The sequence below is a fragment of the Gordionus sp. m RMFG-2023 genome, chromosome 1 (genome assembly GCF_954871325.1).
Source record: "Gordionus sp. m RMFG-2023 chromosome 1, tfGorSpeb1-WG-v2, whole genome shotgun sequence".
NCBI classification, from domain to species: domain Eukaryota; kingdom Metazoa; phylum Nematomorpha; class Gordioida; order Chordodea; family Parachordodidae; genus Gordionus; species Gordionus sp. m RMFG-2023.
This window is the reverse complement of record NC_088775.1, coordinates 20,375,341-20,519,519: the sequence shown is the minus strand read 5'-3', so window position 1 is coordinate 20,519,519 and position 144,179 is coordinate 20,375,341. Positions and strand designations below refer to the sequence as shown.

At 26.8% G+C, this 144,179-nt stretch overlaps 4 protein-coding genes and 1 long non-coding RNA gene across 10 annotated transcripts; 2 read left to right on the top strand and 3 right to left on the bottom strand.

Annotated features, from left to right (window-relative positions):
- The first annotated feature begins 9,330 nt into the window (after positions 1–9,330).
- Positions 9,331–27,476, top strand: LOC135922987 (splicing factor 3A subunit 2-like). Of its 2 annotated transcripts, none has more exons than XM_065457560.1 (5): positions 9,331–9,519; positions 9,559–9,819; positions 9,866–10,222; positions 25,701–25,745; positions 25,807–25,890. In XM_065457560.1, the coding sequence occupies exons 1-5, from the start codon at positions 9,394–9,396 to the stop codon at positions 25,873–25,875; spliced, it is 858 nt and encodes a 285-aa protein (XP_065313632.1). In that variant the 5' UTR covers positions 9,331–9,393; the 3' UTR covers positions 25,876–25,890. The 2 variants fall into 2 exon arrangements, with proteins under 2 accessions (XP_065313632.1, XP_065313631.1); XM_065457559.1 differs by lacking the exons at positions 25,701–25,745; positions 25,807–25,890 and adding exons at positions 26,780–26,990; positions 27,236–27,476 and having other exon boundaries at positions 9,335–9,519.
- Positions 27,477–58,514: 31,038 nt separating this feature from the next.
- Positions 58,515–59,683, bottom strand: LOC135922380 (uncharacterized). Its single transcript, XR_010570869.1, has 3 exons — positions 59,297–59,683; positions 58,763–58,972; positions 58,515–58,592 (listed from the first exon to the last, which is right to left on the bottom strand). It is a non-coding gene; the product is annotated as an uncharacterized LOC135922380 (long non-coding RNA).
- Positions 59,684–61,803: 2,120 nt separating this feature from the next.
- LOC135922076 (uncharacterized) lies at positions 61,804–64,333 on the bottom strand. Of its 3 annotated transcripts, none has more exons than XR_010570719.1 (7): positions 64,239–64,333; positions 63,949–64,195; positions 62,805–62,891; positions 62,525–62,589; positions 62,314–62,483; positions 61,972–62,238; positions 61,804–61,906 (listed from the first exon to the last, which is right to left on the bottom strand). XR_010570719.1 is itself a non-coding variant. In XM_065456496.1 (5 exons), exons 2-5 carry the CDS (start codon positions 64,081–64,083, stop codon positions 62,417–62,419), a joined length of 354 nt encoding a protein of 117 aa, XP_065312568.1. In that variant the 5' UTR covers positions 64,084–64,195; positions 64,239–64,333; the 3' UTR covers positions 62,263–62,416. The 3 variants fall into 3 exon arrangements, 1 of the variants encoding a protein (XP_065312568.1); XR_010570720.1 differs by lacking the exon at positions 64,239–64,333 and having other exon boundaries at positions 63,949–64,141; positions 64,183–64,210; XM_065456496.1 differs by lacking the exons at positions 61,804–61,906; positions 61,972–62,238 and having other exon boundaries at positions 62,263–62,483.
- Positions 64,334–74,216: 9,883 nt separating this feature from the next.
- On the top strand, positions 74,217–97,788 carry LOC135922344 (translation initiation factor eIF2B subunit beta-like). Of its 2 annotated transcripts, XM_065456729.1 has the most exons (7): positions 74,217–74,552; positions 74,591–74,744; positions 74,785–74,941; positions 91,564–91,708; positions 94,181–94,583; positions 95,002–95,063; positions 97,623–97,788. In XM_065456729.1, the coding sequence occupies exons 1-7, from the start codon at positions 74,306–74,308 to the stop codon at positions 97,658–97,660; spliced, it is 1,206 nt and encodes a 401-aa protein (XP_065312801.1). In that variant the 5' UTR covers positions 74,217–74,305; the 3' UTR covers positions 97,661–97,788. The 2 variants fall into 2 exon arrangements, with proteins under 2 accessions (XP_065312801.1, XP_065312802.1); XM_065456730.1 differs by lacking the exon at positions 95,002–95,063 and having other exon boundaries at positions 97,623–97,785.
- On the bottom strand, positions 97,699–124,501 carry LOC135922343 (ATP-dependent RNA helicase A-like). Of its 2 annotated transcripts, none has more exons than XM_065456727.1 (28): positions 124,368–124,501; positions 124,189–124,326; positions 124,084–124,147; positions 123,909–124,015; positions 123,493–123,632; positions 123,379–123,425; positions 108,861–108,994; positions 107,826–107,915; positions 107,696–107,780; positions 106,945–107,012; positions 106,821–106,898; positions 106,650–106,769; positions 104,598–104,820; positions 104,463–104,545; positions 104,197–104,353; positions 104,022–104,147; positions 103,584–103,777; positions 103,412–103,526; positions 103,271–103,368; positions 102,953–103,179; positions 102,047–102,340; positions 101,438–101,596; positions 101,035–101,215; positions 100,253–100,414; positions 100,087–100,208; positions 99,794–100,035; positions 98,409–99,215; positions 97,699–98,356 (listed from the first exon to the last, which is right to left on the bottom strand). In XM_065456727.1, the coding sequence occupies exons 1-28, from the start codon at positions 124,476–124,478 to the stop codon at positions 97,893–97,895; spliced, it is 4,836 nt and encodes a 1,611-aa protein (XP_065312799.1). In that variant the 5' UTR covers positions 124,479–124,501; the 3' UTR covers positions 97,699–97,892. The 2 variants fall into 2 exon arrangements, with proteins under 2 accessions (XP_065312799.1, XP_065312800.1); XM_065456728.1 differs by having other exon boundaries at positions 98,418–99,215.
- Positions 124,502–144,179: the final 19,678 nt, after the last annotated feature.

The following is a 144,179-nucleotide window of genomic DNA, read 5'->3' as shown; positions in this document are numbered from 1 at the left end:
TCAGTAAATTTTATATTTAAAATCATAAATTAAGATATAATTTTATATTAAGCATATATCAAGATATTTGTGTAATTGGAAATATAAATATTAACTTAAATTCGATTTTATAATATTTACAATTTATTTAAATATAAATAATATAAATCCTTTACAGATATTTCTTAGTGATGATGATAAGATTTGTGCGAAAAGGCATCTTGCAAATTTATGGAGTCGGATTAAAACTATATCCACGCCCATTTTATCTGATGATAATAGTTCGGTTTAAGTTATTAAATAAAATTATTTAGAGAAATTGGTACAACTTAAGATAAGGCAGGAGTATACACTTATAAAAGGGCCAACGATTGCAGAGAAAAGTTTTGGAACGATAATTACGATATGGTAATTTTAAAAGATTGAATAGGAAGGAAAATGTTGTGCATGGAGTCTGCTAAGCTGCAGCATCCTGATTTATATATATTATTCAAAATCTTATTTGCTGTTCCTCTAATCCAAGTTAATTTATCATATTTTCATATATATATTTATTATAGGTTATTAGCCTTGAAAATTTTTTTCACATTTGAAATTCATTCTTTCACCGTAAAGATCGAGAATGAGCGAATAACTCTTGGACGATTTTAGACTATTACATTTAAATAAAAATTTTTTAATTGATAAATGACCATACTATATTTTTAATTATATTTTAAAATAAAATTTTTATACCGAATTTATGTCTAGTTTTTTAATTATGATTTAAATACATATAAAAAAAAATTTGTACACATTTCAAATATTCCTAAACCCAGCTGAATCCGGTACCAACCCCGGGTTCAAAAATATTGCTCTGAACCGAACCCATTTAATATTTTTACCTTCACAACTGTTAAAAATCGGGAAAAAATGAGGATTGCTTAGTTCCCCCCCCCATTCGTAAAAAAAACCCTGATTAGCTCCTTGACCTGTCACAAATACACGGAATAAAATATATTATTAATTTCCAATAAATTTTTATTTATATAATAACAATTTAAATTAAAAAATTTATAATATACATTTATATCTCAGAAACACGATTACAACAATATTATATATAATATATAAAAACTTGTATTCCATTAGAACTGATAGCCTTCTTGCTTTAGCAATAATGATGTAAATTCTAAAAATGATTCAATGAAATTTCTTACATTGAGAGAGGGATAAATGATCAATGTTAACTGAAAAGTTAATCAAATTCAATTAACAATCAAAATGTATTTAAAGTTGGACAAACAAAATTCGATTTCCAACGTGTAAAAATATTTTTTATTTTTATTAAACTTTTCATTTTAGCAGACGATAATTTAAAAAAATTGTTTCCAGTAAAGGTGACTTGAGTTGAATTAAAATTTTAAGACAAAAATCATGACCGAACCAAAAAGTTTTTAAAGGAATTTCCTAACAGAAACTGGTCTATCGACCTAGAATCTATTAATTATAAAAAATGACGGTATCGGATGGGCAAAAAACTCATATGATGTTGATAGAACCCCCAGCTCGTACCATGATGATTCGAAATACTCGTATTGAGCCAAGAAGACCGACCTGACAACCACAGAACAATTTGCCAAGTTTCCTTGGTATTTCGCAAACTTCAGGGCACCAGATTATCCACAAAGAGCTGCTGGTTTAAAAAAGAAACAAGCCCAGGGCCTAACCGATGCAAATAAGAGTACCCGTCGAGTACATGCCAAATAACTTCTAAGAAAAAACCCTAACAGAGATAAGTTCATATATAGTTCATATATAGTTCATATATAAAAAGCTGTTTAAATTAACTCCACCGTTAAATCTGTAAAATGATAGGGTTTACGTTGCAGTTTCACTGAGAAAAAAAAATAAGTTGCAGCCATTCGATTGATAGTACAACATTTGACTCAAATTTATTTTAAATGTTGATGTTTTCATATTTTTGTCGAATTATTGATTTTACAAGTTGGAAAGTTCGTATTTTTTCTTCCATCTGTGAATGTGCATAACTTTATACCCTGTTCATAGATCTTAATGAAATTTGCAGAAACCATTGATAATATATCTCTCTCCTAATCTATAAAATTTTATTGAATTAAATAGAAAAATTGGCAGATTTATTAAAAAAAGATTTTATTTTTTATGGAGAAGCACCTGCGAATCTTATAGCCTGGCTATTTTTAAAAATAAATATTATTGGTCTCTAAAGATTGAATAAAAGGAATAATTATAAATAATTCACGAGTAATTCTTAATTTGAGTAAAAGACAAAATAACGTAGTGATTTAGAAAATGTTATAAAAATCCATAGTTATTAATTAATAAATTACATTTTGTATCTATACTAATTATTTAACCTTTACCAAAACTTATTTATATTTAAGCTCGTTTTTAAAGGAATGCATTTGAAAAGGGTTCGGTTTATGTTCATCAAAAACCGCCTTAACCTAGTGTTCGCGTTAAGAATCAACACCTGTTTGAGAAATAAGTAAGATTGTTTTGTTATCATAAATTATTTATTTTTATAGCTATCTAATAAAATTTATTTATTAAATTTAAAATAAGGATGCGATTGTGTTAAGGGGAACCCATTAAACGGCGATAAATTTGTAGCATCTCTCATTACTTGTGTTTTCCAGTGATTGAAACTTCTTTAATAATATAGACCGGTTTTTCAAAGTCTTTTTAATTTATCGAGATTTGCTGCTTCCTCATTTATAATTTTACATGCAGTCATATTTTTAATCTTAATTCCATCCTTTCTTAAAATTTGTAATGTTCAGTTTTAAATTTTCAGAAAATTTATTTTTATGTATTTAAATTTCAAATAATATTTAAGTTATAAATAATTCCTTTAAAAAAATTGACCTATATTTAAACAATTTTTAATTTTAAACTGATCTGAATGAATTAGAGATCTGCAATGGGGGGAGGGCATGGGCAAGCGTGGGCGGGCTTTAAATATTTAAAACATTGGGTGGGTGGTGGGTAGGCTAAAAATATTTTGTAGCAATAGAGGGCATGGGTAAATTTTAAATATTTTTCGGGCGAAACGCTAACAGATTTATATTTATTAAAAATGATTTTTTTATTTCTTAATATTGCATATTTTATACAATTAAAAATTCATCAAATAAATAAGTAAATAGCTAAACCAGCCATTAAAATAATTTTAAGTATTATGCGGGCAGGTGGGTTAAATAAATTTTTAGATTAACGGGCGGGTGAACGGGCGGGTAAAAAATTATGAGGGGTTGGGTGTACGGGATTTAAAATAACGAGTGGCTAAAACCGCCCATTGTAAGACCTCTAATCTAATGAGATTTATAAAAAAAAAATCTTTAAAATCTTAGAAAAATTTTATAAGATAATCAAACAACACTCTGATTATAAAGATTAACTCTTTTTTTAAACCATTTTTTTTAAAATTGAGATATATTTTATTATTTTAAATTATATAGAAATCAAGTGGTAATTTTAGACAAATTTTACTAGGTCACACGTTTAAAAAATATAGTCTTAATTATTTTTTTTAAACTTCGTCTTGTCGAATATAATTTATATTAAGAAACTTTTCTTTCAAAAATAAAAATTAATTGCAACATTTCTAAAATATTTAGCCTCTCTTAAAGTTTTTATTTTTAAATATTCATTTTAATTTTGTATTATTATACTGTACGATGTGTAAATTATGATTGTTTAATTAAAATATTTGATATTTAAAATATAATTTAAAATTCAACATATGTTATGAAAATATATAAAAATAGGCACTTAATTTTTCTTGCTTATCTTTGAACATTAAATTTATTAAAAACATTCGAAAATATTAAAAGAGATCTTTCAACTTTTTTATTTTTCATTATATAATGGTTAATTGATATTCGATTTAAATATATTGCGGGAATATTTGAGTTGACTAAACACAATAACATTATATTTTTTAATGAAGTTAAATAAGGTATGATCATTATTCATTAATGATCATAAATCTATTTTGTTTTGAATTTTTTCTAAACCCTATAAATATAGGAAAAGATTTTAATTAATAGGAGAATATCGGAGTTTGCTCTGATCCTTTAGAAAACTCATTTGTCTAATTATTTTTCCATGTACTCAGTCTTCTTTTACCCCAAGAACCATTTTTCTCTGCTGACTTTCAGACCTTCATCACGAATTCTTTTGAAAACTTCTTCCAAACGTTGATTATGTTGTTCCAGTGTTACACCAGTAATTAACACATCATCCATATAATAAAAAACTCTTTCTAGGCCCTGGAAACTGATGCCATATTACGCTGAAAAATCGGAGCTGACAAAAACGGTAACCTACAAAAGGCAAATAATTCTTTAGGAGTTGTTATCGTAAACAATTTATGAATTTCCTCCTTTAAAGGTGACTGTAAATACGCAGAAGAAAAATCAACTTTGGAAAAATATTTTGCACCTTTTAAATTTGCCAAAATTTCCTCAATTCTAGGCAATGAATATTTTACTTCCACAACCACTGGATTTAAGGTAACACGGAAATCAGCACATAGCCTCAACTTTCCATCATATTTTTTTACTGGATCCACATTCATTATATTCAATCGGAATAATAATTCCATCATTCACCCATTTGTCTAATTCGTCTTCTATTTCCTTTTTCCATTCAAAAGGAACTCTTCGACATGCCAAGAAATGGGTGAAAAATCTTCTTTGTCTACTTGATAATCATTTATACGTCCTAAATTTTCTTCAAAAATTATACCATATTTTTTAACTAAAATAGGTATAGCATTATTAACTTTATTTAATTCATTACTTTCAAAATTTATCATCTTATCTTTATCAATTTCAATATTTACTTTAGAGTTACCCGACTCTATCATTAATTTTTTAGGAACAGGCTTCTTTCCTTCAATAAATTAGACTTTTTTTTCCTGAATTTTATTTCGGATGCTCTCCGTAATTATTTTAATTTCAGCATTATCATTAGCCAATTCGCTATCAATGATAAAAATTTTTTAATAATTATTATGAGGTCCGATTTTGGTATCCAATCCCACCCCATGATAATTTCCACATTTTTTTCTATTGCCCATGAATCTAAACTTATGGTAGTATAATTGAAAATAATAGTGTTGTTAAACGGCTCGATTTCTGATTGCATAAATTCAACTAGGAATATAGAGGCTTTTTAGCAATATTGATATGTTTTTTTACAATACCCATAAGATATTTTTCCCATTTAAAATTATTATAATCCCATTTATTCGGATTATAATGATATTTAACATTTTTAATTTTATCATCATGATAATAAAAATTTCTATCATAATCATTCCTTTAATGATAAATATATCTCATTTTACCATTATCATATACTTTATTAAAATAAATTTTATAATTTCTAGGTCTCTCAATCTTTATATGTACACCTGCAATCATATAGTCAGAAATTATTTAACATTTAGACAATTCATGACCACGTGTCCCGTTTTTTACACTTAAAACACAAACGAGAATCATCATAATCTGATTGTAACACATCAAATTTATTTGTGTTAATACCCGAAATTTTTCTTACATTAGAATTTTCCAATATCGATTTTCTTAACGGAAAACCCCCATGACAATTTTGTTCTTTGACCATACAAGTTTCAACCTTGTGTCCTTTATAATCACGACGGTTACATATAATATTATTTAAAATATTCTTTTTAACATTAAAATTTTCACTAAATTTTTTGTCTCCTGAAAAACCATTTTTTTCATTAAGACCATTTTTTTTATTAATATCATTTTTACCCCATAACTGGCATTTCAGTGTTATTATTCACATTCATCAATTGACATACATCCTGGTATATAACAGATTACCTCTTTTATTTCTTTTAATTCTTGGAGGATAACCACCGATCTCTCCACACATTCGGATGATAACACTGATTATCTTTTTAAATTTTAACAGTTCATCATTCTTGATTTCATTTAAAACTAAATTTAAACTACTTTCCAAGCCTAAAACATTTTTCAATCAGATGCCACAGATTTTTTTCATATCATTTTTTCTTCGACATTTATTTATCAAATTTTCAACGCTATGAATAATACATATATTACTAAAAATAACAATATAGTAATTAAATGACCAATTATATTCAATTCATTAAACTTTTTATTAAGAACGTGATAACAACAATTCTTATAAAATATTAGGCTCATTATAAATTAAAATACAAACCCATTTCATATTACAAAAATTCAACCTAACCTGTATTGGAGTTGTTAAAAAAAAAAATTTTTTAATATATATATATAAATATAGTTTATTTAGGTGAATTCCGCCCACTTCGGACCTCTAATCCTGGTCACGGCACCATTGTAGAGAAACTGAAAAATTTCCTTCTAATATTAGTTTTATTTTCAATCCATAAAAAACAAATAATGAATGCTTTATAAAAAAAAAACACTAACAAATAATATCCAAATTGATGGACGTTTCTTATAATATATTATTTTATTTATATTATTTAATTTCCATTTTCAACAGCTGCAACAATTATAACAATACAATCATAAACATCTTCATCCAATCCATAATTCCCACCAGTAATTCTCGCATATGATGTGGATTAATGTTTCTTAGCAGCTAATAATTGCACTGCTAAAACATATCAAATAATTAGAATGTAATTAATATAATAACCCATAACTTTAAATTATATATTTAGATATTGAGGATTTATCAACATATTCCGATGTTTTTATGTCATAATATTGAACTTATTTAATTCTTTTAATAAAATAAATTGTTTTCTCTCATTAAAAATACAGGGTTGGGAAAATTTTCAGAAAATTGTATTCGGATACAAATATTTTATAAAATTTTGTACTTAAGATACAAGATACTAGAAACATTGGAAAAATTTTAATAAGATACTTGTATCTTTTTTTAAAAAAAAAGTATCTAAGATACAATATACTTTTTTTAAAAAACTTTAAATAGTCAAAATCAAATGTATCAAGCTTTATATTTTTAACTATAATATACATTTATAACAAATATGAAAATAAATTGTAGAAAATAACAAATTTATTATATAAGATAATGCGATTTAAAGATATTTTTTAAAAAAAATTATATATTATAATAATGAAAACAATTTCAGAACTAAAATTAATTAGTAAATATCGATAAATCAACATCATAAATCAGCATTATTTTTTAATATGATTAATTTTTCAAATAATATGTCGTTCAGTCTTTGACGATTTGGTCCATTGACCATATTAGCAAAGCTAAATAATCGTACAACGGGGGCAGAGAATGGCAATATTGTGTTAAATTTAATAAATATTTCTTTTTTATATTTATAACTATTTGAGATAATATTGCTCCTGTCATCTTTTATATAATTTAGTACTTCTAATTCAATATCATTTATTGAATTAGTAGAATCGGATGTGGTACTTTAAAAAAAAAGTAATCATCATCTTCATCAATGAAGATTTTGTTCATATATTAATATTTATATTATTTTTAAAAATAATTAAAGCTACATGTATAAATATTTTCTTTCACCATCAATCCACCGATTTTTAAAGTAAGGATGAGAAATAGTAGCTAAAATGCGCTTTTAAAGTTATCATCAAATTCATATATATTTTTAAATCTTATATTTAAAGAATTTTCTACTGCAATAGCTAATGGTTTCCAAAAATGTAGATCAGTTTGAATTAAATTTGTGATTTTTTTTAACGACATCTAATATTGTAGCTGATTCTCTGCAATATCAGTTGATCTTGTTTTGTATTTTGTCAATCGCTATAACCAATGAGGAATTATATGGGAATATTCTTCTAAATGTTGCATTTCAATATATCTTAGTTTTGGACATTTTAATTTTTCACATAATTATGGAAGTTCGCTTTTAAATTATAATAAACTAAGGCTATCAAACATGTTATACATCTCGTACAGCATTGTGTAATTAATTATTTTATTTAAACTGCCTTAAAGGAACTCTGCAGTATTTGTGGTATTATTTACATTCTTTCTGCAGTAATTTTATTATTTGTATTGGTATGTTCATGTTGAGTGACTTGAAAATTTCCCATTTAAAATACTTAAGTTAAATTTATGATTATATTCTTCTGTAGGAGACGAAGATAAAGATAATATTCTATCTTCTTCTTCAATCATTTTTCAAAATAAATGAATATAATAAAACGATTCAAATAAAATATGTTAGCTGTTTGTAAATTGCTATATGACGACCAAAATATCATATATTATTTTAAAATATCCCAATTTGGATTAAATTTTTCATTAAAATTTTAAAATAATATCATTTTAAATTTTAATATTATTTAAATTAACTAATATAAAAATTTTTTTTAATAATATGTATGTTAGATGCAAGATACTTTCCAAAATTTTAAAAAAGATACAAGGATACAAATATCCGCGATACTGCCCATCCCATGGGTTTAATAGTATATATAATAAAAGATATAAAATATGAAATAATGTCATAACATTTACAACTTTTTAACCATTTATTGAAACCTATTTTAATTTATATTGAGAGCAAAATAATAAAAAAATGGCTTGATCCTAAAACCTGATTTTAAAACTATTTATTTCCAGGTATATAACTTATATAAAAGAAATTTAAAAATTTACCTTCACTCTCTAATACACCATTCACATTTACATCTTCTTATCCTTCCCAATACTTCATTTTCAGATAAATAAAAACTTGCATGTATTAGGGAAAATATTTAATTTATAAATTATTCTTCATTTGAAGAAAATAAAATTAGATAAAATATCTTGAAATTTACATAAAACCTAATTAAAAAAATTATAATTTATAAATTTTTAATTATATAATTAAAAATAAAATTCTACAATTGAGTCCCCAAAAAGGAACCATAATTGTGTCTATGTTTGAATTTTTTATAGAATAAAAAGAAATTCTCTGGGTTCATTTGTGAAAAGTCGTAATTTATTCCCAGATTTTTTAAAAACATAAATGTAGAAGGCAAAAAATGCCCGTTAGTAGAAGTCACTACTGGATTATAGTAGTAAAATAACATAAACTTTCAAAAAAATAAAAATATAATTATTATATGATTAACCGATAAAAAATGAGTAATAATTCTCTCTCCTAAACCCTATACTCTATAAATACAACTGCTCTCCATTTATTACATTTTTTAAAATTATATTTCTTGATTTGCCACCTTTTTTGCGCCAGTTTTGAATGCCTTAGACATAGATAAAGCCAACCCTATCTTCTATTCAGTTTCCATTCTCAGCATATTTTGTATTCATTTTAAAGATCTTTTTTTTTTGAGGACTTAAATCTTTTATTAAACGCCATTTTTTTAAACAATTTTCATGGATTACCAACATAGGCCTGGTGCAAAAACTGGTTCTGGTGGAGTGGCATCTTGGTCAGAAACTAATAAAGATAGAAGAGAAAGGTTAAGGCAATTAGCTCTTGAAACTATTGATCTCTCTAAAGTATAACTTAAATTGTAGATGCTATCTAATAATTTTTAGGATCCTTATTTTATGAAAAATCATTTGGGGACATATGAATGCAAATTATGTTTGACGTTACATAACAATGAAGGCAGTTATTTGGCTCATACACAAGGCAAAAAGCATCAATCTAATCTAGCTAGGCGAGCTGCTAAAGAAGCTAAAGATTCTTCATCATTACAACAAATGCAACCTAATATTATTTTATCTGATCAAAAATCTTTGGCAAGTAGTAATGCTAAGAAAAAATTTGTTAAAATTGGAAGACCAGGTTATAAGGTGTTTAAAATATGATTTATTAGTTATATTACCAAAGATTTAACAGGTTACTAAACAAAGAGACCCTGATACGGGACAATGTAGCTTGTTGTTTCAAATTGATTATCCTGAAATAGCTGAAAATGTAGCCCCTCGACACCGATTCATGTCTGCTTATGAACAAAGAGTTGAACCTCCTGATAAAAAATGGCAATACTTATTATTTGCTGCTGAGCCTTATGAAACAGTATCATTTAAAGTTCCTAGTAGAGAGGTTGATAAACCTTCAGTCACTGGAAGCAACAACAATCTTAATTTTGGAGCTGGACTTATGGATTTTAAAGGTGGAAGAGGAAGTGGTGCCAGTTTTGTAAATTTTAGTGACAGAAAATTTTGGTATTTGTGGAATGCACAAGCTAAACAAGTTAAACTCTTTAAAATAATCAGTACCATCAATTAGAGATCTGCAAAACATGGTCTATTTGTAAAAAATAATTTTGGCTCAGGCTGGGTTTGGTCTAATATTTTTTTAAAAATTTTGGGATGGGTTGAGTATATATTTTTAAATATGATATCATTCATTACCTTTTGTCAAATAAATTGATATATTTTAAAATTGCAAGAAACAAGGTGCTAATATTTTTATTTGTAGAATATTTTTTTACAATATAAAAAAATTAAAATTTTTTATATTTAAATAAATTTGGATCAAACCAAGCCAGACAAATATTTTTTTAAAAAATTTTGGGCCTAGCTTGAAAAATTAGATGTAGATCACTACTGTCAATATCAGTATAGACTGTACCTTTTCAATTTTATTACTGGCCAATTAGGCCTATTCAAAAAAATTTGAATAATAAATTATTTGTTTTATCCAAATACGATTAATTATTTATTTGATTTGAATGAAACAAATTTGGAAAATTTAATAAATTGCTTTTAATAAATCAAACATTTGTGATTTCTATTTGATGTTCTTCCAATCTGACAAGTAATGTGTTTATAAAAAGACTAGCACAAATTTAAAAAATCTCTAAAGTGAATACTAAAGCAATATTTAAATTTTCATTTGCCGTATTTTTTTGAATCTCACGAGAAGTTTATTTTTTGAATCTCATAATAAATTATATTAAAAAATTTCACAAATAAAGGTATATAAAAATATAATACATCTCTAAAATAAATTATTGTTAGTAGCCTAATTATGTTAGAGGAGAATTCTTCTCATGAAATAGTTATTGATGTTGAATTTGTCAAAATTTCCTCACAAAAAGAGCAATTATATGGGATCAATAGAGACGATGAAAAGGCTGCCTGCAATCATAGAGCATTATAAATTGTAAAGGCAGAATAACATCCCCTCTTATTAATCATTATAATAGGTTCATTCACACCTAGGGATTACTTATATATACAAGGAACATCAACCGCTTGTGAAAGACTTTTCTTAGTTGGAACTAATTTGTTGTCAAAAAATTGCATATCATATTAGGAAGAAAATATAAGAAAAATTAAATTAATTATATACATTTTAATTTTGTTTATAACTTGATACATATTTTTTTATCGTCAGATTATTGATTACATATTTTTTATTATCAAATTTTTATTATAATTTTTTCTGTTTGAAATCTTTTTTGCAATAAAAAAATTTGTCAATATATTTGAGTATGATATAATTTATTAATAAAATTAATTTCAATTATTTGAATTAAATAAAAATAGTAGATTTTAGTATTTGTACGAATACGAATAGTAAATTATTCGATTCGTTTAAATAATGCACTATTCGATTCAAATTCATTTTTGAATAAGCCTATTATCAAAATAAAGCAGAAAAAAATGAAAGTCAAAAATCGCAGGAAACGTCAATAATACTAATTCCCACTCAAGCTAAAAAAATGTGATACTTTAGGATTTTTTTATAAACTTTTATTTCTTTAATATCCAAAATTAACTACTTATAAAAATGGGCTTTATAAATTCGACCTCAAAAATAATAATGATCAAAAAAAAGATATAAATTTAATCATAAAATTGATTGACATTTTATAAAAAACATCTTACAATTTATGACACCTATGACCAATACATAAAAATGATAATTGAAACTCATAAATTTTTTAAAAATGAACTTCTCATGTTATATGAATTAGTGATTTGCATTGGGCCTAATTTTTCAAACCCACCTAGACCTGCTGGCCCGAACCTGAAATTTTTTTAAAAAAAATTTACCGCCGGCCAGATTATATTTAAATATAGAAATTAATTTTTATAATAACAAAATAAAAGGTATATATGTTATATGGCATCTAGTTTCTATGAATAAAATCAAATATTTTTATTTTAAAAAAAATTCCAAGGTTCAACCCTGCCCAAATTTTTTTTAAAAATATTAGGCCCAAAGCCCACTCGGGCTGGGTACGGGCTGAGCCTACTCTTGCAGATCTCTAATATGAATGGATAAAATAACTTGATCTAAAAATTTCTAAACCAAGAAGAAATAAATATTATTCATTTTTTACTTATATAAATTATATACTTGAATTTTAAGATAAATATATAAGCTTATTATAACGAATTAATTTTCTTTTTTTTTCATTATTGTTTTTGAAAAGGCTAATTTCAATTTTAACAAATTAATTTAATAATCAATTTTTAACCTGATAATAGAAAAGAAGAAATAAAGAGTTGTTAATTTTGAATCCCTGAAAAAAAAACCCCGAAATTTTTTTTCGAATTTACTTACAGGGTTTCCCATCCAAATAAGGAAAAGTCCCAATCAAAAAAGGAAAAGGTTCAATCAAAAAAGGAAAAGTGTCAAACAAAGTTCAATCAAAAAAGGAAAAGGTCCGATCAAAAAAGGAAAAGTCCCAAAGGTTAAGGAAAAAGTCCAATCAAAAAAGGAAAAGTGTCAAACAAAAAAGGAAAAGGTTCAATCAAAAAAGGAAAAGTGTCAAACAAAAAAGGAAAAGGTCCAATCAAAAAAGGAAAAGTGTCAATCGAAAAAGGAACCAAAAGAAAAGGAAAATCGTAATATTTTAAAAAAAATATATAAACTTTTCAATTTTTCTTAAATTTATTTATTTTTGCCATTCCTTCTTATTTTATTTCTAACTTTTTGCGATTTCTTTATTTTATTTGTATCTTTTCTCAATTTTTTTTCTTCTCATTTTTGTAATTTGACTGAAAGTCTTCATTCTTGGTCTGGATGGGTATGACTTTGTCTGAGGGTGGAGGGGGGTGTAAAAATAAATTTTTTGATATGAGTATCAAATAAAAGCTAATTATAATATGGTCTAACTGAAAGTTTTCATTCTTGGTCTGGGTGGGTATGACTTGGTCTGAGGGTGGTTGGGGGGGGGGGTAAAAAATAAAATTTTTTGATATGGGTATCAAATAAAAGCTAATAAAAATATATATATATTGTAATAATAATAATCACGCATAGAGGGCAAGTCTAGGTCTTGGGGGGTCAGGAATATTTTTATCACCACAAAATATCGATATGGGTATCAAATAAAATCTAATTTAAATATCTTTAGATTTAAATTATTCATTTTTTGTCTTGATGGGTATGACTGTCATGCCCTCAACATACAGGGTTTCCCATTTAAAAAAGGAAAAGGTCCAATCAAAAAAGGGAAAGTTTCAATCTTAAAAGGAAAATTCCCATTCAAAAAGCAAAATCGTAATTTTTTTATAATTTTTCTTAAATTTTATTTATTTTTTGTCATTCCTTCTTATTTTATTCCTAACTTTTGCTATTTCTTTACTTTATTTGTATCTTTTCTCAATTTATTTTTCTTACTATATCTTTTCTTCTCATTTTTGATAATTCTTTTTTAAAATTATATTATTTTTTTTGACAGACTATTTTTTACATACATATTTATAATTACAATATTAAATTAATCGTTTGGTTATAATAAATAAGTTTGAACTGTAATACCAAACGATATGTAAATTAATAAAATATAATCATTTTAAAATTCTTATATTTTTAAAATTTTAATATATTCAAAACGCATTTATTCTTTTTAGCTAGTGTTGTTAAACGGCTCGTTTTGAGCCGATTTTTAAAAACGGCTAACACAATACTTCATCTATAAAAATATTACGCAATCCGGAAGATTTTGCTCATAGAAGGAACAAAGGTCTATACATATATAATCGAAATCTCGAGGCTTAGGCAATATTTTTCTGGCTAAAATATTGAGTTAGCCGTTTTTAAAAATCTGCTCAAAACGAGGCGTTTAACAACACTATTTTTAGCAAGTAAATAATTATTTTGTAATTTAATTATCTTTTAAACTATTTTGATTTATGAAATTAAACGCAAATGAGGTAAATTTTATAATCTTTTTCACTTCCATTTGTTGAGTATATACTTTAAAAATAAATTTTTTTGTTTTAAAAAATAAAATTATGAAGATATGGGAAAAAGGGGAAAAAATATTAACAGTGAAACAAAAGCTCTAATAATTGACGCGTTAAAAAAAGATAGTATCAAAAATATAGCATCATGTTTTAAAGTAAACTATAAGACAGTGACAAATATTAAATACTCTATCTCAAAAAATGGAATAAAATATAGCTTACCCAAAGGAGGTTCACGCGCAGGCAAGAAATTAAATAAAGAGCAGGAAGAATATATATTAAATTGTATAAATTTGGATTGCACTTTATCCTTAAAAAGGTTATGTGAAATCATTAAAGAAAGTGGAAATATCAAAAAATACGGTATCAAGGTTACTCTCAGGATTTAGGTACATCTTTAAAAGAGTATCATTACGTTCAGTTAGAGAAAATAACGAATCAAATATAGAGATTCGCAAAGAATACGCGAATTGGTTTGTAGATGTAGCATATATGAAGAAAAAATTTATATTTATCGATGAGAGCGGGTTTTCAATATCAATGAGGCGATTATATGGATATTCCCAAATAAATAAAAAGGCAATTAAAAATGTTCAAGGAATAAAGACAATAAATTACACTATCATTGCGGCTCTCACAATTGCAGGAATATTTTGATTCGAAGTTCTTGATGGCCCTTGCAATGCTATATATTTTAGCAACTTTATAAATGAAATATTAAATCATTTTAAAGAATCTAACATGATTAATATGATTTTTGTGATGGATAATGTTCCATTTCATCACAATTATTCAATTAGGGAATCGATCGAAAAAAAGGACATACATTGAAATATTTACCACCCTATAGTCCGTATCTTAATCCTTTTGAGAATGTGTTTTTTCAATGGAAGGATTTTGTCAGAAATAAAAATCCTAGTAACGAGGAAGAATTAATTCGTTATATAGAACATGGAGAAAGAGGAATATCTGAAGAAAATGCAAAAAATTATTTTAGAAATATGGAGACATATATCCCAAAATGTAGAAGGGGAGAAATTATTAATGATTAATATAAATTTTTGTTTCGTACTATATTAAATATATATCGTAATTGTAATTAAATAATTTCATATGTAAAAATTTATAATAAAAAAGTTGTCTGCCAAAAATTCAGTGAAAATTAAATATACTTAAAAGAATTATCAAAAATGAGAAGAAGAAAAATTGAGAAAAGATACAAATAAAATAAAGAAATCGCAAAAAGTTAGAAATAAAATAAGAAGGAATGACAAAAATAAATAAATTTAAGAAAAATTGAAATGTTTATATATTTTTTTAAAAAAATTACGATTTTCCTTTTTGAATGGGAATTTTCCTTTTTTGATTGACCCTTTTCCTTTTCTTTTGGGAATTTTCCTTTTTCGATTGACACTTTTCCTTTTTTGATTGGACCTTTTCCTTTTTTGTTTGATACTTTTCCTTTTTTGATTGGACTTTTTCCTTAACCTTTGGGACTTTTCCTTTTTTGATCGGACCTTTTCCTTTTTTGATTGAACTTTTTCCTTTTTTATTTGACACTTTTCCTTTTTTGATTGGGACTTTTCCTTTTTTGGATGGGAAACCCTGTAAGACCTAATAATATCGGTAAAGGGTCCATTCCATGACAAATCAACCTCGATTCAGCCGACCCCCTTCGAATTTTTTAAAATTTGGTTAGCAAAGAAAGGTTGGTGTAGTTAAGAAATAGCCAAAATTTTAGCCTCGTAACATTTATATTTTTGGAGATATTCGGGTTCAAAGTGGCAAAAATGACGTATTTTTACCATTATCTGCCTTCATTCTATTAAGCATATCTTAAAAACTGCATAATTGTAAATAACAAATTTAATATCAAAATTACGTACAAATACTTTCAGATAAAATATTTTTTATTTTTTTCCCAATTTTCGGTCATTTTATTTAATATGCAAGGACTAAAAACGATTTTTTGAAAATAATACGACCTTCAATTTTTTTTAAAAATTTAGTAGACATTACTAAACTCTTCCTTAAATAAAATTGGTCTGGGACCAAGCCATCTTCATTCTCAAATTTATAAAAATGTTTCGAAAAGTGTATAAATATTTTCCCGAAAGGGGGCTTCTTTGTATAAAATTATATATTAATCAGTTTTTAATGGTTTTTCTTGAACTGATATAATTTAAAGGATTATTCATCTTGTAAGTGAAAATAACAACAAATGGGGCTTTCATTTAATTATAGAAATTGCCTATCGATAAAAGAAATTCAATTTATTACTTTATAATTTATTATAAAATTTTTTGCCCATAAAACATATATTTAATGAATATTAATAAAATATACTCAACCAAGTTTAAAGTTCTTGAATATATGAATCAGAATTTTGTGCATTTCATATATGGCCCCCTAAATATTAAAAATAATGGATATAATATAAATTTAAAAATTTAATATGTATCTCACTTTTAATAGATTCTAATTTTTCAGTGGCTCATTTACTTTCTTGTGACGACAATGAACTGCCAGTAGCAGTTAACAGTGAAACTAATGTTAAGATATGACATTTTGGAAAGTAAAGAGTGTCGTCTAGTGATCTGCATCGGGCCTAATTTTTCAAGCCCGGCCCGAAATTTTTTTAAAAAGATTTGCCGGCCCGAACCAGAATTTATTTAAATATAGAAATTAATTTTTATAATTACTCAAAATTAGTGTTGTTAAAAAGTCGAGTTCACCCGACTACGACTCTGAGTCGAAGTCGCAAACTAGACTCAAAACTCAAGTCGAGTTTTGAGTCGATTAGTCGACTCATTTTTACGACTCGAGTTCCGAACTTGAGTCGTGAACTCAACAGGTTATCTTAAATTTTATGAAACTCGATTACTTATATTAGTATTGTTAATTGGTTGGTTGTGTAATACCCAGACCTGGCGCTTGGCTCTAAAATTAGACTAAATCTGCTATGAGCACGAGGCCCATGTATCTTAAGTTATTTCTTATTGAACTTATTAGTTAAATATATGGTTATTACAGATAAATCGATAGATAATTAAAAGACCTATTGAATATGCAACAATTCAAGCGCCACTTTTCTATGAGTGAAGCTATTTCTATGTAAACGAAAATTTTAATAACATGAATAGAAAAAATAATTCCTAAAATTATATTTTGAAATAAAGAGGTTGCTCGTAGCATAAACTCCTTCCTATTCCTATATTTATGAAATATTATTTTCCTGATTTTATTATATTTAAAATTATAAAAAATATATTTTTATTTTTATAAAAAATATATTTTTATTTTTATAAAAATATTAAATAATAAAATAAATGAAACAATGAATTTGTTGATCCAAAAAATTTTTTTATTTATTCTATTTTTTCATTGTAATTATAAAATTTAACTCATACATATGATTTATAAAGATTTAAATATATAAAATAAAAATAATTTCAAAGCGGAGCTGAAAAAATAAAACAATGAATTAGATGCAAAAAAAATTTAAAAAATCCCCCACTCCGGTGCCAGATAGGCGATTTGGTTTTTTATTTTATTATAAAATTAATTTCTTTTTTTTATTTAAGATTTTTTGAAATATTAAATAATTTTTTATAAAAAATGTATAATATTACCTACAAATTTTTAAAGGAGATGGAAATGGAAGTTAAATTAAGAGGAAATGTTACTAGAAACCTCTTCATTTCCAAACAGGATTAATTTTAGGAATTGATTTTTTCCATTCATTTTATCAAAATTTCCCTTAAAAAGAATTTAAATCTTAAAACTTAATTTGGTAATCTAGCAGATATTTTTCTCTTAATATTGTACAAAGTTAAAAATAAAATGTTAAGATCCAGACATGCCCATTAAGTGCAATGCTAAAAAAAATTTTCACGAACAAATATGAGTAACCATATTTATTTTTTATTCCCGGTCAAATTAATATACATCATATAAAGGTAGTTAAAACTATATTTATTTGATACCCATCCATTATCATATCAATATTTGATTTTGATAAAATTATTCCTGACCTATGTAGAAATAACTTCCTCGGATGAGTCGTTTAACAACACTACTCAAAATAAAAGACATATGTTATATGGCGTTTAGTTTCAATAAATAAATAAAATCAAAAATTTTTATTTTACATAAAAAATTCAATATAAAATTGATATATTTTAAAAAAAATCCAAAGTCTGACCTGACCAGACCCGAATTTTTTTTAAAATATTAGGCCCGGCCTGAATCCGATTATTTTAAATAAAATTGGCCTAACTTTGCAGATCTCTAGTGTCGTCTATACTTGGAAATGTAAAGGAATTAGAAGGACTGGATATGGGTATAAAAACTTTATATATATTTCTTACCGCTTTTGATTTTTCCCTAAAACAAAGGCTAACCACCAAATCATAAACAAGTTTTTGAAAATCTTTCCCTGAGTAATAGTTGGAATCATAATTTTTTTGGGTCATATATTCAAAATATATGCCATAAATATTTTCTTTAGCGAACTTGTACAATTCATATGATGTGATTATTTGCTTTGTGTAAGGCCTTTGTAAACTAGCTCTAGAGGTTAATCTTTTAACAGTGCCACCAATCCCATTACAAACACTTTTCCTGTGTGCTGTAGCAGAAAAATGTCATTCCGCCCCTACCCTAAATCCATCTCATCATGGTAAATTGTAAATTTTTTACGATTTTTATACTGTGCAGCTGATCCATCGGAAAAATTAAAAAAAAATTTTGACATACAAATTTTATTAATTAAAAAATTTACCTTTTTGGAAATAATGTACTGCTATTGTATTGTGTTGCAATGATTCGGATATCATTACATAATTTAGGCATAAATATTGGCAAAATTATCTTTATAATATATAACAAAAGGTGGATGAACAGTGGATTGAGCCTATTCCAATGATAACTTTGTACTTCATCCTGAAGTATAGAGCTATAGTTTTCTGAAAAATCAAATAAAATTAAATATTGGCCTTCGTATAAGTTCAATTTTAGATTGTTTTAATACAACGATTGTTACTTTGAAATAAAAGAATGGGGTAATAAAGATTCGATTTGCATTAGTAAATTCATCTACTGGATTGGTTATTGTTTCAAGAGTGGTTCTAACTACGGATAGCCATTATTTGTATGTTATAAATTTGATGTCCATAGAACAAGATATTTCTATTTGATCGCGTAAATGTGTTGACCCTGGTCAATTATCACATTTGCCCATATAAATTTATTTTATTGATTGAAACACTCATTTATTGTTATTGTTATTTACAAGTAAGGTTTTAGAAAATCCGATCCAATATTTATATTGTTTTGGATTATTTTATGATGATAATACTTTTATTTTATATATAATAATTTCATAATAATAATAAATTCATATTTGTAATATTTTAAAAATATCAAATTATTTTAAAAAATTGAGTAGCGAAAATTTTGATATTATTTTTGGCGTCATATATGAAATGCACAAAATTTCTTATATTCTAGAACTCGAAACTTGGTTGGTCATATTTTATTAATATTCATTAAATATTATGTTATATGGGCAGAAAATTTTATAATAAATTATAAAGTAATAAATTGAATTTCTTTTATCGATAGACAATTTCTATAAAGCCCCATTTGTTGTTTTTTTTCACTTACAAGATGAATAATCCTTTAAATTATATCAAATAGTTCAAACAAAACCATTAAAAACTGATTAATATATAATTTTATACAAAGACGCCCTCTTTCGGGAAAATATTTATATACTTTTCTTAACATTTTTATTGTATTTGAGAATGAAGATGGCCGCGTACCAGACCGATTTTTTTATAAATATAAAGAGTTTAGTAATGTCTACTAAATTTTTAAAAAAAATTGAAGGTCGTATTATTTCCAAAAAATCGTTTTTAGTCCTTGTATATTAAATAAAATGACCGAGAATTGGAAAAAAATAAAAAAAAAATTTTTTATCTGAAAGTAGAATCTGTACATAATTTTGATATTAAATTTGTTATTTACAATTATGTAGTTTTTAAGATATGCCTAATTGAAAGAAGGCAGATATTGGTAAAAATACGTCATTTTTGCCACTTTGAACCCTAATATCTCCAAAATATAAAAATTTTGGCTATTTCTTAACTACATTAACCTTTCTTTGATTACCAAAATTTAAAAAAATCGAAGGGGGTCGGCCGAAAATCTCATTTTTTTGCTCATTTGACATGGAATGAACCCTATATTTTTATTTGGCTTTAATAAGGTATAAACATTAGTATTTTAGAAAAAAATATATCAAAATATAATTTAATAATAAATTTTTTTAGGCTCCATTTCATTACTTAAAGATTACTCATATACCCTCCATAAAAAATGTTGATTTTCAAATTGGTACTGGGAAAAAATATCCCAGTAAAACCCATGTATTACTTATTTTCGTAAAAATTATTTTCTATAGTAATAAATACAATATCAAGTAGACAAAATTTGCAATAAGATCTGTTTATTTTATTGATAACACGGTATTCCTCGCAAAGTTTCTTTAGCCGAATCTGGGTATTGTAACTGCGATTTTATTTTCGGTGTTCAACTACCTAAACGCCATCGTTCAAGTTTGGTATCATTGGCAGCCACCTCGCATTTCATTTTTTTAATGAATACCCATATTGATGGGTGTTTATTCCCAACCAGATTAGAAAAACTATGATTCCAACCTATGCATTGATTAGACGTGCGTTCTTCGTCGGATAGAGTGCTCTCATTCACCTTCCAAGTTTCTGGAGGAAATCGAGGCCCAATTCGACGTGTCTAGGATTGAGAATTGCTTCTTGTGACCTCCCTTGATACTCCATTGGTGTAATTTTTATCGAAATATTCAAGAATATCCTTACCATTACTCGGAATAACCGATTTATGGAATTCTATTGCATTGCCCATAGCACATAAAGGAACAAATGCTAAGCCATCCATCATGCCACAAAAGAAGCTTAGGGCTTCATCGGTTCTGTATTGGTTTTCCAGACCTAGCTTTTGAATTTTTCTATGGGTACTTTGACACAAATGGTAAAAGCATCCTCTGATTATGATGTGATCCTCTAATTGAAAAAAATAAATATAAATAATTTAACATATTAACAATCATACCAATGACGGTTTATACCGCGCTCATAGCAGACTTTTCGAAATCAATGTATATATATAATGGATCAGGAAATAAATCTCGTTCTTAACATTTAGACATTATTACTTCGAATATTTTTTCATATTTTGTGTTTTTTTTGGAGTTTAATAGCTGTTAATGATTGTGGCATTCGCTTATAAAATTATTTATCAATATTAATTATTGCTAGGTTATACTAAAAAAATAAGCTTAAAGCCAAAATGGGAAGAAAAATATAAATTGAGAAAAAAATTGACAAGAAATTGACAAGAAATTTTTTTAAAAAAATAACGATTTGCCTTTTTTTTAATTTTTTTTTCTGGGGTATTTATTTCCATGGGGTTTTTTCCCCGGCGGTTTTTTCCCTATTACTTAATTTTTGTTTTTAAAATTTTATTTGAATAAAAGCGCAAAAAAAATATGCTTGAAATACTTTTTTAAGTCAATATATTTAAAATCAAAGAGTGATGCATCAAAAATATTTGTAATCATTTATTTGCTCTTAACATTAGTAAATTTTTTAAATTTGAATCTGATGAGGAGCCACATCTCTCATCTAAAACCTAGTACCGATTTGGCCAATATTATAAATTTTTCGATCCTATAAAATGGCATCTTAATTTTTTTAGATAATTACATTTTATAGAGATAAGATTTTGGAAAATAATTTTTAAAGTTATATCTAAAAAACCATTTATTTTTATAAATAGAATCCAAATCCATTTTAATTATTAATTAAAATATTTATTTTAAATTTCATAATATATTTGTTTAATAGTTATTATGTAAATAGATTAATTTTATTATATAAATATGGGATTTATCAATAAAAATATTTTATATACTTTTAGATTCATGAATATAAACTATAAATGACCATTTCATTATAATATATTTAATAAATGATTTTTATTATATGGTTTTATCAATTTAATATCGATTGGCCTCCATAAAATGTTATTCATACACTCCTACTAGGAGGCATGGCAATTTAAAAATTAAATAGAACATGGATTGGCTGACCCTTCATCTTTATTTTGTTTTACTTTTAATAATTTAAATTCATAATTTTATAGCTTTAAACATAAAATTTTATCATTGGAAAATTTAAAAATAATAAATACCAGATTAGTTTAATTCTTCTTTCAAATGTAAATAATTTATAACTTGTGTAGTAAATTAGAATGTTTAAATATATATATAATCTTAATATTTTGGTTTTCAATAAAGATAATATTGGCATTAAATTAATTTAATATTTCCAATTTATTATATTATGCCTGAAAGGATTATTTGGTGCATTTCTGACATAATATTTATATTTTAATTTTTAATATTCCAATAAAAATTAGTATGAAGATCAAATGCGTTAATATAAATAAATGTCTTATATTTTTTTAACATAATATATTAGCTATGTTAAAAAATAATATAGTTTTATTTTGATACTATAATTATAAATACAATATAATAGAGCGAATAAAAAGATACTTTTATTTATAAAAATTTTTTTTTATTAATTTTTAATAACAATCGTTTTTCAAAATTTTTATCTGATAAACAGGAACGCTTGGCAGTTAATACGGTAATTAACTCTACTAAAAACGCATTCTACAGGGTCAGATAAGGGGATTGCGATATTATACTTAATAAACAACTCTTTGAACGTGGGGAATTATTTAAAACATTTATTGTTTTGTTTTTTGCTACAAAAAATTGAGATAACTTATCCTCCTTTAATCCATCCTCCACTTCCTCGTCAAAATAAATGAATATCTTGAAATTAACAGATCTTGCATTATCATTTCTAGGGTTTTCAATGCATTTTTTTTAATAATGTAAGTATTTTTTATAGATTTGTTCTATAGAAGTTTTATCCATAGCCATTGAAGCTTGAATACTAGATGTATAATTGTAGAAAGAACATATTGATCTTCATATATATACATGTTCAAATCTTAAAAAAAATATATGTAATTTATTTGATAGTGATAGGTTTACTTTTATTAATCCCATATAGTACTGTGTCTATCAATGGTTTACCATATTTTAGACACTAATTTTTTTAATTTTAAAATAACTATCGTTATTTGGGGTCAATTAGCCCAAATGCATTTTTCTTCAAATTTTATATTACTTAGTTATATTATATAAAATAAAATAATTGGAACTTGAAGATTTCAAAACTGATATAATGCTTTTTGGGCACATTTTACATTCGCTAAGTATTGAATTAGTTTTTTCAATATAGGATGTTACTGTAAAATATTTATCATATTTGGGCCATGGTAATGTTAATTCATCTGATTTAGAATTTTCAGAATCAGATGATGGATTACAAAAGTGGTGAGTTTAAATTCTTATTTAATTTTTTTGAAGGGTATCAAATCTTTGATCTAACTCTTTCGCGCCCGACTTTTTTTCCCTCGATGAAAAATTTTTTTTTAAGAGATACTTATTATAGACACAAATAACACATTTTTATCAAAAAAACTTATTTCGAGTATTTCTATCAAAAAATATTTAATGATTCCAAATGTCATCAATGGAAAAAATGCAAGTTCATTTAAAAAAATATTTCATTTCATATGAATGACAAATAACAATTTCGTTTATAATTAAAACATAAATAAATATTACACTTTTGACACAATTCTTGAATATGCATACGCAATACTTGCACCTTTGTTTAATTGTTACGGGCTTTGGGAAATGACCTACTTGGTCATATCTTATATCCGATATAGGGACAATATTTATTGCTTTTCTTCTCTTTGCAACTATACTGGAAGGTCTTCCAGTCTTCTTGTTATTATCCTTTCCTGCTAGCATCAGCCCTTTTGCTATTTGAGATTTAAATATTAATAATATCATAAATTTGATATTATTTGCTTTCATATGGCGTCTATAAAGGAGCCATGCATTTATTACACAAGAATCTAATAAATGGAAAACCATTCGCATATAATATCTTTTCTATTTAATATCTGTTCTATATAACTCCACCAGCATATCGTGAAGATCTACTCCACCCATTCCCTCATTATAGTTTTTAATTATAGCGGACATTTCTACATTTATAAAAGTTTTGTCCGATACAAACCATCGTTTAATTTTGGTCGTAGGTAAAACACCTATAAAATTAGGTATAGTAATAACAGCTTTGTTGTCGTGCCATTTGCAGATAATAATACCGTTTTTTTCACTTTTATAATCTACAACGCCTCTTCCTTCCTTTTTTAAAGCCTTATCGTTTTTAAGTGTGCATCCTGATAATCGATTAGACCTTACCGTTCCGGACACCAAATATCCTTTTTTTAAGAATCATAAATAATTGGTATGAGGATAAAAAATTATCCATATATAATTTATGGTTTTTATTTGATGGTATTATTTCAGACAGGCGAAGTACGATATCTCCACTGATACCTAAATATGATTTTATAGTATTAGTAGACTTTCCCTTGTATATTTCAAAATCATACATAAATCCAGAAGAGCCACATAGGGCAAACACTTTTATCCCCTATTTATGGGGCTTCGATTTAATGTATTGCCTTAATTTAGAGCGCCGCTTGAAAGGAATTATGAATTCGTCTACAGCTAACTTCTCTTCGAGTTGAATTTTTTTGAAATCTTTTTTTAGCTGCCATATGAAAGGTTGAATTTTGAATAATTTGTCGTAAACTTTATCTTCTCTATTTACTATATTTTTGTTATTATTAATATGGAAAAATTTTCGGATCAAAAGAAAACGATTGCGGGACATAGCTTCTGATACTTGTGGAATAGATGTCTCAACCGACCAATACTGCCGTATAGAAGGCATCTTAACTAAGCTAGTATACAAATGTATTCCAATAAATTTTTCAATTTCATTGCTATCAGTATTTATAGATTTTCCACAACATTGGAAGGAATAAATATTTGTATCTCTCAGCTTCAGAAATATCATCCTCGGGGATAAGTGTAGTCATATCTAAATGCATAGTGATTAAAAAGTATCTCATATTATTACATGTTATATATATAAAATATTTATTAGGACCTCCCCCTATATCCAAGAAAACTATTAGCCATTAAATAATCAATACAGTTAACTATTATCAAAATATAATCTGATTATCCCCCCCCTCCCCACTTCTGTTTTAACCCTAAATCTAAATATTCTAAATAATTTGACTAAAATTCCCATTTATTGATAAAAAAATATTTTAGTACATAAGAAATGACCATTGATGCCAAATGGCATTATGCTCAAATTCCAGCACCTAAAATGTTTAAAAAGATGATAATTTTTATATAAAAATATTAATATATACATATATAATAAAATTATTACTTATATTTTTAGCAAGTTTTGATAACCGAAAATATGAAAAATTTTGGCGCGAAAATGGTAAGAAAAAATTGATTTTTTAAAACTATAATATGATATAATAACATATGAAACAAAACAGTTAGTGATAAAATACGAAAGAGCAAATATTAAAAATATGATTTCAAAAGTTATCAGTGCCCATTTTTAATGCATATAAATTACTATTGAAAAATTATGATTCCAAAAGTTATCCATGGGCGCGAAAGGGTTAAAAGGTATATTGCTTACAAATATTTAGATATATTTCTAAAAAAAATAAAAGATAATTTAATTTTATATAAATATTACCATTTCCCATAAGCCATTATTTGTGAGTCCTGCAGGACTGTACCAGCAGTAATTATCATCATTAACACGTAGGTTTTGTTTATCAAAATTTTAAATGAATTTAAAAAATAATCAGGAGGTGGGTAATATTTACTATTCAGTTTCATATATTTTGTAATTAAAATAAATATAATTAAATTAACAAATCTTGAATATTTAAATTTTATGAATAGCATTAAGATAGAGATTGAATTAATATTTTTAGTATAAGATTCCCTCCCTATAAACCTTTTTCTAAAATTTGAACCAAAATATAGGCTGTGCCTAAGTCCAAAATAATTGCCACAGGACTGTGGAAAGAAGTGAATTTTACATTTCTTTGCTAGTACTTTATTTTTACATGTGTTTAATTATATAATTATGTGTCATATTGGGATATGGAATTCATGGTGATTCGGAAACTCGATATTAAATCATTTGAGGAGGGCGACTTTTATATTCCGATTTAATCATAAATGTATTTCAGCACGTAGAACCACACTGAATTACAAGCAATTTTGATGTGAACTTGAGAACTACTCTTAATTTATATGGATATATAAAACAAAAAAATACAAAATGTTTTTGGCGAAAATTTTTTGAAATTTATCGTTGGTATTTTGCGCATGCTGGAATATATTTCATTTTTGGTAGAATATGATTCGTGGATTCCATATCATAATACGACATGCATAAATACAATTGAAATTTCTATAAAAAATTAACTCAACGTGAAATGGCTTTAGTTCTATTTGCAATTTGCTTTCAAAATGAGTGAATCGTTATCAAAAATGAACCAATCTTCTCAACCCAACACACAAGTCCATAGTCATTCACAAAATGAATCTTCCACTATGATTCCGTTATCTCACACATTAAATGAAATAGCACCCCCTCCGCCCCCACCACCTGGAATTGGATTAGGATCTATTAATTTAGAGGCTCCCACTATACCAGGTTTTTTTATTTTGCTTTTTAAAATTTCATAAATTAGTTATAATTGATAAATTAAATTAATATTTGTTTCTTTTTCTTTAAACTTATATAATAATTTTTTTGATAATAGTCGACTGTTACCCTGTTAGTATCTGTTTTGATAATTCCATCACTGATTATATCTTTTCAACTTGAAAATTAATATATTAATTATACATAAATTACTGATTTATTTAATGTACAACATATTTCACCTTTTATATTAGGCACCATGATTAAACATGCTCCTCCACCTCCACCTGGATTGCCGCCTATACCATAATCTTCAATGTTAAAATTTTATATATAAGTAATATATACATTAACAATTGAATTATAAAACTCTTAAAAGTAATCTTATTTTATGGATTATGACTATTTGTTTTTGGGAAACATGCTATTTTCTTTACTACATTGATTTTTGAGTAATAAATACATTATACTAATAAACGATTGAATTATAAAACCTAAAATTAATCTGATTTTATGGAATATATGACTTTTTGTTTTACTACATTATTGTTAAATCCAGAGTTTAACAAATATTTCTTACCCAAAAATTGAGTATATATCTTTTATTTAAAAAAAATTTGGACAAAAGATTTTGCTCACATTTTATTGATGTAAAAATAAATTTTATGATTCTTGATAATTTTGAAATTTAAAAATCTTCTCTGTTTAATAATTTGTGAAGATATAAAAAAAATTAAATTGGATTTTACTGGTGTAATTTTTAAGTTTTGGTTTTTTGGGTAATTTTAAATTTTATAAATTGTCAATTTTATTATTTTTTGAAACAAATGGGTTGGAATATATAATGTAAAATTAATTATTTCAATAAAAATGTACTGTGAAAAGTGTCAATTGTTGAATCTTTTTGAAGTAATGGCAATAACTAACTATTTGTAAACATCTTAAATTAAGATTTCAATGAAGATAAGTCTTAAGGAAGTAACAATTTTTAATCGTTATTTTTTGGAAATGGATAAAATTATATTATCCTGTTAAATTACGATTTCAATGAAAATGAACATAGAAAACTAAAAATTGTAAACGGCATGGAAACCCTCAAAAAATGAATCAAACCCCCCCCCCCCAAAAAAAAAAAATTTTCTAAAAATTATTTAATTATTTTTCTTTCTTGACCTTTAATTATTAGGTTAAAAATATTTACAATTGTGATACTAAAAACTAATCTTGACTAAATTTTTAAAAAAACATAGCTCTTATAATCAGGCAAGTCTAGCATCCCATCAAGTAATTCTCTACAAAGTTTTTTTTAACCAACTTGTGTATGGTTTTAGCTATGCACTTTTATATCAGATCAACATGCCATCGTTCTAAGTTTTGTTTTGTCACCTTGCATCTCATTTGTTGGGCGTTTATTGCCACCTTGATTAGAAAAAGGGTTATTCAATCCTTCACATTGATTTTTAGTACGTTATTCATAGGATGGATTTGATTCACGTTCCAGGTTTACGATAGAAATCGAAGCTCCATTTAATGTGTCTGTTACTTAGAATTGCTCCATCTACCTTTCTTGGTTCTCTATGTCGAGTACGTGTATTGAATTAATTATTATTTTTTTAAAAAAAAGTTAATTTGAATATAAAATTTGTAAGGATAAAATGTTTAAATTGTAAAGGTAATAAATGTTTAAATTATAAGCAAATTAAAGGACAATTGTATAAAATAAATATCGATGGTATGTGAATTTTAATAGTATAAATAGAGATCGAAAATGTAAAACGAGAGAGAAAAAGAAGAAAGGGAACTTTTATATAAATTTTTAGTTTGATTTTATACTTTTACGTTTTATTAATTTATATGTTATTTTAGAATGATATTGATTGTATTTAATAAATAATTTGGCATCTTCAATTCGTGTTCATATTAACTTTCAACACTAAATAATTTTTATCTAAATAATCAACATTCTTTCCATTTTTAGGAATAGCTGTTCTTCAGTTTAAGAAAATACACTCTCCTGGCTGTTAAATTTTTACAAATTTTCTGGTCATCACATTTTATATTTTTTTCCAATATAAATTAAGGTTCCTATATCCTTCCTCTAAGGTTATCTATTTCTACAACAACCGTTTTATAAATATTATTTTTTGAATTTACTATATTTATAGATTTAATACTTTAGGTAGACAGTTCATAAAATACAAAGAAATAAGCATATTGAAATTTATTAAATAGGATTAATTACCTTATAATTCAAAAAAACGGGCTGGTTTTTTTAAATTTTGCAAAAATCATTTACGAGGCCCTACCTATAATTTTATGTATAAATTGTCCAGTTTAGAGATTTTTATGCACAAATAGTCCGGCCCAATATAATTTAATTTTTTCCCATGCTTGCGGGCTTACCAATGGTTTTAATAGCCGGAATCAGGAACTTTACCATTATAAAAATAGCGCTTATTGATACTCAAACGAATGTCATAAAATTAAAGGAATTTTTTGGAGGTATGCCAAAATTTCTATCAATATACCTATCTGTTAGTGTTGTTAAATTGCTTGGTTGGGTCAAATTAGCATAATTTTTGGTTGGGTCAAATTAGCATAATTTTTGGTTGGGTTTTTGGTCCAAAATGAACCAAAACAACCAAATGAGTGGACCAAATCCATAGATCCGCATCGAACAGAAATTTTGTTCGATTTTATGCATAGAGGACGAATATTTCAATATTAGCATATAATCAATAATAGGTTTCTTTTAAAAAAGTTGTTCTCTTATAATCTGAAAATTATTCGAAATAATTATCTTCGAAGACCGGGAAAAATTTATCGATTTTTAGATATTTCATCAAAAAATGAGGGTAATAAATGTTTATCTAATTAATAACTTTGGGGATCTGCCCTAAAGTTGTATAAATTGGCTAAGGCTCAAACCGATTAGACAAGTTTCAGGAGTTGGCTCGACCTTAATTTTAAGCCGAAATATATTTATTTGCTTAACTCTAAATTGCTAATGGATATTAGAGGTGGGCGCGGGTCTAATTTTTTAATCACGGCCCGCCCGCTCACAATAAAAAAAATTTCCACCCGCCCGCTCACGAAAGGCAATATTTTAATTCACGCCCGAAAATTCATGGTGTTTTTAAATTTTACAAAACTATTGCTATTATTTTATATTTTTTTAATTTATTTCATTAATCATAATCCATATTAATAACAAAAAATAAATATTTTTAAATTTTTATTGAGAAAAAGAAGAATGTCCATCTTTTTATTTCATTGTGTACGCCTTTTCTCTAAAGAGATTGGTTACAGAATATAACCTTTCACTAGAAACCTAACTTGCTGGGGCTGACAAAATATTGCTCGCTAATTTTCTCAAAAAAGGAAATGAATATTCCCGCTTCCAAAACTTCAAAATATTGTCTTGTTATTTCTCTTATGAACGATGAATCTTTTAAGTTCATCCTTACAGCTTTCATCGATGTTGATGCTTCATCAGAATCATCTAGAAATTTCTAAATTTAGAATATACGGTCTTTTATTATGTTGGATGAATTAGAAAAGTTATAAATGATAGTTGACCATTTAGAATATACGGTCTTTTATTATGTAGGATGAATTAGAAAAGTTATAAATGATAGTTGTTCATTTAGAATATACGGTTTTTTATGAGTTTAGGGTAAGTTAGGAAAGTTATAAATGATAGTTGGTATTGACTTATGCATATCATCTAATTTTATATCATTTAGCATTTTTAAAGTTGTTTTCTTTTATTCTTCTATTAAAAACTAAGACTTTTGAAATTCGTATCTAGAATTAAGCCTACCTTATGTAGGGCTGCTTAATAGATCTTTTTTTTAAAAAAATCTTGTTATGTTTTAAGGTTTTGATTATTATTGTATCACGTTCAGAAGGTTACCAAAATTTTACTAATTTTTGTTTCCATAGATAAACTTCATTCATTGTTGTACAGAATCTATGCTCAGATTATCCGAACATTCTTTAAATATTAATAAAAATTTATCTAACTCGAGTATGATTTAATATCAATTGTGGCTAAATTATTTAATTCTTGCTTGCTAAACAAGTACACCCGTATTTCAGAATATGATTTTAAGAGACTCTGAATCATGATATATACAGAGTTTCCATATCGTTATTACATCTTGTTTAAGGGTGTGGTTTAGCTTGCTATTAGCTGTAGATTCTTTGAAATATTATACTATAATTTTACATCATTTATATTTAAGGATATTTCAGTTAAACAATTGTCAAAAATATGATGCATAATATTATTTAGTATATGGCATACACATGGTAGCGTTTCGTCATATTTGAATGCATTTATAAGATTTGCTCCGTTATCAGTCACAACTATACATTTATTTAAATAATTTTCTACTTCTGTGTATTCTTCTAAAATTGAATTGATTACACTTTTAATATTGACGCCTATTTGATTTCCCTTGTGGTCAAAACAAATTCTTTTAATTCTAAATACTTAATGATAATATGTCCTGAAAAAAAAACTTTGATTCAAGTTAAGATCGTCTACCAATCTCTTTATTTACCAAGTTCAAGTTCATCTATATTTTTTTTGTTGGCTTTAGTATAACCCGTTTGCTTTCCTTTTTGACTTAGTTTAATTTTTATTATTGATTTGATTTCGCGTAGTTGGTCGGAATGTTTTAAATAGGTTTTGTTTCTTCTTTTTCTTCTTCCCTTTTCCAGGATTGTGATGGCGATTCTAGTTTTTAGACCAATTGTTCCCACCATCACTGTTTTATTTTCGCTTGTTATTTTAACAACATTTATCTGTAGATCTATAGCGATTTTTGCGATTCGTTGGTAGAATTATTCTCAATCGTAGTTCACCTGAAGTTTTACGTACCACTACCATTGGAGTACTCCAGGTTTCTCTATATAGTTTGTCAATATTCACGTTAACATTATCATTATATTGTTGATCATGTTAATTTCTACTTTCTACATATGTTGGTAACGATATGTCAAATTCTATAATTCCTGAAAATCCAAATATGCTGTATCAATATTTTGATATATCGTATAAATTCTATAATCCATGGAATCTAAATAGGCTGCATTAATCATTTTGATAGTGCCCTTTATCATTATCATAAATTCTATAATCCATGGAAATCTAAATAGGCTGCATCGTGCCTTTATCATATAAATTTTATAATCCATGGAAATCTAAATAGGCTGCATCAATCATTTTGATAGTGCCCTTTATCATTATCATAAATTCTATAATTTTGTTAAGTTTCACGGTTGGTCTTCGCCTTTAGTATCTAGGTATCGTAAACATAGTTCTCCGGCGATTAATTGATCGCGAATTCTTAGTTCTACTTTATCTTCAAATTCGCATCTTCGAGCTAGCTCCTTTATATATATTTTTTTTTATATATCTCATTACGGATTCCGTAGGGCCGCGACTTAATCTAATGAAATCAATTGCTCCTCCAATAGAAAATTTTGAGGATATTTTATGTGTCTATAGTCGTCAGTAGCCCATTTATCTCATACATCTTTTATCCATAATTGCTAAATCAATTTATTTATTTTTTTTTAACAAAAAAATATAATTCTATATAATATTTAACTTGACCGAAAACCGCGCGACCTTTTTCCTCGTCGCCAAATATTATATCGATTAAGTTTTTTAAAAAAAACTATAATACTTTTATTTGTAATTCTTATGGTATATATACATTTTTATAATTATCCAATTTAACCTCTAATATGCAATTTGATTAACCTCGATAATATAATATTACATGTCGGGATAATATAATATACAAATATAAGGTGACCTTTAAATATATCTTACAATAATAAATATTCAAATGTAACACTTTTATATTTGGTTGTCCATATGTAACACCAACATTTATTAACTCTTGGCCTAGCTTGTAAAATCCTTCACTTTCTGTTGCATTTAAAGATCGAAGATCTTTTCAAATAAAATATAATTGACTTTTGTAAAATGCTTAAGCAAAATGTAGCAAAAAGTCTCGCGATAAAACACCTAAACATAAAAAGTAAATAGAACTAACGGAATAATACCGGATGTTGTTTATAAAATGAGGAAGATTTTTTTTTTTCAAAAATTATTCTTTTTCAAAAAAAAATTAAATTAGAAAATATATATTATAATTATAAATTGCAAATTTATATTTTTAAAAAAACAATTATTCACGGGAAATTTATGATCACGCCCGGGTAAGATTTTGGGAAGGCCCGTCACGCCCAATCACGTCTCATAATTTAAAATTTATTCACATTTACGCCGTGACCCACCGTGACACGATGGGTCACGCGTAATTTCACGGGCCCGCGCCCACCTCTAATGTATATAACAACAAAAAATAATTTCTTAATATATAGCCTAAAATAGCATTCCTATCAAAATATTTTTACCAAATTATCCCTTTAACGAGTAGTTCTAGCTGATCCTTGTCGCAGGTATCGATGGAAAGATCCTTCAGTGCACTACGTTTAAGTAACCACATTCGAAATAAATGAATTATGATTTTTATTTCAGTTCTCAACTACCAAAATTAATATGGTCTTTGGCGGGTTTGGGAAAATTTTCCCAACACTATTATGTTCATGATCCTGGCTTGGTTTAATATTATATTAGTGATAATATTTAACATTAATATTATATTAGTCATAATATTTAACAGAAATATGGGTATCAGGTAAAAGCTAATTTAAATATATTTTTGTTACATAATATAATATGTACTATATTAACTTTGATTTTATTATTACTATTACTAAATTTATATTACTATTCATGCGCATACGCAGCGGGAGGGGGGGGGGGTGCAGATGCCGGATATATTTTTCAAAAATATTATTTGTTTATATTAATTTATATTTGTTAATATTTATTCCTATCTCATATTTAATATATATTTAATTACATTTATTATCACATTCATCTACTAAGTTATTTCATCAATTCCCGCGTAATATTTACTTTATTTTCAAATTTTAGTGGCGTAATATTTATCTATCATTTTCAAATTTCTAGTCAAATAATTATTTCTGAAATTTCTTGACCAACAGGCAGTGTCTACATGCCAGAAAATTTGATGGAGGCTAAACCCCTCCAAAATCTACCCATACTTACCTAAAAAAAATCCCGTGGCCTTCGGCCTCGAAATTTACAAACCTACGATGTTATAGTGATTTTATCTAAAAAATCTTATAATAAGCCACCTTTATAACCTTACAACAATTCTATTTACAATCTTTCAAGCCTATTTATGGGAAAAAAATTTAAAAAATTTGTAGGTGATAATTAACGTATATTTAAATAATAATTTCGTTGATATTCACTTTATTTTCATAAAATATATGTAAGTGAATTAAATGAGATAACATATTAATATTTATATAAAAAAGATCTAAAATATTGTAAAAAATATAAGACGAGTAATTTTAAATAGGTATATTTAGCTTGATTCCACATAACTATATTACCTTTTAATTAATTCAAAACATGTATTGTAAATAGAGCTATTATATAAAATACTAGAATAAAATGAATTATAGTTTTTGCATTGAAATTATAAAATGTTAAATTAAATATACATTTTTTAAAAGCGTATATATTCGCTGTGAAAAAGATACATTACTTATTTTATTAATAATTTGGATTATAGATGTTAATGCAGATTGTGTTATAATATCATCAATCAATTGTAAATTTTTCAAAAACATCAATTTCGCTGGATATTAACAGTAAATTTTCTAAAAATGGGTCAGAAATTTTATTCCGCATTCGAGTTTTGTTTATTTTTACTTTACTTATGGCTCTTTCGGCTGAACAGGAAGTTGTAGGATAATAAATATTTATATAATTAATTTAAATTAGAATAAGAATTTAATTGATTTAAAAGTCGGTATGGTAATATAAAAAAATATTTTATCCATTTTTTTATTTTGGTCATATTTCGCTGTTGATATTTTCTTCGGTATACTTTCATCGATATATAACGCGTCATTCTTTTTAACTTTCAAAAGATCTTCGCAAAAAATGATTGATTGAGACTCCAAATATAAAGAGCGAAAATCATTATATTCATCAACAATGTTTTGGACATCCAATTGATATATATGACAAATTTCGGATATTTGTCATCCTTCTATTTTTTCATTATCCATAATTCCGCGGGAGTATAAATGGATATTTGTGATAAAAAATTTAAACAATCATAATTAAATCGATCATTTAGGTGGTTAATTATTGCATTTAGCACAGGGGAAAATATTTCCGTTTTACATCTATAACAATAAACAATAATTTAAAATTTTTTAATTTATTCAACTTGTTTTTTTTTGTTCAACATAATTATTGAATTCTGTTTGATCCAATTTGAATATTGATTTCATATTATACAAATCAGTTATTACATTATTCTTCTTCAAAAAACTAGTAGATAAGGAATGTAATTTAAAAAAAATATTGTCTCCATTAGCTATATTTTAAAATTATTTATAGAAATAGTAACTAATATTAACCTTTTAGTTTTTGTAATTTATTTTTTGTATGTTGTATTAATTTGGTTACCAAAGCCAAATCATTACCAACTGCCTGCATTTTAATACAAGCCTCATGTGTGCATTTCAACATTTCTTTCAAAATAAATAGACTTAATATAAAATTTTCATCCTTAACTCTGAATAATAATCCATCGGCAATGGAAGAGGTGCTTAGGTCATTAGAATCTTTTAATTCAACTAATGATGCTAAAATATGTTCAAAAACATATAAAAAGATTTCTACTTTGTAGGATGATGACCAATTTCTGAAAATATATAAGTTTCATTAAAAATATTTTATTTACCTTGTGTTTTTAATTCTTTTCAGAGATTTCTTGGACTTTCTCATTTGTTATTTAACAAACACATTTTGACGTCTAACTCCATCTATAAAATTATATAACTCATCTAATATTCCCATTGCCTTTTTCATTTCAATTTTGCATCCACAAACATGAGCAAATACTAAATTTAGCCTATGTGCATGGCACCAAATATAGATGGCTTTTAAAGCCTCTTTCAATATTAAAGCCTGCATTCCTTTGTATACTCTTCTCATATTCCCTGCACCATCATGCATTCTTTTTAGACACATCATATGTTCCATCTAATATAATGCTATAGGCACGATTCTCTTTAATTTTTTGAATAATGCTTTTTGTTATTTTTATCTTAATAATTTCAGTTATTTTTTTCACGTGGCCATATGACAGCAAATTTATATAAGGTCTCGAAATTTTAACTGATTATTTTCTCCGCAATTTTTCATTGTTATTCATGTATGCACGTAAAGTTGGAACCGTTTTTGCCATTAATTTATGAGGCACATAAAATTACCTTCATTCGAATTAGAACCAAAGGCTATATTACATTTTATAAGGTACATAATGACATCGATAATATTATGAACTATATTATGATTTTCCATGATTATATCAAGCTTATTTGATAGCAAATGATCTTGAATGCGCTTATTTGCAAACCAAGTCATGTTTGCATATTTACAATCTTTATGAAGAGAAGATGCTCCGTGTCTCTCTAAGTCACGCTTAATGTTTTTCCAATTATTTACTCTAAGTTGAGTCCAAAAAGTATTGGACTTAGGGCCACCAAACATAATACAATATAGACAAAAGACTTTGTCTAAAGTAGTGCTATAAGATAGCCAATTTCTGGGGGTTGAGGGAACCATCTATATTAACCTTTAGGTTATATTCATGCTCCTGTTTAAAAAGTAAAAAAAATAAATTACTGGTATAGAAATAATGGATGGATAAAAATTAATGAAAATTATATATTATTTAAAACCTCTAGTGAGTAACAGTATATTGAAATTTATTTGTACGTGGCTGACATGGGCCTACAGCAATTATGAAATTAATCAAAATATTTGTCTTTCTAAATAATATGAAGTGAAATAGGTCATTTTGTTCCTTCTTTTTGTATAGCTGAATAAGACTTGGACTTTGAATATCCTCATAATTTATTCCCTTCAAAAGTTTTTATAAAAATTTTATTTAAATTTAATACCTCATGCAAAGTAAACGCCTCACTGGAACTGGGGATTGGATGAGGAGATAATACAATTTGTGAATCTTCTATAACTGAGATTTTCAATAAATAAAGAGGAGTTATAATTTGCTTCCTTATGAAAAACTATATTTTTAATAAAATTTTAGCCAAATGGTAATTTTTTTTTACTACGTTTTAATTAAGTTTTTTAATAAATGTTTTAATTCTACAAGAATACATTATTGAGAAAACAGGCATTAAAAATATTATGAAGTCCAACATAAAGTTATCAGGTTACAAAGGCAAAACGATACAAGTGATAGGTACAGCACAGGTGAATGTAGAATACAAAGGGAATTCACAAATTTTGAAAGCGTTAATCATAAACATTAATAAAATGTCTTTGTTAGGAAGATCATGTTAAAACATTTTGAAAATATACTTGAAAGATTCTTAGACATAATAGTGCAGATTAATATAAAACTGCGATCACAATGAAGAAATCATAAAAGATATTATAATGACTGTAAAAACAATAGTAATCTTATAAATAAAAATTAGTATAAATAAAATTGTGAAATTCACGATGAAAATATATTATCTAAAGAAATTCTAATAGCTAAATAAACAATGATAATAATATAAACATACCTAATATAACACATAATGTAAATAAAGGATGAAATTCACACAGATAACATTTTAAAAATAGTTGAATCCAATTCATATTTTAAGGATAAAATTTATATTAAAAAAAAGTAAAAGAACTTTGAAATCTTAATTCAATTTGTTACGTTATTATGTTCTAAAATCTTATTATTACTTTTTATAATCTAATTTTATAACTTTACTTTTTATATTTCGTAACCTTACTTTTTATAATATTTTACTTTTTGTTTTTCGTTTTTTTAATATTGTATTCTAATTTTGATTTAAAATGGAAAAGATATATAATAAAGTTAATAATAAAAAAATACATTTTTACATACTGGCACGTTTATCATGATTTTCTTCATGGTGCTCCATAATAGGTATAAGAAACTCACCTTATGGAAATTAAATTTTTTTTTAAAAAATAAAATTTTTTTTGGTATAAATGATTAATAAAAAAAATTATTATTAGTTCTATATAAAGGGAGAATTTATAAGGTAAAATCATTGTGATATTTTTTTTTATATCATGTTCGCTTTCAAATTAATTAAAATTCCCCATGATATTTCAATTTATGACATTTTGAACCTACAACTGTGATGTAAATTATTCTAGAATAAGTGGAACGGAAGATGTTCTGTTTGAATTCATTAACTTAAGAGATATGATTGGTTACTTTGAATTGTTGAATGGGAAGCATTATATATATAATGATAATGAATTTATCGAATTAATTTGCATATTCATCAAAATATAAATTGCTAAAATATTAAATGTTATAATTTCTTACATATATGTCTTACCAATAAAAAATGGAAATAAAACAAGAGTTTATACATAAGATTCGTAAGTTAGTGGGACCGCTTACTGAAATTTATTTAGATAGAATATTAAATTATTTTTCGACCAGTACATTATCGGACTCTATTAAAATAAATACTTTGCTTAATAATTTATCAGACAAAGTTTTTGACAATATTCAATCAATTTGTTCTGATACTGACATTTTTGATAAAAAGTCTGATAAAGATAAAAACTTTTACAATAAAAATAGAAATGACAACAATAATTATTTTAGACCTGATAATAATTTTAGAAATAATTACGATAATAGAAATAGAAATGGGAATGGGAATTATAATAATAATTTTAGATACAATTACGGTAATAATAATTCGAGATACCACGATAATTATAACAATTATAACTACAACAACTATCGCTATAACAATAATAATCAATCTAATTATGGTAGAAATAATACATGGTATGATAATAATCAAAGAAAACAGATCCAATACGGTGATGGAAATCGTAACAATTACCAATCTAATTACAACAATTCAAATAATTATAGAGGCAATGACAATAATCAAAGAAAACAGATACAATATAACAATAACTCAAATAATTTTGAAGGTGGCGACAACAATATTAGAAAGCAAATACAAAAATGATTATAATATGAATATTGAAGAAATTATTGAAGAGAAAGTTGACTCTATAAAGAACAAAGATGATAATAATTTTAATGTTAACATCTTATCTGGTGACATGCTTAATGATAAAGATAACGCATTTATGACAACCTTAAAAGTGAAAGATATTGTTACATGTATGCAAGTGGATACGGGCTCTAAACACACTATTATACCTCATGGTCTGGCTAAAAACTTGGTATTAGAGATCTTAAGAAATCCGAGCTAAACCTCACCTCATATGACGGAAATTTAATCAAGATCATCGGCACTACTCAAGTCAAAATGACTTATGAAGGTATCTCAAAATGTTTACAAGCGGTAGTCGTCGAATCAAGTAAAAATGCCTTGTTAGGACGTACATGGATCAATGCTTTCAAAAATATTTAAAATAAATTTATAGCTAATGTTGACACTAATTACGAAGATGAAATAAAAAAATTAATTAAAGAGTGTGAATCTAAATTGACTGATGGGCCAATCAACAAAGCAAGTGTCAAGTTACATTTAAGAAGAAATGCCCAACCTAAAATTATACCGCCTAGACGTATTCCTTATTCAAAGATTGATCTTGTTAGCAATTAACTTAAGAAATGGATACATGATAAGATAATTGAGCCGGTGAATGATGTCCGATGGGCGAGTCCTGTTACCGCTGTCTACAAAGATGATGGGAGCATTAGGCTTTGTGCTGATTTTAAGGACACTGTAAACCTAGCTCTATAAGATTTCAGATACCCTCTACCACGAATCAATGATCTAATAGCTAAACTTTCAGAAGGAAAGTAATTTACGAAGATTGACTTTAAAAATGCTTTCTTACAGATACCAATTGATAAAAGTTGCAGAAATATTTTAACCATATCTACGCACAAGGGATATTACCAATTTTTAGACTTCCTTTTGGGCTTAAGACCTCATCTGCAATTTTTCAACAGATTATGGATCAAATCTTTGGTGACATGGATGATGTCATATTTTATATTGATGATTTACTTATAACTGGAAAAAACGATGAAGCCCACTTTAACAACATAAAAAAAGTGTTTGATAGAATATCATCGTTTGGGTTAATACCTAATTTTAATAAAAGTGTGTTCTTTAAAAACAAAGTAAGGTTCCTGGGTCATGATATTGACGCTAAGGGGATTCATGCTAATCACCACAAAATTGAAGCAATAATTAATATGCCAGAACCAAAATCAGCTGCTGAATTATCAACATTTCTGGGAATGGCTGGCTACTATAGAAAATTTTTGAACAATTTTGCAGAAATTGCCGATCCTCTAAATAAGATTGTCAACAAAGAAAAATGGGCTTGGAACCTTGAACACTCTAAAAGTTTTAATGATCTTAAGAAGTTGATTAGTCTTCCACCTGCTTTGACATATTTTAACCCTGAATTACCTATAGGGATAGCCAATGACGCATCGAAATGTGGTTTAGGAGCTGTACTATTTCATATTGAAAAAGACGGTAAAGAAAAACCTATAGCTTTCGCGTCGAGAACTTTATTGAAATCCGAAATGAACTATACCAATATTGAGCGTGAGGCTCTCGCCATTATGTTCGCCATAAAGAGGTTCCAGGAATATTTAATCGGCACAAAATTTGCAATTATTACTGACCATAAGCCTCTAGTTCACATCTTTACCAAGGGTCTTAAGGATAATAGCACCATGTCCTTAAGACTCCAGAAGTGGAATATTACATTAGGAGGATATGATTTTAATATAAAGTATAAAGCCGGTAAATATAACGTTGTTCCTGATTGTCTCTCGAGATTACCACAAGAATGTCATGATGAAACTATTAAATATCACCATAATATATGAATATGGGGATTTACCTATTAATTTTAATCAAATTCGAGATGAAACTTTGAAAGATATTGAATTAAAACAAGTCATAAATGATATTAATAACAACAGGCCTATAATGAATAACATTTATAAAAACATTGAATTGGAATTAAGTATAATTAAGGATTGTCTTTACAAAAGCAACAGAATCATAATTCCGTCTTCTATGAGAAAAAATATACTACAGTCATTACATGAAGGTCACTTGGGAGCAGGAAAAATAAAATCCTTAGCCAAAGATTACATGTGGTGGCCTGGTATAAATAATGATATAGTAATGGAAGTGAAGTGTTGTGACGATTGTAATATATATCATGATAATCCTATAAAGATACAAAAACCATGAATTTCGGCAACCAAACCGTTTGAAAGGATACACATAGATTATGCGGGTCCGTTTTTCACAAAAAATTGGTTGATAATAGTCGATGCCTACAGCAAATTTCCAATTATTATTCCTGTTAAAATTATTACGACTGATGTTACTTTAAAAGAAATCTTTAAAACTATTTCGCTATATGGAATACCTGAAACTATAGTTACTGATAATGGCACTAACTTTACGAGTAACGATTTTGAAAAATTTTGCAACAATTTTGGTATTAAACATGTGCTCACGTCTGCGTATCACCAGCAATCCAATGGCCAGGTAGAACGCATGGTGAGAACGTTCAAGACACATATGAAAAGGAATATTAAAATTGACCTAGATATCGCACTTGGCTAATTTTTATTTAATTACAGAAATACGCGTAATGATACTACAGGTGTTACACCTTCTCAGAGGATGTTTAATCGAGATATTAGAATTAAATGGGACTTATTAAAACCGTTGGAGGAGAAGGAGAATAAGATAAACGTTACTTTACCACGTTATAGAACTTTTAATGTAGGAGATTTTGTTTGGTATAAAGTACAAGGTGATGATAAATGGTGCAAAAGTATGATCACACATAAAGAAAGTGATATGATGTTCCAAATTAAGACAGAGAAAGGTATTTTGAGGAGACATTTAGATCAAATAAGAATTAGAAACTGTTTTAACACAATTATTAACTATGACTCTAAGGATTCTTTTAAGGAGGGAAGTGTGGACAAAAATATAAAAATTACTGATAATAACGATATAACACCTATTTCTAGACCTGTGCGAATTAAACAAAAACTGTTTATTTAAAGGACTATATAACTTAAAATATAAAATAAATATTAAAATGCATAAAGTAAATTAAATATTAAAACGATTATAATAAAACGCAAAAAATTAAAACGCTGAAAATATTATATAACAATCTTGATGATTTATCATTCGTCGTTTATTCTTATATCCAATATGATGAACTATTATTTCTTATTATTCGCAACTTACTGATGTTAATAACAATTTTGAAATGTTAATAATAACAACTGAGTACTACCAAGCAAGCTATGATTAATGGAGACAACTTACGATAAGGATATCAAGCTTGCGATTTAAACAAACCAACGTGCAAAATCGATTTAAACAAACCAACGATTGGGACAAGCCAACGATATGATGATTTGTGAAACAACTTGATTACTAAAACGATAAACTACTTCGACAACAAACTCTCTATGACTTCTCAGATGAATTTATGGGAAGGCTTTCAGAAGAGGGAGAATGTTACGTTATTTTATTCTAATTTTTAATCTTATTATTACTTTTTATAATCTAATTTTATAACTTTACTTTTTATATTTCGTAACCTTACTTTTTACATTTTATAATATTTTACTTTTTGTTTTTCGTTTTTTTAATATTGTATTCTAATTTTGATTTGTAAAATATATATATATACGAAGTGTAAAATGGAAAAGATATATAATAAAGTTAATAAAAAAAAATACATTTTTACATACTGGCACGTTTATCATGATTTTCTTCACAATTAAAGATGAAAAGATTTAAATTTAAAAATTCCTAGAAATTAACTTTACCTTACTTTTATTATTTTACTACATTATATTCACTTAATAAGTTTTTTTAATACTTTGGTTTTAAATTATTATTATTAATTAACCTATTAAATATATTGTTAAATTGAACTTTATAAAGTATATATAGATATAAAAATAGTTTGATAAACAGTTAAAAAAAATATTTAATAATAAAATATATAATTTATTTTCTCTACCCCCTGCCTTTTAATATATTTGTAAAATTTTAAATAAAAAAATTAGTTTCTTTTAATTCACAAATTTAAGGTATATTTTCAATAATATTTATTGTCTTTAGTTACAATAAATAAAAAATATTACTTTTCGGAAGTAAGATGTTATTGCCTTTTTTTGCAACTGGGCTTCAACTACATTTGTAATATTATATGGAATATCACAATTTAAGGATACCTAATTATTATTATCTCTTTTGATGGCTACCTTTGTAAATTTCATATCTACTGGCTTTACATGAGGATGTTTATGTTTATAATGTTCATGTATCTTGTCACTTCTTATTTTAGAAGTTTTACAATTAATATAATCACATTTTACTTTAAATAAGGTTCTGTTACTTGGCATCTAGAATGAAATAATTAATTATTATTTACATATTATGTTTTTTATTATTCTTTGCTTGTTGGCAGAGTTGTTAAAAGATACTTTTTAAATGGATCTAGATACAGATACATCGTCTAAAATAATATCTAGATACAGATATTTTAATCAAAAATCTATCTAGATACAAATACAGATACCACATTTTTATATCTAGATACAGGATCTAGATACAAGTATCTAGATCCTTTAACAACTCTGCTTGTTGGTATATGTTTTTAAGCATGACTAAAAAAATTACCTCCAAAATTTATTCTGCTAAAAAAATCTATAAATTTAAACATAATATAAATATATTAACCTCTAAGAAAAGTACCAAATAGGAAATGTGTAAATATTAACTTGATAAAATGGTAAATGAAAAAGGTTCACAAAGAAAGTTTATATTATTTATTAATTGAAAAATATCTTTACTTTAATTGACATTTGTCAGAAAATCAACGATAACCATCATAATCGTATCAATTAGTGGATTTAAAAAGATTATAATTCAAATCAAAAATTACCCCAAAAAATAAATGCCTACCCCCAAAAAATCCATATCAACCCCCAAAAATCAATACCTACCCCTAAAAATGCCAATATATTTTGGAGGCATTTGTCTCCTACCCTCCCCGGCCATGTAGACGCTGCCAACAGGGAGAAAAAAATTGCAACCTTGTCGAGATAAACTCTCCGCCATCAAGTAGTAACAGCTTTTATGGAGTTAGAAGAGTCGATTATTTGCTATTACTGAAATATCACAATGGCCAGAAATAAATATTTCCTCAGAAGCAAGAAAATTATTGGACTTAATGCTTATTCCAAATTTTTTTTCTCATTAGAATGTATTATTTAATTATACACCTATTTTATGTATTACTTTTCAAAAACATGACATTGACTTGATTTAGAAGATGAGAATAGCGGAGAGCATTTTATTAGAACTCAAGGATATTAGGGCTAATGTTGATGAAGAATTTCATATTATATATGTTATTGTTGAGTCAAAAGCAGAGCTATACGTGTTTAATATTTGTCTCCCTCGACTTGCAGCAAGGCAAGCTGATCATTAAAACATTAATATAAGGTCAGTAGAAGAGTATATCTTAGATATATTTATATCTTAGATCTATTTATATCTTAGGTATTTAGATCTTAGATCTATTTATATCTTAGATCTATTTATATCTTAGATATATTTATATCTTAGATATATTTATATCTTACATATATTTATATCTTACATATATTTATATCTTACATATATTTATATCTTACATATATTTATATCTTACATATATTTATATCTTACATATATTTATATCTTACATATATTTATACCCAAATAAATGAATGGTTTTTAATTCATCATGCAACACTTCTGAAAATATTAGTTCCACAAAAGCCTTCCCAACCTTTTTCAGATGGTGATAGAAAAAAAATATTTGTTAGATTTTTATCATGAAGATGTTAAAGTATCTTATGATGCCTTATTAGTTGAATAACTATGTTTATAAGATTAACAATGGATGATATAGTCCCAAAAAATGATATGAACGCTCTGCATTATTTCAAACACATTTTAGATTATATTCTTAATGTATTAAAAGGGTTTATATATTTTAGCAACTCTTCCCATTAGTAAACTAATGAGAGAACACTCTTTTTTAAGAAGAATAACAGAGCCTGTAGAAGTACTATTTTCAGGGCACGGCTCGGATTTTTTTTAAAATTTTTTATGGCCCGGCCAGGGTTTTTTAAAAAAAATTTTCAGGCCCGGCACGGCTGTTTTTCAAATAAAATTTTCATGCCCGGCTCGGATTTTTTAAAAATATATTCTATTTATTTTTGATTTTTATAGCTAATAATAACGATTTCAAATATAGGCTGTTTTAAGCACAGCCCGGCCCGGATATTTTTTTAAAAAAATTCAGGCCCGGCCAGGGTGTTTTTTTGAAAAAAATCGTGCCCAGCCTGAAATATTTTTAAAAAAATTGAAATACAATCCAGCCCGGGTGTCGGGCCTGCAGGTCTCTGAAAAGCATACCAAGAAGTATAACTTCTGAAAGTAGATTGAAAGGTTTGGATCTTTTGAATATTCATAGGCATTTGACGACAAGCAAGGATAAGATAATTGAAAAATTAGCTCAATCCCAACGAAGATTGGATTTTACATTGTATATATAACATATAAAATACAATTATTCCTAAAAAACTTTTTGTGTATTAATTTATATTTCCAACATTTAAATTTTTTATACTTTATATATAAATTTTAAAGGCTGAAAAAATTCAAATTTTTATTTTGGGTCATTTAGTGATTCTTATAGTGGTTATATACACTTTATATTTTATAATTCACATTTATTTTATAGTTTTTCATATACTGCCAGTTATATCCGTTTAATATTTTAAATTCACATTTATTTTATAGGATATGCCAGTTTATACATATAACTTTTTTATAATTCACACTAATTTAAAATTGTGTATTAGAAATAGTTATTAGTCCTAATAAATTTATGCTTGATATTTTTGAAAAACAATAATATTTCTTTAAAAAATTTATTATTTAACATTAAAAACGGCAATTCGTAGTTTAGTCATTTTAATTTAACATTAATTACCGCAATTCGTATATTAGTGATTATAATTTAAAATTATATACGGCAATTCGTAGTTTAGTCATTTTAATTTAACATCATATACTGTTTATAAATTTAATTTAACATCATATACTGTTTAGACAATTTAATTTAACATTAATTACGGCAATTCGTAGTTTAGTTATTTTATTTTAACATTAAATACTTTTAATTTAGCATTATATATGGCAATTCGTAGTTTAGTCACTTTAATTTAACATTATAATCGGCAATTCGTAGTTTAGTCATTATAGTTTAACATTAAACACGGCAATTAGTAGCTTAGTCATTATAATTTAACATTAAACACGGCAATTCATAGTTTAGTCATTATAATTTAACATTAAACACGGCAATTCGTAGTTTAGTCATTTTAATTTAACAATAAATACAGCGATTCGCAGTTTAGTAATTATAATTTAACATTAATTACAGCAATTGGTAGTTTAGTCATTCTATTTAAGATTAATTACGGCAATTCGTAGTTTAGTCATTTTAATTTAAGATAAAATACGGCAATTCGCAGTTTAGTCATTTTAATTTAACATAAAATACGGAAATTCGTATTTTAGTCACTTTATTTAAACATTAAATACGGCAATTCGTAGTTTAGTCACTTTATTTTAACATTAAATACGGCAATTCGTAGTTTAGTCATTTAATTTTAACATTAAATACGGTAATTCGTAGATTAGTCACTTTATTATAACATTAAATACGGCAATTCGTAGTTTAGTCACTTTATTTTAACATTTAATACGGTAATTAGTAGTTTAGTCACTTTATTTTAACATTAAATACGGCAATTCGTAGTTTAGTCATTTTAATTTAAGATTAATTACCGCAATTCGTAGTGTGGTCATTTCAAATTAAGATAAAATACGGCAATTCGTAATTTATAATTATAATTTAACATTAATTACCGTAATTGGTAGTTAGTCATTCTAATTTATGATTAATTACCGCAATTCGTAGTATAGTCATTTTAATTTAAGATAAAATACGGCAATTCGTAGTTTAGTCATTATAATTTAACATTATATACGGCAATTCGCAGTTTAGTCATTTTAATTTAACATAAAATACGGCAATTCGTAGTTTAGTCATTATAATTTAACATTATATACTGCAATTCGCAGTTTAGTCATTTTAATTTAACATAAAATACGGCAATTCGTAGTGTAGTCACTTTATTTTAACATTAAATACGGCGTAGCTTAGTCACTTTATTTCCATATTAAGTACTGCAATTTATAGTTTAAATTTAACATTATATACGGCAATTCGTAGTTTAGTTACTTTATTTAACATTAAATACGGCAATTCGTAGTTTAGTCACTTTATTTCGTAGTTTAGTAATTATAATTTAACATTAATTACCGCAATTGGTAGTTTAGTCATTCTAATTTAAGATTAATTACCGGGTTAATGATGCTTACTACCAAGTGAATGTATGGAAATATTCTAAATACCAACCTAATTTGCTAAATACCGACCAAAATTTATTAAAATGTAATAAAATCCTAATTATTTAATATATTAATACGGAATCACGTGGTCGAGTCCGGCCTCCTATATATTATCCCCCCAAGGATGGAACCACCAAGTTAGAATAAGAAAGAAAATATGATCATTCCTGGGATTCGAACCCGGGACCATGGGATAAGTAAACCAAGCTCTTGCCTACTAGGCCATAGAGGCTTTCCAAAAATAGCGATTTTTCAAATATATATTATAAATATATTTGGTAGTGCCTATCCAAATGAAAAATGAACAAAATTCAAATTTGATAGATAGTACCTTAAGGTACCAAGCATCATTAACCTAATTACCGCAATTCGTAGTTTAGTCATTTTAATTTAACATAAAATACGGCAATTCGTAGTTTAGTCACTTTATTTTAAAATTAAATACAGCAATTCGTAATTTAGTCACTTTATTTTAACATTAAATACAGCAATTCGTAGTTTAGTAATTATAATTTAACATTAATTATCGCAATTGGTAGTTTAGTCATTCTAATTTAAGATTAATTACCGCAATTCGTAGTTTTGTCATTTTAATTTAACATAAAATACGACAATTCGTTTAGTCACTTTATTTTAACATTAAATATAGCAATTCGTAGTTTAGTAATTATAATTTATTATTAATTACCGCATTTGGTTTAGTCATTCTAATTTAAGATTAATTACCGCAATTCGTAGTTTAGTCATTTTAATTTAAGATAAATGAAGGTATAATTCGTAGTTTAGTCATTATAATTTAACATTATATACGGCAATTCGCAGTTTAGTCATTTTAATTTAACATAAAATACTGCAATTCACAGTTTAGTAATTATAATTTAACATTAATTACCGCAATTCGTAGTTTAGTCATTTTAATTTAAGATAAAATACGGCAATTCGTAGTGTAGTCATTTTAATTTAACATTATATACGGCAATTCGCAGTTTAGTCATTTTAATTTAACATAAAATACGGAAATTCGTATTTTAGTCACTTTATTTAAACATTAAATACGGAAATTCGTAGTTTAGTCACTTTATTTTAACATTAAATACAGCAATTCGTAGTTTAGTCACTTTATTTTAACATTAAATACGGCAATTCGTAGTTTAGTCACTTTATTTTAACATTAAATACGGTAATTCGTAGTTTAGTCACTTTATTTTGACATTAAATACGGCAATTCTTAGTTTAGTCACTTTATTTTACCTGGCAATTTGTAGTTTTTAGCAATTCGTATTTTAGTCATGGCCGGAAAATACCTCGGCTCGGCCTATTGTTATAAAAATACGAGATATGTTAGATAAGATATCTCCATCTTTTAAGACAATACTATACATGTTATGGTGAACAATTGAATATATATATATAATTTAAATTACTATACAATTATAAATTTACAAGAATTTAATAAAATTTCAGAAAATCAAACTAGTATTTTGTACATAGATGTGCCCAATTTGTTTTAATATTTCTAATTATCTTTTTAAAAATAAATAATTGATTTGTTAAAAAAAATATCATGAGTGAATATATTTTATTTTATTTATTTTTAATTTAATGACCCGTAAGAATAAAATATATTTAAAGCTTTTACTTGATATCTATGTTATTTGTTAAAATATAACTGATCATGATCACCTATGCCTAATATTTAATATTAAAAAAATAATTTTGAAAAAATTTCCCCACGCCTAGCCAAAGATCATAATAATTTTGGTAGTTGAGAACTGGAATAAATATTTAAATAATCTAATGAATTTAAAAATACAATGAAAATCAGATTTTCATGGGCATTGGTTTTGGCCTGGAAAGTAAAAATATATTTAAATTGGCTTTTATCTGAGACCCATATAAATGTTCTGTGTTAAATATTATGCCTAATATAATATTAAACCAAGCCAGGATCATTCTCAAGCCCGCCAAAGACCATTTTAATTTTGGTAGTTGAAAACTGAAATAAAAGTCATAAATCATTTATTTCGAATGTGGTTACTTAATCGTAGTGCACTGAAGGATCTTTCCTGTGATACCTGTGACAAGGATCAGCTAGAACTACTCGCTAGAGGTATATTTTGGATAAATGTAAAAATATTTTGATGGGAATGCAATTTTAGGCTGTATATTAAGAAATTATTTTTTGTTGTAATATCCATTAGCGATTTAGAGTTAAATAACAAATAAATACATTTCGGCTCAAAATTTAAGTCGAATCAACTATTGGGACAACTAGAGTCAACTCCTGAGGTGAATAATGTCAACTCCTGAAACCGGTGTGAGCCTTAGCCAATTTTCACCTTTAAGGCAGATCCCAAAAGTTATTAAAATAAACGTATATTACCCTCATTTTTTGATGAAATATGATAAATATCTAAAAATCGATAAATTTCTATAATAAATTTTTCCCGGTCTTAGAAGATAATCATTTCGAATTCGATATCAATTATTGAATTAATATGGAATTAATTTACTCGTCCTCTAATTTTTAATTTTCAGATTAAAAGAGAAAAATTTTTTAAAAAGAAAATAATATGATTGATTATATGCTTATATTGAAATATTCGTCCTCTATGTATAAAATTGAGCAAAATTTATTAACAATAATACTATAAGTTGGTTTGGAGTTGGTGCTCTGATCGATGCTCGGGTCGATGAATTTGGTCAACCCATTTTATTGGGTTGGTTCTGGTTCATTTTTTCAATCAAAAACCAGGGTCGTCGTCGTGTAAAACCAACTAATTAACCACACTAATACCAAGTTTAAGATAAAATGATCATGAATGACCAATGATGCTACGGATCAATCAAACTATGACTCACTAACTGTTAAGATTTAATGACAATCAATTCATACAATATTAATCAAGCTATGACTCATTAATAATTAAGATTTAATAACAATCAACAGTACAATCAATATCAATCAAGCAATGACCCAAATGCCGTTAATGATAATCAATAGCTCAATGACATTTATATATGGTCAAGAAAAAATAAAGAGTTATTGAAACAGATTTTTGATCATATATTAGAATTTATGTAGTCAATTACTTTGATTATATATATATATATTTATGTGTAAATTGTATCTCTTAACCCCTGTTTGATTTCTCAGGAAAGAAATGTTGTATCTTTTATTTGTAATGGACAGATATGGACGTTTTTTAATATATTTTCGAGAAAACATTATAATTAATTGTGTTTGTTAAAATTGAATCACATGGAAATAAAATATATTGTGAAATATACTAAACAAACCAAAAAAGTGCTCAATATTTCTTAATACGATGAGCTTTTGTCCAAATCCGTATATATATATATATATATATGTATACATATTTTAAAAAATACTTAAATAAAAATGCTATTGTAAACAATAGTTATGGTCAACAAGGAGCCATGAATTGATAACAAATTTAACGATGTTCTGAAGAATATAGAAATATTCTCTAGGATCATATGCGATATGGATAAATTTTTTCAGGAAGGAAAGTCATTGTGGCCAAAATTTATGAGGGTTGATGTGGCAACAGGTACAAATTTAATATTAATTAATCTGAATATTTGTTTTTTTTATTTCGGCCATCGAAAAAGTGTTTTTGTGATTTTTAATTTAGTTAATACATACAAAAATGTAATCCCAAGTTAGAGTGATGCCCTTTCCTATGGAATTAAGGTTAAAGCAAGTGGTCTTTATCCATCTGAAGTATTTAGATCTAAGGGTTCGATGGTGCATAGACTGTTGTCTCTTATTACTATAAATATTATATTGCTGATTGCGCTAAATCTAGGATGGCGGCCTTTAGAGAATCGGCAGTGTAATGGGTCGTGCCTATTTTCTTCAACTCTGAGGTTGCAGAGAACATATGAAATGAGAGACCATATTGCAACTACAAAGACCAATTGTTATCTAAAATATTCAGAAAATAGATGAAGACCGAGATTTTGGCTGGATATAGCTTCAATTCATATATAATCACTGTCAAAGTTAGCAAATCAAACTAGTTAATCCTTCTGGTTGTAGATTTAATAGAAATTCTACGGAATTAACCAAACAAAATTTCAATATTTCTGCAAATATAAAGAGGGGCGATGATAAGGATTTATTATATAGTTGCACCTGGAAAGTCTTAAAGAAATGAATATTGAAAAAAATAAATAATGGCCTTTATAAATTTGTTTGATAGATTTTATTTTATTTAATTATTATATCCAGTTCTTTAAAAAATTTAACCCCCCCCCCCCCCACAACACCCTATCGAATTATGTCTAATTATTATTATAATGAATATTAAAATAAATTTCTGATCGGTCATGGTTTAACACAAGCCGAAAAGATTAACGTACGCTTGCGGTTGGATTATATTTACAATGCTTATTGAAAATGTTTAAAAACATCTTATAAAACAAAATTTCAATATTTCTGCAAATATAAAGAGGGGCGATGATAAGTATTTATTATATAGTTGCATCTGGAAGATAGTCTTGAGGAAATGAATATTGAAAAAAATAAATAATGGCCTTTATGTTTGATAGATTTTATTTTATTTAATTATTATATCCAGTCCCCACAACACCCTATCGAATTATGTCTAATTATTATAATGAATATTATAATAAAATTTCTGATCGGTCATGGTTTAGCACAAGTCGAAAAGATTAACGTACGCTTGCGGTTGGATTATATTTACAATGCTTATTGAAAATGTTTAAAAACATCTTATAACAATTTAAATGTCACGGGATTATGATCATTTATTCAAACTTCTTATCATCGGGGATAGTGGTATTTGCTAATAATTTCAATGGTTATCATCCCTTTATCAAATAATTAAAATATAACAATAATTATTAATTTTTCTAAAATATTATATAGATTCAATTTAATTTAAATAAAAGATATTTATCAAATATTTAAGAAAAAACTCTTTCTCTCTAGCCAACATAACTCTTATTTTAGATCACAAAATTTGGTTTAACAGAAAACCTTGCAAACAATTATAAATATTTCTGAATTAAAATATCAGTGATTAATAATATTCTTCAGTTTCAGAATTTTATCTTGATGATAATTATAAATAATCTTAATAAAGTAACGGGGCTTCATTTACGGGCAGTATTGTAGGAGACACTCAGTCCTTGTGACCGTATATGTTAGTTTTAACGCAAAGTAATTAATATTAAACGGACAATTATTTAACAAAAAAAACCTCATTTAAATTTTATCAAGTTAAAAAAATTTCAAACTAAAAATATATATTATCGTAAACATATAAATTAGTCCCTTTTATAGGGAAAATAAAAAGCGCAAATAGAACGCTTTTGAAAAGAAGTGTTGTGTTAGTTTTGTCTATATAATTTAAAATAAAACCAATTCCTTCATACTTTTCGGAATTCTAATCTGCCTCAGGATTCAAGACGATCTCCGGAACCTAACTATCCAAATAATGATTAATGAATACCTTACTAAGGAGTCCAAAAGTATGAAAAACCCCTGTCAAGAATACACAAAAGTCATATATTTTAATTTTAATGGAATTAAATATAAACAAAGAGGGATTTTAAAATAGACTATACAATACCCTTAAGTGCAAAAATGTAAATAGAACCATATTTAACGCTTAATAACAATTTAAATAAAGATTTTAAATATATCTTATAAAAAAATAATTTTAAGCTTGTTTTCTATTTTGCAGGTCACTGACCTAGACAGCAATGGGGTATTCGATACTCATCAGGTTTACCATTATTACAGCAACTAGATCGATATAATATATACTTTAAAAATTATAATACGCAGAATTCGTATTTTGCATCACATAAGACATTTTTCTAGCTAATAAAAAGATATTTTTTATCTATTAAATTATAAATATATAACTTTCAAATCATTTCTTTAACCATAAACATTATTTCATAATATTCAACACCATATATTCATCCATTTGACTTTCTAAAAAAAATTATCAAATTTAATCAGTTGTAACACCAAATTAAATAGCACTCATAATAATAAAATATATGATATTAACGCTTTCAACTCGGTACCATTTTTTTAAGAAATCGTGTTTATTTATTTATAAAAATTACATGTATAAAAACTTGTTTAGTCTGTTTAAAGTGGACACATAACCTGTTATCCACTACTTGTTGGTATTGAACAATTTATACTTTAAATAAGGCAATAACGGCGGCGACATATAAATATTGAAAAATAAAACTTTGCCTCACTATCTTATATGTGGCTATAAAAAAATTTGAAGAACATTTTTGGCTATATAAAATTTTTAATTTTTATGATAATAAAAGGAGAAGGGATTTAAAGTTAACACTTTGAAACAATATTAAATTTTTGACGAAGGGGGCCCCTCATCAAAATTTAGAAAGGGAAGTAAAAATTAAAATAAAATTGCTAGGGAAGGCATGTTTAGACCCCGGCTAACAACCGTAACCGTCACGAAATCAAACACATCGAGAGGCTTGTCAAGTGCATGAGCCCCGATACATACGCATTTGCTAACCCTTAATCGATAGGGTACACATCATTACTATGGCTATACATTATGTCCTTTCAAGAAAGATAAATGGATGCAGAGGAGATTAAAGTTGTCCCCGACCGGGTTTCTCTAGACACGAGACGACCAAGTCAGGCCGCTTCCTTTTATCGTCGTCCCAAGAATGAAGCGACTTCCACCAGGGGCAAGAAGAGGAAGTAAGCCCCGTCCGGGAGAAAACGATATAATTCCTTCTTCTTCCTCTTTCCTCTTTTCCTCCCTTCCCTACTTCTAACTTACTTCCCTCAGTTTCTTCTTCCCTTTTCAAGGCCACAAATCTTGACAAATGTCTCAATTCTGGATTATGGAGATATTCAGATCCCGGGGAATGGACCTCCGAACTGGAAGAGCAGAACAGCGAAGTTCCCTAAATTCTTATCTTAGGGAGCTGACGCGCCAGGTGCCTAAGGTAAGCCAATTGGCGATGAAGAATCCGAAGGCACGGGAAGCAGCAGCAGTCAATCATCTCAGCCGAGCCGCCTTTGCCAGTCGCTGGCCTTAATCCTCATTCGATATAGTTTTGCTATTGACAGAGGATTCAGGAATTCGGGAATGGAGGATTGACAACCTGTTCACAGCTTCCAGGTCTTCTCCACGTTCCAATATGGAAAAGTAAGTCTCGCCTATCGTGGAGTGTCTAGAAAGCTTGCTCTCCAGTTGGTGTGCCCCACGTGAGGTCAGTGGCCATCCCTCCGATTAATGGTATTTTCAGGGCATTATTCGAAACGATGGCAACCGACGTTCCTATAGACGCGATCTTCGAAGGTGGTCCTTCCCTTATCGGCGAGACCGAGCTCTAAATAGGACCCTTGATGTCTCCGTCCACCAAAGCCATAGCCAGGAGGGAATTCAGACTCAAACTGGATCATCTACGCATTACCACAAATGGATGTAGGTATTTTTGCCACGTCCGCGCCCGCAAACCTTACGAGAGTTGCTGTCCGATTATCCAATATCTCTTAGCTAGATTTGCTGCCCAATATAGGTAATCCCCAAATCTAACGGCGAGAGTGATTGCGACTTCTTCGAGGTGTCTAAGAATTTCCAGCACTATCCGTTTAAACTAAAATCGATCCTCCTTATGTCATCAAAATTAGAAAAATCTAGATCCGCTAACAAGATTCAGTTCAAGTCAGCCTTTTTCTTCATCCCCCTTGCAATAAAAGTCCAGCGTATTTTTGGAGTCTTTCAAGGCGGCAATTACCGCTACAAAATCCTATCTATGGGCGCTTCCTTTAGCTATTATTGCCTACATAGCACATTTTAGATACCTACGCCACTACCGTCAGGAAAGCCTGCTACAACTAATATCTCGACCCTAATCTATGGGAACACCGAGTTTGGTGTCAAATGATCTACCAGATCCTCTCAGATGCACCTTAGAAGGTTGGGGACTTACCATCTCGCTCAACAGGTCAGTTCTCGACCCAACATCATTCATTACCTACCTCGGAGCCCCCATAAACTTGGAATCAAAAACTGTATATGCCAACAACAACACCAGATGACTACTCTCCAGTTGCCTAGTAATCTTTCGCAAACACTCATATCAACATCTGGAAGTAGGTCGACTGCTCGCAGCTCGGGCACTTGTCGTCAATTACTGCGCTTACACTATCACCGGCATGTCGAGGCTCTTCTCCCTACGATGAAAAACAGCTCGCTCAAACTGGTAGTGAGCACCTACCTCACCTTCTGAAAAGCGGAAGTCATTATCGATGCCCTACCATATCTCATCAGCCTAAGATCCCACGCCGCGAACCCTCTGTATGTACAGGTCCAATAGCTTCATCGTTATCCTTTTAGGGATATGATAACATGTGGTTTCATTCACCGAAGCAGCCCTCCTCTTCGGAGTCCCCATGCATGCAATAAAAATTCTACTACAAACAAATAAAAAAAATTTTAGAGGGGGAAGAAGTGAACAAGTTCAAGTTCAACAAAAACAAGTTTAAGTGCAACAAAATTGGAAAATTCAAAGTCAAGTTCAAAATTCAAAAATTAAAGTCAAGTTCAAAAGCGAGAATATGACCTACGACATAGAAAATGATTGTTATAAATAAATAAAATTTTGTAAAAAAAAATATATATAAAATTTTAAAAGCTAAATGGAAAGGTCAAATGCAAACAACGGATCAACAAACAATGTTGGACGAGCGATGATACAAGGCACAAACTTCGAGGCAGATCGACAAATGAATAATGGAGCTATGAAGGAGATAACAAATGGAGGAAGAGTCACTTAGAAAAAGGGGGAGATGTTGAATATAACTAATCTAAATATCATATTATATTTATATTTTTTGAAGGTTTTTATATTATATGATATTCAAAATACCTTTTAAAAATTGTCTTTTCTATTTTAATATGTTAAAGAGTTTAAAATTGTCTTTTCTTATATAACATACTAAAAACCTTATTTTTATATCATTATATTTTGTGAATAGTTACAAAAACTGATTACTGAAAATGTATATAAAGTGTAATATATTTTTGTAAAAAACAGATATGTAAATTTTTCAATAAAAGTTTGTTTTACTCGTACCTTGTTTGCAATGCCTTCCATAAAATAATAAGAACAATTTATCCTTATGCAAACATAACGAACGCGTTCACGTTCAAGTTCATGTTCAAAAAAGGAACGCGTTCACCTTCATAAAACCGTTGAAAATTTTATGATAAATTTTTTTTAAATTTAATTTAATATAAATAAACTTATATTTTTTAATACATATTTTAGCCATGTTTAAAAATAATTATTTTGATAATATAATTAGAAATAAAATATAATATAGCGAATAAAAAGATATTTTTATTTATAAAAAATTTTTCTTATTTAATTTTAATAACAATTTGTTTTCAAAATATTTATCTGATAGATAAGAACACTTAGCAGTTAATACGGCATTAGTCTAAAAACGCGCTCTACAGGGGCAGATGAGGGGATTGCGGTATTATACTTAATAAACAGCTCTTTTAACGTGGAGAATTAATTAAAAACATATGTTCTCTACTCCCGACAAAAAAAAAGGATATCTCGAAATTAACAGTTCTCTAGGGTTTACAAAGCATTTTTTTCAATAACGCTATAAGTTTATTTTAATAGGTTCGTTCTGTGGAAGTTTAATCTTGGCCATTGAAGTTTGGATGCTGGATGTATAATTGCAGAAAGAACATATTGATCCTTATATATATGTTTAAATCTTTAAAAAAATAAAATGTATGTAATTATTTGAGAGTGATAGGTTTAATACCTTTTATTAATCCCATTTAACACGGCGTCTATCAATGGTTGACCATATTTGAGGCCACTAATTTTTTTAATTTTAAAATAACTATCGTTATTGTTGGGGTCAAATATCCCAAATGCATTATTTCTTCAAATTTAATGATTTAACTTAGTTATATCATATAAAATCAAATAATTAATATTAAAATCAAATGTCGTTTTAAATTGGAACCTGAAGATTTTGACATACTTGCCACATTTTACACTTGGTAAGCATTGGATTAGTTCCTTCAATATAGGATGTTAATGTAAAACATTTATCATATTTGGCCATAGTAATGATAATTCATCTGATTTTGGATTTTCAAATCAGGTTATGAGTAATAAATAATAATATCCATGCTTATGCTAATCTATTAAATTAAAATATAAACAATAATATTCAAATTAATAAACTATGTGTTAAAAAAAATGAAATGTGAAAAGGAAATACACAGCCGATTAAAAAATATAAATAAAACATTTTTTTAAAAAATTCGGAAATATTAAATTTTTCAAATAAATAAAAAAAATATTTTTAAAATTGAACGGTCATAAAAAAGGAACGCGTTCAGGTTCAAAGTTCGTCAAGAATAAAAGGAACGCCGTTCATCATTTTTTTCAAAAAAACGAACTTACGAACGCGTTCAATTGAACGCGTTCGTTTACAACACTATGGTATAGTAATTTTATTTAAAAAATCTTATAATAAGCCACCATTTATAATCTTACAACATAATTCTATTTACAATCTTTCAAGCCTATTTAGGGAAAAAAAATTTAAAAAATTTGTTGGTGATAATCAACTTATATTTAAATAATGCAACCTTTTCATAATTTGATTGATATTCACTTTATTTTCATAAAATATATATAAGTGTATTAAATGAGATAACATATTAATATTTCTATAAAAAAGATCTAAAATATTGTAAAAAAATATGACGAGTAATTTTTAAGAGGTATATTTAGCTTGATTCCAAATACCTATATTACCTTTTAATTAATTAAAAACATGTATTGTAAATAGAGCTATTATATAAAATACTAGAATAAAATGAATTATAGTTTTTGCATTGAAATTATAAAATGTTTAATTAAATTTACATTTTTTAAAAAGCGTATATATTCGCTGTGAAAAAGATACATTACTGATTTTATATTACCATAATGATGAAATCGAATGTGCAAATAACGTTCAAGTCCTAAAAATATCTCAATTGGTGTATATTCTTAGGTGTTGGTATCCTTCGAATAGCATCTATTTTTTCCTTCTCTGTGTGGATGCCATTTTCATCTATTGCAAATCCTAGAAAAGGAACTGATTCTTTTAAAAAACGAATTTTCCCCCATTTTGCCTTCATACCAGCCTGTTACTGAAATACATATAAAAAAGGATAAAAAATTCAAAAACCATTTTAAAAAATTAATTTTTTTAAAAAAGCATTATATTATATATATTAAAAATTATATGTAAAATATTAAATAACAATAAAAATATATTGTAAATTTTTTCTCGCATAGTTAAATTAGATATTTATAAATTTAATAAAATTTATAATGTTAAACTAATTAGATAGTTTTAAAAATTTTAATTAATTTTTTATAATTTTTAAATAAAAGAAAAATCATTTAATTTGGTATATATAATGAGAAATTAAAGGTGATTGCTAATATGTTTGGGATTAAAATTTTTAAACCTATAGTAGTTTCTAGATAGTCCAATCGCTTAAATATTGATGCATCTACGATTGAGGATTCTCCCCTTATTGATACATTTTTATTTCAATTAAATGAAAGATTTATTAGTCACAATTTTATTTTAAACAGCTTTTATTTTCTTTTGCCGGTTGAGTCTAAATACACTTGAAATGCGAGAGGATATTAAGAAGATCTCAGAGTTTTATGAATTATCAGGATCGTATGATAAATTACTTTGTGATGTCGAATTTTGGTATAAAAATTTTGACAGAATAGAGTACTCTTTGAGACCAAAATATGCTTTGCAGACCCTTTCCATGTATAATTGCACTTTAGATTCCCTGCCTAATATCAAAACATTGCTTTTTGCACTAATGAAAGATTTTTTTCAACTTTGAAAAGGTTATAAACCTATTTAAGAAATAGCACCGGTGAAAGCAGTTTAAATGAATTCGCAATATTAAATATTTATAAGGAGATTATTCTAGATAAAAATTTGATTCAAGATGAATTAGTCAAATCTCAGAGAAAAGTAGACCTCTCTTTATAAATTCAAATTATAAAATTGCTATATTATTATAATATGATCTTAGTCATGTTACTATAGTTAGACACCAATAAACACAAAATTGACAAATTTTAAAAAAAAATTTTAACCCCCCCCCCCCATTTCAATTCTGGCTACGCCACTGATGTTAATGCAAATTGTGTTATAATATCATCAAATGTAAAATTTTCAAAAACATTAATTTCGCTGGATATTAACAGTAAATTTTCTAAAAATGGGTCCGAAATTTCATTTCCGCATTCGAGTTTTGTTTATTTTTACCTCATAGCTCTTTCAGCTGAACATGAAGTTGTAGGAAGGGTTAATAAATATTTATATAATAAATTTAAATTAAAATAAGAATTTAATTGATTTAAAAGTCGGTATGGTAATATAAAAGAATATTTTATCCATTTTTTTATTTTGATCATGATCTCAATTATGATATTTTCTTCGGTAGTTTGATCGTTTGCAATACCTTTAATTATATACAATTGCAAATAAAATATCAATAAATTACTTTCATCAATATATAACTAGTGTCATTCTTTTTAACTTTCAAAGATCTTCGCAAAAAATGATTGATTGAGACTCCAAATATAAAGAGCGAAAATCATTATATTCATCAACAATGTTTTAGGCATCCAATTTCTATCATCCCATAGGCGTAGCCATGATTTTCGGGGGGGGGGGGGATAAGTATGACAAATTTCGGATATTTGCCATCCTTCTATTTTTTCATTATCCATAATTCCAGCGGGAGTAAAAATGGATATTTATGATAAAAAATTTAATCATAATTAAATCGATCATTTAAGTGGTTAATTATTGCATTTAGACAAAAATATTTCCGTTCTATATCTATAACAATAAATAATAATTAAAAATTTTTTTAATTTATTCAACTTGTTTTTTTTTTGTTCAACATAATTATTGAATTCTGTTTGATTCAATATTAATATTGATTTCATATTATACAAATCAGTTATTACATTATTCTTTTTCAAAAAACTATTAGATAAAGAATGTAATTTTAAAAAAATATTGTCTCCATTAGCTATATTTTAAAATATTTATAGAAATAGTAACTAATATTAACCTTTTAGTCTTTGTAATTTATTTTTTGTATGTTGTATTAATTTGGTTACCATAGCCAAATCATTACCAACTGCCTGCATTTCAATACAAGCCTCATGTGTGCATTTCAACATTTCTTTCAAAATAAATAGACTTAATATGAAATTTTCATCTTTAATTCTTGATAATAATCTATCGGCAATGGAAGAGGTGCTTGGGTCATTAGAATCTTTTAATTCAACTAACTAAAATATGTTCATAAACATCTAAAAAAAATTCTTCAGATTTGTAAGATGATGACCAATTTCTGAAAATATATAAGTTTCATTAAAAATATTTTATTTACCTTGTTGTGTTATTAATTCTTTTAAGAGATTTCTTGGACTTTCTCATTTGATATTTAACAAGCACATCTTGAGGTCTAACTCCATTCATAAAATTATATAACTCATCTAATATTCCCATTGCCTTTTTCATTTCAATTTTGCATCCACAAACATGAGCAACTACTAAATTTAGCCTAACCAAATATAGATGGCTTTTGGAGCCTCTTTCAATATTAAAGCCTGCATTCCTTTGTATAGTTAAAAATATGTTTCTTTATATTCTCCCCAGTGGTTTCTGATGTTGTAAAAACATGTATGATCCTTACTACAGGATGTGGATGCAAATCATCTTCTATATACCGTACAAGCAAAGCTATGCATTCTTTTTAGACACATCATATGTTCCATCTAATATAATGCTATAGGCACGATTCTCTTTAATTTTTTGAATAATGCTTTTTGTTATTTTTATCTTAATAATTTCAGTTATTTTTTTCACGTGGCCATATGACAGCAAATTTATATAAGGTCTCGAAATTTTAACTGATTATTTTCTCCGCAATTTTTCGTTATTATTCATGTATGCACGTAAAGTTGGAACCGTTTTGCCATTAATTTAGAGCACATAAAATTACCTTCATTCGAATTAGAACCAAAGCCTATATTACATTTTATAAGGTACATAATGGCATCGATAATATTATGAACTATATTACGATTTTACATGATTATATAAAGCTTATTTGATAGCATCTTGAATGCGCTTATTTGCAAGACAAGTCATGTTTGCATATCGATCCTTATGAATAGAAGATGATTCGTATCTCTCTAAGTCAAGCTTAATGTTTTTCCAGTTATTTACTCCAAGTTGAGTCCAAAAAGTGTTAGACTTAGGGCCACCAAACATAATAAAATATAGACAAAAGACGATAGCTAATTTCTGGGGTTGAAGGAATCATCTATATTAACCTTTCTATATTAGGTTATGCTCCTGTTTAAAAAAATAAATACTGGTATAGAATTAATGGATGGGTAAAAATTAATGAAAATTATATATTATTTAAACCTCAGGATATTGAAATTTATTTCTACATGGCTGACATGGGCCTACAGCAATTATGAAATTAATCAGAATATTTGTCATCCTAAATAATATGAAGTGAAATGGGTCATTTGGTTCCTTCTTTTTGTATAGCTGAATAAGACTTGGATTTTGAATATCCTCGTAATTTATTCCTTTCAAAAGTTATTATATAAATTTTATTTAAATTAAATACCTCATCCAAAGTAAGCGCCTCACTGGAACTGGGGATTGAATGAGGAGATAATACAATTTGTGAATCTTCAATAACGGAGATTTATTATACATAAATAGTTGTTATAATTTGTTAACTTATGAAAAACTATATTTTTTTAAATATAATTTTAGCCAAATGGTAATTTTATTCTTAACTACATTATTATTAAGTTTTTAATAAATGTTGGAAATATTTGAATATCCTCATAATCATAATTTATCCCCTTCAAAAGTTATTATATAATTCGTATTTAAAATACTTCATCATGCAAAGTAAGCGCCTCACTGGAACTGGGGATTGGATGAGAAGATAATACAATTTGGAAATCTTCAATAACGGAGGTTTGCTAATTAATAAATAAAGAGTAGTTTAAATGACAATAGAAACCATGGCTCATAATCCTAGACACCAAGCGCCTTATTTAAATAAGATCAATACAATGAGATTTAATCCTACAAGAATACATGATTGAGAAAATAGGCATTAAAAATATTATGAAGTTCAACATAAAGTTATCAGGTTACAATGGCAAGACAATACAAGTGATAGGTACAGCACAAGTGAATGTAGAATACTAAGGGAATTTTCAAATTTTTAACGCGTTAATCATAAACAGTAATAAAATGTCTTTGTTAGGAAGATCATGTTAAAACATTTTGAAAATATACTTGAAAGATTCATAGGCATGATAGATGCAGATTAATATAAAACCTATGCGATCACATGAAGAAATCATAAAAGAATATTATAGTGACTGTAAAAACAATAGTAATCTTATAAATAGAAAAATTAGTATAAATAAAATTGTGAAGTTCATGATGAAAGTATATTATTTAAAGAAATTCTAGTAGCTAAATAAAACAATGATAATAATATAAACATACTAAATATAACACATAATGTAAATAAAGGGGATGAAATTCCCACAGATAAAATTTTGAAAATAGTTGAATCCAATTCATATTTTAAGGATAAATTTATATAAAAAAAGTAAAAGTAAGAACTTTGAAATCTTATTTCAATTAAATGAAAGGATTTAAATTTAAAAATACCTTGAAATTTACATTCCTTACTTTTATTTTTACTACATTATATTAACTTAATAAGTTTTTTTAATACTTTGGTTTTAAATTATTATTATTAACCTATTAAACATATTGTTAAATTGAACTTTATAAAGTATATATAGATATAAAAATGGTGTGATAAACAGTTTAAAAAAAATATTTAATAATAAAAATTATAATTTATTTTCTCCATATCCTGCCTACTTTAATATTAATATTTAAAGTATTCTGGTAAAATTCTAAATGAAGAATCAGTTTCTATTAATTCACAAATTTAAGGTATATTTTCAATTATATTTATTGTCTTTAGTTACAATAATAAATAAAAAATATTACTTTTCGGAAGTAAGATGTTATTGTCTTTTTTTGCAACTGGGTTTCAACTCCATTTGTGATATTATATGGAATTTCACAATTTGAGGATACCCAATTATTATTATATCTTTTGATGGCTATCTTTGTAAATTTCATATCAGCTGGCTTGACATGAGGATATTTATGTTTATAATGTTAATGTATCTTGTTACTTCTTATTTTAGAAGTTTTACAATTAATATATTCATATTTCACTTTAAATAAGGTTCTGCTACTTGGCATCTAGAATGTAATAATTATTAGAATATTACTTTTTACATATTATATTTTTTATTATTCTTTGCCTTCTGGTATATTTTTTTATAAAAATTACCTCTATACTGGTAAATAAATTGCTAAAAAAATCTAGAAATTTATTAAAAAACATAATATAAATATGTTAATCTCTAAGAAAATTACCAAATAGGATATGTTTTAACTTGTAAATATTATTAATAAAATGGAAAATGAAAATGATTCACAAAGAAAGTTTATATTATTTATTAATTGACAAATATCTTTACTTTAATTGACATTTGTCAGAAAATCAACGATAACCATCATAATCGTATCAATTAATAGATTTTAAAAGATTATAATTGAAATCAAAAATATCCCCCAAAAATTAATGCCTGCCCCCATCAACCCTGCCCCCCCCCAAAAAAAAAGATACCTCCCCCCTAAAATGGCAATATATTTTGGAGGCATTTGTCTTCTACCCCCCCCCCTCCCGGCCATGTAGACACTCATAGGACCAGGTTGGCATTTTGCCAACGAGGCCGCGAGAAAGGAAAATATCAAAAAAAAGGTCGATTAGAAAAAAAAGATATTTTTATGTTTACATTATTTTCTCTTATTATTTATTTATTTTTAATGATATCTATATTATTTGAATATCACATTCCTTGAGAATTATGTCGTTTACTATATTTTAATGCAAAAAATATCAAAAAAGTCGCTTGATGCTATACATCATTACCACGTGCTCTTTTTTTGTTTTTTTTCAAATGAAGCGAAAACGCTTCCATTTGAGTTTGGTAGAGTGAAAGCTAAGTTTTGATTAATATTGTAGAAATAATATAGCCAACATTTATGATTGTATTTCTTGTTCATAATTCATTGAAATTAAATAAAACCCAGGTCTAATAATTTTAATAAAATAAAATTTTGATCAATTTGATTTTCCAATATTTCTTTTTATATTCTAATATGAAATAAAGTCAAAACTGAGTACTGCTCAATCTGCCTGGCATTTGCAATATGCGAAAACACTTTCACAACAAGCTCAATAAATTTTCGACATCTGAATTTAGTAATTAAAATACATGAAATTCAAGAGTTCATATTGATGCACGAGACCTACCTCAGAGCATCAAAAAACAAGTCATTTGAAAATTGAATTAGTGTTAAAATATTAAATGGAAAAAATCGACAAATTTATAAAATGTCCACTTAATAAAACAAATATCGGAGATAATAAAGTTTTTAGGCAAAAAACTTACTGTGCAAAGGATCAAATGCTACTTAAACACTTAAACACTTTAAAAATAAAAATTTGAATCATGGAAATTTACTGTAAATGATTCGTATTATATCAAAGAATGATTAAATATTCAGAAATCATTTAGAGAAAGCTATTTTAAAGAGAAAAAGTAGAAAAGTAAAGCTTAAACTCTTTGACAAATCATAATCGAAGAGAAAGGTTCACTCATATCCTTGTTGTCAAAAACAACTGTTAAAAAGTTATTGATGTTGTTCCTGATCAAATTAGGAATTTAATAAAAAAGGAGATTTTAAACAAACGGTTTTGTTTGCAAATGGATATTACTCAAGACATTAGCGTTTATGAGCAAGCAACCATTTACCTACAATACATATATAATGGCAAAATAACAGAAAGGCTTTTCGCACTTACAAAAGTTACAAACTCTTCTAGAAAAGGATTTTTTGAAATCTTGAGTGAATGCCTTTAAAACATGGAATTCAAATGAGAAATATAATAGGATAATCATTTGATGGTGCTGCAAATATGTGGGGTGAATTTGTTGGGTTGCATGCTCTTATTAGACTAGAGGTTCCAGGTAGTTTTTTATATTTGGTGGTAGAGTCACATATTAAACCTCTGTTTATGTGATTCATGTGATAATATTGAAGCCAAAATTTTATTTGGATTATTGAACCGACTAGCAACTTCTTTGGTAAATCATATAAAAGGATGGATGCTTGGGTAAAACAGAATAATTCATCTGGCTAAAGTAAGTTGAGAAGGCTGCAAAAAATAGGTGAGACAAAGTGGTGGGCACGTGCAATAGCCCTTAGATGGACATATCGTAAAGAGAGCTTGCTCCCAATAAGGATAGGTACATTTCAATTTATAATAGATAATAAATCATTTGAGGCAATAACCTCATAAGAAGTCTTTGATCGAGAATTTATGTTGATGTCATTATATCTTCAAACTAAAAATTTAAATATATTATTAGCATGGAAAATGATAGAAGATGCTAAATCTTCTGTATCAATTCATCGCTAACTATTACATCAATTCAAAATAAAACAATAAAAATGGCTTCTAATTTAAATGAAACATTTTCATATTCATAGCTCCCGGAGAGTATCTGAGTACAAAATGCTGTGTAAAAAGATCGAATATGACGAGCGAAGAGAATATATAGTGACGAAGGCCAAGATAAACGTCCTTAAGAATCGATTGACCTTTATAGGGTCGAAATATTTCGTCCTATAATTGATCAAATTATAGTTTTTTTCGAATAGTAACTTATTTTGAATGTACAATATTTGCAGCCAAGGCATTTTGATGAAATAAATAGTAAAGGTATTTCTGAAAAGGCCTTAGGAAAACTATCACAATTGGCAAATATATTGAGTGTTAAATTACGTAACGAATTGTGTTCATTTGCCAGTGTATTATTATATATATTTTTTAAATAAAAGATTATATATAAATTTTATATGTATTTTTAAAAAAATATGATATGTACATCTGTACATACAAATTCCGCTGCCACCATGTTAAGGTTGGCAGGGAGTATACAAGATTTAAAAGATAATTTATAATTTTTTTTTTATTAAATTTATTTTGACTGAAAAAATACAATAAATTTTTTCTTTATATAGTTTACAATATAAATTTATATCTATTAAATAATTTATATAAAACTATTGAGTGAGGTTAATATCAATTTAGTATAAAGAAAATTATATCATTAAGTTAACAGTTGTGTTAATTAAATGAATGCAACATATAACAATTTGCACTATACAACAACCAGTATATATATATAGATCCATATTCAACATTCCACCCTCTAAAGGAACCCCGCCTATCTGGCAGATCCACTATATAAAATAATTAACAAAGATAAATGGTCTTGGGATACCGAACATCAAGAATGCTATAAAAGATTAAAAACTTTAATCAGTCAACCTCTCACATTGAACTTTTTCAATCTTGATTTACCCATAGGTATAGTCGCGGATGCGTCTAAACGCGGTTTGGGAGCTATTTTATTTCACATAGAAGGGGACGGCAGAGAAAAGCCGATAGCTTTTGCCTCAAGATCCTTACTAAAATCCGAAAGAAATTACACTAACATTGAACGCGAGGCGTTGGCGACTATTTTTGCGATGAAAAGATTTCAAGAATATCTAATCAGAACAAAATTTACAATCATCACCGATCACAAGCCTTTGATCTATATTTTTTCCAAGGGATTAAAAGGAAATTCATCTATGTCGATGAGGTTGAAGAAATGGAACATTGCAGTGGGAGCTTACCACTTTGAAATACGACATAGAGCGGGTAAACACAATATGGTGCCAAATTGTTTGTCCAGATTGCCATTAACACCTTCAGAAGAAGAAATACACATTGTGGATGATATAAAAGAAAATAATGATTTATGGGACGTACCAATTAACTTTAAAATGATCGAAAAATAAACTTCTAACGACAGAGAATTAATGGAAATAATGAACGACATTAGAAACGGTGACACGATAAAAAATAAAACATATAACAATATGGTGACGGAATTATGTATTATTGGAAATTGTCTAATTAAAGAAAATAAAATCATCATACCGAAAGTTTTAAGAAAATCAATACTACAACATTTACACGAAGGACACTTGGGTGCTGGCAAAACTAAACATTTAGCTAAAGAATACCTTTGGTGGCCTGGAATTAACAATGATATTGATAACGAAGTAAAAGAATGCAAATCATGTAACATTTGGGCCGATAATCCCATTAATACACAGCATCCTTAGATGTTAACGACGAAACCATTCGAAAGAATACACATAGACTACGCTGGGCCATTTTTTAACAAGTACTGGTTGCTTATAGTAGATGCATACAGTAGGTTTCCTATAATCACGCTGGTGAAATCAATAACCTCGGAATTTACAATAAAAGAATTGATGAAAACAATTAGCTTATTTGGTATTCCAGAACAAATAGTTTCTGATAATGGCTCAAACTTTACAAATCAACTGTTCAAAAATTTTTTAGAGACCATGATATGCATCACTTTCAGACTTCAGCCCACCATCAATGTCAAATGGGCAAGTTGAAAGGATGGTAAGAACTTTTAAATCACATAAGAAAAGGTGCATGGAACAAAACAACATGGATATAGATATCGCTTTGGAAAATTTTTTGTTCAACTACAGAAACATGCCAAACAGTACGACTGGCATCCCATCAAGAAAACTTATGTTCAATCATGATATGAGAACTAATTGGGATTTATTAAAATATAAGAAAGACAACGACAACATTTTGCTCACAGCTTTACCAAAAAATAGAACTATAAATATTGGAGAAAAAATTTGGTATAAATTTAGGATTAAATAAATGGGATGAAGGCGTTATAGTTAAAAAAGAAAGTAACATGCTATATCAAATTCACACGAAAACTGGTATATTAAGGAGGCACTTAGACCAACTTAAAAAAGATTTACCACTGACGAAATATTCATTCATGACCCAAACACTTTACCAACGGTTACATTTTACAAAAGGAGAAATGTTATTGACCAAGAAAAAGATTGTACAGCCAACGTTACGAGGCCTAGTCGAAATAGAACATTACCCACACGATATCAAGATTATATTTTGAATAAAAGATTCACGTCCAAGAAGAACTTGAACGGAGTTTATTTTTTAAGAGGTGGAATGTTGTGATCCTAATTGATCGCTATCTATTAACCAGAGTTGTTAAATTTTGGTAGCTATAGCTAATAGCGGCTACTTTAAAAATATAATGAATGTAAGTATAAGCACGAAAATTTAAATATAATACCATAATTAGAAGAGAAAGATGATCTTTAGAGCTATCCTCGATGAAGCTGTAATGGAAATCCCTAAGGATGACCTGGTCATAATTGGTGGTGACTTAAATACGCATGTGGGGAAAGCAAGAGATAGCTACAAAAGGCATCATGGTGGTTTTGGATATAGAGAAAGAAATGATGAAGGAGAGCATATACTGAAATTTGCGCAAGCCTTCGACCTTGCCTTAACCAACACCTACTATAGGAAAAAGGATAGTCATTTAATAACATACGAAAGTGGTACAAGGAAAACACAGATAGATTACATACTAATCTCTCGCAGAAGATTAAAAGATGCAATAGACTGCAAAGTCATCCCAAGAGAAGATAACGCCGCACAACACAAGCTGCTAGTCATGGATTTACACATCTCAAATAAATCCACTCAAAACAAGATAAAACTGGAACCAATCAAATGGGGCAAATTAAAAACAATGACAGAGGCCTTTGCAATCAATGCAAACATTGAAACAATAGATTCCTCACAAGTCAGTGAAAAAATGTGGACAGACCTTTCATCCAGATTAATAGACACTGCCAAATCGACACTAGGCTTGACAAGAGGAGGCAACAAATCATACAAAGAACTATGGTGGTGGAATGAAGAGGTACAAACCACTATACAGGAGAAGAAAACCCTTTATAAAATATGGTACAAATCCAAAAACGCAGATGACAAGACAAGATACAAAAAATCCAAGAGATTAGCTACAAAGGCGGTGGCTAGAGCCAAATCTATGGCATACGATGACATGTAATAAGATCTTCATACCAAAGAAGGGCAAAATAAAATATACAGATTAGCCAAGCAGCGAGAAAAGAACTCTAGGGATATAAACGGAGCTCCGAAAGTAATCAAAAATAAAGATGGGAAATTGATAATAAAGGAAAAAGAAATAATGAGTAGATGGAGAGAATATTTTCAGGAGCTTCTAAACTTTAATCCGCACATACTGCATCTAGACGAACACTCCCCATGTCAAAATCTTGTACAACCTATAACACAACAAGAAATAATCACATGCCTCAAGCATATGAAAAACAACAAAGCTAGGGGTCCAGACGATATTCCAATAGAAAGCCTTAAAGCACTAGGAGATGATGGAATACATCTCCTCACAAATCTATACAATAAAATACTTGGAAATGAAGAGGTTCCCCAAAAATGGAGGCAGAGCTATCTAGTTCCTATCTTCAAAAATAAAGGGGATCCACATAATTGTCAAAATTACAGGGGCATAAAACTAATGTCACACTGTCTAAAACCACACGAAAAAATAATAGAAAAAAGATTAAGAGATATAATCGAAATAGGAGAGACTCAGTTTGGCTTTATGCCTGGAAGATCAACAACCGATGCTATCCACGCAATTAGGCAAGAGTGAAAAATACAGGGAAAAGAACAAAAAGCTACACATGGTCTTTCTCGATCTAGAAAAGGCCTTTGATAGAATCCCAAGAAAACTTATCTGGTGGGCGCCACGCCACAAAAATGTTCCCGAAAAATATATAAGAATAATACAGGATATGTATATGGGCCATACAACAATGGTCCGTAGCACAACAGGTACTTCAGCAGGCTTCACAATAGCCGAAGGAGTTCATCAAGGGTCGGCTCTCAGCCCACTTCTCTTCATTACAGTAATAGATGTATTAGCACAGTCTATACCTCAAACAGTCCCGTGGAATATGATATTTGCAGATGATATTGTGATATTTGACGAATCTAAGGATAAAATGAAAGAAAGACTAGTGAGTTGGATAAATATCCTAGAAACGCACGGATTAAAAGTAAATAGAGAAAAGACGAAGTATATGGTGATAGGAGGAGATGAAATAGAGAGTATTGATATAAATGAATGGCAGATATCGGCAATTGAAAGCTGCAAATATTTGGGCTCCACTATACAAACAAACGGCACAATAGAAAAAGAGATAAAGAGTAAGATTAATCAAGGGTGACTAAAGTGGAGATCTTTATCTGGAGTGCTATTTGATAAAAGAATCCCACACAAATTAAAGGGAAAAATTTACAGTTCCATAATACAACCAACTATTCTATATAGTTCGGAAACATGGCCAACCCAAGAATCAGACGAGAGAAGTCTACAAACCATGGAGATGAGAATGCTGAGGATGATTGCTGGGGTAACAAGAAAGGATAAAGTGCGCAGTACAAGATAACTAAGTAGTTTAAAGGTAATGCCCATTAAGACTAAGTTAATGGTAAACAGACTTAGGTGGTATTTTTATATATTTTTATATGTTTCGAAATTTTTTAGATATTGATATATTAATGTATCAATTTATTAATGTATCAATTTGGTATTTACTTTATTTCCACAAAAAAATAGAATAAAAAAAATATAATAATCATATTTCTTTTTTTTTTCAGGGTTTTTATAACCCACATAAATAATAATAAAAAAATATTGATAAAAACAAATAATATTGATTAAAAGAAATAATATAGACAAAAAAAATAATATTGATTAAAATATTGACAACAAAAATATTCAAAATGACTTGCTATAAAAACAAAAAAAAATATTCACAACACGCCCCCCATTAATTACAATTAAACCTGCTATATAAAGAGAAGAAAAAAACTAACATGAAAACACAAAAAAAACCGTGTGGGAAGAATATATGGAGGTACAAGAAGGTGGGAGTCAGGGGTGATCGTAGAAAACATTGGAAATAAATTAAGTCGAGTAAAATTCTCTGAAGAAAGAGAAGGAATAAGGCATCGGGACCAACTATAAAGGGGACTGGAGCCAGGAAGATTACGATCAGGCAGTGGCGTAGCTACGGGGGTGGTTTTCGGGTTTGGACCCCTCCCAGAGCAAATTTTTTTTTTTAGATTATACGTTCAAAAGACTTAAAAGTGCTTTATATCAAATAAATACCATTAATATTTATATTTTTCTGGATTTTGTGGAAGGATATTATATTACTATTGAAATTATTATGGGTAGTATTATTATAAAGAATAACATATTATTCATGCATTTAAAAAATATATTTATTATATATTGTCGAAGATGTGGTTATGATTTTTAAGATAAACCCGGCCGAAGGTCGGGCAAAAGGGCCGAAGGCCCGTTAAAGGGGGTCTGGGGGCGAAGCCCCCAGAATTTTTTATGTATGGACCCCCTCTAAGAAAAATTCCTAGCTACGCCACTGCGATCAGGTGTTTGAAGCAAAAAAAATTACGATCAGGTGTGTGAAGCAAAAAAGATTACGATCAGGTGTTTGGAGCAAAATGATATTATATGGCATATTATATGAAATTAAAAGGAAATATATGTGTCTATGCAACAATACCATGAAATAAATATATATATATATATGTAACGTTTTTTTTTAAAAAATATCGAAATTAGTATATCCAAGTTAATCATAGATTCATGGATATTACATATAAAATTGTTGGAAATCCCATGAGAATAATATGGGATTGAAAGGAAATATATTTGTAATAATCAGTGTAATATATATATGTAACGTTTTTTTTAATATATCGAAATTAGTATATAATGTTTAACATTGTTTAAAAATTCTTAATATACCCAAATTAATTATAGATTCATTGATATAATATATAAAATTGTTTAAAATCCCATGTTGGGATAATATGTATCTTAAAGAGCAGTTTAATTGTTCCAATCATATAGTATTTTTTGTTTATACGATTTATAAAATTCTTATGTTTCCCTCATTTTTTTTTGAAGAGAAATAATAGCATTATTGGCTCATAAAACGTCATAAATCAGATAACTTATGGTATGAAAAAAAATGTTATGTGGTGGTGCCCAAATAATAGTTTGTATTGAATTGTCAAGTTAATAAATCATGGAAATGAATAAAATTGGTACAAGATTGTATCTTGTTGGAGAGGGAATAGAAGGGTGATGACAGTAAAAAAAAAGGGGAATAAACATGTTTTGAAGAAGATTATTGGAAAGAATAAAAGGAGGATTATCCAAAATTTTATATTTTAAATTCATTCAAAAAAATAAATTATTAATAAAATTTAGTTGTAAAGAAATTTGTTTTTGTATTCAAGAAGTAGTTAAAAGTACATTATATATTTTTTTTTATTATACCTTTCCTTTCTTTTATAATAGGACTCAGAATGGCAGCCATCCATGAATGTATGTATTGGGAGAATATAACAATTCGAATTAGTATATTCCCGGGAAGGGTAGATGCAGAGGGAAATCGTTTGTACCACGAATCGAGACCCATTCTCAGATCCCCGCGAAGAAGACAAATAGCGCCATTTGAAATGATCAATTGAAGAGGGCGGGAGTCCGAATTGCCCGAACCCAATGATTCGGGCAGGCGCAGGATAAGGAATGTTAGATTATGCTTCATCTGTGGAGCCCGAGGTCACTTGCAAGTTCGCTGCCCCCGTGGGCCCCGCCATGCTTTTGTGAGAAGGTATGATGACAGAAGAAATTTCATAGGAGCAAGGGATGAAAGTAATAGTGGGGAGCGGAGACGAGGAGCCTGGCCAGTTCGGACCGTGTTACCCGCCGTGACAAGAGCAGAAAACATACAAACAACTACGGGGGCCCATATAAATGAGGCCGCTATAAAAAAATGCCCACGAGACCGTAGCGTCGCCAGTTCGCCTTTGGCCCTCCCTCTTTCTATATTTTTTTTTGTTTTCGCTTACCATTTATTATATACTTCGTTTGTGATTTCTCTTGTACCTAAAATTTTCGCTTAATATATTATTAAATAGAGCATCCAAATACAGAAGCCATTAGGCTAGATTTTGTCATTTACCATAATGGGTATACAAATTCTAGTTTGTAGCAATATAAAACTATTTTTAAAAATATAAAATAATGAAATTTTTTAACTAGCATTCACAATATCATAATCTATTTGTCACGGATCTATCTCTGTCAAAGGTGACAGTTTGCCAATGGATTTAGGATGTATCTAATATATTAGATATAAAATTATGGAAGATTTAAAGACTCAACTTAATTTTGATTTTAGTAATCCAAAATCTAGTTTAGAAAAAGCAGGTCTTACTTTAGCTTGGATACAAAAAGTCGTTTTAAAAGCAAAAAACTATAATGTTAAATTCTTAATTGAGTTAATAAAAAAACAAAAAATAAATGCCATATCCTTAAATAGTTGGGATGATCCTATTTGTAGTAATATATTAAATAGGGTTAAAAAAATCTTAAGAGATGAATCTACCAGTAAATTCATGATAAAAATAATTTTCAAACTATTATAGATAGGAATGATTTATTAGCTGTAGACATGCTGCATGGTCTTCTATTAAATTCATCTGATAACATGCTTTCAGATTATAATTCAGAAACAGAAGAAATTTATAAAGAAAAAATATTTGAAGCCTTGAATGAATTGCAAATTGAATTGGAAAATTGGTTACATAAACATTTTTTATTTAATAATTTATTATTTAAGTCAGGAAAATATTAGTATTCAGGCTCTTGAACATATTCATTCAGATGAGACTATCATGACCTTAGGTAGATCTGAGACTGTTGAAAATTTTCTACAGCAAGCTGCAAAGACTCGTAAATTTCATGTCATTATAGCAGAAGGGGACCCCTCATTATCAGTTATACAATTTCATATATATTTGAAGCCATATCTCTTGAATTAAAATATTATGTTTATATTTATTAAATTTTATAAGAAATAATAGGGTTGGCAGTTTAAAATTGTTTAAATCTCCTTCCTCCTATTTTTTTACAAAAATAATTCTTTGCAATGCTTAGCTATAAAATGTTAGAAAGATTTTTTGAAATGTTTGGCCAGGTATGAAATGAATTTTACTTTGCTCAGCCCATAAAATAATTGTAAACAGATTATCTGTCATGGAAATTTGTATAAAATGAATTTCTTTAATTATCTACCCTAAAAATTTTCAAAACTTTGACCCATCACTTAAAAATCTGGACTGGACAGTTTTGTAACACCAAATTATAAAAAACCTGCAAGCCTGGCCCTAAGCCTGGATAAATGGGTTGGGTCATATTTAATTTTTTTAAATATACCTCAGGCAAAAAATTTCTTAAATACCTGGGCTAGGCCTATATTTTTATAAATTCAGGCTGGGCCTGAAAATATAAAACCTTGCTGCACTAAAAGTTTCAATGGGTAGCTATGATTTTTAAATTTTTATTGGCTTGCGTTGGCACACCAAATTAGCTGCTGCTTAATGAATTTAGCATCAATGGTGGTGCCACATGTTTTAAAATAAATGTATTTGGGTCCTCTTAGTTTCAAAATTGTTAATATAGTTTAGTGCTTAAACCATCTCATGTTGTACCCATTTATAAATATATTTCTCATTCTCATAACTAGTGTTGCATAATTGACTAATTTTAGACGACTATAAAATGGCTTAGCTAATATTTTATGTGAATGAATCTAATTAGGCTAAGCATAAAAATTGGCTAAAATAAATTAGTCAAAAATTCTGCATCGTTGCCTAGCATTAATTATTATTTATTTATTTTAGTAAAATAATTTATTTTATTTATGTAAATATTTTATTATTATCAACAAATAAACATGATTTGATTTAATATTTTTTATTTATATTGTTATAAATGAAAATAAATTTATTTATTTGATGTTTTTTTAAGAAAAAAAATAATATGCTGTTATTGTAAAAATGTAATATTCTTTTTAATATAATTTATTAGTGATTTTCACAATTTTTTTTGTAAATACATCTTTTATTAAGGAATTATATTGTAAATTTTATTAGATAAAAAAAACAATCTTTTAGGTGAAATCTTTTATAATTTTTTTTATCAATTTTGTAAAATTATCTATTTTTTTATTAAATGAGTTGTTTTTTTCTAAATAATTTTTTAAAAATATTTATATTAAACTTTTTTGATGTTATTTTATATGATCTTTTTAAGGATAATATTTTTTTAATGTGAGAATTGTCATAATCTTTATTTTTAAAGTTTTTTGAATTTTTTTGACGAATATATGTTAAAATATGTATTGGTAACATATTTAAATAAAATTTAGTGAAGATGTACCATAAAAAAGTGACACTTGTCATAATCGTTATTTTTAAAGTTTTTTGATTTTTTTTGACGAAAATAGATTAAAATAAGTATTGATAACATGTTTAAAATAAAACAACATTAAAAAATCCAGGACGGGCCGGCCCTGAACATATAAAGTACAGACTAAAAATCCTGGCCAGGCCTAATTTTTTTTTGAAAAAAGGAGCCATCGCCGAAATTTTTATATTTTAAAAATTAGGGTCATGCAAATAAGACCTACTGCTCTCTCATAAATTAATTATTTACAAAAATACATTTAAAAATTTATAAACAACACTTAATATGAATAAAAATCACCTAAAAATATTTAATAAAAAAAATTTATTAATATTTACATCAAATTTTATGAAAAAATAGTAAAAAAAATGTCGAGTTAATGAATGATTATTTATCAATCAAATTATCTTTAGCTTAAAAAAAAATAAATATTTGTATTTTAATTTCTTAACCTATAAAATTAATTATATCACTAATTTTAACCCATTTGCTTCAAAAAACTTAGAAATAACGATTATGACATTGCTTATCTAGAGTACATTTTCTATTTAAATATGCTATCAATATTTATTTTAGCCTATTTATGGGTCATTCCATGTCAAATGAGCAAAAAAAATGAGATTTTCGGCCGACCCCCTTCGATTTTTTTAAAATTTAGTAAGCAAAGAAAGGGTAGTGTAGTTAAGAAATAGCCAAAATTTTAGCCTCGTAACATTTATATTTTTGGAGATATTAGGGTTCAAAGTGGCAAAAATGACGTATTTTTACCATTATCTGCCTTCATTCAATTAAGCATATCTTAAAAACTATCTAATTGTAAATAACAAATTTAATATCAAAATTACGTACAAAGATTCTACTTTTAGATAAAAAAAAAAAATTTTTTTTCAATTTCCGGCCATTTTATTAAATATATAAGGACTAAAAACGATTTTTTAGAAATTATACGACCTTCAATTTTTTTAAAAAATTTAGTAGACAACACTGAACTCTTCCTTAATATTTATAAAAAAAAATTGGTCTGGGACGAGGCCATTTTCATTCTCAAAATTGATAAAAATGTTTAGAAAAGTGTATAAATATTTTCCCGAAAGGGGGCGTCTTTGCATAAATTTATATTTAAATCAGTTTTTAATTGTTTTTCTTAGACTATTTGATATAATTTAAAGGAGTATTTATCTTGTAAGTGAAAATAACAATAAATGGGGCTTTCATTCAATTATAGAAATTGCCTATCGATAAAAGAGATTCAATTTATTACTTTATTTATAATTTTTTATAAAATTTTTTGCTAATATAACATATATTAATATTAATAAAATATATTCAACCAAATTTATACTTCTTGAATATATGAATCAGAATCTTTAGCATTTCATATATGGCGCCCTAAATATTAAAAATAATTGATATAATATAAATTTTAAAATCTAATATATAACTCACTTTTAAAAGATTCTAATTTTTCGGTAGCGCATTTACTTTCTTGTGACGACAATGTGTAACTACGGCCAGTAGCAGTTAACGGTGAAACTAATGTTAAGATATGACATTTTGGCAAGTAGAGAGTGTCGTCTAAACTTGGAAATGTAAAGGAATTAGAAGGTCCGGATGGGTGTAAAAACTTTATATATATTTCTTCCTCCTTTTGATTTTTCCCTAAAACTAAGGCTAACCACCAATTAGAATCATAAACACATGTTATATACCCTGATATCTCTCCAAAAATGATACTTTCATCATTATATGATAAATATTCTATATTACTTTCTATTGAATTGGAATACATTTTACTCTTAAATTGATGTAGACCTGTGGAAATCACCGTGTGAATTTTCTGTGTTCCAGGTATAGGTCTCGTTTTTGAAAACCTTTCCCTTAGTAATATTTCTTCGTGATCATAATTTTCTTGGGTCATATATTCAAAATATATGCCATTAATATTTTCTTAAGCGAACTCGTACAATTCATATGATGTGGTTATTTGCTCTGAGTAAGATCTTTGTAAACTAGCTCTAGCGGCTAATCTTTTAACAGTGCCACCAATCCCATCACAAACACTTTTCCCATGTGCTGTAGCAGAAAAATGCCATTCCGCCTGTATCCCGAAATCCATCTCATGATGGCAAATATTAATAAAATTTTTACGATTTTTATACTGTGCAGCAGATCCATCGGAAAAATAAAAAATTTTATTTGGCATACAAATTTTATTAATTAAAAAATTTACCAATGTTTTTTGGAAATAATGTACTGCTATTGTATTGTGTTGCAAAGATTCGGATATCATTACATAGGCAACAAATATTGGCTAAATTATCTTTATAATATATAACAAAAGGGTGAACAGTGGATTGAGCTCTATTCCAATGATAACTTTGTACTTCATCCTGAAGTATAAAGCTATAGTTTTCTGAAAAATCACATAAAATTAAATATTGGCCTTTGTCTAAGTTCAATTTTAGATTTTTTTGATACAATGATTGTTGCGTTGAAATAAAAGAATAGGGTAATAAAAATTCCATTTTTTCAAAAAAGGCATTGATAAATTCATCTACTGGCTTGGTTATTGTTTCAAGAGTGGTTCTATCTACGGATAGCCATTGTTTGTATGTTATAAATTCGATGTCCTTAGAACGAAACAATATTTCTATTTGGTGGCGTAAATTTGTTGACCCTGGACAATTATCACATTTGCCCAAATAACAGGATGGTTGAGGCGGATTACAAATTATTAAGGGTAAAATATGTTTATATGTTTTAATGGGCAACATATCATCTTTGGTTAAATTGGGTAAATTTGATCCAATGATCATTAATTTAAAATTTTGGTGGTAGCTGCAAACACAAACATTATGTGTACCACTACCTCCTACGAGTATACAATTTTTTGGGCGAATGCTTGCAAATTTCGAAAAACCGATTCTAACATCAGGCCTCATTTCCTTAAAAAATATATAAATTTCTTTCAAATTATTTAAAATTAATCTCTTTTGTATTGTATTCTTTTTTCCGTCTTCGGTCAAAATTGAAAGGCAATCTTTCTTGCCTGGCATGATTCTGCTTATTTCGTCCGTACAATAAAATTCTTGTACAATTTTAACTGTACATTCGTCTATAGTATTTCCAGGCTTGGGGTTAGGGGTTGATAAAAATCCCTTTTCCGCTATCAATAATTTAGCTTGTCTTGCCATGTATTTTGTTGTATTAAATTCATTCATTATTTTGGACACTGTCCAATTCTTTGGTAATATCGTCAAAATTTTATATTTATCAGTTTTAGATAAGAGTGAAAATTTTTTTTTAATATTGCTTAGAATACCATCATCTTTATCGATAGTAGCTGGCTCAATCGCATTTATATCTAAATGAGTTTCTATAGCCTTTTTTATTTTGGTAATTTTTTTAATTGGATATCTTTTTTCTCTCAACCTTTTCTTTTTTATTGGAGATTCTCCAATTTCTATCAATGATGTATTAATTGATTCATAAGCCAGGTTCTCTTCGATATGATGAATATCAGGGTCCTTAAATGCGTCATTTGACTTACTAGCTGTTCCGATCGACATTTATCACATATCTTATCATCTGAGTGAAGTGACATCCAAGATTGTACATTTCTAAGATTTGTAGTTACATTATTATGTTTTAGTATTTTAAAAGGGTTACAGCATCTAGTTTTTCGAATAAGATTTTTGTTCATTTTATTGAAATTCTATATGATAAAACAAATTAATTTATAAAAATATCACCGAATATCTAATAATTACAGGTGTACCGATTAGGGGGTTAATCCGATACGATATTGCAGATATTATATTGATATCGGCCAAATAACCGATATCACTAATCTGATTTTGCTCGCTCTACATATTATATATTTTATCATAACTTAAAACAAATAATTATAATTTAAATTAACCTAGTATTTCAGGACTATTTATTCATGTAAAATTCTATATAAAATTTAGTAAAAATATGGTATAATCATTTTTTGTTCCAAAAACCCTATTTTGATGTAGAAAGTAACTGGTTAATTTTTGAAAAAATTATTGATTTAGTTTTAAAACCAAAAATATCCTTATAAGACATTATTAATTATTTTCATTTAGTTTTTTATAAAATTTATCGCTTCAATTAAATAATTTTTTTACCTTTGATATTATAAGAATAATTAGAATTTATTATAAGAATAATTAGAATTTATTATAAGAATAATTAGAATTTATTATAAGAATAATTAGAATTTATTATAGTTTTTTTAAAATACCAAGAAATTAATTAAAAAATGAATTAATATAGTGAGCATGTGTTATTGAATGATTAATCAATTTTAAATTTTTTTTTATTTTATTGATTGAAACACTCATTTATTCTTATTTACAAGTAAAGCTATGCCGATTTTAGAAAATCCGATCCAATATTTATATTGCTTGGGTTATTGATGATACTTTTATTTTGTATATAATTTTATAATAATAATAAATTAATATTTGTAATATTTTATTAGCTTTTCCACGTCAATGGAAGAATTATAATTCTTCATATATTATTTTTTATTGGTAAAAACAAAACAATAAATACAATGTACATAATATGGAGACACAAAAAAAATATAATATATCTTGACTTTGAAAAATTTATTTTTTTTGCGACGATCACATTATTTTAAAAAATTGATCGATATTTGGTGGATCATATTTTATTAATATTCGTTAAATATATGTTATATGGGAAAATATATAATAATTATAAATAATAATGTAATAAATTGAGTTTCTTTTATCGATAGATAATTTCTATACTTAAATGAAAGCCCCATAAGTTAAGAAAATATTATAATTTATATTTACAAGATGAATAATCCTTTAAATTATATCAAATAGTCCAAGAAAAACCATTAAAAACTGATTTAAATATAAATTTATGCAAAGACGCCCCCTTTCGGGAAAATATTTATACACTTTTCTAAACATTTTTATCGATTTTGAGAATGAAGATGGCCTCATCCCAGACCAATTTTTTTTATAAATATAAAGGAAGAGTTCAGTGTTGTCTACTAAATTTTTTAAAAAAATTGAAGGTCGTATAATTTCTAAAAAATCGTTTTTAGTCCTTATATATTTAATAAAATGGCCGGAAATTGAAAAAAAAATTTTTTTTTTTTATCTAAAAGTAGAATCTTTGTAAGTAATTTTGATATTAAATTTGTTATTTACAATTAGATAGTTTTTAAGATATGCTTAATTGAATGAAGGCAGATAATGGTAAAAATACGACATTTTTGCCACTTTGAACCCTAATATCTCCAAAAATATAAATGTTACGAGGCTAAAATTTTGGCTATTTCTTAGTTACATTGACTTTTCTTTGCTTACCAAATTTTAAAAAAATCGAAGGGGGTCGGCCGAATCGTGGTTGATTAGTCATGGAATGACCCTTATGTCAAAAAACTGTAAAAACTACGATTTTGACAATTGTCACTTATCTATGGTACATCTTCGCTAAATTTTATTTAAACATGTTATCAATACTTATTTAACATATTTTCTTTAAAAAAATTCAAAAAACTTTGAAAATAACGATTATGACAATTGTCACTTTTCTATGGTACATCTTCACTAAATTTTTATTTAAACATGTTATCAATACTTATTTTAATCTATTTTCGTCAAAAAAAATCAAAAAACTTTAAAAATAATGATTATGACAATTATCACTTTTATACAGTACAACTTCACTAAATTTTATTTAAACATTTTATCAATACTTATTTTAACATATATTCGACAAAAAAACTTTAAAAACATGATGACAATTGTCACTTTTCTACGGTAAATCTTCACTAAATTTTATTTAAACATGTTATCAATACTTATTTTAACATATTTTCGTCAAAAAAATTCAATAAACTTTAAAAATAATGATTATGACAATTGTCACTTTTCTACGTTACATCATCACTAAATTTTATTTAAACATGTTATCAATACTTATTTTAGCCTATTCACGTCAAAAAAATTAAAAAAAACTTTAAAATCTACGATTATGACAATTGTCACTTATCTATGGTACATCTTCACTAAATTTTTATTTAAACATGTTTATCAATACTTATTTTAACATATTTTCGTCAAAAAAATTCAAAAAACTTTGAAAATAACGATTATGACAATTGTCACTTTTCTATGGTACATCAACTAAATTTTTATTTAAACATGTTATCAATACTTATTTTAATCTATTTTCGTCAAAAAAAATCAAAAAACTTTAAAAATAACAATTAATCGTCACTTTTTTACGGTACATCTTCACTAAATTTTATTTAAATATGTTATCAATACTTATTTTAACATATATTCGTCAAAAAAATTCAAAAAACTTTAACACATTTCCTTAAAAAGATCATATAAAATAACATCAAAAAAGTTTAATATAAATATTTTTAAAAAATTATTTAGAAAAAAACACCTCATTTAATAAAAAAATAGATAATTTTACAAAATTGATAAAAAAAGATTATAAAAGATTTTACCTAAGATTGTTTTTTTATCTAATAAAATTTTCAATATAATTCCTCAATAAAGGATGTATTTACAAAAAAGATTGTGAAAATCACTAATAAATTATATTAAAAATAATCTTACATTTTTACAATAGATATTATTTTTTTTATCAAAAAAACATCAAATAAATAAATTTATTTTCATTTATAACAATATAAATAAAAAATATTAAATCATATCATGTTTATTTGTTGATAATAATAAAATATTTACATTAAATATAAATAAAATAAATTATTTTACTAAAATAAATAAATAATTAATGCTAGGCATCGATGCAGAATTTTTGACTAATTTATTTTAGCCAATTTTTAGGCTTAGGCGTAGTTTTTAGCCGATTACGCAACACTACTCATAACACCATCAATAATATTATCTTGATTTTTGTTAAAATAGATTTATATATAAATTTGGAATGCAAACTAATATAAATTTAGTTTTATTTTTTTTATTCAAATCATTTTTTATTTTAAAAAGACATATATCAGAGACCTTCAGAGGTGCTATTTGCATGGGCTGTGTTTTTATAATATATGGCCTGGCCCAAGTATTTTTTTAAAAAAAATTAAAATAAGGCCCAGTCAATATACATGGGCTTGGGGGTGGGCATTCAGGTCTCTGATTTATATTTAAAAAAATTAATTTGAAATGGTTTTAAAAAGATTTATAGTAATTTTTCCAAGGAAGTAATTTGATGTAGCTACGATGGGGATACTGATTATCATCCATCTGGTATTTTTTGCATTTTAATGACTAAGCCCTGAGAAGAGGGCCATGTATATTATTAAGAGGGACAAGGGGGTCTATGCAAGTAAAATCCCAGAACAAGGGTTTGCCTGATATGAAGGGAATTATAGTTTTTCCATATGGGCGTTTTGCAGAATGTGGTTTCAAGAATGCCTAAGAGATATTGAGAAATGTAGCAATAAGTTTGTTTATTTTGTTCTGTCAATTAATTTTTTATAGGTTTAAAAATGGTATGTCCAGATGCAAACTGATTGTACAACGAAAAAAGTCATCCTCTATTAGTTGATTATTTAAGATACTGGGGTAGGATCTGTTACAAGTAGTGAGGAAATTTGAATAGCCATTTAAAGAAAAAATAATTAAATCATATAATATCAAATGAAGATGAATTAATTTTGTTTGTGTGTTTAAAAACGAATTTTGTAATCAATTTATTATTTTTTTTGTTTTTGTAATTTATATCATATAATTGATAAAGTATTTTATTAAAATTGCTTTTGTGATATAGTTAATTTGTCTGAAACAGCTTGTATTTTTATAATTTAAGCTAATTAAATAAAGGTTAATTATTAGTTAATCAAGCATACATTTTCATTTAAAAACATCGGTGCCTGAGAAAGATTTTCAGTAATATATGCTCCAATTCTATTCTTAATAAAAGGATAAAAAAGTAAAAATAAAATTAATATATGATATATATTTTATATATTATTTTTGGTTTTTATATCAATTAATTTTGTGAGGATATTTAAGATAGTAGTAGTCACTCGGGTGGTTCAATGGTGTATGATTTATGCTTGGAAACCGAAGGTCCCAGATTGTGTTGTTAAACGGCTCATTTTGAGCCGATTTTTTAAAACGGCTAACTCAATATTGTAGCCAGAATAATTTTACCTAAGCCTCGAGATTTCGATGATATATGTCTAGACCTTTGTTCCTTCTATGAGCAAAATCTTCAGGCTTGCGTAATATTATTCTGGATGAAATATCGAGTTGGCCGTTTTTAAAAATCGGCTCAAAACGAGCCGTTTAACAACACTAGTCCCAGATTCAATCCTGGTAAGGAACTAAAAAATTTCGGGTTTTTTTTCTATGACAGATGTGTATAGATATATGTAATAATAAATTTCTGAGCTGAGAAATGCCACCCCAGCCACCGACAGGCTTGGACAGCTGGGTGCTAGGATACTTGTCCAATAAAACTAAATAAGATGGCCAGCTGAACTCGTGGGTCATTAAAGGATGATAACGATCTCTTGGCCAGTGCTAGGATAATGGTGGCCTAGGGGTCGTTCAAGCTCAATGTCTACTAAGCTACAATGCACTTGATAACGATACTTCAAGATTACTATGGAATCGATAAGAATACTCTGGTGGGATATCTGTCGATTTGATAACTTCGGTGTGAGGAATACTCTGGCGGGGTATCTGTCGATATTGATATTTCAGTGTGATATCAAGATACTCCGGTGGGAAATCCAAGTGGAATCGATCAGAAATATAAATTAGATAAAGATATATAGCATGAGTAATAAAGTGGAGAGCGATATTGAAGGAGCTTACCACAAGCTAAAAAGAAAAAAAAATTTAAGTTAGTAGTAATTAGATTTTTATTGAGCACATTATAATGTATATCTCGCAGATAAATGGAGTTTGTTACTTGATAACTTAGGGATATTTTTACTTTCGTTGATAATTGTAAGTTTGTATTAGGATTGACTATGAGGAAATACAACGTATATAAGGATTGAAAATAGTGAAGTAGAAAAGATTAAGAATATGATAAGAAACGAAGATACGACAAGACAGTTAGACGATTACAAATCAATTATTTGTTTTAGTTGTGGTTAGCAAGGATACATGGCTCAACTATGTGAAATAACAAGACACATTAAGTGCGCGAAATTTTGAGGGTTTATTGACATGAGTTTGAAATGTTCCAGATGTGAACAAGGGGGGCATTCACAAGAGAAATGTATAAATAATAAAATTAATAGTTTGTCTGAATTTTTTAATTATAATTTAGGTATAAATGAGACAGATATAATTTATTTAAAATATGTAAATAAAGATAAAGTTAATTATGAAAATATTAGTGGAAGAGAAATTGAGAAAATTTGTGTACAGTTGAATTAGAAAAGATGATAAAGAGAAGTAAATGTTTGAGGATTAAGATGAGAATAGGTGAAAGTGAAATATTCTTATTAGATACAGGAGCCGAGATTAGTTTAATGAGTGTAAAAGATTTTAATAAATGTTTTCAAGAAGAAAATTACACAGCAATAAGAATAATAGCTCGACAATTTGACGGTAGTATGGTTAGGATTTTAGGTTTTTATGTGATTGAATTGTTAGATATAAATAAGGAGATAACGATATGGATTACAACATTGAAGATAGAGCCTATCTTAGTTTGGAATGAAATTAAGAAGATTGGTCCTGATTATAATTGGTGGTCTTTGTTTGAAAACGGCCGTGAGAACAACAATGTAATTAGAGATATAATACACAGCAAGAATAATGATAAGACTGAGTTACCTAGTTTAGGAGTTAAACAGGAAGTTCTCGATAAACTGAGAAATCGAACACCAGAATTTTTGCTTGGATATAGAATTAATATAGAAGAGATATAAAGACAATAGAGGTAGATTCAGTCGAAGTCTAACAACAAGGAAGTAAGAATAAGGTAGAACTTGATGTTATTGAGGATAATTTCAGCAAGGAAATGAAGAATATATTGAATAGGTACAGTGAGGCCTTTAAAGAAGAATTTAGTACGCTAAAAGATTTTGAGATATACGATTAGAGAAAAATTACCAGCTTAGGTTTTGTGGCATAAGAAGGTTATCGTTTTCTTGGATAGAGGAAATAGACAAATGGCTAAAAGAATGTTTAATAAGACCAATAGTTCATAGTGTATGGGAAACACCGTTAGTCCCAATAAAAAAATCAGATAATAGCTTCCGATTATGCATTGATTATAGGATATCTGTAAACCCATGGGTTATAACAATAAAATATCCTTTACCAAGAATAGAGCAATTATCTAAAACAATTTTTTCGAAAATAGATTTTTCTAATACTTACAAACTAAGGTAAGTGAGAAAGCAAGTAAAATATTAACGATTACGACGCTGCTTCAATATTTCAAAGAGTGATGGCTGCTATGTTTCAAGGATTAACTGGTATCGTGTATTATTTAGATGATGTTTTGATATCAGGTAGAACAGAACAAGAGCATAATACGAGATTAATCAAAGTGTTAGATATTATTTTATAAAATGGTCTGAAAGCTAATTATAAAAAAAATGCCTTTAAAGTAAAGGAAGTAACGTACTTAGGACATGTAATAAAAGGAGATGTAATTTATCCCATTTCAAAGAATACAGATAAGATTATGAGCATGAGAGCACCGAGTAATAAGACAGAATTACAAGCTTTTTTAGGAGCTACAAATTATTATCATCAGTTTATACCAAATTTTGCTGGGATAGCGAAACCATTTTACAAGTTGTTAAAAAAAATTTAAATTCGACTGGGAAAAAGAACGAGAGGCAAGTTTTGAAATGCTTAATATAAAAATGGTAGATTAACCTATTTTGAATTGTTTTAACGAAGATTTGAATATTATATTAGCAGTGGATGCATCTAATGAAGGTATAGGTTACAAACATAGATAGTGTTGAGAAGCCGATTTTATTCTTATCTAGACGATTTAATAGTGCTGAAAGCAATTATTTAACAATTTAAATGGAAGCTTTAGCAGTTAAGTTTGTATTAAAGTGCAAAGAATATCTGATTGGAAGAAGCTTTTTATTATATACGGATCACAAGCCGTTAGTTCATTTGTTTAAAAAGGACAATAAAGAATTAATGATTTCACACTGCCGCAAAAATGTTTGTTATTGGTAGAGAATTTCTATTTTGAAATAGATGTTTTATCTAGGTTGTTTATAAAGAAAACGTAAAAGGAAAAAATAGAACCCAGAATTAATATTTTAGAGCAATTTTTTCAGAAGATGAGGCAAATAATATGATTATAAGATCTTTGAAGGTAGATACAAGAGTAAAGCACAGGGCCGAGTCCAAGAAAATTTAATAGAGATTATTAATTTACAGTGTCTCTCTGCTGAAAGCATAACTAATTACATTTTAAATCAACTTAAAATGAGTCTTAAGGCCTACCAAATAATAAGACCATACCTACTGTCAAAATTGGATGTACAATATACATCTAGACATATAATATAAACAATATTATTGTCATAAATTCCTGATCTTATTTTCATATTCCGGCCTAATACTCATTACATACTTTCTATCTTGGGCTTTATAAGCTAAACATTTAAACAAACTTCTAGAATTCCTTAAACTCACCCCTTAATCTCACCTACCCCTATATAGTGGTTAGTACTTATGCGTTGTCCAAATTTATCATATAATATATATGGGCCATTCCATGTCAAATCGATCAAAAAAGGCACTTTTTCGGCCGATCCCTTTTAAAATTGTTAAAAATTTCTGGAATTATTTAGAAAGGTAAAAGAATGAGTAAGCCGTTTATTTTAGCTCGCTAGCACACCTGGTTCTCGAGATATAGGGGCTCAAAGGTACAAAAAAGATCTACTTTGGAATCTGTAAAATTTTTAAAATGCTTATATCTCAAAAACTATTTATAGTAAAAAAAATTATAATATATCATTTTGTAGGTAAAAAGATTCTCTAATGGGCTAACAGAGAATAATAAATATTGGCGCCATTATAGGCTTTTAACATCCGGTTTACCTAAATTGCTTTACCTATATTTTTAAGCAAAATATTGAGTTTGTTTTCGAATTTTTTTTTTGCTTTTTATTTAGACACCTTTTATAAATATATATATATGATGTCAAAACCTTGGCGACGCTATCGTTTTCCGAAATATACATTTTTACCAAAAATTGAAAAAGCCGCTAGTTGAAAAATATTATTCTTAAGGAAAATGGAAATATTGATACGTTTATAAGAATTATGATAAAATTTTCCAGTTCTGCCCTCCCCTCTCACTATCCTTTAAAAGTTTCACATTTTTTAGATCTCTACTTTGCTACTAAAGCGAGCGAATGACTTATTAGCTCGATAATATATAACATCTGCAGTAAAAACGAATATTTTATTAGGCATATATTCGATTATATTTTACAAAATAAATTGTTTAAAACGATCTCTCCTTATGTAAAATAATTTTAACCTGTCCGTTCAGATTAATTTTATTGTCTTTACCAATAACAATCTGGATTTGGAGAGTGCAAAAACATGTATTCTAGGTGTAGATCAATTAAAATTTTATCTATATCACAGATGGAGGTACCAAATATTAAAATGTTGCAACCCATTTACAGAGACATGCTTATTATCGCGAGAATCTAAGAAAGATTCTACCCTGGATGACCCAAAAAAATTTACCATTCAATTTAGATATGTTAATATGCTCTTCATGGCGACAAAAATTAGCAAACATTTCTTATACTTCAAATGGTATATATTGATCCTCCTCTTCATATAATTAATCAAGAGGCTATTGATAACATTAATATATCTCTATAATCAAATGGGGAATCTCTCATTAAAAGAAAACGCTTATGTGAAAAGAAATATTCGAAGAAAAAAATATCTAGAGTAAAAAAAGTTTTAACGACTAAAATTATACCATTATCCATCAAATGATGAAAAATTTGATGAAATTGCAGATACCTTAAAAATTAAAAAAAATATGAAAGATATTTATTATTGGAAATTCGTTACATTATTAAGTGTCTAATGGACATATGCCCACTCTGCTCCTCAGTTAATTAGTATATTTAATAGAAAATCAAAATTTTTTAGTATAAAAAGTGAAGATATCTGGTTATTGATAAGTTAGCAGCAAAATTTTAACTATAATCCGTAGTTTCATAAAGCGCCATCTATTTTTTTATCAATTTTTGGAGTCGATAGCGTCGTCAAGGTTTTGATATTGTATATATATTTAATAAAGGTGTCTAAATAAAAAGCAATAAAAAAAATTCGAAAACAAACTCACTATTTTGCTTACAAATACAGATAAAGCAATTTAGGTAAACCGGATATTAAAAGCCTATAATGGCGCCAATATTTATTATTCTCTGTTAGCCCATTAGAGAATCTCTTTACCTACAAAATGATATATTATAATTTTTTACTATAAATAGTTTTTGAGATATAAGCATTTTAAAAATTTTACAGATTCCAAAGTAGATCTTTTTTGTACCTTTGAGCCCCTATATCTCGTGAACCAGGTGTGCTAGCGAGCTAAAACAAACGGCTTTCTCACTCTTTTACCTATCTAAATAATTCAAGAAATTTTTAACAATTTTAAAAGGGGTCGGCCGAATCGTGATCGATTTGACGTGGAATGGCCCATATATATCACAAAAATTTTGTTTTACCTTTAAAACCGAATCACTCCAAATCTTGCAATCCTGGTCAGCTGGCAACAATATAGAATGTCCCTTACTCTCAATCCTTCCCTCTAAAAATATAACTTATCAATCCAAAACAATCCAACTAGAAATAGTCCAAGTTCCCATAAACTCTAAAAATCCAATTTATTCATACAAATATCTAAAAAATATGATCTAAGTATCATAAACGATAATCATAAAATTGCTAAATCTTCCCGATCAATCCCGTCTTCATCCAATATAATGTCTTCTTCACTCCAAACCTCACACAAAGAAACTTTTATTGTTCTTTACAAAAAAAAACCCATGTGATGATTTCGTTTCACTCCCATCCACAAGGAAACACTACATCGTCCATCAAACTTTCATTATAAATTGAAATGATTTGGGAAATGATATGTTTTACAGATTTTGTGAAAGATATGAAAGAAACAAGGGCGATAGTTAACGCAGATAAGCCTCTTAATTTGCAAGGAAGAGTTGTCTAATCGAATTTAATATTCAGTAACAACTCTTGCATCATTCTTAAAAGCTTTGTTCGTATTCTTTTAAAAGAGTTTCAAAAACGAAAGCACCTGAGGTTAAGCAATATTAAATTTGCTGAATTAAAGGAGTATTTTGAGGAGAAAATATGATGGACTAGTAACTTACTTAAAACTGGTAGTTTGAGGAATAATGATTGCAGATAATTATTTTGAAAATTACTTACCTCCTAACGGGGTTCCTAATTAATGAAATATCACAGGGATGTTTGAGTTAGTAGAAAATTATTCGACTACTAATGATATAAAAAATCAGTCTAATGATAAATTTTAATTATTATAAATTTTTGGAAATCTTAAATTTAATAAATAAGAATTATTTGTTAATTTTTTCGCCTTTTGGAATATTGATATGTGAGATTTGTTTAGAACCTAAAATCAAATTAGGATAATTATTCTAATATTATTCTTTTACGCCAAATTTTTTAAGTTTCAAATTTTATAATACAAATATTTATAATGGTAGGATTATGCAATCACAGAGAGAAATATTGGGCTCGGTTACATCTTTAGGGCATTTATTTTATAGTCAAAAAATTTTTCATTTTACTCGATTTTTATATTAATTTTTTTTTTGAATTGCGATTGAAATTTTTACAATTTGCCAACCCTAGATATATAAATATTTATTATAATCTAGATTAAGTTTTACCTATTCGTAAATAACACATTAATGCTCATTTATTATTAATCAAAATAATATAACAAAATTAAATCATATTAGGAATGGTATAAAACCATTAATTATACGAATTAATATAACATTTTAATGATTTATGGACAAATAATTTATTCACACATTTGAACATTGATAACTTTACGTCATATAAAAAAGGGTCATTTACTAGCCAAAAATCTATCTTCATCTTTAGATCAGAATCAACTGAATGCTAACAAAAATGTTGGTACTGGATTTCTGACATCTTTATCATTTTCAACAGCTCCTACTCAAACTTCTTCATCATTTCCTAGCAACTCAGGTTTTTTACAATTATATTAATAACTTATACTTTGCTACACAACGTTTAACTTCATCCTAAGGAATACGATATATATGTTATCTTTAGTTATTAAAGTTTTATGATAAATTCAAATAAAAAAAAATTTATGAAAAGATATTTATAAATCTTTAGCATTGCAATGACAATTTACTGCCTATTAACCATAATCGGCAGTGTCCCCTTTTTTGACCATTTGTTGGCAGCGTGTATTTTACATCGAAAATCATAAATCATTTATAAATAATAACATTCTGAAAACGAATGTTTATTTTTTCAATGACTCCTACAACGGTGAAGATACACAAAACAAATGAGTCATTAAATTTGCTAGGGGGAGGGTACAAACATCTGAAGCGAATGTATCAGACTACATCAAATACCCTTCACTTCTGTATCCTCGTTAGAAATTTTATTAATAGCTTTATTTGTGCTATTACAAATTTATAAAATCGATTATATATGGCAAAAATGGGAAAATAGATTTGAAATGAATCAAATAAGATATATTTTTAATTTAAAATTATAAACGAAATATTATAGACCTTTAAACTATATTCGTTATTATTTGAGAAAAAAAATCAAGAAACTCCTCTTGAGACATTCATATCAAATATAAGTATTTTATGTTTAAAAAATTAACATCTCTACCATAGTATAAGGTGTGATAAATGGACTGATTATGTTTTGAAAAAACATCCATCTCTTATCTTTGACGAAAAAAATATGGAGAAATTGCATATTTGGAACACCAAGGCAATTTTAATTAAATGTAGCAGAAAACTCAATTAAGAAAACCCAAATAATTGTGAAAATTTACTTGTAAAGATAGGAATGAACAAATTTTAAAATTACTGCTTTTTTTAGTGGATATATTTTCCTAAGGCTTCCGATGCCTAAAGGGGTATTAGGCGCCACTTATCTTCATCAATTCCCTTTTCAAAATTACAGAAGCCTTTATTATTAACCAGTTTTAATATTACAGACTCCAAATATTTATATGTAAAAGAATTATCTTGTATTTTATTATAGAAGAATCCAGTGTAAATGTTTTTCCTGCTTGTTTAATTGTATCTTACACGAATCAATTTTTTTTATTTTAAATGATTATAAAATATCCTACTAAAAATATTTCGGTTTATTTTTAGTATTATAATTTATCAAAAATATTTTGTAAATAACATAATATTAAAAAATCAATGAAATATTTTTTTAAAAAAAGGTCAGGATAGTATCGGAACAGGGCTATTATTTCTTATTCCATGATATATACATGTTTAACACTTTGCTGTCTCCTAAGGTTATGTAAGCTTCCACCGAAAAATTTACCATTCGTGAAATATTTACAAAATTCCCGGGAATTTGAAATTAGTAATTATAATCATGAGTTATAAGATTATAAATTTTTATTTATCCTGTTTTATTCCCAAAATATGAAAAGCTAAATCATTTGTAAATTTTTATTTCCTCCATTCTAATTCTTACTTAAATATATTAATAATTTGGTAAATTTGATCGTCCCAAAATGGGACTAGCTCAATAATCTCATTTTTGTTTTACCGGAAATAAAACTACACTAAAGAATTTTTTTTAAAATATTTTTATGTATTCTTAAAGAAAATTTTAAGGGATACATTATTATATAGAATTTATAAATTTGGACTAAATATTTATGATATTAAAACTTAGATCACACTTGTATTGAACTTTGAGAGCCCATAACTGCCTATCCATTTTGGCTTGAGCTAAAAAACTTGGATAATTATTTAGGCTGACTCTATAACTATCATACTAAGTTTCATTCGTTTTCAAATATGGCCATTCTTTTGGTCGATTTATCATGGAATGACCTTTATATCTCTCCTGGTTTATAATTCAATTGTAAATTTTGATAAATCCTTAGGACTGACTGAGTATAAAAGAAAATTGAGCAAAGAGTAATGTATTGATATCAATAAGATTATATAATTCGTTAATAATTTAAATAACAATGAGTATTTAAAGTAATTTTTTAATATAAGCTTACATATAGCATTCAAACCAAGGCAAAATGCCATGTTGATTAGAAATCTTGGATGTAAATGGAAAAGATAATGATACATACTGGTGCTGGCTTTGGATATTATAGGAAAATGGAGCCTTTTATATATTAATATTTGATTTTTAAATATGTTTAATAAAGATTTAAAGTAATGTTTTTAAATTTTTAAAAATATATTTATTGATAAACGAGCGAAATTTATAGCAGAAAAATTTTTACTCCTTATTTAGATTTTCATTTTAAATATGACAGAAAATCATAATTTTTACAAATACTTGCTTTAATAAAATTTTCTAAAAATGTAGGACTAGAAATAGCTAGAGCATTCATTATTTTAACAATTTAAATTGATATGAGAGAGGTATTTTTTAATTTTAATGCTAATTTTTTTTTATTATATAATATTCCAATAGGTTTAAAAGTCAGTGTAATTCCCGATTCTGCTATATTTGCTGTAATGTCACGAGTGAATAAAGTAATTGTAGGTGCCAATCTTACTTTAGCTAATGGCGGCGTACAATCTTTATCTGGAACTTTTAATATGGCAGCTTCTGCTAAGCATTACTCCGTACCTTTCATAGTTTGTGCAGGGATGTTTAAACTAACTCCAACGTATTTGCCACCTCGCAATAATAATTTAACTCCATCTTGTGATTATTTTGACATATGTAATGATCACATGTCATCTTATGAAAATGAAGGAATCAAAAATCAAATCAAATGTCATGATATTTATAATAGCGAAGGTGTCGAATTTGTGACAACTCAATTTGATTTGGTACCTCCAGAGTTAATTACCGTTTTTATATCCAATACGTAAGTCCATATAACATCATTATTTTAATCAGACTTGCAAAGGTGCCATTTGCAAAGCCCAACCCAGTTCGGATTTTTTTTCCAAAATTTTTCCTGCCCCATCCTAATTTTTATAAAATTATATTCATTTTTAATTTTTTAAAAATATTTGGTTTTAAAATATACGGCACTTGAGACCCGACTCTAGTATTTAAAAAAATTAAAATACGGCCCGACCCGTGTACCCAGGTAGGGCTGGACCTGTAGTCCTCTGATTTTAATATAATTGATATTTTCTTAATTTATTTTTAAGTAAACAAATAGTGTGCATTTTTTCAAAACGACAACGGGGAGTTTAATCATCTAGAAATTAATTTTTTTAAAATCAAATTCTATAAAGAACCATAAATAATTATTTAAAACGGGTATTTAAATTCAGACAGTCTAAAGAACATCTCAGGGGAAGTAAAACAAGGAAAGTTTTTAAAGAATTATTGAAAGGTATACAAAGACTTTATAAGATACATTATTACTTTTTTGTTTTATTTTTCGAGTATTTGATTTTTATCATCAGATATCCACAAATTTTTCCAAATTTTACTCTTAACTATATGTGGCATATTATAGATTTCGTTCTTATGTAATATTTTTAAATTAATTTATTTTTGTTAAACTATATTTTATCAAATTAATATAAAGATTCTTTAAAAAATTTATAAGATTTTGATACCAAATTTTTTTAGAAATAATATAAATTTAATTGTTAAAATAGTATTCTACGAATTAAAAAAACATTTGTGCTTTGTTTATAGCAAAAATTTACAATATAAAAATTTATTAATCATAACCTGGGCGGAATTTTTAAAAAATTAGGGCAGTCCTTACTATATCCGCCTTAAATTTTATGTGTTTAAAATCAAAAAGCCCAAATTTCATAAAGATGGGATCCCTATGACAAATATCTAAAATATCCTTTAGTGATTAAATATAGATCCCAAATACTAAGTTAACAGTTTCGACAAAAAGAGGCAGGGAAACTTGCAATCCCACGAAATCCCTTTTTAAGGATAGGTCAGTTAGCCTTTAAAGTAACGCAACGCGTTTCTTTTTTTGAGTAACGATAACGCAAAATGATTTTAGTTTATTCCTTAAAAAATTTATATTTTTTTAAATTTTTCTAATTAATTTTACCCGACTTCATTTTTATTTTATTTGTTACATTTTTGTTGTTGAACTTTTTTTATATAAGCAATCTTTTATTTATATAAAATTATTTAAAATACATTAAAAAGAATATACATTAGAGACTTGCATATTTTAATTTTTTTTAAATATACCTGTGAAAGGGCAAAAAAAAATTTTTAAGGGCCAGGACATGCAAATCGTAATTCTAGTCTCAGATATATATAATATAAAATATTTAAAAATTCAACTATACCTTCCCAAAAGCATCTAATGTTCTGATTTTGAGTCCTAGGGTTTTTAAAGTTTTAGACCAAAAATAGCCATTTGTGGAGGAAATGACTATTGAGGTAAATAAAAAATTATAGATTCTTAAATCTTTTTTGATTTGGCTTCAGTTACAAAATTTATGTTTGTGTTAAAAGGAAATGACACAGTAAAATCCCATATTAAATATTTCACGGCCCAAGTAAATGTCGTCATTTCTCAGATCTTAATCTGTCTGGGTGAAGATGGTGGGCTCAAGATACTTAGGTATATGAGGCTTTTAAAGATTTATTTAAGTGTGGCGTTTATGACTAGTATAAAAAAATTTCAGATTGAGCCTGTCTTTCGAATCTACTGGGACAAGTGTGAGGCTGTACGATGTCATACTTTAGGCGCAAACTGATGGCAACTCTAATTCAGATGCTATGAAAAATTACCAGGGTACTATGTTATACCCTAGGCGTAAACTGATGGCAACTCTAATTTGTTCAGATGCTATGAGAGATTACCACGGTTACGACTAGGGAGTACTTCTAACTATTCATGACAACCCAAATCTGCCTTTTATTCAAGAAGTTGAATTTATTTTAAAGGTGTATGATATGGTTGATTAGAAGTTGAGTATTAAGAGTATGAAAAAGTTAGTGAGGATTGATTGGTGGAAATATTGTTTGGAGGATGGTTGCCTTGTTGCATGAGGCAACGTGAAAATGTTGTTTGTGAAGGATGAAGAACACAATTGATGTAAAAATTTCAGAATATAAACATTTGCGATTAAGAATACATTGATTATACAGTCAAATTTGTTAATATAATTAATATTGAATCAAACAAGTATGTTAATTATTCTCTATTATAATTTATTTTATAAGGAATATATACAGGTTAAAATGAATAAAAAGAAAATTTAGTTTTTTTCACAAGACTTACAGCACTAACTATTTGTAATGAAATATTTAGGTTATTTACTAAAAAAATTAAAATAATCATAAAAATGTCTATTAAGATTGGACAAATTTTCAGAAAATCGTATCCAGATGAAATTTTTTAAAATACTTGATGCAAAACAAATTTCAAGATAATTGGTCTTGTTGATTATGAAATAAAATATTTTGTTTACTGTCAATCTCAAATTCACGTTGGATATATTTTATAATATTCTTTTAATTTATACTCTTTTTGCTTCTAGATAATTATTTTCTTTTAATTTATACTCTTTTTGCTTCTAGATAATTATTTTCTTTTAATTTATACTCTTTTTGCTTCTAGATAATCATTTTCTTTATTGTAAAAGGTCTAAATTAAGAAAATGGTCTACAGAGCTACTTATAAATTTATGGTATTCTTTACACTGCTGTTATTTTAATATAGGTATGTTCAATGTACATCTTCCTTATTAGCTAAGTGAAATAATCTAATCTCACTCTAATTTATTCTTTAATATTTTAAAATATCAAAAAAAATTCCGCCCATTGTTAAAAACTCACCTGTTACAGAACTCTAAATATAATTTATATTTCAGTTTCAGTAACATTTTTTAAAATAAACAATACCCAATTTTGGCAAGAATAATTGTCATATAATTTTTTAAACAAAAATAACATAAATTAGGGGAAGTTACGCACCATCGTATGTCTACCAGCTTATGAGAGAATTGTACAATAAAGAAGATTTAACCAAAGCTTAATTTTATGTATGATATCACATTTATTTATACAAAATATAATTAATAAATTGAAATATGTTATAATGGTGTATTTTTAGTATAACTAAGCAATAATATAACTAACTATATTTTTAAAAATAAACGTGTAAACTAAATTTGAAAAAAGTATAAAATAAAATTAGATAATGCATTTATTACAAAAAAGTTTTTATTTTTTATTGAAAGGGAAAATTTGGATAAAAACCGTATTGATTAGGCATAAAAGAGTTAAATGGAGGCTGGTTTGGCATGCTGGGATAGCCAGCATTAAACATATTAAACATAGCAGCAACTGATGGATCATTGTAGTTCATTTGAGATCCTGCTTGTTGCACAGTTTGTGGATTGCTCAAGTTCGAATATTCAGTAAATTTGAATGAATTGGCAGGTGGACCTGTTGCTTTAGTAAAAGATGCACTTAGTGGCTTTTTAAATTTATTAAATTTAAGATTGGATGTTGGTTTATATGCAAATGTATTGGAAGATGGTGTAGTTGGGGGATTACTGTTAAGAGAAGAATTCAAGGAGGGGGTGATTGATGATTTATTTGCACCAGTTTTGGGGAAAGGAGCTAGATTAAACTTCTTATTTTGGTTAAAAGAGCGTCTTTTATTTGTAAATTTAGATGCAACCGCATTCCCTGTGATTTATAACAAAAAATAATAATTATAATAAAAAATAACTTAAATTACCTGTACTACCTTCTTGATCCTTTTTATTTTTCATGTAACGTTCCCTTTTGGCTCTTTTGCGGGCTCTAAGTACAATATCCCTCGTTTTATCATCCAATTGGTCAATACGAACACCTTTTATATTTTCGCTTGTTATATTTGAGGTATCAATGAATGGAGGTGGTGGGGCTGGTGCACTATCAACAGTTGCTGAACCAGAAGTAGCATTAACTTTGTTAGCAGTAATTGGTGTTGTCGTTTTCCTTTTTTTCTTGCGTTTGTTAACATCACTAAGGAAATAGCGTTTATTGGATTTATTATCCCACATCATGGGTGGACGATAAGGACGAGGACCTCCAAAATGACGAAAAGGTGCTAAATGTCTGAAATGTCCAGGTGGTCGATGCATAAATGGTGGTGGTGGTCCTCTAAAGCGACTAAAAAGAGGTCGTGGAGAAAAGAATGATGGAGGTCGACCCTTATCATATTTAACTAAATCAACATGATCATCAGTGTAGGTGTTGATATCATAAGATGAAGCTTCTGGTATTTCATCCTTTTTGTCAATACTTTGTAACAGAGATCCAAGGTTGGTGGGAATGAATGTGCAATCTTTTAATTTGGGATTGTAGTTGGTTGAATGGTCCACCAGGGCTGCATGCTTAAACCTGATTAATTTAGCATGGGAAGCATGATATGAATCACCCGAATTGTAGGATAAAACGCTCAATTTATCTCCATCTTCATCTCCTGCTTCTTCCTCTAAAAGTACATAGTTATTTAGTCTATTTAATTCCCCCATTATATTCTGGTCATCCATATCCATTTCTAAAATATAAAAAATAGTGTTTACTTCCATAGCATCTATTAATAACAATTTCAAATTTACTAAAAAATTTCAATAAGATATAAACGAGATTTCCAATTTTTTGCTGTTTTGTTCTTCATAATTTAGAACGGGAACATATAATTCATAGCCTGATGGGCATTCCAACTCCTTGGGATATGGGAAAGTAGACTTTTCCTCCTCCAGTAGTAATTATGATCTAATAGGAATCATTGTGAATATTCAAACTTAGCTGGAAATAATATATTCGTCAAAAAAAAGGGGGGAATCACTGATCAAACTCATCAGCCAAAAAAGCCTTGAAACAATTTCGAGACACTTTGAACAAAAACCTCAGCTTTTATATCAAACACTATAATTTTAAAATTTTTTATGATTCCTAGTAACATTCTGATGATGGCCATTAATTTTAAATTAGTACCATTTATTGCTATTAAATATATAATTGTCGTTTATGGCTATCAAATTTGTATATTAACCATATAATTAACTTGCATTGATTTAAATTTGCATTTAATAAAAAGCTATATTTAATGAATGAAATTGCAGAGTATTATACTTTCATGTGCTTTAATAGAATCAATTTCACAAATTTTGTAAAGTCCATTTATAAGAAGAACTGCTTTCGTGGCTGTATCATCCTTTTTATTGTTTAACTTGTTAAATCCTGGTTTACTTTGACATACTCTTATTTCATTCAAAAAACTGGGATTGAAACATAAAGTTTCGAGTAATTTTTCAGCAACACTTCGCAATGAAGTGAATTTAGATAAAATGTAGGGGTCTACTTTGAGTTTAATCCTAATATATTATAAAAAAATAAAATTTATAGAATTAGAGTAAATTTTTTACCAATTATCAATTAAAACGATGTTATTATCCAAAATTTTTAGTTTAAAGGTTCCAAATACTAAAATATCAATTAATGATATCTCAGATATTTTGTCAATCAAGGCACTTCTTTTAGTACTAGTCTGTTTAAAAAAATATATATATAAATACTAAAAATTTTATATACCATTTCTCCAAAAACCATAAATGGACTATGAAATATATTGTTGGAACACAAAATTGATTTTCGACTAATCAAAGCTTCATTCCCACCTACAATCATTACTTTTCTTTTTCGTATATGATAACCAAAGTTTGTATTGCATCCTATGCACAATAGAGCAAGTATCTATATAAATATATATAATATGCAATAAATTTTACTAAAATTATATTGAACATAAATATTTATAAAAAATTTTAATTACTATGAACATAAATAAAATTAATGCTTATGTGAGAAAAACTTAAATGTTAGTTATTTCTCATAATACAATACTTAAATTTAAAGAATAAAATAGGTGTTTTAAATGGCAATAAAAAAGTTATATTATATGCTATTAAAGAATTTAAGTTCTTAAAAAATAAGACACCGGAACCGCGAAACCCAAAATAAACCATAACCATGACAACCCTATAAAAAATATTAACCAATTAATAAGGGTTTAAAAAAACATTTATATATTATATTAGTTTAATTTGAAAAGTAATAGAACATATTTCATTATTCGTTTATTTAAGTACAGATATGATTTTTATTGATAAAACAACCATTTAAAAATAAAATTTTGTTTGTTATTTAATTTATTATTTTTCATTCACGTTAATGATAGGAATGGAACTAAATTGTTTTAAAAATTAAACTAAGAAGATGGAGTGGAAATAAATTATTACCTTAATTGTTCAATATTTTGGCTATGATAGGTAAAAATTTAATTGGTAATTTAATGTTATATTAAATGATATTACCATATCTAGTTTATTGTCAGAATTTGTATCGATATTGCTTGATTTTAAGATCTCTAAATCAAATCCAATACTATTTATATGTTTCTTGATTATATTTTTGGTTTCATTTATCAGTTTCAGGTAGGCAATTGGAATATTATTTTCTTTGCAGTAATTGATTTCCGTAATTTCATCAATATTCCTAATTATTTTTTTTTAAATATAAATATTCACAATCTTAAAATAAAATATATAAGAATTGAGATGTATATATGTTTAAAACTATATATTTTTAACTTTAGTTCTAAAATGTAATAGGAAAAATAAATATTAATTACTTAAAATTACTAATGAAATTTTATTATGATTATAGCTTTTTTGCACACTGTGTAAGATATATTTGATAGAAAAGATTATAATTAACTTGGCCTTTTCCCATCTTTGAAATGTTATGAGTTGAGAGACCTGATCACTGAGTCGACCGTGGGTTTCTTGGAAAGTTAATTTAGATTTTTTGATTTCAATGTCAAAAAACCTTTGATAATACATAAATGCTGCAATAACAGATAACGAATCTCCCAATCTGTATTATAATTTTTAAAATATAATTAATACAAAATTCGTATGGGTAGGAGCTAGATTATTATGCCTATATCCATTTGTAGTGTAAAAATTTAATAACAAGAAATCAAAATTATTAACTTTATATCACATTTGCAATATAAAGGTCAGTCTCAGGCATATGAATTAAAAAACTTTTTGATAACTAATAAAAAAAACTAAAACTTTATTCTATCAGAAAATATAAACTTTTCAAAGCTATATTTATAAAATTAATATAACATTAGCTTGAATACAAATTTCAAAAACCTACTTTTGCAATTTTTAACAGATCTGGAAAAATAATAGTTTAAAAAAACATTAGGATGCAGTATGATGCTTAAAACATTTGCTCGACTGTGTAAAAAACATCGAGCCATTATCATAATATTATGTTAAAAAACATAAACCAATTCATAAATAATGATATTACCCTAAAATAGTAGCAAATATGACCATTTTGCCAACTTTTGGTTCAAAGGGTAGTGTAACTAGGATATTGCCTAAGGATGTTAACTTAATATTATCCTTTGATTCGTTTTTTAGAAGTTGTAGGGCCCCCATTGCTATAAGACTAGCTTGGCTAGCATTAACATATTCGATTAAAGGTGGATCAATAGCCTTTGATAAAAATGCAGCAATGTTACCTAATTTTAGGTGTTTAATAATCAAGCATATTTCGTGTAGTGGAGCTGAAAAGATTTCTGGGGCCAAGGTGTCATCCAAACTTTAAAATATGATTTTATATATATATATAAATTAATAACGTATAATAAACTTATAAAAACTGTCAAGATAAATTATAGTATATAAAGGTGGATATAGACCATAGGTCTACAATGGGGTTTTTAACCTGCTCACCAGCTAGCCCATAAAATTCATCCACTGATCTATTTATATAATAATTTTGTTTAACCTACCCACCCAAAGCTAAAAAATTAATTCATTGGTTGGTTTGCTAAATTTATGCAATAATGAAATATCTAAATAGTGTTTTCAGCTCATTTTGCTAGAAAATTTTTTCGATTTTACCCACTTATGTCCAACCTAGTATAGACCGCAATTTTTCCGATAATGTTAGTAAAATTGTATGGGTTAATATTGGTGATCAGTTGGTATTACCCAGATAACGTCAAAATCAAATAAGCTTTTAAAAATAAAAACTTTATCTCTAAATAGATAAATAATAGATATTTTCTATGTACAATAAGAGAAAGAAGAGGCATTAACAAAATTTGCCAAATTTTGGTATTGGGTAAAGATTAAATGTATTGGGCCAATACAGATATTGAATTATCTTTGATAGGTAAAGATTTAATGTATTAAAGCTTAAACAAACGTTTCATATCGAGCTCTGCTACACAAATGAAAGCAAAATCCAGGCTTAACCCTGCCAGCACTGTCCATTCTTTGCTCTAAATTGTATTTTGAAGCAAATCGAGTTATATAATAAATTGAATCATTAGCAGGGGCGTATATTCTGGTGTCAACTTTGCAGGTATCGACAACATATATAACATCATTTATTGTAGCACTTGTTTCTGCTATATTTGTAGCTAATATGATCTAGAAACAAAAAATTAAATCAATATTAAAAATAAATATCAAATTAACAAAAATTTTATACAAAGGAGTAATAAAATTTTAAGTTTTCAACTTTATTAATTCCAACAGGAGTTAATTGATAGACTTTCCTTTGTTCTTCATGGGTTATATAAGAGTGGAATTGAAAAATTCGACATGTTTGTGGATTATCTAAGGGAGAATGTATTGCTAGCATCTATTTAATAAATTTTACTATATTTTGGAATGTTTATAAGATATTTATTGAAACTAGTGATGTAGGTTATTCCTGGGAAAATTATAAGTGTAGCACCCGGATTTTGTAAACTATCAATATATTCTAGTAATGCCTAATTTAAATAATTAATATCTAAATATTATCAATTAATCTCATAAAAAATATATACATGAATCAATTCAAAGGATATATCATTCTCCATCAATTTTGAGCAAGCATGTCGAGTTTCAGGCTTATATGCTTTAGATACACATGCGTTTAAATTAATATTCATAAAATTTTCGTCATATTTCATTGTTTCATCAATTTTTGTTCGAGTGTCATCATTATTTTCATCAACATTATCTATTTCATCACCTTCACCTTTATATTTAAAAAATAATGATAAAAAATTGCCAGACATTTATCTAAGATAGATTGTTTTATCTATATTACTATATCTATAACTCTTTTGGTAAAAAATCGATAAGGATGGCGAAATTGCCATATGAATTTAATATCAATGATTTTTTATTAACAGTTGCTAAAATGTGATTAGTGTAAAAAATTAGCTTATTTAAAAAAGGAATTAACAGAATCCTAATTTCGATTTATAATTTTTTTATACCATTTAGTTTTATATCAGTATTCTCTAGTTTTTGTTTTCTTTTCATAGCGATTTTTGCTATGGCTGATGACACAGAGCCATCGAAATCGAAATTAGTCATTTGAACACAATCTTCCAAAAAATACCCTACAATATATCATTTTAAAATATTACCGAAAACTATCGTAAATAAAACTTTGAACTGGATACGATCTTACAAAAACTTCTATAACTGGACAATCATCAAAATATTTTGAAAACTTCTCGGTGTCTCTGGAGCCTGACATAAGTATGATCTTTATATTAGGATATATGGAAATCATGCCTTTCAACACAAGAAGTAAAAAATCAGTCTGAAATATAAAAATACAGAAAATAATTAAAATTAGTCAATCTTTCATAGCACACTTGATAAACAAATTGATCAAAAAATACATTATATTTATATATGTGATTATTTACATATAAATCTCTTTCATGAATTTCATCAATAATAATATGGGAAACACCTTTAAGCCCTTTTTCCAGTTTTTTGACTAAATATTCTATTTTTAAAAATATTATATATATTAAACATTAAAAATTTATTAAGAAAACCTGTAGTGCAAAATAAAATAGAGCCAAATGGGCGAGGATATTTTGTAATAAATGGGGTTGTATATCCAACTGCACTTGTATCCCCACTCAAGCTCTCTAGCCTTTCTTCACAAACACGTTCAGCAGCTAATAAACAATTCATCCTTCTGGGCTCAGTCACCAAAATACTACATTCACCACCTTTCTCTTTTTCCATATAATCATCTAATATGTATTGAGGGACCTAATTATTTATTTTATAGAAGTTAAAATTATATGAAAAGAATTTATATAATGACCATTAATAATATATTTATAATACTATAACCTATGAGTTTGAAACTGGAAGTACATGAACAATAAAAACTATAGGGATTGAAGCCCTTTTAAATATTTATAAGAACTAGAACCTATTTAAAATTTCTAAAAATGTATATTAGAGGTCGAATGTAACGAAATTTTTTATCAAATCGGCCCGATAATTCACCCATTTTAAATATCGGTTATAGGTCAATTTTATAAATATTTCTGATCCGATATAAAATGGCGTATTCAACAAAAATAAAATGTTCTAAAATCATTTACTTTTATAAATAAAATTGCATTTCTATGTATATTTTTTTAATAATAAATTAATAAACATTCTGCCATATTATTGTTTTTTGAGCATTCTGTTTATAGTGTGATAATCTCTTCAGAATCTGTTTTTAGTGAAGCTGGTGATATTGACAGTTACCATCGCTAAAGGCTGACCTCTGGTAAATTGGAAATTTTGGTATTTCTAAAAAGAAATCTTCGATATACTAATGTTAAATATTATTTTAAGTATTAATTTCAAATTTCATAATATATTTGTTTATTACTTATTATATATATAGATTAATGTTATTACTTATTATAAAAGTGATTTAACAATAAAAATATTTTATATACTTTTAAAAAATTACAATTGAATTGAATATAAACTATAACTGATCATTGTAATATATTTAAATGACAAAGTTATGGTAAGTTAAATTATAGATGTTATACTAATAAAAAGTATATTAAAAATTAATTGGTATCTTTACAGAATACAAAATTAGATTGATATCGGATCGGCAATCAGTCGATATCAATTTAATATCGGGAATATAGGATCGGATCGGCCTCCAAAAAGTCGTCTCGGTAGACTCTAGTCTGTAATATTGTTATTTGGTCTAGGTATGGCAAACTATATTAGGATGGATTATGAATTCTAAAATTTGATAGTGATAAGAGTGATGTTTGTAAATTAACCATTCCACAATATTATAAATAGATTTAGTTTAGGATTTCAACTTATATTTTGGGTTAGACTTGACAAACTTAATAAAAAAATTGAAAATGGAACAAGCTGAGCAAAAGTAAATTCCAATAGGGCCAATCCTATAAATTCTTTCATTTGAAGGCCTCTAGTGTATATTTCATAAAAATTCATTTTTATTATATTTTCGAGTACTTCATTTTATGTAAAAATTTTACCATCACAAATCGATATTTTAATTTAATTCACTTATAAAATTTAAAAAATAAATAGAATTTTATTTTTAAAATTGTATTGTATTATTCTTATTATAAATTAATTTTATGAAAAGTGATAATATAGTAAAATAAATTTTTACTGATGTTTCTATTATTTTTACTAAATTTTATAAGTCTTTATTTTTCTGGATATGAAAAGAACCCTATTGAACCAGAACCCATTTTTTATAAGGAATTTCAACTTTGTATAAATTGTTGAAAATGTTGTGATTATTTTGAGTTTATTTATTTTTTGCATGATCAACTGATTTAAATTTAAGAACCCAAACCCAATTTTAAAAATCTTATGAAATAAAATCTACTTCTCAAATAACCAGAATGATTTATTTCAAAAATTATAGAACTTGAGCCAATTTTCCTATTGTATCAAACTCTGGAATTATCACATTCATCAAATGAAATTTAGTATTCAAAATAATTAATTTGAAGTTCACATTAAACATAATATAAATGAATTTTAAAAAAACATAATCAAATAATAATAGTAAATAAATGTAATTCAAAACTAACCTGAGTCGTTTTACCACAACCTGTTGGTCCTTTTATAATTATCACAGAATTATTTTGAATCAAGTTCAAAATTTGTCCTTTTAACTCAAAAATAGGGAGGAGATCTCTTTCATCCAAAATCTAGTTTAAAAATAAAATGAAGGAATATTTTAAAATAAATGTAAGGCAAACTTTTCTCATGATCGGATATTGTTCAAGTTTTGCTTCCCATTTTTTGTTTATATCCAGGCTAAGTAGTTCACAAGATGTCTATTATAGAAATTTTATGAAAAATTGAATTTTAAATTTATTAAACTTGTAATTGGTCATCTATATCTAAGGAGGTCCATGGATTCCAGTTAGAAGCTGGTAATGACCAGGCAACTTTAACAAATCATTTTATTAAAAATAACATAAATAAAATAAGATAATATATCAAAACTATATTAAAATAAAATTTTAAGGTTATATAAATAATATAAAGGGCTTCATGATTCAGAGGAAACTGCGATAGTTGCCTTGGAACACAGTAATTTGTGTTATTATAAAATTTAAAAGAATCCATCGATTATTGATTTGAGAACTATTATTACCTAAAATCTTAAGAACTTTGTAGCCTAAGGGTCTAAGTAAATAACTATTAATGTGCTTATAATTGTTATCTAATACTAAGGAAATGAATAAAATAATTTTAAAGTTTCTTTAAATCATTTGTAAAAAAATATTTGTGAGGTAACATGGTCTGACTAATGGAAATTTTTTATCGGATTTTTAGGCCCAACTTGTAATAATTTTTACCCTGTATAGCCTATTAAACTAGCCAAGCTTGGAATATGTTGGTCAGCATATATTAATTTGCTATTAAGGTCCAACTAAAATGCAATAGGGCCCATTTAATATTTGTATGAATACATTAGTAGTCTTGCCACAGGTCATTTGAAATTCAAAACAATAATTTTTAAATACAATGATAAAATACAACATAAACTAAGACTCTCACATAAACAACCAATAAGGTTCAAGGTCTTAATTCTTAACCTTAAATAATGATGTAAAATTATTAAAACTTGTTTTATCTACAAAATCGGTTTCATTCTCTTCAGGTAATAAGTCTGAATAATTGTAAACATTATAAATTTCTTTCCCGATTGCCTAATAATTATTTTAAAATTTGTTAAATAAATAATAAAATCATACTATTGGCTCTGGTGGAATATGAAGCAAATTTAAGGTGTTATCTAATTTTCCTATGATGGTAGGTTGAAGATTCACTACAAATGGTTCCATCTAAAAAGTATAAAATTAATGATATTTTTTAGGCAATATCATAAAAAATAATGTATGGAAAAAAGAAAAACTCATAATAAATTTATTATAGATTTAAAATAAAGATTAACACTCTTCTAATCTTTTTTATCAGGTTAGAAATTTTTATATCAAAGCATATAAAATTTTTTAAATTCTGAAAGTAAAAATTATTTTTGAATATTGCCATGTTATTGGTTAAAATTTAAGTATCGGCCTTAACCAAACCTGTACTTATCAAAGCACCTCTAATAAGTGGAGTTGTAGAGAGGGTATAAAAACATGCCATGTCACTGAAAATATGAAAAACTATAATGTGCCCTTTCTATAAATTTTCTTAAAGGCACAATGATAAAATATGAATGAATACATTTTTAGTGGAGTATGTGTATATTCTTAGCATTTCAGAAAAACGAATTAAGGATTTTTTAAAAGGATATACTGTTTATATAAAAAATATATAGCATAAGCCTCGAGATATAGTCAAGGGAGGGTTAAACCATTGTGAATCGATGTGGAAATTTTGAATTTAATAAAAAAAACTAGGAGTTTTGATCATCATGACATGCTGAAGGAACTTTATTGAACCAATATAAAGTGGAAGCGAATTAAATTCATGTGTAATGTATTCAAGGTTATATACATAAACACTTTAAAAGTTATTTATGTCTCTTTCAGTAAATTTTAATAAAAAATCAGAAAACAGAAAACAGGTTATAAGTAGTTTAAGAAATTATATAGTTTTAATTTTTTCCTTTATGGAATTTGGTAAAAAATTCTTTTACTGTTCAATAAATTATAAAATGCCAAAAAATTTTTATTTAAATTTTAATTTTTCATAAAAAATTGCCTCTTTTTGAAATTATTTTAGGGGAAAGAACTTAGCATATGATACATTAAATTGCATTCATGAATAATATTTAATACATTCCATTGCTCCTTCTTTGGGGGTCCTTGAAATGATTCTATAATTCCCATATGAAACAATTGTCTAACTAAAACAAGTGCACAAGCTTTTGAAGCGATTATCTTAGTAATGCCATGCTCTTTTGCAGAGATATCTATTTTATATCAAATAAAGACAAATTTGAAATTATAAAAAAATAAATTCTTGTTATATGATGCTGAAATATTTTATTCTAAAAAAAATATCATCAATTTTATAAATGATGCAGGTTTGGTGCCCATGTGGTTGGGTATAAATTTTAAGAGTTTAGATAAAGTTAAAATGAATGATAATGCAAGGGCTGCATTATATTATCACATGAAGAATGGCATTTTATTTAGTATAATAAGCCTATCCTTTGATCTTTATAAAATTAAAAACAAGGATTAGAGTGTTAGATATATATATATATCAATCAAAAAAACCTATGAAATATTTTTATATTGGAGATCTGAAATTACTAAACAAAGCCTGATCCATCGCATTGTGTTAATCATTTAAACATAAATAAAATAGAGGTTCTGGGTAATTCCATGACAAATCGACCAGTGATTCGGCCGACCATCTCAAAAATGAATGAAACTTGGCTTGTTAGTTATTTATGTTGTAAATGTTAATAAAATAAAAATTTTAGAGTGCTAATCAGATCCAAAGATATCCACCTTCAAAGTCGAAAATCACGAAGTGTGTGATTTCATTAAATCTTGTTTTTATAAAAAATACTTAAGATAGAGTTCCAAATTGAATATTATTTTATACCCTTATTGGAAAATATCAAAAAAAATTAAAAAATTCTAAGTATTTTCTTATTTTCGGTAAAAAGAAAGAATTAACATTTTTAGGAAGGGATTTTTTTTTGGATGTTGATATTTTCTAAAATTGTTTATTACCTTTATATTAAATTAATAAAAAATCTCGATAGCCATTTTTGTTTTTTTATATTGTGCAGCTGTTAGGTCAGAGTAGTAATATATTTTACTTGGCTTTTTGCTGAATTGATTCATCAAAAAAATTTAATAGTATATACACAACAAAAAAATATATCTACAAATAATAGCCTCAGGAATTTCTATTAATTGGCGCAAAATGGAATACGATAAAAATAAGAGATATGTTTTTTTAATAGTTTGAATAAAAAATTTTACAAATGTTTATTTTACAATATAGCGTCTTAATAATAATCATATTTGTATGGGCTGAATAATCATATTTGTATGGGCTGTTTCCTTACTTATTGTCCCAGGATATCATATTTCTTATATTTAATCGATTTTTAAAATTTTAATACCAATATAATACATATTTTTATTAAAACTATATTATAATAATTTTTGAATATAACGCCATCTATATTATCTTTTTTATTTATATAAATAATAAAAATTAAAATAAAATTAAAAAACAAAAATGGCTATCGAGATTTTTTTATTAAATCGTTTAATATAAAGATAATAAACATTTTTAGAGAATATCAACACCCAAAAAAATCCTTTCCTAACAATGTTAATTTTTTCTTTTTACTGGAAATAAGAAAACACTTGGAATTTTTCTTTTTTTTTGTTGTTTTCCAATGTAAAATTTTATGGGCTATAAAATGATATATAATTTGGAACTCTATCTTAAGTATTTTTTAAAAAAACAAAATTTAATGAAATCACCCACTTCGTGATTTTCGACTTTGAAGGCGTATATCTTTGGATGTGATTAGTGATGTTAAGGTAACTAGTTACAAGTAATTAGTTACCTGTAACTAGTTACATTTTAGCTAAAAAATAACTGTAACTAGTTATATTTTTAAAATTGTAACTAGTTATAATTTTTGAAATGTAACTGCCAAAAGTAACTAGTTACTTTAAAGATAAAGTAACTAGTTACTTTTAAAGATATATTCAAATAATTAATTTTATTTTTAATATGTTGTGATAAATTAAATTTATTTTTTAAATTAAATTTATTAATTTAAAATTTTGTGAAAATGTCTGATTGTTATAATTTCCCGTTCAAATTGATTTTCTTTTCTTAAATTGTTACATTGCTGCTGGGCTTCATAATTTTGTAAGCAAATTCAAGATGGACCTGCCCAAAATGAGCGAAATTTTAATATTATATTTATTTACAAATGTAGCACAATATATTTTTTTCCGTCAAGTAACAAGCATTGGAACTTCATATCATACGTAATAAAAAAAATTTTAAATTTAGAATAAGGAAAAACAAAGACAGATTATTTTAGAATTTAATATTAAATTATTAATCATTACTTACAAGAACCAGTCTAACAAAAATATCATGTTATAGGTTTAATAATCTTTATGATAATGATAACATCATTGCTGCAATTCTTCACCCTTTATTTAAAACTGACTGGCCTTGAATTAGGCAAGAAAGGAATAAAGCAAAAAAGGAGGAAATTTTAAATTTAATAAATACCTCAAATTGAATCTGAGACAAATGAATCATGCTCAAAACCAACATCACTTGATGTAGTTGGATTTTTTGACCTAAAGCGCCAAAATATTCTGGATAATGAACTTATAGAAAACTTTATCAAATCTAATAACAACACTTTTTCTTTATATAACGATTTTCCAAAGTTAAAATTACTCTTTATTAAATATAATGTTGTTCTAACATAAGTGCTCCCGTAGAGGGCTTGTTCAGTCTAGGTAAGCTCATTTTTGGAGATAAACGAGCACGTCTCCTAGATAATAACTTTGAAATAAATTTGTTATTAAAAGCAAATAAACATTTATTAGATTCTAATTTTTATGAAAAATAAATGTTTTTTTTCAATGCAAATATATATTTTTATATTCGGTGTAAATATTCAATTTTGCGATATTTTTTTATATAAATAAATTGTATATTATATTAAATAACTGATTATACTTTGTTTATCCTAATTTTTTTTATATTAAATAAATGCATTCATTAAATAAATAATGCGCATATTAATGATGTATAAAGTAAGTAACTAGTTACTTTTGAAAATAACTGTAACTAATAACTAGTTACTTTTGTAAAAATGTAACTAGTAACTGTAACTAGTTATGTTTTGCCAATGTAACTAGTTATGTTTCAAAAGTAACTTTTAACATCAGTAGATGTGATTGAGTAAGCACTCTAAAATTTTGATTTTATTTACATTTACAATATAAATAACTAACTTGCCAAGTTTCGTTCATTTTAAAGATGGTCATCCAAAAATCTCGTTTTTTGGTCGATTTGACATGGAATGACCTTTCTATAAAATATATTGATCACTAAATTTAACGTATGAAATCATAAAGATTTACTAAATTTAAATTTGATAGCTAAGGTTCTATTGTTTTTAAGAATAAGAAATAATATTGGAACCTTACAGTCTCCATATTTGGGGGTACATCCCCAATTATTGTATATCTTGCCAGTTCCTTTAAATATAATTTAGTAGTTAAAAAGGTATACTTCAAAAGGTAATTTTTTTTATTAATATAATTTTAGCTAAATAAAAATGAGGTAAAAAAAATTCAGAAAGTTAAAATGCCCTTAAAAAATAGTGATAGAAAAAAAGAAAATAGGAAAACAACCTCCATTTGTAATATAGAGCCATGCTATGTAAAAAAAGCTCAAACCTATACCAAGTGAGCAGATTTAAATAATATTATATTATGGAGCCTTATCCAGACCAAAATCAAATTTAACCTTTGAAGATTATAGAGCAATTATCTTCACCTCACCAAAGTATTAATCAGCTACATATGTGCCTACAGTAGTGTTGTTAAAAAGCCCAATTTGGGTCTATTTTAAAAACAGCCCGATTAAAATTATAACCCTTCCTTCCTTACTGTAAGTAAGAAAGAAAGAAAGAAAGAAAGAAAGAAAGAGAAAGAAAGAAAAAGAAAGAAAGTAACATTATGCAAGCCAAAGATTTTGCTCATATATGACAGAAATCTCAAAGTTAGCTAAAATCTTAATTGGGACATTTTAAAATCGAACCAAATCAGGCTTTTTAACAAAACTAGATTATAGGCCTGGTATAAAATTTTGGCACTGATTTTATCTGTACAATTCACCTTTAAAAATGGTAAAAGAAACTGCAATATATCTTCACGTAAGATGTAATCACTCACATAGAAAAAATTTTAAAATCTCATTTCATAATCTTAAAATAAGTGCTGGGGAATTTCCCAATTTCATACTTTTCAAAAAAATAATCCCTATCTTGATTTTTTATTATCAGTTTTTAAATTTAAACAAAAAAATTGTGGTTATATTTTATATATAAAAAATATATATGAGTAACAAATGTTTTAAGTTAATTAATTGATATATCAAATCATACTCAATTATAAATGGACTATATAAAAAAAATTATTATTTTCATTCTAGGTTTAAAAAAAATTATTTAGCCCCAGCTTGTGTTTTTAAATATTATTTGTCAGCCCAAAAATCTTTGGCTTTAATATATCAAATTGTACTCATTTATAAATGGACTATATTAAGTGTTGTTAAACGGTTCGTTTTGAGCCGATTTTTCAGAACGATTTCGATAAAATTTTGTATGCTGAGAGAATATCATTTGAAAGCATCGAATCCAAGATTTTAGCTTCCTAGTACTCATAGTTCTAGAGATATCAGTGGTCAAAAGTGGCAAAAATGACCTTTTTTCGAAAAATACGATTTTTTGAAATTGAGATAAGTTAAAAAATAATGATTTTAAAGATATAAGTTATATGTCATTTTGTAACTCTATTAAAGGCCTTTTATTAAATATTAAGGATTTTTTTGAAATAATATTGTTGCGGATTTTATTTACGTTATAAATTTTAAACATAAAAATTCCAGGTGTTTCGCTTTCCACTTTTTTTTGAATTTAATATTTTCTTATTCTCTAACCTTATATCTATTCATAAAAAAATTTTAAACTTGGGACAGCCATGGGTTTTTTAGTTATTACGATTTAAAAAATCAAAAAATAAATATTTTTCAAAAATAGATGGCGCTCTCCTTTATAAAATAACGTATTTTGTTATAATTATTATTTTTTTCACTTTTAAACATAAATAATAAGATTTTCCAGCATTAATATCAGGAAAAAATATTAAATAGATCGTTTGATAAGCTTACTTATTATTAGAGATCTGCAAAGTTAGGCACGGCCCGAACGGGCTTAATTCTATTTAAAATAATCGGGTTCGGGCCGGGTCTAATATTTTGAAAAAAATTCAGGCCGGGTAGGGTCGACCTTGGAAACTTCTTTAAATATATATAAATTAATTCCTATATAAATTCGGGCCGGGCCGGTAACTGTTTTTAAAAAAAATTCGGGTTCGGGTCAGGCCGGCAAAACATTTTTAAAAAAAATTTCGGGCAGATCACTACTTATAATTATTGCTATATTGATAACTTGTAAAAATTAGTTTTTATAATAAATAATTAAATTACCTAAAAAGATGGTTAAGATTTCGATATCTCATACAAGAAAATATAATTATTAATTGTTGAAAGATAAAAGCTAGTTTCATGTACCTGCCCTAATATTAATTAATTTTTATTTTACAAATATTTTGATATTAATAATTTTTCTTCTTAAAATTATTTATAATTTATAAATATAAATGCGTAAATCCTTTTAAAGAATCTAAACACTTTAATTATAAAAAGAACCTGCGTAAAGTCATGACGTGGATGACACAATATCCAAACATTGAGGCGGAACTTTATATTTGTAATAAATGCCGTAAAAAGTTATCACAAAAAAATATCGAAAATATAAATTCTGATAGTGAATATGTAAATAACAGCACAGCATCAACATCAATAGATAAAATCAATATAACTTTAAATGAAATAGGAATATCTCCTATTAAGGAAAAAAACTAACCGAAAAAATTATCCAAAAAAAAGGCAGCAAAAATAACAAAAGCGATTACATATAATAATTAACAATCCAGATTCGGATACGAAAGATAATAATGATATACTCAATAACATGAAATTACAATATCCCAATTTATTTAAAATAAAAAATATCAATTGCTGACCATTCTGCCTCCTAATTGGAGCGTAAATAAAATAAAAACGACATTCAACGCTACATATCATATGGCATATAATTCCAAAATCATTTTAGAAGAAAAGGGGAGTCTTTCAACTCCAAATCGAAAGCCTGCAAAATATCTCAATCAAAAAACAGTTGATATTGTTTAAAAAAAATTTTCGCATTGATAAAGTTAGTAGATATTACCAGGAAAAAAAGATTGAATATCTATCATTGAAAAGGGGGAACGAGTGAACGCTCAAAAAAGGTTAGTTCTTAATAATTTGAAAGAATTATATAATCATTTTAAGGCGAGTAATTCAAACTTAACAATTGGATTTTCGAAATTTGCTAGCTTAAGACCAAAAAATTGTTATTAGCAGGGGCTAGCGGAACACATAGTGTATGCGTTTGTAGCATACATCAGAATTATAAACTTATGATTTTAAGCTGTGAATTAGCAACATTGACTAAAAATGTTGAGGATACATTAACAATTTATAGAGATGTTATAGGCAGAATGATTTGCAATCCCCCGTTACCCACCTGTTATTTTGGTGACTTCAACGAATGTCAATATATCCACGTGAAGATATTTGATTGAGGATCTGATAATCGATGAGATTAGAGGATATGTAACATGTGCATATGAAAACGATTGTTGGTTAGGATTTGTACAAGAAGTGAATGTAATTAGAGATGAAGTAAAAAATAATTTTCTTCACCCTAAAGGACCAGCAAATTCTTTTGTTTATCCAGCTGCACAAAATATCCTTTTCATACAAAAAAATAATATTTCAACAATAGTTAGCCCATCAACGGCTACTGAGCGTACATGTAATTTATCGCAAAACGAAATTTTCATGGAGTCAAAAAATTAAATTTAATGAAAAACTTAGGTAATATCTTTTATGAATTTTAATTTATCTATTATATTTTTAAAATTTATAAAATAATTTTTCGAAAATTAAAATTTTTTATAAAAAAAATGATTATAACCGCAGCTAAATAATCTCATTTCATGATATTAATGCTGGAAAATCTTATTATTTATGTTTAAAAGTAAAAAAAATTTAAAAAATAATAATTATAACAAAACACGGTATTTTATAAAAAAGCGCCATCTATTTTTGAAAAAAAATATTTATTTTTTAATTTTTTAAATCGTAATAACTAAAAAACCCATGGCTGTCCCAAGTTTAAATTTTTTTTATGAATAGATAAAAGGTTAGAGAATAAGAAAATATTAAATTCAAAAAAAATTGGAAAGCGAAACACCTGGAATTTTTATGTATAAAATTTATAACGTAAATAAAAACCGCAACAATATTATTTCAAAAAAATCCTTAATATTTATTAAAAGGCCTTTAATAGAGTTATAAAATGACATATAACTAATATTTTTAAAATCATTATTTTTTAACTTATTTCAGTTTCAAAAAATCGTATTTTTCGAAAAAAGGTCATTTTTGGCACTTTTGACCATTGAAATCTCTGGAACTATGAGTACTAGGGCTAAAATTTTGGATTCTATTTCAAATGACATTCTCTCAGCATACAAAATTTTATCGAAATTAAAAAGGTCGGGCCGAAAAGTTATCGATTTGGTATGGAATTACCCTTTTTCCTTCTATGAGCAAAATCTTCAGGCTTGCGTAATATTTTTCTGGATAAATTGAGTTAGTCGTTTTTAAAAATCGGCTCAAAACGAGCCGTTTAACAGCACTACTATATAATTATTAGTGTTGTTTTAAAGTAACTAGTTACATTTTTGCTAAAAAATAACTGTAACTAGTTATATTTTAAAAATTGTAAATAGACTTTTAAAAATATATATGTATAAATCTAAATAATACATTCCAGTAATTAATTTTATTTTTAATGTTTTTTTAAAATAATATTACTATTTATTAAAATTATAATACTATATCTATATTCTATGTAAAAATTTATAATTAAAAGAAGAGAAATTAAATAAAATAATGTATTTAGTTTGGTCGGTGGGGCTTAATGACCTATGTGGATATAGATTTGGATCGACAAATTTAGATTGATATTCTTTTTCGTAGGTAGAAGCCTTTTCTAATTAAACGTAACCTTTGCCCTATTGTTTTGAATGATTTTAGGGCTTGGGATCCAAATGATCCATGTCTGAGACTACCGGAACAAACAAAAAATTATTAAGGTGGCTATATTTATTTGTTTTTTGTATTTTCAGCTTTTGTGACAGATTTGAAATAAAAAGATCTGGCAAAAAAATATTTACACATGTATGGGTCATTCCATGTCAAATCAATCACTTTTCGGCCGACCCCTTTAGATTTCGATGAAAAATCGTAGGCTGGTTATATATGTTCCCATTAGATTATTAACAAAATTTTAGCGGATTGGCAACTTTATTAACGGAGATATAAGGGTTAAAGGTATAAAAAACGTCTTTTTTTGCATTTTACTGATGTTAAATAACTAGTTTTTAATTTTAAACTAAATATGATCAAATATTGAATATAATATCAATAGCTAAGTTAATAATTGATGATTATGGCGAAAACATCAAAATTAATTTTTGATAAAATATGGGTCATCTTATGGTCAGTTGAAAACTTGAAATTAATATTTCAAAATGTATATAATCTCCGATTTTTAATTTTTTTTAAGAAATATTATCCGTTCACTATTTTTTTAATAATTTCTTCAACAATTAGCATGGCTGGATATTTATTTTAAAAAATATTGCGATTTTTATATTTTTAAAAAAAATAGATGGCGCTATATATAATAATTTTAATATGTTAAAATTCATTTTTTTTATTGATTAAAAATATTTTAATGTATATATATCATACTAAATCGATTACAATGTCCATTATATATATTTATTTGTAATTCAAATCATAAATTTTTAAAATCTTCACAAATTTAGCCTAAAGATAGTTTATAAATTAATTAAATCTTACTTCATCTAAAGGAATACAAAGCCTGGCTAGCTTGTGAGATTTCTTCAGGAGATAATATATATGTTTGACTGGTGGGAGTAGAAGGATTGACCAGCGAGAGAATATGAGATTTAGTCAACACAAAAATATCATCTTTCAGAGGAAATTTAAATGAGGCTGAAGGTCCACAAGGCTATAAAAATCTGATTTTTACTTCTTCATTTATATCATTTTTATCGATTATATATCCTAACCACCATTTATCATCATATACACATGTTATATATCCATTAATATTTTAAAAATTAATTTTCTCATTTAAAAACGAAACTTGTTTTATATTATATTTTATGGAATTAGAATATATTTTGGTTTTTAGTCTATTTTGATCAATGGGAATAACCCCGTGATTTTTTTGGGACCCATGTAAAAGCAGTTCATTAAATCTTTTACGAAGGGCTAATTCCTCTTCGATATATTCTTGATTGGATACATATTCAAATTGAATTCCATTAATATTTTCTTTAGCATAATTATATAATTCTAATGAGGTTAGGATTTGATTTTTATTTGGCCTTTGAAGACTAGCTCTGGCAACTAATCTTTTGACAGTTCCTCCGATGCCGTCACTTGCATTTTTGCCGTGAGCAGTGGAAAAGAAATGCCATTCAGCAGGAATATTAAAATCGTATTTTTTTCTGGTTTAGAATTAAATTTGGATAAAATAACAAAATTTATATTTTTTAATTCTTCTCCAGATTTATATGCTACAAATGGATGTATAGTGGCCTGCACATTGTTCCAATGTAATCCCTCAACTTCATCTTGTAAAATGAAGGAATAATTCTCAGAATAATCTAGAATTGTTAAAAATTCTTATCTTTTAAATTTTTCTACATTTGTCATTAATTCATTCTGATGAATGGCGCAGATACAAACAGTGTGTGTGCCACTAGCTCCAACTAAAATACAGTTTTTTGGTCTTAGTTCGGCAAATTTAGAGAATCCAATTGATATATTTAGGTATTCTTCCTTAAACATTTTGAATATTTATTTAAGCTTATTTAATACAAATCTTTGGACTGATTCTTTCTCGCCTTTAACAGATACACAATCTTTTATTCCAGGCATGAGTCGGCTTATTTCATCAGAACTATAATTTTGTTTATTTTCATTGCTTAAAAATTTTTTCAAAATCTTCGAAATTTTCTTTATCTTTGGTTATTTTAATAATTTAAGATGATGACAATTTCATAACATTCTTGATCTTGATGGGTATGACTTAGTCTGGGGGGTGGGGAGGTGGAGGGTTGGGGGTAAGCCTGGTAATTAATGTGATTTTCGATTTTTCCCTTAATAATTTTCCTGCACTCCTTTAATCCTGCTTTTTTGTTAGTGTGCTAGTCGGATTTTTTTAATTATTTTTAATTTACATTGAAATATTAAAAAAAATTATTAAAATTTTTTATCCTGCGATTATCTCAGGGGAATAAGGTTTACAAAGTTATATAATAGAATTTTATGATATATTATACATTAAAATATTTTTAATCAATAAGAAAAATGAATTTTAACATATTATAACTATTATATATAGCGCCATCTATTTTTTTTAAAGTATAAAAATCGCAATATTTTTTTAAATAAATATCCAGCCATGCTAATTGTTGAAGAAATTATTTAAAAAATAGTAAACGGATAATATTTCTTAAAAAAATTAAAAATCGGAGATCATATACATTTCTAAATATTAATTTCAAGTTTTCAAATGACCATAAGATGACCCATATTTTATCAAAAATTAATTATGATGTTTTAGCCATAATTATCAATTATTAACTTAGCTATTGATATTAGATTCAATATTTGATCATATTTAGTTTTAAATTAAAAACTAATTATTTGACATCAGTAAAAAGCAAAAAAGACGTTTTTTGGACTTTTAACCCCGATTATCTCCGCTAATATAGTGCGCTAAAATTTTGTTTATAATCTAATGGGAACATATATAACCAGTTACAACTTTTTATCGAAATTGAAAGGGGTCGGCCGAAAATCTTGATTTTTTTGCTCATATGACATGGAATAACCCGTATAATCCCAAGCGAGGAGTATACCTTGGTTCCAAGGGGCTAGCATCATTCCATCAGGGTTAAAGCCATAGGATTCCAGTGTAGAAGAAATATTTGTGAATTTCAAGATTCTATTGATGATAGAATTGCTGGCATAGTGCCTGAATAATTTACCTTTTGAAAAATGAAGTAGGTCCAAGGGTATCAATTAGAGGTGGGCGCGGGCCTAATTTTTTAATCACAGCCCGCCCGCTCACGGTTGCAATAAAAAAATTATCGTCCATTCACACTTAACCACTAAAAAATTTCGACCCAACCCGCCCATTATCGAGAGGCAATATTTTAATTCACGCCCATAACGCCCATAAATTCACAGTGTTTTTAAATTTTACAAAACTATTGCTATTATTTTATATTTTTTTAATTTATTTCATTAATCATAATATATATTAATAACAAAAAATAAATATTTAGAAATTTTTGTTGAAATAAAGAAGAATGTCCATCTTTTGATTTCATTGTGTACGCCTTTCCTCTAAAGAGATTGGTTAGAGAATATAACCTTTCACTAGAAGCCTTACTTGCCAGGGCTGACAAAATATTGCTGGCTAATTTTCTCAAAAAAGGAAATGAATATTCCTGTTTCCAAAAATTCAAAATATTGTCTTGTTATTTGTATTATGAGCGATGAATCTTTTAAGTTCATCCTCACAGTTTTCATCGAAGATATTGATGCTTCATCAGAATCATCTAGAAATTTCTAAATTTTTCATTTAGAAATTTCGGTCTTTATAATGTAGGATGAATTAGAAAAGTTATAAATGATAGTTGACCATGAGTATACTGTTTTTTTATGAATTTAGGATAAATTAGGAAAGTTATAAATGATAGTTGGTATTGACTTATGCACATCATCTAATTTTATATCATTTCGCATTTTTATAGTTGTTTTATATATATCATCCTTTTCTTCTATTAATAACTTAAGATTTTTGAAATTCGTATCTAGTCTTTTAAAAGAATCTTGTTCTGTTTTTTAAGGTTTTGATTATTATTGTATCACGTTCAGAAGGTTAGCAAAATTTAACTAATTTTTGTTTCCATAAATAAACTTCATTCATTGTTGTACGAGAATCTGCAATCAGATTATCCGAACATTCTTTAAATATTATTAAAAATTTATCTAACTCAAGTATGATTTAATATCAATTGTGGCTAAATTATTTAATTCTTGCTTGCTAAACAAGTAGACCCATAATTCAGAATATGATTTTAAGAGACTCTGAATCATGATATATACAGAGTTTCCATATCGTTATTACATCTTGTTTAAGGGTGTGGTTTAGCTTGCTATTAGCTGTAGATTCTTTGAAATATTATGCTATAATTTTACACCATTTATATTTAAGGATATTTCAGCTAAACAATTTTCAAAAATATGATGCATAATATTATTTAGTATATGGCATACACATGCTAGCGTTTCGTGATATTTGAATGCATTTATAAGATTTGCTCCGTTATCAGTCACACAACTATACATTTATTTAAAATAATATTCTACTTCTGTGTATTCTTCTAAAATTGAATTGATTACACTTTTAATATTGACGCCTATTTTGATTTCCCTTTAGGTCAAAACAAATTCTTTTAATTCAAAATACTTAATGATAATATGTCCTGTAATAGTTAAAAAAAACTTATTTTTATAGTTATCCATCCAAAAATCAGTGGTTATGAACAAGTAATTATTATTGATCATGCTTTTAATCTTAATTTCATCGTATATTTTTGGAGCTATAGTATTCTTGAGTTTACAGCTCACAAGTATATCTTTTATATTTTGTTGTCCATATGTAACACCAACATTTATTAACTCTTGGCCTAGCTTGTAAAATCCTTCACTTTTTGTTGCATTTAAAGATAGAAGATCTTTACAAATAAAATATAATTGACTATTCTGTAAAATTCTTAAGCAAAATTTAGCAAAAAGTCTCGCGATAAACACCTAAACATAAAAAAAAATTGAACTAACGGAATGATAACGAATGTTGTTTATAAAATGAGGAAGATTTTTTTTTCAAAAATTATTCTTTTTCAAAAAAAAATTAAATTAGAAAATATATATTATAATTATAAATTGCAAATTTATATTTTTAAAAAATCAATTTTAAAAATTAAAATATCCATGATTCACAGGAAATTTATGTTCACGCCCAATCATGCCCAGGTAAAATTTTGGGAAGGCCCATCTCACATCTAGTATCAATATGAGTTTCAAGAGGGAAACATGATGTTGGCGTTACTATTTCACAAAATGAAGAGTTATAGCTATTCTAAGTTCTTCGTTGATTAATAAACAAGCTTAAATTAAAACTAGGTATAGTTTCTAACCATTCGTAGCAAAGATGGTATATGGCTGAGACTTGAATTATTTGATGTCTATTGTCATTATGTATACTCGAAGTTTGGGTTTAAGGGAAGAAAGAGTGCTGAAGATTTTTTTGAATAGCTTTGAAGTGTATTCAATGCAAGGCTGTATCAATGGTAAATTCCAGTCTCTTTGTCTTAAATTTGGATGAGGAACTTGGAGAATCTTTGTTCCAGAGGTTTAATGATGCCATATGATGTGGATAATTCGATAGTATCCTTTTTTTAAATCTAAAAATACTATTTAAATATTTTTATGATTTTTTTTCATATAAAAAGTAAGTTTATTAAATTTAATATTGTGTTGCGCTCAAGTGCTAGTGCTGAACGATTATTTAGTATGGCAAAGCTTATACTTTCTGATCATCGCTCTAGATTTGGGGATGACAGTACTGAAATGTTATTATTATTATATTAAAGTGCAATAATAAATAAATTATATATAAATGTAACAAATTATAGTCATGTTTTTATACCAATATTTTATTTGTGGAAATAAAGTTAAAGTTACATAAAAAAATATTTTTAAAAAAAATCAAAATAGATAAAAAGTAGCTTTAAAATAGTAGCGAGCTACTCATTTGAAAACGATAGCTGTAGCGGTAGCGTGCTACTTTTAAAAGTGGCGTTTAACAACACTGGTAACTAGTAATTATTTCAAAATAACTTTTAACAAAACTAATAATTATTTTCATTATAGGTTTAAAAATAAATTATTTAGCCCTAGCCCATGTTTTTTAATTATATTATTTGGCAGACTGGGAATCTTTGGCTTTGATAGAGGTCTTTACTTGAGAAAAAACTAAATATGAGAAGGAATGTGGAGGGAATAAAATTCTCCCCATTTTTAAGTAAATCTATCAAACCAGTTATTATTAAAGAAACCTATTTATTTTAAATAAAATTTAGTGGCATTCTTAAAAAATATATCTAAATAAAAGCTCAAATATAAATATATATGGTTATTGAGATATAGAAACAATTAAAAATTAAATAATTAATATTATTATTTATAAAAAATTAATGTTTATCAATTAACTTGTATCTTGTTCCTTCAAACAAATTTTCATTTCAGCAATAAAACTTCTAGAAAATAAATATACATTAAATTTAAAGGTAAAAAAAATTTATATTTTATATTAATGTTTAAAACCTATTATGTGGTGTGCCCACGCATGTATAGACATATTCAGTGTGTATTTTATTTGTCTGTAAATATTGATGCAAACGAGACTTTGCATATTCTAAAGTCCAATTTCCATGAATATCTGCATTTTTGTCCAAATTTTTGGTCTAAATAATAATTATACATATTTGAGAAGAATATCAAATTATTCAACATAAATTAATCAAGACAAATATAAGATCATGACATAAATTTGAGCATAATAATAGTTATTTAATTATTGTATATCATCAAATACTATATAATAACATCTAGATTTTCCATAATCTAAAGAATTTACCAAATTTATTTAAACTTTAGAACTTTGGGTAATAGACAAAAAAAATTGGAAGTAAAAGAATATAGAAACATAACAGTTTCATATAAAAGAAAAAAGTATTAACTTCTTCCAATTTTTGTTGTCTTAGTAACTCATCTGAATTATTTTCTGACGGTTCTATATGAGGTACATTATCAGGTTCTATAGAACTCATATTTGTCATATTTTCACCTAAAATATCATAATTATGTATTAGAAAATAATTTAGCCAATATAAATATTTAAATACAAATTTTTACCTTCACCCATTAAATGATTATAATGTGTATTATTAATTGAAGTATTTGATTCATTATCAGCTGCCTAGGATATGAAATAGTAGTTAACAATAAAAATATCTTTACATTTAAGCTTAAAGCATTCGCTGGTATTGCGCCTTCTTTGATTAAAAAGTTTATAAAATCTTTAGCAGCACAAGTTTGAGCATCTTTCTTACTTGTTGAAGTTCCCGTTCCTACGTAATCAAACGTTGATATATTAGCCTAAAATTTAATGTAACATTATAAAAAAAATGATAATATACCGAGCACGTAAATTGAGAACGATAATTAGATATAAAGGTATTATATGAGTATTTAAGGGTCTTATAATTTTTACTGCACCATGTATACAAAAAATTTTTAAAGTCAGCCATATTGTAAAAAATTATATTTTTTGTAATAACAAATCAAATTGTTGAAGGAATATTAAAATAAATATTAATTTTTAAAAAAAAAAGTTAAATAATAAATTGAAGAAGATAGCATATATTAAAACATAACAATGTTATTACTAAATTTATACAATTTTTAAAAGTTATCTCTAGAATAATCCTTCTTTAAAAATTATAATTATTTTTAGAAATTCATTAAAATAAAATGTACTTTTGAGGATTAAGCAGGTTGTTAATCAATTCCTTTAAAAATCAGGTTCTTTTTAAAAAATCCTGATCCAGAAGTGAGTTTATTTCTTTTTATAGATAATCCACTTATTATTTACATAAGACGTTTTTTAAAAAGAATAAAACAATATAGAAATAAATAATATACAATATTAATTGAATGTATTTATATATATATATGGTGAATTCCATACATTATCCCAGCCACCTCTCAAATTTTTTTTATAAAGATAAAAAAAAGTAAGGGCCTACCATTTAGACATAATTTTTAAATTAATATTATTTCATAACTATTCATTAAATTAAAATATGATGATATTAATGTTAAATTTGTTCAATTTTAGCCATATAAAGAGTGATAACTCCTAAATCCATGTTGATCCCAGTCTAGGATTTTGTACAAATATAAAGCAGTGTTAATCTATCTACAGAAAAATAAATTTTGAAAAAAAAATACCTGACATTTCCGGTTTTACACATCCGGTTTTCGATATTAATAAAATGTCCATCATATTTATTTTTATGTCATTTTAAAGAACATTTATTAAGCTACAAAATAAAATTAAATTATTTTTCTAACAAAATTATTTCTCGAGATATTTGAAAATAAATGAGGAGCATTTTGTCATAAATGTACTATTTTTCCGCGCTTTAAACGGCCATATCTTAGCGGGTAAGCAGTGTTGGAAGGTAAAATTTCATTTTTTTTCTTAGTTATAGTATACCAGTATACAAAATTTAAGAAAAATTGAAGGGGGTCGGGTTGAAAACTTTTTTTTGTTGATTTGATATGGAATTCACCATATATATGATAAATATTTTATTTCGATTTAAAAACGTTTACAATTTACAAAAAAAGGTGTAAGCTATATAAAAATAAAAAGATCTATATTATTTATTTTATAAAGAATATAATAAAATACTGTAATGTATTTTAAAAAAATGAAGAAACATGAGGGGGTGCATCTAGGTTATGGTACCGTGGATTGATATACTATGCAACCTACAAATTTCCATTGAGGTTCGTTGGATAGGTGAGTTATCTAAAATTAAGGGCATATTTTGACCGTGTGCCTTGAAAAAATCCAATGCTCTAGGTCCAAAAGCATCGATTGTGGCAGAAACGATCGTGGTTAGAGTAATATTGGAATGGTATATTGATCTTTCTAATTTCGGCTCTACCTAAGGAATTAGGACAAAAGGATAGCTGGATTCCCCTGCTCCATGGGATAATAGTCATTCCGTCAGGCCTGATATTGTTCCAGTGAGGTTCCAAAGTTGATCGAATATTAGCTAAATGGAGAGTTCTATGAATAATTAAATTTATTGCTTGGTGGCGTGGATGGTGGCCTGTAGAGAAACGGCAGTGAAGAGGGTGATAAACTAGAATGTCGACGGGGAGCTGACACTGTTTGCAAGAAGAGGGTGTGACGATATCACAACCTAATCAGAGACCTATTCCTATCCAAAGTTCTTCGTTAGAAAGCATCAAAACAAAATTGGAGCTAGGAATAGCCTCATATGTTGAATTGATGATGGAGAATTACTACTTTTTTTATTGGGAGGGGGAGGAATCAATTCTTTGATTTATTGGGGAGAGGATAACTGGGTTAAAGATCGAGGAAATGTCCTTTAAAGCAGCGTTCGAGTAAAGGAATTTAACGGTATGCTGGATCAAAGATAAGTCTTTGTGTCTGGATGATTAAGGCATGGGAGCATTTGAGGCGTTTGAATTCCATAAATCTAGTGTCAACCCCAGATGGGGATCTGTAGTGGTGGTAATAATATTATTAATTGTTGAATTTTGGTGTATGATGAGAGAAAAGTTGCAATACTCAGTGAGGCAGGGGATCGAAAGTCCATACCCCTACATTTGCACCGAAGAGCGGCTTGCATCCAGTAACTTGGAGATAATTTGAGATTGATTATAGATTCAAGTAAAATTGTACTTCTTTAATAAAAATTCAGATAGTCTTATTAATTTTTAAATAATAAAATATAATAGATATGTATTAATCTAATCTAATAATTAACATAGCACTCATTTAATAAAAATTTAGATAGTCTAATCAATTTTTAAATAATAAAATAAAATTTATATATATTACTTAATAGAATTTTAATATGAAATCGTTCAGGGGGTTATCAAATAACTTATTTTTAGTTGAAATGGATATTAGGGAGAAAAAGAAGTTTTTTTCGCTTCAGGGGGCTATTCAAATTTTTCAGAATGCTATAGCCCCTGCGCCTTCCCTAGTTACGCTACTGCACTTATTGTACAATGAAACAAGAAAAATTAAGATGTGCAGGATGTGGCCATTTTTGTCATAGTAAGGAAATATGTAATACGAATAAATACAAGAAAAGTGGTTATCCACTGAGAAGGGTGTGTCAGAATGCTTCAAATTTGAGGACTATTGAACAAGATAAAATGAAAGGGGTGAGACAAGGTCAAAATTTTCAAATTGTGGGAGAAATTTGATATTTTGCGGGAGAAATATGAAAATTGCGGTAGAAATATAAAAGTTGTTAAAAAAATTTTTTTGCGGGCCTTCGGCCAGTATTTTAAATTGACTTAATTATCGGCTTATTATTTTTTATAATTAGTTTATATAAATACAGTCGGTAACTATTTTTCAAAATAAAATAACATCTTGATTTATTAAAATATATTAATTTATAAAATAACCAACGATCCTTTTTAAATATAAAAGAATGTAAACAAGATAAGATTTTATAAAAAAAACAAACGATTTTAATTTTACAATGTAAAAAATATATTTTATGCGAATGTTCAGCAAAACATCCGCAATTGAAAATCTACCTTGTGTGTGTGTATAACATTATAGGGATAGGCGCTTAATTATCACGTACCACGTATAAATACATAATAACGTAATATTGTACTCATTTCAGTGATAATTATTTTATTTATTATTTTTCAATCACATTATTATAATCAGTGCAGGAGAGTGTATCTATATCCATTGCAAAACAAAAATATCCTCCAAAAATAAGAAATAATACAGAAGCAACTACAGTTGCGGCAACTGTAATCACGTATCTTGTAGTACAACATTCACAGAGCTACTTATCATTACAATGTGTTTATAATCTTTCCACATAATATTTAACGACTCCAAGATAAATGAAAACTTTACTTGTAGAACAAAAATGAGCAAGGCTATCATCAATGTTTTAGAACCTGAATCTGATTTGAAATAGTGTTGTTAAACGACTGAGTCGAGTCGACTTAGTCAAAAACTGAGTCTAAGTTTTGGGTCGAAAAAATCGACCCAAACTGACTTGAGTTATGAACTCGGATCGTGAACTCAAGTCGACTCAAATCGTGATTTCAAATTAGTTTTTATTATTAATTCAATACAATTATTTTTTTTAATTTAGACTTCCAACCTGATTAAGTCGTGAATAGAAATTACAAGCATTAATTATTATTTATTTATTTTTAGTAAAAATTTATTTTATTTATATTTAAATATTTATTAAATTAAAGAAGTGATATAATTTATTATGAAAATGAATATTTATTTGATATCTTATAATAAAAAAATGTTAAGCTGCAATGTAAGTTAAGTAATATCATTTTTGTTAAAATTAATTAGTGATTTTCACACCCAAATTTTAAGCAAAATTTGATTTGATTTGAATTTTAAATGATTTTTTCTTTTTTGTTAATAAACTTTTTTTTTGTAATTATTAGTAAATTTTATTTAAATAAACAATTTTTGAGTTGAAATCTTTTATTTATAGGTTTATTTTTATCATTTTTGTAAAATTATCTATTTTTTTTTAGTATTAGTTTAAATACTTATTTTTAAATATTTATATTAAACTTTTATAAGTTATTTTACATGATCGTCTTTGTGATAATTGTCATGTTATTTTTTAACATTTATGAAATCTTTGACAGAAAAGGATATAAATATAATTTATATTATAAAGATGTTAAATTATAAATTCAATGGTGATGTTCCTTTCTAAAAATGACAATTATCATAATCTGTATTTTTAAACATATTAGTTTATTTTTGACGCTAATGGGTAAAAATATAAATTGTAAATATGTTAAATTAAAATTTCAGTGAAGATGTACCCTAGATAAGTGACAATTGTCATAATCGTTATTTCTAAAGTTTTTTGAAATTTTTTGACGCATATAGGTAAAAATAGAGATTGTAAATACGTTTAAGTAAAAATTCAGTTAAGTTGTACCATAGATATGTGACAATTGTCATAATCGTTATTTTTAAAGTTTTTTGAATTTTTTTGACGGAAATAGGTAAAAATATATAGTGTAAATATGTTAAATTAAAATTTCAGTGAAGATATACCCTAGATAAGTGACAATTGTCATAATCGTTATTACTAAAGTTTTTTGATTTTTTTTGACGCAAATAGGTAAAAATATAGATTGTATGTCAGATTAAAATTTAAGTGATAGATAAGTGACAATTGTCAAAATCGTTATTTCTACAGTTTTTTGAAATTTTTTTGACGCACATAGGTAAAAATATAGATTGTAAATACGTTTAATTAAAAATTCGATGAAGATGTATCATAGATAAGTGACAATTGTCATCAGTGGTGTAGCTAGGAATTTTCCTTAGAGGGGGTCCATAGATATTAAATCTGGATGGCTTCGCCCCCAGACCCTCTTTAACGGGCCTTCGGCCCTTTTGCCCGGCCTTCGGCCGGGTTTATCTAACAAATCATAACCATATCTTCGATAATATATAATAAATATATTTTTTAAATGCATCAATAATTATGTTATTATAATTTAGTAGATTATTCTCAATGACTTTATAATAATACTATACAGAATAATTTCAATAGTAATATAATATCCTTCCACAAACATCAAAACCAGAAAAATATAATTCATATAAAATCACTTTTAAGACTTTTGAACATATAATCTAAAAAAAATTTTGCTCTGGGAGGGGTCCAAACCCGAAAACCACCCCCGTAGCTACGCCACTGATTGTCATAATCGTTATTTCTAAAGTTTTTTGAAATTTTTTGATGCAATAGATAAGTGACTATTGTCATAATCGTTATTTTTTAACTTATTTGAATTTATTTAAGTAAATAGGTAAAAATATATATTGTAAATATGTTAAATTAAAATTTCAGTGAAGATGTACCATAGAAAGTGACAATTGTCATAATCGTTATTTTTGAACTTTTTTAAATTTTTTTAAAGTAAATAGGTAAAAATATATATTGTAAAGATGTTAAAATAAATTCAGTGAAGATGTACCATAGAAGAGTGACAATAAGTGATCTGCATCGGGTCTAATTTTTCAAACCCGACCCGGCCCGAAATTTTTTTTAGAAAAGTTTTGCCGGCCCGGCCTGAACCCGAAATTTTTTTAAAAAATTTGCCGACCCAGCCCGACCCGAATTTATTTAAATATAGAAATTAATCTTTATAATTACTCTAAATAAAAGACATATGTTATATGTAGTTTAGTTTCAATAAATAAAATCAAATATTTTTATTTTACATAAAAAATTCAATATAAAATTGATAAATTTAGATATATTTAAAAAAATATCCAAGGTCCGACCCGACCCGGCCCGAATTTATTTTTAAAATATTAAGCCCGACCCGGCCCAATTTTTTTTTTAAATATTAAGCCCGACCCGGCCCAATTTTTTTTTTAAAATATTAGGTCTGGTCCGAGCCCGGCCCAAACGGGCTTCGGGCTGGGCTCGGGCCGGGCCTAACTTTGCAGATCTCTAGTGACAATTGTCATAAACGTTATTTTTTAACTTTTTTTGAAGCAAATGGGTAAAAATATATATTGTAAACATGTTAAATTAAAATTTCAGTGAAGAGATGTACCATAGAAAAGTGACAATTGTCATAATCGTTATTTTTGAACTTTTTTGAATTTTTTAAAAGTAAATAGGTAAACATATATATTGTAAATATGTTAAATTAAAATTTCAGTGAAGATGTACCATAGAAAGTGACAATTGTCATAATCGTTATTCTTGAACTTTTTTGAATTTTTTTAAAGTAAATCGGTAAAAATATATATTGTAAAAATGTTAAATTCAAATTGCAGTGAAGATGTACCATAGAAAAGTGAGAATTGTTATAATCGTTATTTGGAACTTTTTGAATTTTTTCAAAGAAAATAAGTTATATATTATAAACATGTTATATTAAAATTTCAGTGAAGATAACCATAAAAAAGTGTCAATTGCCATAATCATTATTTGTGAACCTTTTTGAAAATTTTTAAAGCAAATTGTAAATTTATATATTGTAAACATGTTAAATTAAAATTTCAGTTAATCGTTATTTAAATATTTTTGAATTTTTTTGCCCAAATGATCTGGTTTTTAGCCCACGCCCTTCTATCAAATTGGGCTGGCTAGCTAAATAATTTAAAAAGTGCTAACGGACCTTTGAAAATTTTAACAATGGACAGGCTAATAAACAACTTTTATTTGTTATTTAAATTTGAATAGGTAAACATTAAAAAATATATTCTTCATAACTTTTTTTAAATACCAGATTATCGATAACTATTGTAGATGTTATCGTCGGAAAAATTAATGAGATAAATAAAAACTTGTTGGATTTGATTTGAAATTATAGGGTCAAAGTATTTCGTCCTATAATTGATCAAATTATAAACATCAGAACGGTTTTCTACAAAAAGAGAGTTTATTTTGAATATGCAATATTATCATAGGCATTTTGATAAAAATAATAGTAAAGGTATTTCTGAAAAGGCCTTAGAAAAAAAGTGACACAACAAATATATTGAATGTTAAATAACGTAACGAATTGTGTTCATTTGCCTGTGAATTCAAAGATTTAATAGCATAATTAAATGAAACGGACGATAATATCGTATGAGCAGGTGAGGAGTTTAATGAAAAAGTAGAATAAGATAATAACTCAGAATGTGAATTGTGATAATAAATGTAACAATTGTTTAATATGCCTGTATGAAATTCTTAAAAGATACAATATGCACACAAGTGCACTAATTTATTTTTCACATATGAATACATTTCTTTATCATTTACTAAGTTAATTGCGAGAGAACATTTAGTAAATTATAAAAAATAGGCTGAGAAATAATATAGACGAAGAAAAATTAGGATCGTTTTTAATGCTAGTTGTAATGAGAACTTTTAGTAGAGAACTAAAAGATATTCTTGTTTATTTGCGCAAAGGTTCAAAATGAGATTTATCAACGTAAAAATTAAAAAATTATATATGATCTTAATTCTTTTATTTAAAAATCATGTAATACATATAAAAAAATTTAAAAAATAAATAAATATTGTTATTTTAAATTTTTTTAAATGGTATTTTAAAAAAAATAGGAACGCTTTTGAACACAAAAAATTTGGATTCATTTTCTATGATAATAACAAATAATATGAGTAAATAATAAAAAAAATTTTTATATTATCATAAATATTTTGATCATTAATTCCATCGAATATTTTTTTATGCTTACTAAATTATGAAATTTTTAGTAAGGGTGTAGCGTTGAGATTGAACCATTTATTAAAATAAGAATTTTTTTTTTTAAAAATTTTTTAAAAAACTTACTGGTGCCATCGAGGCGCTATAATCATTGAAATTTAAGAATAAATATATAAATAATACATTTTAAAATGAAATAATTTAAGGAACCAAAAAATATTGCTATTGTTACAAATTTTAAATAACAATGGGAGAGAGAGACGTGGGGGGGGGGGGATTGGTCATTTATTTTCTATTTTAATCTTTATTTTTCGGATATTTTCTCAATTTTTTTTCTTCTCAATTTTTATTTAATTTTTTTAGTATAACCTAGCAATAATTAATTTTGATAAATAAATTTATAGTGCTCATGGCATATTATGTTAATATGGGTGGAAATTTTATGTCCCCAAAAAATTTTCTGCAATTATATATCAGTACCTCCCCCCCCCCCCCCAAAAAAAAAAAACAACAAAATCTTACGAAAAAATATACGAAATAATATTATCTGAATGTCAAGAAAGGGATTTATTTCCTGATCCATTATATATATACATGGATTTCAAAAAATTTGCTATGAGCGAGGTTAAAACTGTCTTTGGAAGTATAATTAATGTGTTAAATTAATTATATTTGTTTTTTCAATTAAGGGATCATATTATAATCAGAGGATGATTTAATATTTGTGTCAAAGTACCCATAGAAAACTACAAAAGCTAGGTCTGGAAAGCCAATACAGAACCGATGAAGCCCTAAGCTTCTTTTGTGGCATGAGAGACGGCTTAGCATTTGTTCCTTTATGTGATATGGGCAATGCAATGGCATTCCTGAGATCAGTTACTCCGACCAATGGTAAAGATATTCTTGAATATTTCGATAAAAATTACATCAATGGAGTCAAGGGAGGTCACAAGAAGCAATTCTTAATCCCAGACACGTCGAATTGGGCCTCGATTTCCTCCAAAAACTTGGAACGTGAGTGAGAGCACCCTATCTGATGAAGAACCCACAAATAATCAATGCGAAGGTTGGGATCATCATTTTTCATATCTGATTGGGAATAAACGCCCATCAATTTGGTTTTAATAAAATGAAATGCGAGGTTGCTGTCGATGAAACCAAACTTGAACAATGGCGTGTAGGTAGTTGGACACCAAAACAAAATCGCAGAGTTATAATACCCAGATTCGGTTAAAGAAACTTTGCGAGGAATACCGTGAATGGGTGCAAAGCCTTCCATATTAGATTTTATGAGGGCGATTTTCACCTTTATTTGATGTCAACCGATATAATTATTATTCTAAATTATTAAATTTGTATAAACATAATGATTTTTCAATAAAATAAACAGATCTTATTGCAAATTTTGTCAAATTTAGTCTACTTAATATAGTAATTAAGGATGGATATTGTATTTATTACTATAGCAAATAATTTTTACGAAAATTAGTAATACATGGGTTATTTTACTGAGGTATTTTTTTGTCCCAGTACCAATTTGAACATCAGAATTTTTTATGGAGGGTATATGAGTTATCTTTAAGTAATGAATTGGGGCCTAAGAAAATTTATTATTAAATTATATTTCTATAATAATTTTTTCTAAAATACTAATTTGCCTATACTTTATTAAATCCAAATAAAAATATACCGATATTATTAGGTCCTATAGGAGGTTTTTATTCCGAGGTTTTTTGGGGGTTTTTTTCCGGGATTCGATATTTTATTATATGAAATTAAAAATAATATTGAGATTATAGGGGAAATGTGCCATGAATGGCTATGTTTTTGCCTTTTTGAAAAAAATTATTAAAATAGGAAAAGATTTGTTTTGACTAATGGTACGTCTGATCAATTGCGATAAAAAATTTTTTTGAGGAAGAATTATGAAAATCGATTTTGCGAAAAAAGGTTTAGTCAATCCCCCCCCCCCCCCCACACACACATTTATTCTTAAATACTTTATATAAGTGATAACAAATTCAGTATCGTTTTGTAGTATTTTTTAAAGAAAATACATGTTCGCATTTTTTAGGCGTGGCTATTAAGTGTGTGAACCCCGGGTCTTTTCCAGAGGCTCGTGATCAGGGCTGGTTTAGTCAATATTTGGACCCAAACCACGGGTCTGGGGGTTACACAACTAACCAATTAACAAAACTTAATCTTTTTTTTTATTTAAATAGTTTTCAAATCAAGAAATTTATTTATATACGTGTAGATTTACAATTCAATCTCCTTACTTTCAAATTTAAATGGTTATGTAATTAAAAAGTGTGCTCTCCTTCTCGCCTAATAAGATGAACGGGCGTAGGCTAAAAGTCACCTCGTTTTAACAAAAAAGTTCAAAAATAATGATTATGACAATTGTCACTTTTCTGTGGTTTCTTCACAAAAATTTTAATTTAACATGTTTACAATATATATTTACCAGTTTTCTTTTAAAAAATTCAAAAAAGTTCAAAAATAACGATTATGACAATTGTCATAACTGAAATTTTAATTTAACATTTTTACAATATATATTTTTACCTATTTACTTTAAAAAAATTCAAAACAGTTCAAAAATAACGATTATGACAATTGTCACTTTTCTATGGTATATCTTCACTGAAATTTTAATTTAACATATTTATATTATATATTACTTTAAAAAAATTCAAAAAAGTTCAAAAATAACGATTATGACAATTGTCACTTTTCTATGGTATATCTTCACTGAAATTTTAATTTAACATTTTTACAATATATATTTTTACCGATTTACTTTAAAAAAATTTATAAAAGTTCAAAAATAACGATTATGACAATTGTCACTTTCTATGGTACATCTTCACTGAAATTTTAATTTAACATATTTACAATATATTTTTACCTATTTACTTAAAAAAATTCAAAAAAGTTCAAAAATAACGATTATGACAATTGTCACTTTCTATGGTAGATCTTCACTGAAATTTTAAAACATGTTTACAATATATTTTTACCCATTTGCTTTAAAAAAATTCAAAAAACTTTAAAAATATTGATTATGACAATTGTCACTTATCTAGGGGAAATCTTCACTGAAATTTTAATTTAACATATTTACAATCTAAATTTTTACCCATTAGCGTCAAAAATAAACTAATATGTTTTAAAATACAATGATATTTGTCATTTTTAGAAAGGAACATCACCATTGAATTTATAATCACTTTTCTATGGTACATCTTTATAATTTAACATATTTATAATATAAATTATATTTTTACCCTTTTGTACCAAAAATTTCAAAAATGTTAAAAAATATCATGACAATTGTCACATTAAAATATTATAAGACGATCATGTAAAATAACATAAAAATTTAATATAAATATTTATAAATTATTTAAACGAGTTCTTTTAACATACTAAAAAAAATAGATAATTTTACAAAAATGATAAAAATAAACCCATAAAAGATTTCAACTAAAAGATTAATAATTCACAAAAAAATTAATTAAAAAAGAAGATTTTAAATTCTTATCAATTCAAATTTTACTTAAAATTTTTGCATGAAAACCACAAATTAACTGTAACAAAAATAATATTATATAATACCTATTCGAAATATTCGTCCTCTAGTCTACTTAAGTTCACGACTCAAGTGGAAAACTCATGTTCTCGACTCAAGTCGACTTGAGTTCATGACTCGAGTTGACTGGAGTTCACGATTCGAGTCGACTTGAGTTCATGACTTGAGTTCTCGACTCGAGTTCACGACTTCAGTGAGTCGACTAATTCGACTAACGACTCAGACTCTGAGTCAGAGTCGGGTGAAATCGACTTTTTAACAACACTAATTTGAAAGATGGGCATACATATGCAATTTTAACAGATGCATCTAATAAGGGAAATATTAAAATATTTCCCTTGATCCTCTGCTATTTTAACAGAATTAAGAAGGTTTCAAGGAAACGATTAAATTTTTTCCCTTTAAATAGTGAAAAATCCAAAGGCATAGTTAACCTTATAATGGTAAATATAGCAGATTCGGGATTATCAATAAATTGCATGTCAGCTTTTTGATCTGATAATGCCTCAGTGAATTTGGAAAAAACCAGAGTATTTACAGAATTGAGTCAGCACAATGTTGGTTGCGATATGTTCCTAATACCCGCCATCGATATATTCTTAAAATTTTATAAACCTTTAAAAATATATTTCTTAAATAAAGATTATAAAAGCTGTCCTAACATTTCGAAAATTGTTTTCAATAATGAATGGCAGAGGTTTATTTAGGATTGATTTCACATGTAGGAAATCTACTACATGCTGTTAATGTGCAGTTGCAATCAGAAGAATCTTAACAAAGATTCACAAAATTATCCTGCAGATGTGTTCATCTTTACAGTTAAAAATTGACAATAAATTTTATGGCGCCATTGATAAAACTATATTAAAATGTTCAAATATTTTAAAAATACCGATAGACATTGATGTCTTGTTTGAGGAGATTGTAATGCTCTCTATTTTTGATTTACAATGTAAAAAATATATTTATTTTATGCGAATGTATAAATAAGATTTTAAAAATATATAAAAATATGGAAAATTAAATAGTTATAATGTTTATTATATTTTATTTGAGATTTAAATAATGGAACTAAACGTTTACCGTCGTTAGTGAGATATTTATAAAATTCCTGGCATGACATATTATAAATATATTAAACCATTAGCTCGGCCTCTAATGTTGTTAAAGCAATCCGATTTTTCTCCTTTTTCCAGGCAGTACTCATCAGGCTAAAAATGGGCTCGGATGAGGCATTACAATGAGGTAAGGAGAAGGCACTCGCATATTTTTTCCAAGCATGGGGATTTATTGTTATTACGAAAAAATTCAACCCATTTCTCCTTTACTTTTAGACCATCTAACTTTAAGTATTCTGGCTAATCATAAAAAATAGAGAGAAAAACAATCTCCTTAAACAAGACATCAATGTTTTTCAGTATTTTTAATATATCTATATTATAATTTTCCGATGTCCTCACTACGTCATCGTGACGTCATGTCATCGGTACGTATTTATTTTTATTTTTTTTATTTGTTGATTTTATTTATTTATTTTATACAAACAGATGATGATGCTTTTAGTGTAATATAGTTGGAAAATTAATTCCTTTTCATTAAAGTAATCGATAAAATAATTATTGAAAATCGTTCTCGGGAAAATAGATGATGTTAAATCGTTTTAATCAATTTTCCTTAATATCCAAAATATGAATGAAATAAACAACATGAATAAAACATAATTCAAAAATTAATATTTCTTCTTCCTCAAGATTCAGGCTAATTTTTATTTCATTTAATCTTTTTATTTTATAGATTCTCTCATCAATCCTCACCCCACTACCACTCACACATTAATGAAACTTGTACTCTAAAAATATTCAACTCATTTAATAATCTTTATTATAATCAAAATCTTCTCAATACATATATCACAAATCTTCATACATATATATATTATCTTTCATAAACCAAATTAAAAAGAGATACAAGTATATTCAAATATTTATATATTCTTATCCTAAATTATTTCTAATCTCCAATTCCTATATATAACTTTTTCTTTATTTCCCCTTTCTCAAAGATCTTATCCATTTATCAATAAACTTTTTCATTATTATTCCTTTTTACCTATTAATAAAACTTCTTTCATAACATTATAAATTTATTTAATTTAACTTTCTTATCTTTTTTTATAATTAAAATAGTAGAAAGCCCGTCAAAAATGACGGGGAATGAGATTTTTATTCATTTTTTACGATAGATGTCATGCCAGGTTCAAGCTCACAATATTAGGAAGATCTTATAATTTTAAAAAGTTTATCAAGCCCAGCTCAACCCTTGATAATTTGTAAAAGATATTCCCAAGTCAGGTGCAAGCTAATATTAATTTTGAGGTTCCAAGCCCAGTCCTACCCATTATTATTTTGAAAATTTTTTCCCACCTTGGAGATAGTTAAATTTTTAATATCATCACATGAACGGGAAATATCCGATTTACCAATTAATCTAATATGGGAAAAAAACATGTAAATTCCGTATTAAGGGAAACTGGGAAGGCCTGGGGAAACGCTTATTAGAGAATCATGACAAATAAAATAAAAATAACCGACTTTTATACTATATCTAAAAAATAAATTGTTGTTTATTATATAGGGTTATTGTTGTTTTTCAGATAAATTTAATGTATGTCTTGCATTTCCGAAATTATTTGTCAAAGAATTTGATAAGGGATATATATTTTTTTATGTTAAGTAAAAAAAAATGCTGTTTATTTAAATTACAAAAATGCCATTAAACACTAATGAAACTTATATGCAAATTATCTATATATTTTTTAAGATATTTTTTTTTATTAACATATAAATTTAGAATAATTTTTTTAAAAAATAATGAGGATTATATATTATGTATTTGATAAAATTAAGAGCAAATCCTTGTTGACATTTTAATTTTTGATGGAAAAAGCGATAAAATAAATCTGGGCGGTCATCTGGAGAGGAAGTAATTAATATATAATTTTATATCATTTAGGGTTGTAGATGAAAATGATGACGGATTAACAAAGCAGTGTACAAAACACAATACTCCTGATAAAGATGATATGCCTATGCCTTGGGATACTGGTAAAAGAAGAACGCAAAACGATATTTCTGTCAATGTCAGCATTCATTGGTATATACCTCTAAAATAGATTCATGAACGACAATGTTAACTCAACCATAAAATGGTCGTAAGTATTGTTATAAAGGCCACGACAGAACTACTGCATATATTTCCATTAATAAAGTTGATGAAATTGGCCGTACTGTACATTCAAGTTTGAACACGCAAAACGATATTTCTGTCAATGTCAGCATTGGTATCCCCATCTAAAATAGAATCATGAACGACAATGTTAACTCAACCATAAAACGGTCGTAAGTATTGTTTTAAAGGCCACGACAGAACTACTGCATATTTTTCCATTAATAAAGTTGATAAAATTGGCCGTACTGTACATTCAAGTTTGAACATTCCTCTAAATATTCATGAAAGTTTCTCAGAGAATCGGATAATGTAATATTTATATTAACTCCTAGTGAAGTGAATGATAGTACAGAATTAAATGTTTATATTTGTTAAAAAATAGGCGGAGGCATAGGGATTGTGGTAGTGGTGATAGTATAATTTGGAGAACTGGGTGAAAATAAAATAAACATAGATATATAACATAAGATAAAAAAAATAAACCTCCAGATGAATTCATTTCAAGCGTAGTTCTTTATTATTTTGTCTACCAGTAACTCTAGAACGGGTAAGGCGTTTGTTTAATCATCATTATTTTCTTTGCTTATCTTTAATAATAGAATTATCATGTTTTGTAGCAATGTGAGGGAATATGGTTAGCCTAGACAAATAAAGAAATCAGGCAAAAATATAAATAAACTATTTTTGAAATTAAACAAACATTAAAATAATCTAACACCGGTAGATGGGTTAATATTAGATGCATATTTCTAGTAGTTGGAGGGCTATCATCAAAAAAAATTTTTGGGGGACTTATCAAGCCTATTATGATATTCTAAATAAAAAATAACATGATGAATGTAATGTTATTAAGATTAAGGTTAACTAATTGTAAGGTAATTAAAAAATAAGATTAAAAAGGGGGGGAAAAAGGAAGGTATAAATTATTATATTATAAAAATAATAAAAATTAAATTAAAGGAATTGATAAGGTATGGCTATCATCAAAAAAATATTTTGGGGGACTTATCAAGCCTATTATGATATTCTAAAAGTTAAAAAATAACATGATGAATGTAATGTTATTAAGATTAAGGTTAATTAATTGTGGGGGAAAAAGGAAGGTATAAATTATTATATTATAAAAATAATAAATTAAATTAAAGGAATTGATAAGTTTTTGAGAAATAGTGGTTAATAGATAATGGAGATAGAAAGAAAAGAATGAGATAATAAAATTTAGTGATAAATAAATTCATTAAGGGAGGGGAAAAAAATAAAGAAAGAGTTATTTATAAGGATTGGAGATTATAAATAGGTTAGGATAAGAATATTTAAATATACTTGGTTATCTTCATAATTATTGGTTATGAAAGAAAAATATGAGTATAAAAAATTGTAATGTAAGTACTGACAAAAATTGTGAATAAGATCAAAATAAATATACAAGTTAAGTATCTTGTAGAGATTTCATTAAAGTGTAATTGATAATATGAGATGAAAATTGATAAGGTAATCTAAAAAATAAAGAAAGGATTATGTGAAATAAAAAGTTTCATTCATATTTACAAAGTTAAGGTATATTGTTTTTATCAATTCAAAGACGATATTTCAAATCTCTCAATTCATGTAAGGTATGTGTACACCATCAATTTTCGAAATTCCATTCATCTGTTTGTAAAAATAAATAAATAAAATCAACAAATAAAAAAAATAAAAATAAATACGTACCGATGACATGACGTACCGATGACATGACGTACCGATGACATGACGTACCGATGACATGACGTACCGATGACATGACGTAGCGATGACATGACGTAGCGATGACATGACGTAGCGATGACATGACGTAGCGATGACATGACGTAGCGATGACATGACGTAGCGATGACATGACGTAGCGATGACATGACGTAGCAATGACATGACGTAGCGATGACATGACGTAGCGATGACGTAGTGAGGACATCGGAAAATTATAATATAGATAATCTATTTTTTTACATAATTTTTTTTAAAATACTTCTTTACCCTACAACTAATTAACTTTATTTTTTCAATAACACTACACTCAACATGTTATTTTTTAACCTTAAATTAAATCGTCTGTTTTTTTCCTCTTCATTTCTTAATAAAATAAAACTGTCTGCTTTCATTTTTAATTTATCTAACAAAAACCAAATTTTAATATTTAATACTTATCTTTTTCTTAAAATTATGTCTTTAAATAAAAAATTAATTTACTCCTATGATATACCTGGTTTATTATAATTAAAGTTACTATATTAAGAAAATTAATGGAAAAAAAAGATATCTATATATTAATGACACAAGAAACTTTAATCAATAATAACATTATTAAAAAATTAAGAGGTTATACAATCTTCAATTCTAATTCTTCTAACTATCATAATGGTGTATCATTTATTAACAAAGATTCTATTCTAAAATATACATCCAATTTCAATACAATTGCTTCAATTACACTAAAAACTAAAGGAAAAATAACCCATATTATTAATATTTATGCTCCCCCTAATCACTCAGATTATCCCAAATTCATTACATCTCTAAATAACCACCTTAAACAAATTAATACAAATCATTTTATTATCATAGGTGGCAACTTTAACATGGAAATTGGTAACGAATATATAAATAAAACTATCGGTTTTGCTGCCCTTGATCAAAAAACAAATCAAAATGGTAAAAATATTATTGAAACTTGTAAAAAATTTAATCTTCGAATAAATAACACCTTTTAAAAAAAAAATTATTATTTTACCTATTTTAAACCTAACTCTTTATATAAAAGTCAACTTGATTTTTTCCTTACAAGTATTAAAATGAACTTTTTTATACTAAATATTTTAATTCTTAATGATATCGATTTCTTATCGGATCATCGCCCTATTGGCCTACAACTTTTTATTAAACCTTCATTATTAAGAAATCTTAATATTTCCAATTCAAAAAATTCGATATTTTCTACATCAAAAAAATATAATATCAACAATTTAAATATCCCTATCTTAGCTGATAAATATCATTCAAATATCAAATCAATCAATATTAATAACTCTTGAAACAATATTCAAAATTCCATTATCAATTCAGCAAATCTCCATTTAAATATTAAAACAATCTATCCTGATTGTTTAAGTTCTCATACTTCTAATCTGATCAATTCTCTCCCCAATAAAAATTTAAATAAACAAACTAGAGAAAAACAACACATTAAAACTAAACTTAACATTATTAAAAAATCAATTAGAAAAGATAAAAGAAATTTTCTCAAAAATAGAATCAATAATATCTCTGAATTCAAACGCAATAACGACCTTTATAATGCGTTTAAAACACTAAAATTCTTCACATCTCTAATGACAAAAAAATTAACAACTTAAAAATTGGTCAATTTACTATAAAAAAATCCTATAGACCTAAACATTCGTGGATCACTATAGATCACTCTTTAACAGTAAACTTCCCCTCTTCCTTCTCTTCATCTCAACTTATTACTACCCCTCCCTTCCCTCTCAACAAAAATGATTTTATCAATATTATAAAAAATCTCAAAAACCATAAATCCCCTGCTGATAACATACACAATGAAATATTAAAAATATTCCCCAAAACTATTACTAATTTACTTTTTCCTACCTTAAATCATCAAACCCTTTCTCAATCCATGATTATAGAGGCATCACTCTTTCTTCACCTTTTTACCAAATATTTACTACATTTATCTTTAATCTTATTTCTAAAGATATCAACAAAAATATTCATAATTCAATTTCGTCCTTCAGACCAGGACGAAATATTATTGAACTAATTACTCACTTAAAATAAGTTTGGAGGAAACACATATTTATAAAACCGATACATATATTATTTTTATTGATATTTCAAAAGCCTTCGATTCCATAAAACATCAATATCTTTGGAATATCCTCTTTAAATATAATATTAACATTCATCTTATTAAAATTATAATGTATATTTATGAAAATAGTTTTGTTAATATTAAACATAACTTATCCTCACCTTACTTTAAAATCAAATGCGGCATTAAACAAGGATGCCCCCTTTCTCCTTCCTTTTTTAATTTATTAATTAGTGATCTCATTTATTCTTGCAATTTTCACAATGTCGAATGGCTCCGTTACGCGGACGATATCTGTTTTATCTTTAATGAATCTATAAAAAGAGAACAATTTTTTTAAATAGCAATGATTTCAGAATTAAAAAAGAGATATTTATAAATTTCATTTCATTTATAATATGCACTTCATTAATATCTTGTAAAAATTAATCTGAACCAAAAATAAATGATTAGCATGTATAAATTTTAAAATCATTTTAATAAGTTCACAAAAACTGCCCTACATTTAACAATTTTTAAGTTAGATGTTTAGAATTTTTTAAATTAACAATATAATAATTTTTACTTTGATTTGTTAACCATTTTCTTCTAACTAATAATCTTTAAGAATAATAAGATAAAAATTTAAAAATAAATGGCGTAAATTAATTCAATTGTTTAAAATTTTTTAACACTCCAATAGGAATCGAGAATAAATTTAAAAATGGCATAAATGAATTAAGTTGTTTAAAATTTATTAACACTTCATTTAATTGGAAATTTGAAAATATAATATTTGTATTTACATATATTAATATATGATTTTAAATAATACACTGAACCAGGGTTCAAATAAAATTCTTGGGTTCGGTTCGGGGTTTTGAAAATTTTATAAATGGGGTTCAGATTCGGTTCGGGTTCAGAGTTTTTTTCTAAAAACCCGGGTTCACTTCTCCGGGTTCGGGTTCGGTTCGAATCCCTGGACAAAAGTGTACTATCTCAAGTAGAAATAAATAAGTGGAGGTGTGTAAATATGCTACAAGTAGGGGTAGTTCATAAATTCTTGTCCTAGAGTGATGATAAATTTAAATGGGAGCATGGTTCCCTCTTGTAGTTTAATACTGGAGCAGCTATTTAGTTAGATACAATAGATATCAGAGTATTTGGCCAGAGAGAATGATAGAGAAAGAGGAGTTGAGAATAACGTCGATGGGACCCAGAGTTGGCTGCTATGGGTAGAATAGAAATTGAAGCAACATGGGATGAGAGGGTTGAGATATTAGATATATGGGCTATAAA

Bases quoted from the DNA above. Each gene is read 5' to 3' on its own strand.
- LOC135922987 (XM_065457559.1), top strand. From the start codon at position 9,394: ATGGATTACCAACATAGGCCTGGTGCAAAAACTGGTTCTGGTGGAGTG. The intron at 9,520-9,558 runs GTATAACTTAAA...AATAATTTTTAG, and splicing joins AAACTATTGATCTCTCTAAA to GATCCTTATTTTATGAAAAA. The intron at 9,820-9,865 runs GTGTTTAAAATA...AAGATTTAACAG, and splicing joins TTGGAAGACCAGGTTATAAG to GTTACTAAACAAAGAGACCC.
- LOC135922076 (XM_065456496.1), bottom strand. From the start codon at position 64,083: ATGAAATTTACAAAGATAGCCATCAAAAGATATAATAATAATTGGGTA. The intron at 62,590-62,804 runs GTATTTTAAATA...CCGTTATTGAAG, and splicing joins CGCTTACTTTGCATGATGAA to ATTCACAAATTGTATTATCT. The intron at 62,484-62,524 runs GTATTTAATTTA...AACTTTTGAAAG, and splicing joins AGGCGCTTACTTTGGATGAG to GAATAAATTACGAGGATATT.
- LOC135922344 (XM_065456729.1), top strand. From the start codon at position 74,306: ATGGAAGATTTAAAGACTCAACTTAATTTTGATTTTAGTAATCCAAAA. The intron at 91,709-94,180 runs GTTTTTTACAAT...ATATTCCAATAG, and splicing joins ATCATTTCCTAGCAACTCAG to GTTTAAAAGTCAGTGTAATT. The intron at 94,584-95,001 runs GTAAGTCCATAT...ATTTAAATTCAG, and splicing joins ACCGTTTTTATATCCAATAC to ACAGTCTAAAGAACATCTCA.
- LOC135922343 (XM_065456727.1), bottom strand. From the start codon at position 124,478: ATGGCTGACTTTAAAAATTTTTTGTATACATGGTGCAGTAAAAATTAT. The intron at 124,148-124,188 runs GTAAAGATATTT...TTCATATCCTAG, and splicing joins CGAATGCTTTAAGCTTAAAT to GCAGCTGATAATGAATCAAA. The intron at 104,546-104,597 runs GTTTTCTTAATA...TTTTAAAAATAG, and splicing joins TATTTTATTTTGCACTACAG to AATATTTAGTCAAAAAACTG.